Below are 135,234 nucleotides of genomic sequence, written 5' to 3' on the forward strand. Positions count from 1 at the left end.
TTTCCCCAAAAATAATTTTTTTGATCACTTTTATTCCTATTACAAGGAATGTAAACATCCCTTGTAATAGGAATATGGCATGACAGGTCCTCTTTACAGTGAGATATGGGGTCAATAAGACCCCACATCTCACCTCTAAGCTGGGAAGCCTGAAAAAAAAAAAAAGATTCTGGCTTTGATCGTATTAGCGATTCGGTAGAAGCACCGGAGGGCGACGGGAGGGGGGGGGATGTCTATGGCTGGGTATTGCAGGGTATCACCGACTATGGCTGGGTATCTCAGAGTATGGCTGGGTATCTCAGAGTATGGCGTTGCAGAGTATTGTGTTGCAGAGCATTGCAGGGTATTGGCGGGTGTTGCAGAGCATTGCAGAGTGTTGCAGGGTATTGGCGGGTGTTGCAGAGCATTGCAGAGTGTTGCAGGGTATTGGCGGGTGTTGCAGAGCATTGCAGAGTGTTGCAGGGTATTGCAGAGTGTTGCAGAGCATTGCAGAGTGTTGCAGAGTATTGCAGAGTGTTGCAGAGTGTTGCAGAGTGTTGCAGGGTGTTGCGGAGTGTTGCAGAGTGTTGCAGAGTGTTGCAGAGTGTTGCAGAGTATTGCGGAGTGTTGCAGGGTATTGCAGAGTGTTGCAGGGTGTTGCAGGGTATTGCAGAGTGTTGCGGAGTGTTGCAGAGTGTTGCAGAGTGTTGTTGAGTGTTGCAGAGTGTTGCAGAGTATTGCGGAGTGTTGCAGGGTATTGCAGAGTGTTGCAGGGTATTGCAGAGTGTTGCAGGGTATTGCAGGGTATTGCAGAGTGTTGCAGAGTGTTGCAGAGTATTGCAGAGTGTTGCAGAGTATTGCAGAGTGTTGCAGGGTATTGCGGAGTGTTGCAGGGTATTGCGGAGTGTTGCAGGGTATTGCAGAGTGTTGCAGGGCATTGCAGAGTGTTGCAGGGCATTGCGGAGTGTTGCAGGGTATTGCGGAGTGTTGCAGGGTATTGCAGAGTGTTGCAGAGTGTTGCAGGGTATTGCAGAGTGTTGCAGGGTATTGCAGAGTGTTGGCAGGGAATTGAGGGGTTAATTTTCGGTGAGCAGTGATGTGGGCACTGCAGATGCAGCCCACATCGCTGCTGACACCGATCTCTTCCCCCTCCGCTGTACCGATCGGTACAGAGAGGGGGAGGGAGGAACCGGCGTCATAACATGACGCCGGTTTGTTTACAAGTGATCACTCCGTCATTTGACGGAGCGATCACGTGGTAAACGGCCGCGATGAGCAGCCGTTTACCATGATTCGTGATGCGCCGGGTCCACTGGACCCAGCGGTCACGGATGCTCTCGTGTGCGCGCCCCAGGGGGCGCGCGAGAGCAGAATTCTGGGAGGCCGTTAATTAACGGCCTCTCAGAGTTAAACAACCGCCCTGAAGCCGTTAATCGGCAATGGGCGGTTGTTAAGTGGTTAAAGAGATAAAACACCAAACACATGTGAGACACCTGGTGGTTGAAGGTGCTATTACCTTAAAATCACGAGACTACTGGGAAAGGTGATCATTAAGTCTGCCTGCCAATAGGAAAGGGACAAATACCCTCTGGGCAGAACTTAGTATAATTTTATGACCTTTTTGTCTAAGAGGATATTTAAGAAAATAAAAAGATGGTCAAAAAGGAGAGCTGGGGGAGAGAGTCGGGGGAAGCTTAGGGACCCCCCTGAGAAGGGACACTGGAAGACTCCCAGACAACTGATACTCATGCACCATGCATTAATACATATTTTTACATTCATGAAGATCCCTGCTCCTTGGAACTCGGAGGTCACACAAAGTAATTCCTCTGTAAGAGAATCTAGGTTGAAGGCCACGGCAGCCATCTTAAAATTCCTGGTAACCAACAATCCTCACTAGTAGCCAATCGGAATGGGTAAATATACCATATTGATAAGTATATGTTTATCATCTATTCTATGTTCTCTTAAATATTGATTTTTTTTGAATATTCTATTATTGAAAATATTTCTCCCGAATCAATAACCGCCTTTTAGATTTTTCTCTAAATTTAATTTTTCATTATAAATTTCTTTTTGCATAGATGCCAATTTTATTGACAAACTAATGTCTAATTTATTTCACATTGTTAACCACTTACTTACCTGCAGTATAGTAACAGTTGGACGTGTGAAATACAGACATTCTGTTTAATTGTCAATTATCAAAAGGTTATTGATTCTACCGAGAAGTGATAATGGTGATAATTGTGTCCAAGGTACTACTACGCCCAGTTTGAGGGTGTTTCCATTAATTGTCAAAATGATCAAGTAATGCAATCTGTATTTTAATATTTCATGTAAATATTTGTCTTTTGTCAACCAATAAATGTAACTATTTTGTATGATCACTCGTCTCCGTGAATAAGTTTCACATATATAGACTGTGTCATATAGATTGATTCTGTATCTTAAAAATATCTTCGTTAAAAAATTACTTAGTAAATATTGTGCGGAAAATGTCCTTAAAAAGCACTACACCAGAGACTGCGGATCTATTATAGGAGATAACCAGAGGCTGCGGATCTAATACAGGAGATAACCAGAGACTGCGGATCTATTACAGGAGATGACCAGAGACTGCGGATCTAATACAGGAGATGACCAGAGACTGCAAATCTAATATAAGAGATGACCAGAGACTGCGGATCTAATACAGGAGATGACCAGAGACTGCGGATCTATTACAGGAGATGACCAGAGACTGCGGACCTAATACAGGAGATGACCAGAGACTGCGGATCTATTACAGGAGATGACCAGAGACTGCGGATCTAATACAAGAGATGACCAGAGACTGCGGATCTAATACAGGAGATGACCAGAGACTGCAAATATAATACAAGAGATGACCAGAGACTGCGGATCTATTACAGGAGATGACCAGAGACTGCGGATCTATTACAGGAGATGACCAGAGACTGCGGATCTAATACAGGAGATGACCAGAGACTGCGGATCTAATACAGGTGATGACCAGAGACTGCGGATCTAATACAGGAGATGACCAGAGACTGCGGATCTATTACAGGAGATGACCAGAGACTGCGGATCTAATACAAGAGATGACCAGAGACTGCGGATCTAATACAGGAGATGACCAGAGACTGCGGATCTAATGCAGGAGATGACCAGAGACTGCGGATCTATTACAGGAGATGACCAGAGACTGCGGATCTAATACAAGAGATGACCAGAGACTGCGGATCTAATACAGGAGATGACCAAAGACTGCGGATCTATTACAGGAGATGACCAGAGACTGCGGATCTAATACAGGAGATGACCAGAGACTGCGGATCTAATACAGGAGATGACCAGAGACTGCGGATCTATTACAGGAGATGACCAGAGACTGCGGATCTATTACAGGAGATGACCAGAGACTGCAGATCTAATACAGGAGATAACCAGAGACTGCGGATCTATTACAGGAGATGACCAGAGACTGCGGATCTATTACATGAGATGACCAGAGACTGCGGATCTATTACATGAGATGACCAGAGACTGCAGATCTAATACAAGAGATGACCAGAGACTGTGGATCTAATACAGGAGATGACCAGAGACTGCGGAACTATTAAAGGAGCTGACCAGAGACTGCGGATCTAATACAAGAGATGACCAGAGACTGCGGATCTAATACAGGAGATGACCAGAGACTGCAAATATAATACAAGAGATGACCAGAGACTGCGGATCTATTACAGGAGATGACCAGAGACTGCGGAGATGACCAAAGAGATCTAATACAAGAGATGACCAGAGACTGCGGATCTAATACAGGAGATGACCAGAGACTGCAAATATAATACAAGAGATGACCAGAGACTGCGGATCTATTACAGGAGATGACCAGAGACTGCGGAGATGACCAGAGACTGCGGAGATGACCAAAGACTGCGGATCTATTACAGGAGATGACCAGAGACTGTGGATCCAATACAGGAGATGACCAGAGACTGCGGATCTAATACAGGAGATGACCAGATACTGTGGATCTAATACAGGAGATGACCAGAGACTGCGGATCTATTACAGGAGATGACCAGAGACTGTGGATCTATTACAGGAGATGACCAGAGACTGCGGATCTATTACAGGAGATGACCAGAGACTGCAGATCTAATACAGGAGATAACCAGAGACTGCGGACCTAATACAGGAGATGACCAGAGACTGCGGATCTAATACAAGAGATGACCAGAGACTGCGGATCTAATACAGGAGATGACCAGAGACTGCAAATATAATACAAGAGATGACCAGAGACTGCGGATCTATTACAGGAGATGACCAGAGACTGCGGATCTAATACAGGAGATGACCAGAGACTGCGGATCTAATACAGGAGATGACCAGAGACTGCGGATCTAATACAGGAGATGACCAGAGACTGCGGATCTAATACAGGAGATGACCAGAGACTGCGGATCTATTACAGGAGATGACCAAAGACTGCGGATCTATTACAGGAGATGACCAGAGACTGTGGATCTAATACAGGAGATGACTAGAGACTGCGGATCTAATACAGGAGATGACCAGAGACTGCGGATCTATTACAGGAGATGACCAGAGACTGCGGATCTATTACAGGAGATGACCAGAGACTGCAGATCTAATACAGGAGATAACCAGAGACTGCGGATCTATTACAGGAGATGACCAGAGACTGCGGATCTATTACATGAGATGACCAGAGACTGCGGATCTATTACATGAGATGACCAGAGACTGCAGATCTAATACAAGAGATGACCAGAGACTGTGGATCTAATACAGGAGATGACCAGAGACTGCGGAACTATTAAAGGAGCTGACCAGAGACTGCGGATCTAATACAAGAGATGACCAGAGACTGCGGATCTAATACAGGAGATGACCAGAGACTGCAAATATAATACAAGAGATGACCAGAGACTGCGGATCTATTACAGGAGATGACCAGAGACTGCGGAGATGACCAAAGAGATCTAATACAAGAGATGACCAGAGACTGCGGATCTAATACAGGAGATGACCAGAGACTGCAAATATAATACAAGAGATGACCAGAGACTGCGGATCTATTACAGGAGATGACCAGAGACTGCGGAGATGACCAGAGACTGCGGAGATGACCAAAGACTGCAGATCTATTACAGGAGATGACCAGAGACTGTGGATCCAATACAGGAGATGACCAGAGACTGCGGATCTAATACAGGAGATGACCAGAGACTGCGGATCTATTACAGGAGATGACCAGAGACTGTGGATCTATTACAGGAGATGACCAGAGACTGCGGATCTATTACAGGAGATGACCAGAGACTGCAGATCTAATACAGGAGATAACCAGAGACTGCGGACCTAATACAGGAGATGACCAGAGACTGCGGATCTAATACAGGAGATGACCAGAGACTGCGGAACTATTAAAGGAGCTGACCAGAGACTGCGGATCTAATACAAGAGATGACCAGAGACTGCGGATCTAATACAGGAGATGACCAGAGACTGCAAATATAATAAAAGAGATGACCAGAGACTGCGGATCTATTACAGGAGATGACCAGAGACTGCGGATCTAATACAGGAGATGACCAGAGACTGCGGATCTAATACAGGAGATGACCAGAGACTGCGGATCTAATACAGGAGATGACCAGAGACTGCGGATCTAATACAGGAGATGACCAGAGACTGCGGATCTATTACAGGAGATGACCAGAGACTGCGGATCTATTACAGGAGATGACCAGAGACTGCGGAGATGACCAAAGAGATCTAATACAAGAGATGACCAGAGACTGCGGATCTAATACAGGAGATGACCAGAGACTGCAAATATAATACAAGAGATGACCAGAGACTGCGGATCTATTACAGGAGATGACCAGAGACTGCGGAGATGACCAGAGACTGCGGAGATGACCAAAGACTGCGGATCTATTACAGGAGATGACCAGAGACTGTGGATCCAATACAGGAGATGACCAGAGACTGCGGATCTAATACAGGAGATGACCAGATACTGTGGATCTAATACAGGAGATGACCAGAGACTGCGGATCTATTACAGGAGATGACCAGAGACTGTGGATCTATTACAGGAGATGACCAGAGACTGCGGATCTATTACAGGAGATGACCAGAGACTGCAGATCTAATACAGGAGATAACCAGAGACTGCGGACCTAATACAGGAGATGACCAGAGACTGCGGATCTAATACAAGAGATGACCAGAGACTGCGGATCTAATACAGGAGATGACCAGAGACTGCAAATATAATACAAGAGATGACCAGAGACTGCGGATCTATTACAGGAGATGACCAGAGACTGCGGATCTAATACAGGAGATGACCAGAGACTGCGGATCTAATACAGGAGATGACCAGAGACTGCGGATCTAATACAGGAGATGACCAGAGACTGCGGATCTAATACAGGAGATGACCAGAGACTGCGGATCTATTACAGGAGATGACCAAAGACTGCGGATCTATTACAGGAGATGACCAGAGACTGTGGATCTAATACAGGAGATGACTAGAGACTGCGGATCTAATACAGGAGATGACCAGAGACTGCGGATCTATTACAGGAGATGACCAGAGACTGCGGATCTATTACAGGAGATGACCAGAGACTGCAGATCTAATACAGGAGATAACCAGAGACTGCGGATCTATTACAGGAGATGACCAGAGACTGCGGATCTATTACATGAGATGACCAGAGACTGCGGATCTATTACATGAGATGACCAGAGACTGCAGATCTAATACAAGAGATGACCAGAGACTGTGGATCTAATACAGGAGATGACCAGAGACTGCGGAACTATTAAAGGAGCTGACCAGAGACTGCGGATCTAATACAAGAGATGACCAGAGACTGCGGATCTAATACAGGAGATGACCAGAGACTGCAAATATAATACAAGAGATGACCAGAGACTGCGGATCTATTACAGGAGATGACCAGAGACTGCGGAGATGACCAAAGAGATCTAATACAAGAGATGACCAGAGACTGCGGATCTAATACAGGAGATGACCAGAGACTGCAAATATAATACAAGAGATGACCAGAGACTGCGGATCTATTACAGGAGATGACCAGAGACTGCGGAGATGACCAGAGACTGCGGAGATGACCAAAGACTGCAGATCTATTACAGGAGATGACCAGAGACTGTGGATCCAATACAGGAGATGACCAGAGACTGCGGATCTAATACAGGAGATGACCAGAGACTGCGGATCTATTACAGGAGATGACCAGAGACTGTGGATCTATTACAGGAGATGACCAGAGACTGCGGATCTATTACAGGAGATGACCAGAGACTGCAGATCTAATACAGGAGATAACCAGAGACTGCGGACCTAATACAGGAGATGACCAGAGACTGCGGATCTAATACAGGAGATGACCAGAGACTGCGGAACTATTAAAGGAGCTGACCAGAGACTGCGGATCTAATACAAGAGATGACCAGAGACTGCGGATCTAATACAGGAGATGACCAGAGACTGCAAATATAATACAAGAGATGACCAGAGACTGCGGATCTATTACAGGAGATGACCAGAGACTGCGGATCTAATACAGGAGATGACCAGAGACTGCGGATCTAATACAGGAGATGACCAGAGACTGCGGATCTAATACAGGAGATGACCAGAGACTGCGGATCTAATACAGGAGATGACCAGAGACTGCGGATCTATTACAGGAGATGACCAGAGACTGCGGATCTAATACAAGAGATGACCAGAGACTACGGATCTAATACAGGAGATGAGCAAAGACTGCGGATCTATTACAGGAGATGACCAGAGACTGTGGATCTAATACAGGAGATGACCAGAGACTGCGGATCTAATACAGGAGATGACCAGAGACTGCGGATCTATTACAGGAGATGACCAGAGACTGCAGATCTATTACAGGAGATGACCAGAGACTGCAGATCTAATACAGGAGATAACCAGAGACTGCGGATCTAATACAGGAGATGACCAGAGACTGCGGATCTAATACAGGAGATGACCAGAGACTGCAAATCTAATACAAGAGATGACCAGAGACTGCGGATCTAATACAGGAGATGACCAGAGACTGCGGATCTATTACAGGAGATGACCAGAGACTGCGGATCTAATACAGGAGATGACCAGAGACTGCGGACCTAATACAGGAGATGACCAGAGACTGTGGATCTAATACAGGAGATGACCAGAGACTGCGGATCTATTACAGGAGATGACCAGAGACTGCGGATTTACTACAAGAGATGACCAGAGACTGCGGATTTACTACAAGAGATGACCAGAGACTGCGGATCTAATACAAGAGATGACCAGAGACTGCGGATCTAATACAGGAGATGACCAGAGACTGCGGATCTAATACAGGTGATGACCAGTGTGAAAGGGGTCTCTAAAGCCTCATACACACGATAGGACTTTGTACAAACTTTCCCTTGGATTTTTGTACAAAGGGCGTCGGCCGTGAACTTGTATTGCATACACACAGCAGGACTTTTTCAGCCAACTTTCACCAAATCATGTGGTTTTTCTGCTCTCTACCGCCACCTTTGGTCAACTTCTGTATTGTTGTCTGATCTTTTGCATTGGTTCTGAGCATGCCTGTTTGTACTTTGTACAAAAGTCCGATGGTTTTCTGTACACACGATCAGACTTTGCTCCACTGGACTTTTGTTGCCAGAAAGTTTGTCCGTTCGCACAGCCAACAAAAGTTAGATGAAAACCAAAAAAGTTTGTCCGATGGAGCGTACACACGGTCGGATGTTGCTCCAAAACAGCTAATTTGCATGTTTGTTGTCAAAAAGTCTGATCGTGTGTATGGGCCTTAAGAGAGACTGACCACTTTTATTTTTTATTCAGTTTAAAGCATTGCCAGGCATGAAAAAAAAAATACATTATCAGCCAAGATACAAAAAACACATTGGCAGGCATGATAAAAAATACCACATTGGCAGGCATGATAAAAAAAAACACATTGGCAGGCATGAAAAACAATAAATAAATAAATAAAACACATTGGCAGGCATGATAAAAAAAAACACATTGGCAGGCATGAAAAACAATAAATAAATAAATAAAACACATTGGCAGGCATGATTAAAAAAAAAACACACATTGGCAGGCATGATTAAAAAATAAAACACATTGGCAGGCATGATTAAAAAAAAAAAAAACACACAAACACATTGGCAGGCATGATTAAAAAAAAACACATTGGCAGGCATGAAAAAAAAACCACATTGGCAGGCATCAAAAACAAAAACACATTGGCAGGCATGATTAAAAAAAAAAAAAAAAACACACACATTATCAGCCAAGATGTATAAAAAAACTTACATATATATGCAGGCCGGCAATAGTGTCACTTACCTTTTTAGTAGTTGCAGGTCCTTTTACGACACTAGGCAGATGAGGTCTCCTCCAACTCCTCCCCCTTCGGTCACATGACCTGTCCCTACCTCTTCATTTCCTCCTAAGGTGAAAGGCTGGCCGGACGGCCGCATAGGTGGCCGTGGAGACGGCTGTGGTGAGCGGCGCTGGCACAAGGAGCAGCCCAGTCCGCTGCCTTGATAGGGACTCTGCCAGAATGCCAGAAAGAAATGCGGCCGTCTCCGTGGAGTCGGCCGTGGAGCCGGCCACGGAGCTTGTTACAGGGCCGGCCAAGCAGCTGCACAGTGGGGAGATAATGACATATGCGGCCCGGTGGTCCGCGGCCCACCGGGCAAATGCCCGGTGTGCCCTATGGCCAGTCCGGGCCTGGGAAGGAGGCTCAAATCAATATCTTATATGAAGACAGAATCCCTAACAAAAGGCCCCTTTAATGCTAATACGTGCTCACTTCCCACCTACCCTCTTTATGTACACCCCTCTGTGGTGCGCCCAAAATGTATAGTACCCGAAGTAGGTAATGGGCATAAACTAAATAAATATTCCTTCAAATATAAGTGGTGAAATGTGAAAAATAAAAAATATATATAAAAATATACAAAAGCAATTTAATAATGCTCAAAAAGTAAATTGAATAAATCAATGGATATGTAGGAATAAGACTCCAAACATACACTTGACAGTTATTAATAATGATGGTAACAATAATAAATGGTATAATGAATTCATGTACAAAATATTATATATCAAAATAAATTATTACATTTATAATTCAATAAATAAAAATGAGAAAAATGTAAAGAAATTTATTTAAAAGATTAAATGATTAAAAACGTATGTAAATATACTATCACCGACCACTTTATTAGGTACACTTTGCACAGATTGGACCCCTTTTGCCTTCAGAACTACCTTAATTCTTCATAGTAGAGATTCAACAAGGTGTTGGAAACATTCCTCAGAGATTTTGGTCCATATTGACATGATACATAGCTGCTGCAGATTTGTCGACTGCACATCCATGATGGGAATCTCCCGTTCCACCTGTAGCAAGGTAACGGGGCCCCAGAGGCCTAATGGTGACCTCATGGGTTAGGGAAAGCTGACATCCTTCTGTATGTGGTGGGTTGTGAGGTATAGTGATTGAAAAGCAGTTAGAGTCATTCAGCACCAGACACTTCTTGAATGCAAAAGAGATCTTATTTCTCTTAACCAAACTTTGGGAGAGAGGTTTTGGGCCAGGACACCCTTAGGTAGTTGAAATATTAATTGGCAGACTTAGACTTCAACAGGAGGTTAGCCATGCAGGGAAATGCATCCAGCAAGATGCCACATCTGCATGTGTAGGAATGTTGTCTTCTATGACAACAGTCTTTAACAGTTTCTAACACAACAGTTCCTTTGCTTCCACTACAATCACTTCTCTTCTTGTAGTTCTTTAGCCCACAGAGCTCCCAGTCTCTCTCTCACCAGACTAGATGATTCACTGCCACTGAATCCTGTGAGCTCATCCAATCTTCACTGTAGTATCTTCCTCAAGCGTCACCCCCCCCTTCTCTGCTGGGTCCCTAGCTTGGCACTCAAGATACTTCTCAAGCTTCACCCCACTGGCCTGCTCAGTCCCTGGCTTGACACACAAGGCTGTTCTGCAAGCGTCACCACCGCTGGCTGGGTCCCTGGTTTGATACTCGCTGAAGTTTCCCAATTCTTCACTGTCCCTGGTTGGTGAGAATACTGCTCTGGTACTTGCGTCAGCTACTCACTGTGGTCCCTGGTAATAAGGTGGATGGTTCCTTAGTAGCAACAGCTTCCCTATACCTTCCCACATGACAGGTTCTCTGGCTGTCAGAACCATCACTTCTGGTTGCATTGCAAGCCCTATCTCAACTCAACTCAACACAGCTCTCTTGCTTCAGGAAAGACCCTCAGACAGCCTAGCAGCCAGATGTGCCCGGGATAGGCCCAAACCCCAGCCCAGCAGCCCGGGCAATACAACACATGTTCTACCCAGCAGCCATCCAGGTGGCACAGAACCCTGATCACCTCACTCCACCCAAATATATAGGTTCTCCCTGCAGGCCAAGGGATTTAAGAAAACCCCTGCCCATTGCCTGACATACCCCTTATACACACAATTTGACCTTGCATTACCCTTCTCATATCTAATGCCACCGGGTACCCTGCCACCTAGTGGCAGAAGAGAGAAGTGCAGGAATTACAGACTTATGCCCTGTACACATGATAGATTTTTCTGACAACAAAATCCATTGTTTTTTTTCCGACGGATGTTGGCTTAAACTTGTCTTGCATACCCACGGTCACACAAAGTTGGTTGGAAATTCCCAATTTCAAGATCGCAGTGATGAGAAAAATGAAGTTCAATAGCCAGTGCTGCTCTTCTGCTTGATTCCGAGCATGCCTGGATCTTTGTGTGTCGGAATTGTGTACACACAATTTCCAGCAACGGATTTTGTTGTTGGAAAATTTTGTGCGACAGAAATTCCGATGAAAACTGTCCAATGCAGCCTACACACGGTCTGAATTTCCGAAAACAAACTCCAGTCGCAAATTTGCCATTGGAAAGTCCGACCATGTGTATGCCACATTAGATTGAAATCAATTGATCCCTAACAATAGGCCAAGGTATCTATACCTGGCAGGTAAATTTAGAAGCAAACCCTGCCTAAACACCAGGGTGCTACACAAGATATCTCAAAGGTGATCTATTGGATTGAGATCTGATGACTGAGGAGGCCATTGGAGTACAGTGACCTCATTGTCATGTTCAAGAAACCAGTGGTGAGATGATCTGAGCTTTGTGACATGGTGCATTATCCTTCTGGAAGGAGCCATCAGAAGATGGGGACACTGTAGACATAAAGGGATGGACATGGTCAGCAACAATACCCAGGTAGGCTGTGGAGTTTAAACTATGCTTAATTGGTACTAAGGGGCCCAAAGTGTGCCAAGAAAATATCTCCCACACCATTACACCGCCAACACAAGCCTGAACCTTTGATACAAGGCAGGATGGATCCATGCTTTCATGTTGTTTTATGCCAAATTCTGACCCTACCATCTGAATGTCACAGCTGAAATCGAGCCTCACTGACCAGGCAACGTTTTTCCAATCTTCTGTTGTCCAATATTGGTGAGCCTGTGCAAATTGTAGCCTCAGTTTCCTGTTCTTAGCTGACAGGAGTGGCATCCAGTGTTATCTTCTGCTTCTGTAGCCCATCTGCTTCAAGGTTCGATGTGTTGTGCATTCAGAGATGGCATTCTGCATACCTTGGTTGTAACAAGTGGTTATTTAAGTTATTGTTGCTTTTCTATTATCTCAAACTGCCCATTCTCATTTGACCTCTGACATCAACAAAGCATTTTTGTCCACACAACAAATATCACTAGATATTTTAATTTTTTCGGAACCATTCTCTTTAAACCCTAGAGATGGTTGTGTGTGAAAATCCCAGTAGATCAGCAGTTTTTGAAATACCCAGACCAGCCCATCTGGCACAAAAAACTGTGCCATGTTTAAAGTAACTTAAATCTCCTTTTGTCCCCATTCTGATGCTCGGTTTGAACTTCAGCAAGTTGTCTTCACCACGTCTAGATACCTAAATGCATTGAGTTTCTGCCCTGTAATTGGCTGATTATCAATTTTTACTACCAAGCAGTTGAACAAGTGTACCTAATAAAGTGGCTGGTGAGCGTAGATATAAATAAATACATGACTGGAATTAAGAACAATATGCAAAAATCAATACATTATTGTGGCTGTGGTGATCTTGGATCACATCTTCATACTTTGGTGGGATTGCCGGTAGCAAAACATTTCTGGAAAGATGTATTTCTTATGATTTCAACACTGTTTGAAATCCCTATCAATCCTGATCCTACAATAGCACTTTTAACCTTAAAACCGGCCACTCTCTCCTACAGTCAATTCAAACTCCTATTACAGATCACTACCGCCGCAAAACAAACAATTGCCAAAGCTTGGAAATCCCCATCCTTAATAATGGCTGAAACTTAAAATAGAGGCAATCAAGCAATGCTCCATGGCAAAACAGAGGCTACAACTCAAGATAAAATATCCAACTTTGAGAATATATGGAATCCCTGGGAGACTCACTTTTTGCCTTCCAATTTTGATGCTTCCCTACTAAGACCTTAATCTCGATTTATACTTCCATTCTCTGCATTCATGGTATGTCCTTATTACCATGTACTACCCCGGAGACCCCTACTACTGCTTATTTCTTTCTTCCCTATCTATTCTTTCTCCTACCTAAGATTACTTTTTTTTTTCTTTTTTCTCTCTTCTACCTATCCCCCTATTCTTTCTCTCCTCTTTCAATTTACTCTTTATATAGTTCTAGTAGCAGAACTTTTATTTCCTTGGTTATCATTATACCAATTGTACATAGTTCCAAAATGTAGTATAAGATTTTAGATTCTATAATGAAAAAAAAAAAATCTTTTTTTTTTTAAACTATACTCTCGATAATAATTAAGACCTTTTTTTTTTATCTGAGGTCATCTTATATTAACGTGGTCAAAATTGGTTTTATCCTCTCTTATACAATGTATGATGCAATCTTTTGAGTTGTTAGATCCATGCTAAAAATTTTTAGTTAAACTACTTTTCGTTTATGTTGGAATTATAACTCAATATTATTACCATATATGTGATCTTTTCTTTTGCTGCCACTGTATGATTGTTAAAATTCAATAAACAAACTTGACAAGAAGAAAAAGAAAATGAATACATTATGTAAACATGATGAAAACCCATATAGATAATGCTAAGTATTGAGATATGATGGGTGTGAGTGTCTCTCTTTATTCAAACTGCAAATGATTATAGTGAAAATGAACATCTGAATGATGAAACAATGGCTATACAAAAACCCTAAGAGACCCACTGAGTGTTATTTACTAACAATGAAGTACTCGCCTCCAGGACTTCTCCTGAGCCTTTCCCATCCTCTGGAATTCCCTACCCCAATCTGTCTGACTATCTCCAACTCTATCCACTTTTAGGCATTACCTGAAAACTTTTTTCTTCAGAGAAGCCTATCCTGCCCTCACCTAACAACTGTACTGTATCAGCTCATCCTCCTCTGTTACTATCTTTTGTATCACATGACCTTCCCTTCTAGAATGTAAGCCCTAAGGAGCAGGACCGGCTGATTCATCCTGTATTGAAGTGTATTGTAAGGCCGCGTACACACGGGCGGACTGTTCGCCCAACTTTGTCCGCTGAACAGTGTTTGGGCGGACAGTCCGCTCGTGTGTGGGCTTTCAGCGGACAGTTTGACGAACAAGGTTTTTCGGAATTTCCAAAAAACAGTCCGCTCGTGTGTAGGCTTGTTCGTCAAACTAAGTTCCGCGCATGCTCAGAAAGGATTTACACCCCGAAAGTTATAATGCAGTGTATAGGACGTCGTATTTTTTGTCCCGTCGTACGTGCCGTTCACGTCATCGCGCACGGTTTCAGCAAACTGTTCGTTCGTCGTGTGTGGCCATGTCCGTCCATGCTAATTTTGAGCGGACTGTTTGCCGAAACTGTTTGACGGACAAAGTTGGGCGAACAGTCCCCGCGTGTGTACGCGGCCTTACTGTACTGTCTGTCCTAACATTGTAAAGAACTGCAGAAACTGTTGGCGCTATATAAATCCTGTATAATAAAAGTGCAAAATTCAGTGCAGCTCTGCATAAAACCAATCAGCTTCCAGGTTTTTTTTGTCAAAGCTTAATTGAGCAAGCTGAAGTTAGAAGTTGACAGGCTACCATGTGCAACTGCACCAGATTCTGAGTGCTCCAATTTATTAGATATCCTCCATTGGTATCAGTCATGTGTAACACAGGGCAATGTTAAGGAGTTGCAGAACTTTATTTGTCCACAAGATGGCGGTGCCGATTTGTTTGCCTAACTGACTGATTTCAATTGCAGGTAGCAGTCTGGAAGATGTAGTCTTGAAGAAGGTTCTTAACTTCAGCCGTTCTGTCAGTGCACGGACAAGGTAATCTAGAGCCCACACTACGCCCCCCCCCCCCCCCCCAACATGTATGACTATTATGTGTCAGCAAAAATCCCCCCTAAAAAATTGAGCACTAATCTTCATTCTTTCACCCTAAGCATAAATTCTCCCAATACAAATCTGCCTACCCCCGCACCCCCTGGTGAAATCTCCCCCCACAGCACAAATCTTTGCCCCCATCCCCCCTAACAATAATGGGATCAGGAAGCCACAGTACAGGTTCCAGGACAATGCCTTGGACACAGCCATTCCGGGACATCTTAGTAAAAAGTTTAACTGTCCCGGCAAATCTGGGACAATTGGCAAGTACAATGTAATGCAAGATTATCATGGGGCCCCATGCAACTGGGACCCCTGGTCAGTGCCCAAGAGTACCCATGCATTAAGACAGCCCTGGGATTCAGTCCACTAACACTACATTAGAAGGCAACAGGAAGGCTGGGCAGTTATTCCTGCTTGATGATCTGGGTGACTTTGGTGCTGTAAGCATATAAGGGCTAGTGTACTTTTACAGGGTACTGTGTCCCTGATTTGGCCATTCCTTCTAGTCTCAGGGATCAAGAAGCACTATTTATGGGACAGTAAAGTTAGTGTCCTCCTCTTTAGAACTTGAACCTATTGGAGTATCCCATGCCCTATACCCTATACCCCTCTTCAGTTACAAGTTTCTCAGTGTTAACACATTAGCAGATTGATGGCCAAAGGGGACTTTCTTCCTTCTGAGTGGACATCATATGACGTCATCTCAGAATGTGCCACACAGCTGCGTGATCTGTTACCGATTGTGTCCACAGGACACAGCCGATGACTGATCACTATACCAGCCTCTTGCCAGTATCATGTGATCTGTCATGAAAATCGCATGAAGAGATTGTCCTCCAGGTCTTCTGATTTACGATCGTCACGGGTACGCACGATCGTAGGAACGCCCTTACGTTCGTACACAGGTGCGCGTGCACGGGCACGTGCGCGGTCGTGTGCGTGCGTCCGTGTTGGCGCCAAACGGCCTATTTAAACTAGCCTCTTGCCAATAGTCTTTGCTGTCTGCTCTACAGCGTTATACCTGTGAGACCTGATCCGTAGTGTTTGTTCCTGTTTGACCCGGCTTACCTGTGACCCATCTGCTATCTGCCTGCACCCGACCCCGGCTTGTTGTGATGATTCTCCTGCCTGCTCCCTTGTACTTCGCTTCCAATCTGATATCTAACCCGGCTTGCTTGACCATCCGTCTGCTTAAGGTGAACCTGCTCATATTGAACTGTGTCATCTGCTACAAATAACCTGCTTGTATTGAACTGTTCACCTGCTGCAAGTGCCTGCTCATATTGAACTGTTTACCTACTGCAAGTACCTGCCTATATTGAACTGTGTCATCTGCTACAAGTAACCTGCTTGTATTGAACTGTTCACCTGTTGCAAGTGCCTGCTTATATTGAACTGTTTACCTACTGCAAGTACCTGCCTATATTGAACTGTGTCATCTGCTACAAGTAACCTGCTTGTATTGAACTGTTCACCTGCTGCAAGTGCCTGCTCATATTGAACTGTTTACCTACTGCAATTACCTGCCTATATTGAACTGTGTCATCTGCTACAAGTTGCCTGCTTGTATTGAACTGTTCACCTGCTGCAAGTGCCCACTTCCCTGCACTGCTTTTCATCTGCTGCAAGTTACCTGTTCCATTGAACCGTGTTTTCTGCTGTAAATTACCTGCTGTTCCATTCACTGTGATTACCTGCTCCACTGAACTTCACCTACCCATTCTACTCATCTGTTGATCCTGCCAGGCACCTGTACCCCTCCTTACTCCTGTGTTCCCTGTTACATTGCCAGGAGACCGGTAGTGGGAGTCGTAAGGGAGGCCTCTTTCCACAATCCGGGCTCGCTACTAGAAGGTACGTGACATGATCACTGTGACCAATCACAGAAAGTCACATGACAATTGAAACAATGGATGTCTTCCTTTCATGCCTTCTATTGTATACAAATGTGTTACTAGCCATTGATCAGATAGGGCCAATCACAGCCCACCTGTACCATGTGATTAGCTTTGGCTAATCACAGCTAATCATAAGACACTGAATGAATCAGTTTTATGTATGTAAAAAAAAAAATTCCCCAAAATTGTGACATAAAATTATAACTTCATAAAACGTGCCATACCTCTTACTATAAATCTTGGACTGTCTGCTTTCCAAAAGGGGGTAATTTGGGGGATATTTGTACTGTTCTGGTGTTTTCAGGCCTAAAGAAATCAGATAGGCCCTCGGCACATCAAAATTTATACATTTTCAGATATATACTGAAATGGATATTTTGATGATAGGCAACTCCTATCCTCATATTGATTAGTGGTTCCAAATTAATAACTACTGCAGTAGGGAACAGACACAAAAGATACGCTCAGCATCTTTCCAAATAACCGTTCTCCTTTATTATGACGCATGTGAAGGTTTTTATACACATTACGTAGGTATCACATTAATATTACAATTGTACGTTTATGGTAACAAGGAGTGTTACATAGGCAGGCTAATTCTAATCAAGACTTGAAAGAATGCAAAACATGTACTGAAAACATTGTTAGTGCCGTGTGCACAGTGAAGGCATTGTGCAATACATATAAAATAGAATACAATTATATACAGAACCTACAAATTTCCATTACAGTCTCCTTTCTTTTGATCAATATTTTGATCACTAACCATACCTGCTATCACCTTTAACTTGGAATCTCCACAGGCTTAGGTGGAGGTAGTCCTGGCCAAAGAGGCAAAAACTCCATTGTGGAGAAAATAATAGCTGAGCAGCTTTTTTCATTACAAAATGACTTTTCACTGTGAAAAACAAATGATTGATAAGACATATTTACAGAGTACTGGCTGTACACTCCTGTGGCCAGAATGGCCTTCTAGCTTAATTGCTGGTATGCTGACTTATCAGCATATGTAAACACAGACAATTCTACATAAAATGGAAGAGGTACAAAAGACAAATATGACTTCAACATGGCTAAACTACTTTTCAAATATCTATATCCCTTACAATTAAAGTAATTGAATCAAAAAGTACCCTAGACTGTTATTGCAAGAGGGAAACAAATCAAACACAGATATTTCTTTAATTTAGACATTTTTGCAGTGTCTGGTGTGGATCCAGGTGACTTTTCCTTCAAGTTTTGCAAAACTGTACATGAAATAGATGCTGTATTGAGTCTCCAAACATTTCCTTATATATAAATGTCTCTTAACAATCCACAAGTCACCTGGCTTTAGTTTTAGATCCTTCCAAACTTTTAGGATCTGGAACTGGGGAGAAAACACATAAATAAGTTTGTCAAAAACCATAAAAAATTGGCAACATTCTCTGTGAGATCCGAATGGAGGACTTCAGTTGCTGAGACAAAATATAAGCAAGTGAGTAACACACTCCCAACCCAAATCCCAAAGGGAGAGAGTCCAACATTCACTTAGGGGCTTGATAATATATAATAAAACATTCAGGCAAAAGTTTTCTAGTTTCTTACTCTACTTTGTCCGCTACATTGTAGACAGCAGGGGGTGTAAAAAATAAAACCTCAAAACTTCTAATAAGGACTCTCCTATAAAAATGAATATCCTCTGTTACTCTCTGTAGATTCTGCACTCTGTACTTACAAACTACTTCTGATAACACTTTTTGCAGTAGCATTTGCCACTGGACATCCAGAAAACATGTCCATACAAACAAAATACATACTAAGATCCTGACTTCAGCATCTGGATATATCTTTTTGCTATCTTTGGAAGGGATGTTCAGCTTTTGGTAACACCTTTGGTAACAGGTAAAACAAGAAGTGGTATGTTATAAAAACAACTGTGGAGAACCCTGGCTCTATCCCACGCTCATTTACTAAGGCAGCCATAACTACTTGTGACTGATGACACGGTCCATGTGTCAAGCTGAAGGGAAAAGAGTGTCTGGCAGACATAAATGATCACCTTTTCCAAAGTCTTGCTTCATAAGAAGTTGCCCTCTGTGGACCACTTGTGCTTCTCGTTCTGGGGTCCTTAAAGTTGAATTATTAATCTCAGCTATACTGGGCCAGAACTAGGGTGGAATCTGTGAGTTGCACAGACCCAGCAAGTGTCCGGGGCTGTAAATGCAGCATCCTTAGAGTCCCTGGTCTGCTTCCATGTGTGAGTTTTACTGTTATTATGGCTACCTCAGCAAGAACCTGGAAGGCTGAAAACAGCCAATCAAATTAACTTGGCATGCTTGATTGGTTTACCCGCCGAAGTAAAAACAGACTTCTGGCCCTTCAAATGGAACCAAAAGCTCTCTATATCTCGACTATCTATATAAATATATACTCTTTTTATAGCTCACAGGCTTTTCTAAAACATGGAGCTCTGCTTCTTGAGCTGGGGAAAAAGGATCCAATGACTCTCAATGCAGAGAATCCTTCTGGATGATAAACTTCATCCTATTCCCCATAAAACCGGGAAATACCACTACAAAAAAGTAAATATCTGGGTCTTCAGGGAGTGTGTCCTGCACTGGGCTCACAGCAGCTGATTCCCACGTCATCAATTTAACACATGTGTTTTTTCTTTGTCTCCAGCCTCCTCCAATAGAGGCAATAAGGTGGCTGGATTCAAATGTACACATTTTTCATTGTTAGATTTGTACATAAACACACAAAACAAATTCATATTTTGAACCTTTCATTAGGCAAACACTTAGCTATATATTTGCTGTGCAGAATGTCGGACTATTAAAAATTAAATATTCAACCAAAATAATATCTGTAACTTTGTCTAATAGCAACTTTGCATAAAGCTACAGCTCTGATACATCGGAGTGAACCCTTCATTACTGGGTCCAGCTTGCATAAATATAACAATGGCTTGTTTTCTATCATGCTGTTTGTGTAAGAACTCCAGTTTAATGTTTCAAAAAGACAACTTTTTCCTAGCAATATTATAATAAATGATAAGAATACCCTGCAGTCATGCAGAGATGTCCATAAATCCAAAATATTCTTCTACTTATACCCACTGCACTTACAAGGAAAAGGGGCACACCATTTCACAATCCACACATTCTGCTTTGGATTTCAAAAATAAAAATACATAAAAACAAAGTGCTCTGCCACATCAAAACTATAAAACAACTGGGTGCAGGAGGCATCTATCCTAACAGGGTGTGTGGACTTGATGTGATGGGTCTGTAATATTTACATTTTATTTATTATTACTCTCACATCATGGACCGCACATCAAGTTATTATCAGACTTTAAGATTTCATTTCTGTAGAAAAACTTCCATATGTATCCCATCCATCTTGGCTTTGTTAAACATTATTGCAGCTGTATTCAAATTAACAACCTCATCTTAATCTTTTTTTTCTTTCCACTCAATAAATGTAAAATTACAAAATTGTTATCTTAATCTAAACTAATTCAATTTTTACCAATTTCCCCATTAACCTTGATTTCATTTCCAACCAAAGGTTGTCTAAACCAGTTTCAATATATCTATATTTATTAATAAAATTGTTAAACTCATATTAGAAATTAATACTCATATGATAATTTCAATATCACACACTAATATATATGCACAGATAAATGTCCTTAAAGGGGGACATATTACTTCATTTTACTCAATTTCTCTCTTTTTTTTTTAATGCACTGTTTCCACTATCACAGGATATTAAATTTGTGTAAGACACGGTTAATTTGTAACCTTCATTTTACCATGTTTGGAAAACAGATTCAAAAATAATTGTGATCACATTGTTTATCATTAGATTCGTTAACCCGGCACATTTTGTTATAAATGTTTTGGGTGGGGGCAAACCTTCATGCGGTAGCACTTTTATTCACATGTTTGTTAGGTTTGCGATCTCGGGGGCGTTTTTGACCGTCCGTGGTCGTCCTGTCGAGCTGGGGGCATTTTGTCGAAGCTCCGGGCAGACGAAAAAGCCGTTTGTGAGCGGAAAAAGAGGGCCCTTGCCTACGGGGTGGCTCCTTAGCTTTCCTGGCCTGTGGGAGTAAGGTACTCTTACCACCGGTGGCATTTTTAATAATGTCATCCAAAGAGGCTCCAAAGAGCCGGTCGCCAAGGAAGGGAAGATCCGTCAGGGCTTTTTTGGATGCCTGCTCAGCAGACCAACATTTGAGCCAAATCAGGCACCTCAGCACCACAACTGACACTGAAGCCCTGGATAACAGAGTGGGAGTATCCAGGGCCGCGTCACAGACGTACTTAAGTCCTTGCACTAGTTAGTCTGTTAGTTCCACGCAGACAGGAGAAGCCTGTTGCTGTCCCATTTCGAGGTGCAAAAGTCTTGCCCACTGAGTCAGTGTCTGCGACACAAGTGCAGATGCCAGTACTGGTCGCATGGCTGACCCCACAACCGTAAACAAGGAACGAGCCACTACCTCAGCCTTCCTGTCCGTGGGATCCTTGAATGTAGGTGTCCCCTCAACCAGGATCGTGGTTACTTTATTTAACCTGGCTATTGGGGGGTCCATGACCGGAGGAGCCGACCATTTTTTGAGAAGGCTCTCCCCTCAAAAGGGTAGAGCACCGCCATGTATTTGGGGACTGAAAAGGTCCGTTGCGGGCGACCCCGTTCCTTGTAAATGAACTTGTCAAAATAAGTCAGATACGGGAACACCTTAGGTGAACGTGCTGGCTTGCGGGACCCAAAAGGGACCGATACATCAGCAGAGGGATCCACTGGCTCCTGAATCTTCAGGGTATCACACACAGCTGTGAAAAGTGCTCCAACAAGCGCTTTGTCACACCCGGACCCGGACGGTGACTCATCCTCACTGTCCGAACGGTCCTGGTCAGTGTCGTCTGACAAGACAGAGCAGGGGGTCACCAGCCTCAGCAGGACCCGAGTTTGCATCAGAGCTCTCCCCAGAGGACGGGGGGCCGGGGCCACTTTAAAGCACCTTTCTGCCCACGCACAGCCTCAATCTTGGCAACGAATGAATTGAGGACCGCCGTCAGGGTGTACATGGGCACTGCGCAGTTTGCAGGTGACCCGGTTGCAATTGCCTGGATTTCGGGGGAAGAAACACCAGTTTCTGAAGCCACGCTGACCCTTCCCTGTCTGCCACCTGAAGGGGACTTAGGACAGTGACAGTCCCACCCTTGCTGTTGCTGGCTGAGGGTCTCTTTCTCGCCGGACTCACCACCCTGAGGAGTTCTGCGCTGTCCCACAAGTATTGCCTGTAGTCCCTGTGTGCTCCCAGGTGCAGAGTAAACAAAAGCTGTGTCAGTGGCAGACGCTGTAATTAGCACCAAACCACTCTGAAATGTGCTCAGGCTTCAATAAAATGGCCGCCCAGCGCCCAGTACAAAGACAGAAAACACAGAGAAAATGGCTATGAAAGCACATGAGACATGCTGCTGCTAGAGAACACTGAAAAACGTGTACAGGCTTCCAGAAAATGGCCGCCAGTGTCCTGAATAGGGGATCACTAGGAAAATGGCCGCTGAAGCCCAGGAAGGCATGCTGCACTTGCCCACACCTAAAATAGCCAGCTCCATGAGGTACAGAAAGAAAAACAATGGCAGAGAACACAGCACCATACAAGACAACAGCAGACCCTCACAGGCACCTTCCAGGGGCATAAAACACAGGACCCAGGACACCACTAGGCAGCCAGTCCCCCATCCCAAGTGAGAGCCCAATGAAGAGCCCCTGTATATGCACACACCTACCGCTCAGAAGCCACATGCAGCATCCCCCCAGGGAGGGGGGGAGGGAAGATAGGGGCAGGGAGAGAAGAGAGGGAGGTGAGGGACCTCAGAATCGACCTCCCAGGGAATGCCCAGCAGCTCAGCCCCTCCGAAGCAGGGAGAACTGTACGTACCAGTCCTGAAGAGCTGGGAGACATTCCATTACAGACCCACTCACTGATCAGTACAGGGTGGCTGCTGGCCTTGGTCCACTGTGATGCAGACATCAGTAGCCCGGTCATATGTGAGCCCCACGGAGCATAAAAGCTCACCAACCACCTCTGGAGCTGAGGTTTTGTCGTGGCCGACCCAGAGCGGAGCTCTGGTCTGCACACGCTCGATGGCTGGACTGGGTAGACTACAAGGATAAGAGTATCCAGCCTGTCACCCAGATAGTCGGTCACAGGATCATTCATCTTGTGCAAAAAGCCAAGCTTCTGCATAAAAAAGCATGGACAGATTGGCCCACAGGGTTCCTAGGTCCTCCTCCTTCACTAGGCAAAATAAAACTGAGGTCTGTTGGGCAGCCTGGTGGGTTTCTGCCCAAGGGACCACCCCCTAGGCGGAACTGAGAGTTCTGAGTGTTGTGTTACAAGTAATGCCTAGTATCTCCTAGTAATAGGGCAAACAACCCAATGGCTAAGAAAGGAGCTGTGTCGGTCGGTGAATATAAGAGAAAAGATTATTTGGCACGTATACCTGGAATAAGTTATATATCTTTTATTTTTACTGTCTAGGCAGACCTGTGCACCTGTTTTTCCCATTTGGCCAATGTATATATGGTGCTCCTAGTTTAAAGATTACATATGGCCTTTTTAATTCTGATTCCATATTTCTGCTTTAATCTAATTTTTTTCGCCTTAATATCCATGTAAAGATGTTATTCCTAGGTTAATACTGGGATCCCTATGGAGGTGTCTCTATGTAACAATTAAAATACAAATTACACCCCTTATTTTATCTATCTATCTATCTATCTATCTATCTATCTATCTATATATATATATATATATATATATATATATATATATATATATATATATATATTGTTTATAACATTTTTATATATTCTTTCTAATATTATAATGATAATTTGTTTGTGATTCATTAATTATATGTATTAATTAGGTGTTATGTATATTATGTTTGATTGAGTTCCCTGGGTTGAGGTAGTATGTCCACTCCACAGCATTGTCCTGATATTGTTAGTCACATCATTGCCGCAGATATGAAAGTTCATGCTGGTTAAATTCTATATTATAGGGCTACAGCATGATGGAGTTGTTATGAGATCCCTGTAGTTAGTCGGGGGATAAAATGTGTATCTTGGCTGTGGAGATCACGCCACTGTAGTGTCATATTTTGCTCCCCATCATAGAATGCTCCGGAAGTGACGTTGTGGCCAGAAATTTTGCACTGCACATGCGCGATGCGTTCCAAATGCTTGCACCATGCGTTCCAGAGGATTTCCGACAATGTAGTTTAGTGAAACCGTCAGATAACATCACGGGAGTGAGGGGAGGTAATCGTGACATTAACTTTAGACAGAGCAGAGAGCGGTGGAGAGAGAGCGGATAACCGTGGCCCAGGGAGGGGATTACCTCCCCTCACTTCTCTGACATTATCTGACAGTTTCACTGGTCTGCATTGTCGCAAATCATTTGGAACGCATGGCGCAAGTGTTTGGAACGCATCGCACATGCTCAGTGCTAAATTTCTGGCCGCAACGTCACTTCCGGAGCATTCTATGATGGGGAGCAAAATATGACACTACACCGCTATTAGAACACATTGAGAATATGTATGATAGAGTGTCCTCAGGCTACAATAAAATGGCCGCCAGCAGAATATTTAACAGACATTCAAATCGTCCAATCGTGATCCCCCCCGAGGAAGATACGTCACATCCCTGTATCGACACACGTTGGGGAGGGGACAGGATGGTCCTGGAGACAGCTGGTCTGGCTCAAGGAGGAGAGACAGACAATCTCACACGATCCCAGTGTTTGTACACTGAAGCACCACTTCCATGTGATTACCCCAGACTGGGGCTTGTGTTTAATACATTTTTATACTAAAACGGTATCACACTATCCAGCCTTTTTTGTTATCCTACAGATATATAGAGACAACTTTATTGGGCAGCCCTGGACACCACAGCATTCACAGAACCCAGAGGTGGTTCACAGACGTGTTTGAACTGAACTTAAGTGTGAGGTCACATGCTGAGATGAGCGTTAATTACCTAGAGGGGGGAGTTAAAGGTAAGATAAACATATTTATTTCAAGATGGTGTCAAGCATGTGTGGTGGCAACCAGGTGAGGAGTACAAAGACAAGTGTGTCTTGCCTACAGTCAAGCATGGTGGCGGGAGTGTCATGGTCTGGGTCTGCATGAGTGCTTCTGACACTGGGGAGTGTGGTGGAGATTTGGGCCCTAAAGGTGATGGACTTTATTATTAATGGGATTCACAGTGATCTTTCAATATAGTTTCAGAACATGTTTAGAAGCAACAGAGACACCATACTCAGCTGTGGAATTGTATCTTGAGTAGTTATCTGACAAAAGCCTCTCTTAGACCATTTGGTAGAATAATGTCACTTCAAAGGAGGTGGGAGGTGGGAAAGCAACAGGCATAAAATGGTAGCTGGTAAGAGAGCACCCCACCCCCATTGACTCAATGTAGCAGTTTTAGCATATGGAGGTGGGGGGGTTACAAGTGTGTATATAATGGTACACAGATCACTGTCCTTTTTTTTAAGCCTTAATGGACTGGACACATAAATTTCCTGTGTAATGTATTCCCTTATCTCTCTTTACTTTACCTACTTTTCTTTTATATTAAGATTTTGCCTAAGAGTCAAGTAACAGTCTGTGTATGTCCATTGTAACCATATCCCCTTGTTGCATTACCTATCTTTGTAAACACTGGCAACACTGCATTTATAACATCTCTATACTATATTTGGTAATTTCTGATTATTCTAATCTTTCTTTTCTGTATAAATAAATGTGATTGTTATTCTTTTTACACTGTTGTCATTCCTTATTGATTTCATGGGTTATAGATGCAACCGCATGGGTTTATTCATATAGATAAAAGTTTTTTAATCACTTATTTTATGTATAGGTAAGCATATAAGTGAGGTAGGTATCAAAATAGCCACAACAGGAGCAGTTCATTGAGGGAACCATGAATGCCAACATGAACTGTGACATACTGAAGCAGAGCATGATCCCCTTCCTTCAAAGACTGGGCCACAGGGCAGTATTCCAACATGATAACTACCCCAAACACACCTTTCAAGACGACCACTGCCTTGCTAAAGAAGCTGAGGGTAAAGCCGATGGACTGGCCAAGTATGTCTCCAGACCTAAACCCTATTGAGCATCTGTGGGGCATCCTCAAACGGAAGGAAGAGGAGCGCAAGGTCTCTAACATCCAACAGCTCTGTAATGTCATCATGGAGGAGTGGAAGAGGACTCCAGTGTCAACCTGTGAAGCTCTGGTGAACTCCATGCCCAAGAGGGTTAAGGCAGTGCTGGAAAATAATGGTTGGCACACAAAATATTGACACTTTGGACCCAATTTGGACATTTGCAAAGTGGTTTAGACATTAATGGCTGTGTGTTGAGTTATTTTGAGGGGACAGCAAATTTACACTGTTATACAAGCTGTACACTCAATACTTTACATTCTAGCAAAGTGTCATTTCTTCAGTGTTGGGAGATGAACGGTATAAAAAATATTTACAAAAATGTGAGGGGTGTACTCACTTTTGTGACATACTGTAGGTGTCACCACAGTGGAATATAAAGACACCTGTCACCTATTCATCAATTTGCATGGTGAAGGGATATATCACCTACTTGCATACTCCTGCACATTGTATGGACGTACTTTGTTTTTTATTGTTCTGCTACCGTATTTTCCGGCGTATAAGACGACTTTTTAACCCATTAAAATCTTCTCAAAAGTCGGGGGTCGTCTTATACGTCAGGGGTCGTCTTATAGGGCGGTCTGGAAACTTCTGCGATCGCCGTGGAGGGAGCTCCAAAATACCGCGGCCGCCGTGACATCCGCCCTGTATGCAAGCTACAAGCTGCAGGCGTCTGGGATGCCGAAAAAAAAAAGACATACAGCGGCAAAACACGCCTCTTTCACCCGTCTGGCCCGCCCTCAACAAGGCCTCAACAGCCAAAATAGCAGCCAACACCAAAAACAAACAAAGTTCAACAAACAAAAAGAAAAAATATAGTGTAGCGCTTCAATAGTGAGAAATATAATCAATATAAATTGAAAAAGTGATCATGTAACAGAGATCATATAAATAATATAAATGGCTAAAGAAATAGTCCATAAGATAGGCACAAATTTCACAATGTAGCTGGCACAGGGGTGGCCGAACAGTCACAAAGCAGGAAGAGATCACACTAAGCGGATGTATTCATATGAATCAGCTTGTCTGTAAACATCAGGGAAGGTAGATAAATACTTCTTACCAGCTCTGTTGGACTCGCACAGTCATATGACAGTTGAGTCTAAAAAGGCTTGAGGTCACAATCTGGGACCAAGGAGTGTGTGGAGGGAGGTCCGTTGAACTGGTGGAAGAACTCCAAACGGCTGTATGTTCGATGGTGTATTTCACAGATGGAACATCGAGGTAGTTGGAAATCCAGCTCAGACGCAGCCCATTACACCGATACTCCAATCTCCCCAAGTGGGGAGGAAGATGTTTAGGGGTTTAGACCAAAAGGGAGGAAAAAAAGAAGAAAGGGCTCCACATGGTGCGGGTCAGACGGTATAAAATAGGAATTTATTAAAGTCAAAAAGTTATTAATGACTTGGTGATCACAAAAAATAGAATAAAATGAAATTAAAAGCAATGTAGGGTGCCAACAGCTAGCCCAACGCGTTTCGACACATATGTCTTCGACAGGGGCATGTTGGGGCCCGCCACATTGCTAACAAATATATAAGGGGTCAGAAACAGTTCCGCCTACAAAGAGGCGGAGACTCCTGTCTCAGACAACCTCTTACAAATACAATGAACAATTTAATCAGATCAAAATAAGCATGTTCAAACTTGATAAACAAATACTGAAATCATCTAATATAACCTTCCTACTCATACAAGGGGTTAATTTGAATTTAGTAACAATAAACGATGGATATAAGTAACCATAATAGTGAATAAATCAGTTACATATATTGATCTAGACCTCCTCAAACGTATACGTCCAGGGAAGTCTGATACACACATAAGACATGTACAAAATTACATCTAGCACTAATGCGAAAAGATCAGCCATGTAATATTAATTCAATATAGACTGTGTTATAACATCACCTGAGAGAACTGGTTCACATTTATATTCGTCACAAATGAAACTATGAAGGTCAGGGTGGTGATGTCTAATGGCAATCAGTCGTTGTGCAAATTAGATGTTTCATACTTGTTTGTTAGCGATATGCAGACGAGAGGTATGTATGCGTAACCATGGTAACCCTTGTTGCGTGCTATTCTATGGCTAGAGATTCCGATCAGGTGACCAGAAACGTCATGACGTGCAGAGTAACAGAGAAGCCTCCACCAATCACTCGGTGTACATGTCACATGACTAGATGTGGGAGTGATTATGGAGGACACATGTCCGCAGGGTGGGGGCGTGTCCGTGCGAACGTCACACAGTGCATCGCTATACAAGCATATAGGGGAGGGGAGGGGTGTCGGAACTTGGCGCCATTTCCCCATGGTGTGCGTCACACGCCGCAGGGCGTGGTGAGTGGCATCAGAACGAATCAGAGCGATCGGGTGCGTGACGACATTACGCATGCGTCATGGCTTGTGACCTAACTACGTCACGTCACTATTACCATACCTCTTCTCTGACGAGCTTTCGCTCCTGAGGACTGGAGCGAAGAGGAGCAGGCGCGCATGTGCTAGTTCTGAGAGGCAGATGTACGGTAATAGGATACAAGGGCGGGCCAGACAAGTGAAAGGGGCGTGTTTTGCATTAGTCTTGGAGACAGGGAGGGCTGGGCAGGCAGGGAGAGCTTACCAGACTATCATTTGTTTAAAGCAACCAGCAAATCACTGGTAAGGTAGCTGTTATACCACATACAGTACCAGTAAAATATCTACCGGTATACCTGTACATACAGTGCACCAGTATCTACAGTACAGCAGTATCTACAGTACAGTACCAGAGGGGTAGTCTTATACGGAAAGTATATCCCAAACACTATATTTTAACTGGAAAAGTTGGGGGTCGTCTTATACGCCCAGTCGTCTTATACGCCGGCAAATACGGTATTTTTAGTTTGTTGATTTGCATTCATCAGTCACATCACAGTAGTTGTTGATTGTCACCAGCACCTACTATTCACAGTTTATACTGTGCATCCATTGAGTGATATATGGGATATTACTTATTTTTTTGGTTCTATGTCTATATACGTTTTTTGTATTGTTGAGTTTGCACAGCATATGCATTATTTATCGTAGGAACACAAACCCTTTTTTTTTTTCCCTTTCTTTAGAACATTTTAGCATTTTGATAGACTGTATAAATAAATATATATGTAATGTATAAATAAATATATACGTAATGTTTTATGTTATGGATCCTATTGATATACTGTACACATTTTCTTTTTATATTTTAGAAAATTGTTAAAGCTCCTGAAGAAGCGTTATTCAAAAAAACGCGAAACATGTAGAGCATCAGAACATATTTAAGTTTCAGTTATATACTTGATATCCTCTACATCCTGTATTAATGTACAAACTGTTAATCTTTGGATATATATGGAAATGAATATGAATTATGTGTAGATTGTATTAATCTTGACAGGATATCAAGGGAGACTTGATGTGTATTTATAAATCCTTTCCTTTTTAGTTTTTATTTTAAATTTTATTATTTTTTATTTTTTAAATAATAAATAATATTTTTGAATATATTGTTTTTTACAACTTCTTCTTTTGCCTAAAAAGTCCAACAGAACCTACACTTTTCTTTGAGGTCTTTTGTGTGAAGGTTCCTCTCTTTCCCCCTTCCCCACTTCCCTCCAAATTCTTTTTTGAAGTTATGATTAGGACGTGGCAACTGTTTTTCTTGACCTTTTAGTATATCCACAGACACCACCCTGTGATAGATACACACCCTCATTTAAATAGTTCCTCCGCTTGTCTCGGCAGTTGCGTGAAGCTGGGTAGGACCGCCTCCCAATTTACATGGAACTTGGAAACCACCTTAGTGGTTAAGGCTGACGAAGGCCTTAGGATCACTTTGTCTGGGAGAATGATGTAAAAGGGATCTTTCCAAGATAGAGCTGCCAGCTCTGAAACTCTCCTTACTGACATAATGGCTGTGAGGAAAATCAGCTTGACTGGCAGGAACCATAGTGGGCATGTCTCTGCAGGCACAAATGGATGTTGGAGCAAAGCTTTTAGCACTGTGCCCAAGTCCCAACCTGGGAACAGGGACTTCCTTGGTGGTCTTATTCTTATGGCCGCTCTAAGAAATTGCATTATTAGCGGCTCGTCTGCCCATTTGTGGCCTATGAATCAAGACAAGGCTGGCACCTGCACCTTTATGGTGTTGTATGCTAAGCCCATACTTAAAGCTGACTGTAAAAACTTCAGCACCTGCGCAATGTTTGCGGACAATGGGGAGAAATTTTGTTGTAAAGCAAATGTTTAAATTTTCTCCAAATCCTGGTGTGTGTGGCATTAGTTGTGGCCCTTCTTGACTTCAATAGTGTTGAGATTACCTCCTCTGAGATTCCCTGAGACTGTAGTCTGGCTGATTCAACAGCCATGCTGTCAGTTGCAATCTGTCTGGGTTGGGGTGACACCATTGGTCCTGCTGTAGAAGGTCTCTCTTCAGCGGTAGCCATATTGGGGGAACTGCCGCCATCAGCAGGAGCAGTGGGAACCATGGCCTTCATGGCCAGAAGGGTAGGATTGCAATTGCATGGACATTCTCCCTCACAATTTTTAATAGGGTTTTCATTATTAGAGGTACCGGTGGGATAACGTAGACTTATTGATTGAGATTGAGAAGGCATCTTGAGCTAGCACTTCGTTGCAGTGGAATCTTGACACAAACTGGGGTACCTGTGCATTCCCTGGGGTCTCCATCAGATCTACCAAGGGTGTACCCCACCTGTAAAAGATTGTTTTCAGATAGTCCTTGTTGAGTGCCCACTCTTTTTTGTTGGGAAAATCCAGACTCAGATGGTCTGCTATGTAGTTTTAACTGCCCAGAATGTAAGCTGCCGTCAAAGCTTCCACATGTGCCTCGGCCCAGGCGAATATTTTGGTCGCCAACTGCAGCAGCGGCAAGCTCTTTGTTCCTCCCTGATTGATTGATTGACTATAAGCGATCGCCGTCTGGCTGTCCAACATAAGCTTGACCCGAGCTCGCTGAATCAGGTTCTCGAATGCCAGTAGGGCTAGGTTGCTGCTTGTATGCTGCTTGTAACTCCAATTTTCCTTGAACCCGTCTGCCGAGGCAATGAGCACCCCAGCCCCGGAGACTGGCATCCAAGGTTATTTGGATCCCATCTCCGGGGCTGAGAGGCATGCCCCGTGACAGAGTTCCTGACGATATCCACCACGCCCAGCCCTGGCAGATCGTCTTGGTACGAATATTTTTTGATGGAGTGATACGCCATACCACTGGTTCAGAAATGACGTTTGAAATGTCCTTGTATAAAATCTTGCTCAGGGAACAGCTGGGGTTGCTGCGGTACACATTCCCAGAAGCGTCATACAGTCCCTTGCCAACAGCGACAAGGACTCCATCTCTTGGGAGGGAATCAACTGGCTCTTCTGCTTGTTGATAATCCAGCCAAATTCGGATAGAATTTTCAGCACCACTTTGCCTTGTGCTGTTAACTCTTCGCTTGCACGGGCCACTACCAAGATGTCGTCTAAGTAGTGGAAAATTTTTATGCCCCTTGGAAAAGACTCGAGGTGCTGTGCTGATTCCGAGGGAAGACATTTGAACTGGAAATGATCTTCCCCTACCATGAACCTCATGTATCTTTGGTGATGCCTGTTGATTGGGACATGAAGGTAGGCATCTGCTAAATCGACTGATATTAGCCAGTCCCATGGTTGCAGAATTGATATAATTGTAAATATTGATTCCATCTCGAATGTCTTGGGATCGATGTAGTGGTTTAGAGATCTTACAGTATGTCTAACACCGGTCTGAGATCTCCGGACGCTTTGGGCACCATAAAAATTGGGGAGTAAACCCATGTTCCCTGCTGCTTTAGAGGAACTGGCAAGATTGCCTCTTTCTGAAGTAATTTGGTCACATATTCTTGCAAGCACCTTCGTTTCTTCTGGTCTTGTGGCCATTCTGTCTGGACAAAGATGTCCGGTGGTTTTTCTTGAAAGATTATCTTGTACCCTCGCTTGACTGTTTTCTGGACCCATTGGTCCTTGACCATGTCTGCCCATACCTTCCAAAAGGATGCCAACCTGGCACCCACCTGGGGGTGATCAGCGGTCAACCCGTCAAAAGGACTTTTCCGGTTTCTTAGTGGTCTGAGCGGCCTTAGCCTTCACGTTCTGAAGACAGGAGCTTTGTGAGCCTCTCCATTGGGGTCTTGTATATTCTAGGCCTGGTCTATATGACCTGGCCTCCTGCACCCTTCTGAACTCTGATTGGCCTGACTGACCAGTTTGCTGTCTCCTTTTGTGTCTCTGTGGTAGCAGACCCGACTTCCCTCCAGTAGCTTGTTTATTAGCTTCCTCCAGGGTGTCCCCGAAAAGCATCTTGCCCTTGTATGGAATGTTACAAAGTGACTGTTTCGAGGTACTGTCTGCCACCCAATGGCGTAACCATAGGGCCCTTTTCATCGTTACTGAAAATGTCATAATTCTTGCAAGCAGTTTTACTAGGACTCTAGAGGGTTCTGCCAACAAGGCGGCTGAGAGATAAAGTTCCTCCATTGCTGAAATGATTCTGGACGTCTTTACGTCAGACTTCAGGACCATCTCCACATTTGTAACCCAGACCTTCAGAGCCCTGGAGATCGAGGTTAGGGCTATGGCTAGGCGACAAGCTGCTCCATCAGTTAAATAGATCTCCTTTAGATCTGTGTCTGTGCGTCTGTCCATCGGGTCTCTGAAGGTTGTAGAATCCTGCAATGGCAGGGACACCTGCCTTGCTAGGCGCTGCAAGGCCGCATCTACCCCTGGAGGTGACTCCCAAAAGGCAGCATCTGGGGTGTTAAATTGGTATAATCTTAAAAATGTTGTACGTTTGCCTTCCTTTCTGGCTTTCCCCATTCCTCATCGAATAATTTGGGGATCTCCCTCATGGGTTGATGTCACATGGGGACTATGACATCGTAAGGGGGCGGGGTCACCATGTGACCAACCCATGTGACATAAAGCCATGTGACACCGCCCCATTGTCCCTATATAAGTGGCAGCGGAGCGCGTCCCTGGCATTCCGGCCGGAGAGAGCGTCGAGGCAACATCTCCTGGAGAAGAAGAAGAAGAAGAAGAAGAAGAACGGAAGGCGGCGGCGACGGCGGCGACAGAAGAACCGAAGAGGGGGACAAGACCCCCGAAGTCGGGAGAAGAGGCCGGCGGCGAGGAAGAAAGCCAGACTCCTCCGCTAGCAAAAGAGCTACAAGAAGATAGCGGAGGAGTCCGGCGAGAAGACCCCCAAAGACGGAAGACCCCCGGAGCTGTGCAATAAAATATTTTATCCCTGTGTTGTGTTTTTTTTGTACTTTTTTTTCACAGGTGAATGGGTAGGGATACATTGTACCCCATACTCATTCACATAGGGTGGGGGGCCGGTATCCGGGGGCCCCCTTATTAAAGGGGGCTCCCGGATTCCGATAAGCCCCCCGCCCGCAGACCCCGACAACCAACGGCCAGGGTTGTCGGGAAGAGGCCCTTGTCCTCATCAACATGGGGACAGGGTGCTTTGGGGTGGGGGGGGCGCGCGGCCCCCCCTTCCCCAAGGCACCCCCCATGTTGAGGGCACGCGGCCTGGTACGGCTCAGGAGGGGGGGCGCTCGCTCGCCCCCCTTTCCTGGCCGGCCGGGTAGCTTGCTCGGACAAGGGTCTGTTGTGGACTTGGGGGGGACCCCACGCCGATTTTTTTCGGCGTTGGGGTTCCCCTTTAAGTCCATACCAGGCGGCGGGGTCAGCGACGTCTCCTTCGCGGGCCCCGCCTACCTGGAGACGCGCTCGAAATTAGCGGACTTTCCTCCGCGTGTGTGGGCGAGTCCGTTCATTTCAAAAGTAGGGCGGATAGTATGGCGGACTTAGTCCGCCATATTAGTCCGCTCAAAAAGTGCCGTGTGTGGGCAAGTCCGTTCATTCCAAAGTATGACGGACTGTCCGTCGGATTGTCTGACGGACTAAGTTGGCCAGACAGTCCGCCACGTGTGTACGCGGCTTAAGGGATCTTTTAGACAGGAAACGGAAATAAAACTGCGCTAACCTCAAAATCCCAAAATGAACAGGATATATGTGTATACCAAACAAAGAATAAAAAACTTCAAATATTATACTTATGAGATCACAGATAATACATATAATTATATGTGCATCTATGTGCAAAGTTAATTTTCTCAAGTGAAACACAATTAAGTGTTATTAATGTGTCAAGGAAAAAAAGAAAAAAACACTATGTGGTAATAAATAAATAAAAAATCGTATGAAAACAAAAATAACCCAAAACAAATTATGCACCAAAAATTAAGTATGCACCAAAAGTTATGAATGCATGATGTACAGAATGAAACACAGATAAAATAATAATTTAAACAGTGTCAGCACTAAATAACATCCATATAATTATATATCTTGTTATTAGTGTAAAATGTCCATATAGTTAATCAATCACCAGTCGAGAATCTTCATGTGAATGACTGGATTAAGACACATAATTTTTTTCTCTCCAGAAATGCAATGTGCTCTTTCCCATCACCAGATAAATAAATTGGCTCCTTACCAACTCGAAGCGACCCCCCGTTTACAGAGGGTCACAACAGGCGAAAATGTGATTAAATGGGTATCCAGGTTGCTGTTCCCCTTAAACAATCGCAGATCCTCCACAAGGTGGGGCTATAGCTGTTACTCCATATATCACTCCCAGCTCAGCGTAGTGTCATATAGGGAAAACATAGGCTCCAGATAGTGTAAAACCAATGACTTTTAATTCAAAATCAAAAATAAATGCACTTATATGAAAGAGTTTAACAACAGGCTCGATAAGAAGTGTGCGCCGGCCGGACACACGCCAAAAAACCAACCCGTCCTTCCTAGTGTATGACAAGCGAACACGACTAGGGTGACGTCAACACGTCTCTCCGCCCTACGCATTTTGTAATAACTTACGTACAGACTCTGTTGGTGGCACCTGATGTAAGGACGGTCTCTGCTGGAGGCACCTGATGTAAGGACGGACTCTGCTGGGGGCACCTGATGGCATCTGGTGGCAGGCGACACGCTCAGGGGTCCCACTGATTCTGGACTATGGTGAGTTGAATGATTTCATTCTATATTACAATGTAATAATAGTAATAATGCCTTTCAATCATCCTGACACCACAACAACCATGGTGCTGAAATGATTGAAGCACTAACACCAGGTGTTTGGAGTATCTTTATCTGCTGATTTGTTAAACTCTGGAATACACATTTATATTGTGGTGTAGGATCTGGGCTTGCTGTCCCTCCATCCCTCTTTCCTTCCTTCTATCTCCGTCCCTCCTTCTTTCCTTCCTTCCGTCTTTCTCTCTCTCTCCCTCCCTCCCTCTTTTCTTCTTTCTTTCTCCATCTCTCATTGATCTCAGTCTCTAACCACACCCCACTTTAACCATGCCCGTATAAGCCACACCCACTATTTCACGTAAACCATGCCCGTTTCCAGCACGCTGTGCATTTTTTCTGTTTTTGCTATGTCATGCCTACAAATGCATGCCACGCCCCTAATTATAACAAGACTCCGCCTACAGCCCAAAAAGTGTACCTATAAATTTTTTTACAATGTTGCCAATTATGCAGTATGCAGGTTTGGTTATCTCCTCTTTTTTTCTTTGTTTACTTGCTTTGTTTAGCTTGCGTTCTTTTTTCAATATTTTGTATGTAACACCCCCAAACTCCCCATCCCCCCCCTCGCAGAAGTAGCTGGATTTTGATCTTGATGGATGATTCTCCCTATTCCTGCACAGCCAGGCAACACGCATTCCAACTTGCATCCAAACAAAAAAATAAATCAGTCCATGGGCTTGTTTTTTATTGGGGAAAACAACTTGGATATGGTATAGGGATTATGGGATACCTAACTTGATTTGAAGAACAACAAATTGAAACAATAAAAGTGAAATATTCCTTTAAATTTCATACCTGGGGGGGTGTCTATAGTATGCCTGTAAAGCGGTGCATGTTTCCCGTGTTTAGAACAGTCCGAGAGCAAAATGACATTTCTAAAGGAAAAAAAGTCATTTAAAAGTACTTGCGGCTATAATGAATTGTCGGTCCCGGCAATACACATAAAAGTCATTGAAAAAAAAGGATGGGATTCCCCCATAGTCCATTACCAGGCCCTTGGGTCTGGTATAAATATTAAGGGGAACCCCAAACCAAAATTGCGTGAGGGTCCCCCCAAAAATCCATACCAGACCTTTATCCGAGTACGCAACCTGGCAGGAAGCAGGAAAAGAGGGGAGACGAGAGAGCACCCCCCCCCCCCCCCCGAACCGTACCAAGCTACATGTCCTCAACATGGGGAGGGTGCTTTGGAATAGCCCCACAAAGCATCCTGTCCCCATGTTGTGGGGGTTTGAGGGCAGGGGGCTTAGCGGAACCTGGAAGCCCCCTTTAACACGGGGACCCCCAAATTCCGACCCGACCTCCCCTCCGTGTGAAATAGTAATGTGTTTCACAAAAAAAGTGTGAAAATGGTAAAAATGACATGACACGGCTTGGGACAAGTCCTTTTTAAAAAAGTTAAAATGTCCCACAAAGTCTTCTTCTTCTTCTCTTGCTCCGCTGATGGACCAAAAATGAAAAAAAGTGAACGAGCCGCCTCCATGGGAGGCACCTGCCGTATGATGCGTCTTCGCTTTGTTAGTTCTCTTATAACTGAGGGCGGGGGAAGCTGGGATCTGGGGGTCCCCTTGTTAAAACCACCACAACCACCAGGCAAGGGATGTGGGAATGAAGCCCTTGTCCCCATCAACCTGGGGACACGGTGCTTTGGGGGGCTACCCCAAAGTACCCGCCACATGTTGAGGGCATGTGGCCCGGTATGATTCAGGAGGGGGGCGCTCTACCATCCCCCCTCTTTTCCTGCGGCAAGCCAGGTTGCATGCTCGGATAAGGGTCTGGTATGGACTTTTGGGGGGACCCCACGCCATTTTAAAATTAGCACTTTTGATTAGTCATGTTCGTGTCCCATAAACTTTAACGGTGTTCAAACAAATTTTTTGCATGTTCTGCTGCGAACCGAACCATGGGGTGTTCAGCTCATCCCTACTTGTAACAGGTTTCTTAAGATTATAGATTAGAGTATAGAGCAGGGATATGCAATTAGCGGACCTCCAGCTGTTGCAGAACTACAAGTCCCATGAGGCATAGCAAGACTCTGACAGCCATAAGCATGACACCCAGAGGCAGAAGCATGATGGGACTTGTAGTTTTGCAACAGCTGGAGGTCCGCTAATTGCATATCCCTGGTATAGAGTTAGGCTGTTGTGCCCGTTCAGGAAGTTATATTCAGCACCTTGATGGCCTCTCCCGCCATGAATTGTTTGCATTGCATAGAGAAGCACAGGTGTCATTATTGGGTCACAGGCATATAATGAAAGTGGAAACATTTTTTTATGACATTTAAAATTATTTTTAAAAATGGCATTAAAATATTGATATGGGAGGGGGTACCAGGGAAAGCTACATTTAAACAGATTAGACTTCAGCTTTAACATTTTATTTTATTTCATGAACATTTAATATGATTTAACAAAAATATACTAAAATATTTTACTTTGTATTTTTAATAACTGAAAAGTACATAATGCCGTGCAGCAACCAGATGCTCAATAAGAAAGCCAACTCTGTATAGATTGTAGGGATTGTAGGGACAGGGATGTATTCAGAACTCAACTCAAAGCAAAATTATCCACTTGATCTACAGAAGGTTTAACCCCCTTCCTGACCAGGTCATTTTTTGTGATACGGCCCTGCGTTACTTTAGCTGACAATTGTGCGGTCCTGCGACACTGTATCCAAATTGTATTTTCCCCACAAATAGAGCTTTCTTTTGGTGGTATTTGATCACCTCTGCGTTTTTTTTTTCATTTTTTACGCCAGAAACAAAGAATGACCAACAATTTTGAAAATAAAACAATATTTTTTACTTTCGGCTCTATAACATATCCAATTAAAAAAAATGTAAAAAAATCAAATTTCAATTTAGGCCAATATATATACTGCTACATATTTTTGGTAAAAAAAATCCCAATAAGCATATAATGATTGGTTTCCGCAAAGGTTAGTGTCTACAAAATATGGGATATATATATATTATATATATATATATATATATATATATATATATGTATATATATATATATATATATATATATATATAAATATTTTTTATTTTAACTTGTAATGGCAGCGATCAGCGACGTATAGCGGGACTGCGATATTTTGGCGGACAAATCTGTCACCTAACTTATGACACTTTTTGGGGACCAGTGACAATATTACAGTGATCTGTGCTAAAATTATGCACTGTCACTGTACTAATGACACTGGCAGGGAAGGTGTTCATATCAGGAGTGATCAAAGTGTTAACTGTGTGCCTAGCTAATGTATCAGTGTAGTGCGCAAGGTGTTTTTACTAGTGGACGGCATGGATCGGTGTTTCTGCTTCCATGTCTTCTGTACTGACAGAATGGAAATCGCACCCAAAACCCAGAGGTGCAGAATCGCGTATATATAGGTGATTCTGCACAGAGCAGCCCCCCTGTAGGCAAGTGGTTAAATTAATGCTTGCTAAAGTATAGCATACAGCCATTTTTGTTATAATATTTTGGAAACAAAACAGGGAATAGTATAAAAACCCTGCCAGGTCTTTTTTTTTTATTTTTTTTTTACATCTAATGTATGTTGGTTCTCTATTGGGTAGATTTCCCCTCACTTCCTGTCCTGTAGTCAAAATATAAAGTTGGTGAAAAGCTCACTAAAGTGAAGGAAATCCCCCTCTCAGAAAGCTGTCACCGCAAAAAGTGTCCTCTAGGAAGATTTCCCCTCTACTCCATTTCTAGTGGCAACTCAAAATTTTGGATTCTCCCATTACATTCTTTACCAATGATAATGGTCACCAGAACAAATAGAAAGGGTGAACCTTACTAGATGGGACACAGACATCAAAAGGAACCCAATGGGGGTTCAAGTCCTTGGATACTCTATCCAAAAATAAAATAAACGTTTTGTGTTTAGATATACTTCAAAGGTAAACCTGGTCCAAGATTTACTTAACCCTTGTTTGATACCTACTGTTGATTTTAGCGCACTCTCCTACCAATGGACATCCCTAATTCCCTTTTGCCACTATTATTTTGGAAGTCAGTAAAAATGCGGGCGTAAGCACACCCTCCACCCCAACAAAAACAACGATTGAACCTGGGAATTGTTCATTGAAGAAGTGGGAAAAAAGTAACTCCCAAAAGTACAATTTACAAACTCATCTACAACAACAAACTCATCTAATAATGGGAGCAACATGGGGAAAATACTAAAAATATTAGCCGCTATGTTATAATGTCTACTATCTGATCATTAGCTAAAGAGACCATGTCATGTACTAAAATGCTTTCATCAATGGATATACGGTACCTGTAAGGAGGAGGCTGAAATCTGAAGGATTAATGATGTTTCTACAGTGTATGTTCTCCTCATATATCTATTATCTGAGTTTGACTGTGGAATGTGTTAACTGACTAAGCCCTTGTACACACGGTTGGAGATTTCGACAACCAAATCCGTCGGATTTTGTCCGTTGGATTTTGTCAGTCAGATCTTGTCCGAAACTGTTGAATACACGCAGTCGGACTAAGTTGTCGAAAAATCCGATCATTCAGAACGTGATGACGTAATTTTGTTACGATGGAATTACGTTCAGGCTAGTAGCCAATAGCTTTGATGTAGGAATTTGATCTGAGCATGCGTGGCACTTGGTCCGATCAAAATTTTCTACACATGATCGGAGTATGTCCGATCGAAACCAGTTGGTCGGGAAATATTTCCAACATGTTGGAAAATTTGGTCAGATGGATGTTTTCCGACGGAATCAGTCCGATGCATACCACACACAGTCGGATTATCCGACTACACGGTCCGATAGGACACATTCCGACGGATTCTCCGACCGTGTGTACAAGGGCTTAGAAATGTTTAGACTGATAGATTAGCATGGCTGAGAGCATCCTGATATGTACTTTAACTGAAATTACTATGAGTATTATGAGATCGCACGTCATATGAAGACAAACTCCTTTTCCTGGTATTGCCACCCCTTTTCTCTGTAGACAGCACCCTAAATGTATTGTAATCCACCCTTCTTTATTTTGTATAAAACAAGGGACATTTCTCTTAATAAACCGGACATGTTTTTGACCTCATCTCATGTGCGAGTCATTTAATGTGTCCCCAGGGCCCTGGTGGAGGGTATCCAGCTGTCGTTTCAAGCCCTCTACAAAAGTGTTCCTCGCTTGCCAATGACACCACTCAACTGCTCTGACATAGATAAATAATCCCCTGAAGTCCACTTGGAAACCAGCATTTCCGGGAGTGTTGATCTCTGTGGTCCACCTCAGCTTTCACTGGTTCTTCATGCTGACCTCACACCTCTAATGTATCCTGGGGTCGGAGGGAGAGACCTGTGAAAGCTGTAAGAAACCACAGAGTTCAACTCTCCTGGAAGTGTTGGTTTTCTAGGGGACTTGGAAGGACTATTCCTCTGGAAAGTGGCAGCATTGAGCAATGTGGGTGGTAACAATGTAATTTGCTGTTAGTATTTAAGTACGTGTCAAGGTCTCTTTAAGTAAACCAGCACTCAGTACATATTGCTTAGCTAATGAAGTTTATTAGGGGTAATCAATATGCATCTCAGCAAGTCCATACTCCTTTACATATGTATCCAATCCTGTGTTTGCAATTGCGGTCATTCCATGCTTCCACTCCTCCTAGAATTTCCGCACAGTGTTCCTCATCATGATCATTATTGGGTTCCCCTTCATTCCAGGCACTGGAGAAAGATTAAAAACATAAGAATATTTCCATTTTTAATTATTTATTAATATCACAACCATTACTGAGGGTGTCTGTAGTGCCTAGGAGAAAACCGAATCCGCAGTCATTTACTCAAATAAGAAAAAGGATCGACATCCTTCAGGCTTGTGTCAACCGCATCCATTTTACAGTTTGAGGCACCTCTGAAATCATCGGTGCATTTGATCTGCAGTTGACCTCCTCTTGACCTGTGTTTGACTTGCTTTAAGTGGATTTTAATTTCCATAGACTTGTATGGGAATGCAAAATCCGTTTGAGGTAAACAAAAGCTCATTACCACAGGCCCGTATGCAGGTTTTCCATACGGTATATATCGAGAGTGAATGCTAAACAGTCCCAAGAAAACTGGAGACTTCTGCAATGTCCAAAAAAAAAATGTTGAACAAAAAATATAGACTCCTTTTGAGAAAGTAAAAAAAAAAGAATTTGGTATTAAAGCGGTAGTAAACCGCAAAAAAGTAAAATTGGGCCTCAGGCAGTTTAAGTCATAATGTGTAGTGATGGTCAGAACACCCCAGGGTTCGGTTCTACACCAGAACTCCAGAATAGGGTAAAAGTTCTGACCCAAACCCAGAACCCTATTAAAGTCTTTGCGACCCAAACTCAAAACATCAAAAGTCCCCATTTTTAATGCTTATATGCAAGTTACTGCCCATAAAAAGGATATGGGGCCCAGGTACTGCCATGAGGGACGTGTGATAAATGCAAAATAATTTTTTTTTTTAAATATTGTTTTTAAATGAGAAGGGATTTTAATGATGCTTAAAGTGAAACAATACAAATGAAAAGTTCCTTTAAATATAGTGCCTGGTGGTCCCCTTAGTCTGCCTGTAAAGTGGCCCATCTGTACTATGTATAGAACCTGCTGCAGCAAAACTGATATATATAAAGGAAAAAAAATGACATTTAAAGTGATTGTAAAGGTTCTTTTTTTTTTTTTTTTTAATAACAAACATGGCATACTTACCTGTTCTGTGCAAGTGTGCAAGGGTTTTGCACAGAGTGGCCATGATCCTCTTTCCTGCTGCTGCATCCATTGAAACAGACATCAGGACTTAGCCCCGTCCCTGGCTTCCATGTCACTGGATTTAATTGACAGCAGTGGGAGCCAATGTCTCCCGCTGCTATCAATCTATCCAATAAAGACCCGGGACAGCAGCTTGTTCTCATCGCTGGAACAATCAGGTTCAGGTAAGAAAAGGGGGGGGGGGGGGGCTGCTGCAGCACAGAAGGTTTTTCACCTTGAGACTTTATAACTCCTTTAAATTGATTTTCTCCACAAGCTTTCTTTGTTTTGGGAGCTGGCAATTAGCTTACAGCTGAGCGGCCAGCTCAGAGAAGGAAGGGCTGAGCCCAGCCCTGACAGTACCCCCTCCTCAATGACCCTTCCCCTTGGAGGAACACCAGGCTTGAAGGGAAAATGTCTATGGAAATCAGGGAGGAGGACAGGGGTAAGTACGTCCGAGGATGAGACCCAAGAGCGTTCCTCTGGACCATACCCTTTCCAATGCACCAGGCAACATGGAAGGTTGGAAACCATAGTTCGTCATAAGTGGGAACAAGCAGAATTCAAGGCACTATTGGGAGCAAACTCCGCACATGGTAAGAGGTCTGACCAGTTGTTATGATGGTCAGAAATATAACAACGTAGGAATTTCTCTAAGGACTGATTGGCTCGTTCTGCGGACCCATTAGACTGCAGGTTATACGCAGAGAAGAAAGCAATTCCCAACTGTGCACAAAAGGCTTGCCAGAACCGGTGTAGTGTCATATTTTGCTGCCTATAACAGAATGCTATGGAAGTGACGTTGCCGCCAGAAATTTAGCACTGCGCATGCGCGATGCGTTCCAAACACTTGCGCCATGCGTTCCAAATGATTTGCGACAATGCAGACCAGTGAAACCGTCAGATAATGTCAGAGAAGTGAGGGGAGGTAATCCCCTCCCTGAGCCACAGTTACCTGTTCTCTCTCCGCCGCTCTCTGCTCTGTCTAAAGTTAATGTCACGATTACCTCCCCTCACTCCCGTGACATTATCTGACGGTTTCACTGAACTACATTTTTGGAAATACTCTGGAACGCATGGTGCAAGCATTTGGAACGCATCGCGCATGCGCAGTGCAAAATTTCTGGCGGCAACGTCACTTCCGTAGCATTCTGTGATAGGCAGCAAAATGACACTACACCGGGACACAAACTGACTATCCCTGTACAAGACCTCCTTGGGTAGCCCATGTAAGCGAAAGATCTTCCCAGCAAAAATGGAAGCAAGTTCCTTAGAAGTGGACAACTTCTTAAGTGGAATACAATGAGACATTTTTGAGAACTGGTCAACCACCATAAGGATAACTGTCACATACCTTACAGCGGAGTCCAAAATGACGAGGGCAGCATCTTGCACGGTCTAGGTTTGTGCAATTAGTTTCGTAACGAATTGAAATTCGGCCGAATTTTGCATCTTTCGGACATTCAAATGCATCTGAATGTCCGAATAAAAAAATAACGAATTACAACGAATATGAAAGAAATATAACGAATGAATTCGAATAAATTTGACATGATTCGATAATTCTTTAAAGATCTAATGAAACAAAAGTTCAGCTCAAAGTAAATCTTATAGTCCAATCAGCTAATTAATTTTGTGCCGGAGGATGGATTACTGGCAAAGTGCATTCCTGAGAACTGAGTTAGAAGGGTGTTGTATTGTATTTGAGCCGAGGAGAAGAGACGTTGTCATTGTGTGTGTTAAAAGATTCAATAAACAAACGACTTTCCAAACTACGAATCATTATCACGAATGTCTATACATAAATAAATAGCGAATTTCAAGGAATACGAACGAATTAATTTGACACTCTACGAATAATAACGAATTATACGAAAACGTATTAACGTAACATAACGAATATAACAGAACGAAATGATGAATTTTACGAATGACAACGAACCGAAACTAAACGAAATTTTCTGTTGTGCACAAGTCTAGCACGGTCCTGTCCTAGCACCCCTGGAGGCGGAGACAGGAACTGCTAGGGCAGCGGAAGGGTGCAGGTGCCTGTAGGCAGGTAAATAGCAGGTCAGGAACAAGCAGGAGTTAGCAATGGGCTGGCAGAGAGGTACACAAACGGCAGGCAGACTCGTGGTCGGGGACAGGCAGAGGTCGGCAACAGGCTAGGCAGCGAAGTACAAAATCAGAAGACAGAGCTGTAGTCAGAAATTCAACCCGGGGTCGGTGCAGGTAAACAGAGGCAGAGAAGGTTGCAGGGGTAATCCAAGAGTGTAGTCAGGGAGAGCCGGGTGTTCAGGATCAGAAGTCAAAAAAGGTAACAGCAGGTATACAGGAACAAGCTGAGACAATCCAGCACTGACACTAAGTGGCTCCTCATTTAAATTGTGTGCCGTGTGCCGTGATTCGCTGGCGTGCGCACATGTGCACGCATACCAGTGCAAAGGATGTGACTAGTGCGCATATCTGTTCCAATGGATGCGCCGATGAGCATATCTGTTCCAATGGTTGCGCCTATGTGCATATCTATTTTAATGGATGTACCGATGCGCATATCTATTCTGGTGGATGTGCTAATTTGCATATCTATTCCGATGGATGCGCCAATGTGCATATCTATTCTAATGGATGCGCCCATGCGCATATTTGTTCAGGTGGATGTGCCAGTGCACGTACTGTATCCGGGACTCGCTTGCTCTCGCTTGCGACTTGGCGCATGCGTGTTCGCATTGGAGGGACGAAGGTTGGTGATTAGTGCACGGGAACGGGCATTTGCTGCGGGGGTTCCCTGCTTAGGGGCAGCCTCCGGATTTTTTCCGGATGGGAGCGATGAAAGACTTGTATGAGTCTTTGAGCATGGAGGTTTGCCTCGGGCTCCCAAACCCCTTCCATTTAATTAAGTATTGGTTCTGTCCCTGCCTTCTTCTGCAGATTACAATGGCTTCAATTTCAAACTCCTCTTCTCCATCCACCACTATAGCTTCTGGGGGCCCCACTTCATTACCCACAAAGGAGTTTGCCACACCGGGTTTTAGTAGGGAGGTATGAAACACAGGGTGGATTTAAAAAAAATCCAGGAGTTCAAGTTCGTATGCCACCGGGTTAATCTTTTTCTTGATCGGAAAAGGTTCCAAGTATCTAGGTCCCATTTTTTTTTGATGGGCAAGCCATTTTTAGGTCTGCAGTTGAGAGCCACACAGGTTTGCCAGGTTTTAAGTCCAGGTCCCCTATTCTCCTTCTGTCGAAAAGAATGTTTTATTGTCCTTTTGTGGTTTGGCGATGGTCTCTCTCAGCATCTGGTTATTAGTGGCGAGGAAGTTTAATCTGTCCTGGATCGCTGGCAAAGGAGAGTCCGGAATTAATGTTGGTAGAAAACAATTATGAAACCCATAATTGGAGAAAAAGGCAGTAATGAGGACCAATCTTCCTGTGTAAAGGAGGAGAAGCAGCGCAAGTATTGTTCTAGTGTCTGATTAGTACGCTCTGTTTGTCCGTTGGTCTGAGGGTGGTAGGCTGAGTAGAAACCGAGCTTGATATCCAAGGCTTCACATAGTGCTTTCCAAAATCTTGAAGTGAACTGAACTCCGCGATCAAAGACAATGTCACTAGGAATTACGTGCAGTCTGATTACTTCCTTAATGAAAGCTTTGGCAGTTTCTGTTGCTGATGGGGTCCCTTTCATTGGAATAAAGTGTGCCATCTTGGAGAGGCGATCAACCACCACAAAGATGGATGAAAATCCCTCTGAAGGGTGGAGCTCCACAATAAAGTCCATGGCGATTTTATCCCAGGGTCTTTCAGGAATGGGCAAAGGTTGGAGCAGACCCCATGCTTTGCCTTTGCCATTCTTGTTCCTGAGGCAGGTTGGGCAAGAACTAACATACTTCCTGCATTCCCTTGCTAGGTTAGGCCACCAAAAGTGTCTTTGGACAAGGTCCATGGTCTTTAATCCCACGAAATGGCCAGTCAAAGGGTAGTAATGGCATGCCTGCAAGATGTAATGCGCAGATCTTGTGGTATGAAAATTGTATTGTTCTGCAAATAGAGTCCATCTTTTTCCTGCAGGTGTGTATCTGGAGGAGGGAAGACTCCCCTAGAAGCTTGACAGATCTGTGACGTCAGGTTGGGTTAGCAAGAAATTTCCAGCCTGTAGGATGGTGTCTGGCTGAGGTGAGACTTCAACTTCAGTGAACATACGGGAGAGTGCATCGGGCTTTAAGTTTTTGGACCCGGTCATTCCTAAAGGCACGGAACTTGCTGCAGTCTCCAGCAAACTTCTCGGGAGCAGGAACCTGTGGTTCAGGGTGTGGCACAACTACTGTAGGTATAGATGCTGAAGAGGGAGATGCAGGTGCTGGGGCTGTTGGTTGTGTTGAGGTGCTCGGAGAGAGAGACTCTACGCGCTGTTCCAGCCGTTGATGCCCGTCTTGTAGGCCCTGGACAGCCTGGGTAAGATTTTCAATTTGTTGGCACAGTGCTTCCATTGCTGAGGCCCCCCTTTCAGGCTCCATGTGGCTGGATTGTACTGTCGCGTAGCTTACAGCGGAGTCTGAAATGACGAGGGCGGCCTCTTGCACGGTCCCGGTCCTAGCACCCCTGGAGGCGGAGACAGGAACTGCTAGGGCAGCGGAAGGGTGCAGGTGCCTGTAGGCAGGTAAATGGCAGGTCAGGAACAAGCAGGATTGGCAACAGGTTGGCAGAGAGGTACACAAACGGCAGGCAGACTCGTGGTCGGGGACAGGCAGAGGTCAGCAACAGGCTAGGCAGCGAAGTACAAAATCAGAAGACAGAGTCATAGTCAGAAGTCCAAGCCGGGGTCAGTGCAGGTAAACAGAGGCAGACAAGGTTGCAGGGGTAATCCAAGAGAGTAGTCAGGGAGAGCCGGGCGTTCAGGATCAGGAGAAGTCAAACAAGGTAACAGCAGGTATACAGGAACAAGCTGAGACAATCCAGCACTGGCACTAAGTGGTTCCTCATTTAAATAGTGCACCATGATTCGTTGGCGTGCACACATGCGCACGCATACCAGTGCAAAGAATGTGCCTAGTGCGCATATCTGTTCCAATGGATACGCCGATGAGCATATCTGTTCCAATGGATGCGCTTATGCGCATATCTATTCCAATGAATGTGCTGATGCGCATATCTATTCCGGTGGATGTGCTAATATGCATATCTATTCCGATGGATGCGCCAATGTGCATATCTATTCCAATAGATGCGCCAATGCACATATCTGTTCAGGTGGGCCAGTACGTGTACTGGATCCGGGACTAGCTTGCTCTCGCTTGCGACTTGGCGCGCGTGTTTTCATTGGAGGGACGAAGGTTGGTGACTAGTGCACGGGAACGGGCGTTTGTTGTGGAGGTTCCCTGAAAATAACTGTGTTGCCCTGGGAGTTGGGTAACTCCACAATAAAATCCATAGAGAGGTGGGTCCAGGGCCTCTCTCCATTGGGTATGGGTTGTAGGAGGCCCACTGGAAGGTGTTGTGGAGTCTTACTCTGAGCACACACGGAACAGGCAGCTACGAAGGCAGTTACATCAGCACGTAGACTAGGACACCAGAATTGTTGGGAAATAGCCTAAAAGAGTTGATTCTTCCCAGGCTGGCCAGCAGCCTTGGGAGAATGGTAAGTCTGGAGCACGGAAATACGGAAATTCTCTGGGACAAAGCAGCGGTCATAAGGTTTCTCAAGAGGAGCATGAACCTAAGCAGCAAAAATGTTGTCACCCAAAGGAGAAGTGAGACTGGTGCGAACCATAGCCAGAATAAGATTAGGAGGAATCTCAGGAACCAGAACCGACTCCATCTTGGAAGTGGAGGAAAATTGTGGTGACAAAGCATCAGTCTTTTCATCCTTAGTACCGTGTAAGAATGAGACAATGTAATTGAAACGAGACAAGAAAACAGCCCATCACGCCCTTCTGGGAGAGAGGCGTTTAGCCTTGGCAAGAATGTGAGATTCTTATGGTCAGTAAGAATGAGAACAGTGGTACCTTCGAGGAGATTTCTCCATTGTTTCAGGGCAAAATTGATCGCTAACAGCTCTCTGTCACCAATCTAGTAATTGCATTCCGCAGGTGAAAATTTCTTGGAAAAGTAGGCACAAGGATGCACAGTGCTCTCAGAGGTAGAACATTGAGACAGAAGGGCACCAACTCCAATCTCAGAAGCATCAACCTCAAGGATAAAAGGTAACGTAGGATAAGGATGTACCAACACAGGAACAAAAACAAAGGCAGCCTTGAGACTCTCAAAGGCCTTAATGGACTCCGGAGGCCAACACTGTGGGTTACCGTCCTCTCTGGTCATATTAGCCAGGGGCTTAAACAGAGATGAGAAATTACAAATAAACTTCTGATAATAGTTGGCAAAGCCAAGAAAATGATGCAGAGGACATAAACCCATGGGTCAGGGCCACTGTAGGATTGCTGAAAGTTTCTCTGGGTCCAAAGAAAAACCAGCAGTGGAAATGACATAACTCCGGAATGTAACCTGTTCACAATGGAATTCGCACTTCTCCAATTTACAATAGAGATTGTTCTGTCTTAGTTACTGAAGCACACGACAGACATCTATGTGGTGGCTCTCCAGGGACTTGGAAAATATGAGGATATCGTCAGGATAAACCACCACACGTAACTGCAACAAATCTCAGAGGACATCGTTATTAAACTTCTGGAAAACTGCCGGGGCATTAAAAAGGCATTACGAGGTACTCGTAATGGCCTGTTCTGGTATTAAGCACAGTTTTCCAATTGTCACCCTCCTTAATCCTCACAAGATTGTATGCCCCTCTCAAATCAAGCTTTGTGAAAACCATTGCTCCCTTGAGGTGGTCAAATAACTCTGTAATCAAATCGGATAGGCATTCTTAACCACTTCAATACAGGGCACTTTCGCCCCCTTCCTTCCCAGCCCAATTTTCAGCTTTCAGCGCTCTAGCGCTTTCAGTGACAATTGCGCGGTCATGCTACACTGTACCCAAATGAAATTTTTATCATTTTGTTCGCACAAATAGAGCTTTATTTTGATAGTATTTATTCACGACTCCGTTTTTTATTTTTTGCGATATAAGCGCAAAAAAGCGGAAATTTGGAAAAAAAAAACAATATTTTCTTTTTTCTACTTCAATAAAAATCCAATAAAATCAAATTTTGTCATAAATTTAAGCCAAAATGTATTCTGCTACATGTTTTTGGTAAAAAAAAATCCGTTAAGTGTATAATAATTGGTTTGTGTGATCACGGACATATGTACGCAAATGATCATGTACATATGTGTGCAGGTGATCACGTACATATGTGTGCAGATAATCATTGGGACATGTGATTTTAGTGGGACATATGTGGGGGACATGTTTTTATTATTAGGGACATGTGTTTTTATTATTTGGGGACATGTATGTTTTGGGGACATGTGTGGGGACATTGTGTTTATACTGTGTGATGTGTTTACTGTGTGGTGTGTTTACTGTGTACACTAGACTGGTGATCAGTGAGTAAAAAGCTGTAAAAAGCAGCTCATACTCACTGATCAGCAGCCGGCTGCAGCGATCTGCTCTCCTCTCCACAGCGATGACTTCTGTGTGAGGAGAGGAGGAGCCGATTGCCTAGCAACCGGCTGTTTGTTTACATCACATGACGGCCGTGATTGGACACGGCCGTCATGTGATCAGGAGGGCCAATCACAGAGCCCTCCTGCCGATCTGAGATGCGCCGTGTCCGGGTGACACGGGCGCATCGGGATCGCGCCGCTGCGCGGGCGCGCGCGCGTGCGATCCCGCTACTCCTGAATGACGTTCCTGAACGTCATATCAGGAGTAGGCGGCTCCCACCCGGCCGTATATGTGCATTGGCCGGGTGGGAAGTGGTTAATTATGAAATGATTGAAACCCCAATAACCAATACAAGGTCTCAGTTCAACACTCTTCTTCTTCACAAAGAAGAAAACAGCAGGAGACAAGGATTTGAGGATGAAATCTCAAGATTGCGTCTGCAACATACTCCTCCATAGCCTTATCCTCCAAGACCAACAAGGGGTAAACCCGGCCACAAGGCATTATGGCACCAGGTTGAAGGTCAATTGCGCAATCATACAACTGGTGTGGAGGAAAACTATTGGCTTGATCTTTGTCAAAGACATCGTTAAATTTGCGCTACTCCCCTGGCAGGGAGGAGAGAGAAGAAGTGCACAGGACCCTTGGCTACCCTCTGGAAGCATGTCTTACTGCATTGTTGCGACCAGGAGAAAACCTCAGCATGGAGCCAATCAAAAGAGGGGTTGTGTCTCTAACCACGGATAACCAATGACCAGCGGAAACCTGGGTGAGGAAATAACCTGGAATCGGATTATCTCATGGTGAAGAGCCCCTACGGCAATGGACAATGGAACCGTCTCATGAGTCACATGGGCAGGCTGTAGAGGTCTCCCATCAAGAGCCTCAATGGCAAGTGGAGTGTCACGCAGCTGTAGCGGAATCAAGTGATTTGATACAAAGGCAGCATCAATTAACAGGCCTGCAGCCCCAGAGTCGATTAGAGCCTGTAACTCGACAAACGACTCAGTCCAAGAAAGGGTAACCGAAACCAGGGGCATATCCTTCTGGATAACTGGGGATGAAACAACGCCACCCATACAGGGGTTAGGCACCTCAAGAGTAAATGTGCCAAATATATAAGTAGGGGTTGTCAAGAGTAGCCATGAGTACAGCAGGGGGCACAGGAACTAAGCACTCCAGAAGGGTCAGGGTCTGCAGAGACTACAGGGGGTAATTTCTCTTCACTGAAGTGGTGCTTGGCAGGGTATGCAGGAGAGGTAAGTATTTAGTTTTTGTTTTACATGGATAACTTTTGTTTTGTAAATCATTTTTGCAATGGAGTCACTTTAAGGGAGTGTAAATTTCTACAATAATACTTTTTAAAATAAGTTGTTGAGGATAGGTTGCCTTCCCAAAATGTTATTCTTCTGTTTCAGAATTGAATTGTCTTCTTTTTTAGTAGCTAGGTAAGAAGGTTTTTAAATAAATTTGCTGTTTGGATAAGTGGCATGGGCAATGGTCAGATTAGGCTAGCCGTCAAAATTGTATTTTTTTTAGTGTCCTGTCAAGGCAGTATTAAAGGACCTATATGAAAAAATATTTTATCAGGTAGCTTTAGCAGTGAAACATGCTTTTATATCAAACGGTAATAGGCCCACTTTGACCAGCAGATAAAAATTGCCCAGGAGTTCACTAAGGCTGTCTCTGTTCTTAATAAGAAGAAAATATAGTGAAGCCCTCACATATACACTTGCTGGACACTTTATTAGGTGCACCTTGCTAGTAGCTTGTTGTACCCATTTTTGCGTTTGGAACTGTCTTAATTCTTTGTGGCATAGATTCAACAAGGTGTTGGAAACATTCCTCAGAGATTTAGATCCATAGTGACATGATGGCATCACACAGTTGCTGCAGATTTGTCGGCTGCAAATCCACGATGCAAATCTCCCATTCCACTACATCCCAAAAGACCGCTATTGGATGAGAGCTGATGACTGTGGAGGCCATTGGAGTACAGTGACCTCATTGTCATGCTCAAGAAACCAGTTTGAGATGATCTGAGCTTTGTGACATGGTGCATTATCTTGCTGGAAGTAGGGTTTTTGTTATGATTACACATTATGATTGCTTATACCAATGCATTTCATTGGTATAAGCAAGCATTTCTGCTGCATGAAACTGGTTCATTCAGTGTCTTTTGTTGTGATTAGCTATGATTGGCGAAAGCTAATCACATGGTAAAGATTGTCTGTGATTGGCCCTGTCTGTACCATGTGACCAATCACAGCTAGCAACATAATAGTATACAATGGATGGCATGAAAGGAAGCCATTCATTGTTTACAATTGTCATGTCATCTGCTGTGATTGGTCACAGCGATCATAAGTGGAATGGCAGCTGGCCATTATAGTGATCAGTCATTGACTGTGTCTGTTGAACACAGCCGGTGACAGATCGCGATGCTGTCTGGCCATGCAAGAGGCGCATTCTGGGAGGATGTCATATGACATCCTCCCACAACATCAGTGCTCCCGCCCACCCTATAGTACAATAATGGAAGGTGTTAAACTATTTTTTAATGTTCACAACATATTCTACCTATTTCAGTAAAACGTACCTGAATTTCAGAGGGGTTTCATCAGCCCATACCCATACATCTGTGTCCTCACTGCTCCGCTTTAGTCCTATCCAGTATCTACCTTTTCCTATGGTTGGCAGCAAAGCATTCTGTTGCATAAAAACAAAACAAAAAACTAGTTAATATTTTACTGGAAAAATATAATCTATGTGTATTATTTTAACAGCGTGAACAATGAAGGCTGCACTGTCCAATACCCAAAGTATATCGTGTCTTCATCTTATTTATGAACCTTACATTTATAATTAGTACATCTGCCTTAAAGAGGAGGGCCGGTTTAAAAAAAAAAAATTAAAAGTCAGCAGCTGCAAACACTGTAGCTGCTGACTTTTAATAAGCACACTTACCTGTCCAGGGCGCCCGCAATGTCAGCCGCCCGAGGCTGTCTCGGGTCCCGGCGCCACCATTTCGGCTAAGGGAAACAGGCAGTGGAGCCTTGCTTCACTGCCCGTTTCCTACTGCGCATGCGTGAGTCGCGCAGCGCTTTGTGAATGGGGCGCTCTGTGTTCTGGGAAACACAGTTCCCAGTACACAGAGTGACCCATTACGCAGAAGACTCCGCATGGAGGAGAGAAGACCAGAAGATCTCCGCGGAGGAGGAAGAGGCAGATTAGGATGATGTGCCTAGCAACAGGCTTTTCTGGTAAGTTAAAAAAAAAAATTCATTTTTTTTTTCTGATTTTTTTAAAATTTTTAATGCATTTTTTTTTTTCAGGGTGGCCCTCCATTTTAATATGGCCCTCTGTTCTATGTATCACTTGTTTAATTTATTTTAAATGCCCTTTTTGTGCAACACTTCAAGAGTCAGTTTGTCCAAAACTAATACAGGCATACCCCACTTTTAATTACACAATGGGGTTTATTTACTAAAGCTGGAAAATGCTAAATCAGGCTCCCTTCTGCATAGAAACCAATGAGCTTCTAACCCCAGCTTGTCCAATTAAGCTTTGGTAATAAAACCTGGAAGTTCATTGGTTTCTATGCAGAAGTGAGCCTGATTTTGCACTTTCCAACTTTAGTAAGTAAATCCCATTGCGTACTTAAAAGTGGGGTATGCCTGTATATCACTGAAGTGAGCTTTGGGGAGTTACCAAAACTCTCATCAGTACATTCGATGACATGATAAATGTCATTCAAAAGTACTTAAAAAAAATTGCTATTAACATTCTATTTTGAAGTGAATGGACTTACCTGAATGAAAACTACATACACACATACTGCTCCTTCCAATTTCTCATCACTGGGGTAAAAAAATCTGACACCACCAACAATTTGAAAATGAAATAAATGTTCTTAACCACTTCAGCCCCGGACCAATTAACAGCCTAAGGACCAGAGGTCTTTTTACAATTTCGCACTGCACTGCTTTAACTGGTAATTGCGCGGTCATGCAATGTTGTACCCAAACAAAATGTGCGTCCTTTTCTTCCCACAAATAGAGCTTTCTTTTGATGGTATTTGATTGCCTCTGCGATTTTTATTTTTTGCGATATAAATGGAAAAAGACCGAAAATTTTGAGAAAAAATGATATTTTCTACTTTTTGTTATAAGAAAAATCGAATAAACTCAATTTTAGTCATACATTTAGGGCAAAATTTATTCAGCCACATGTCTTTAGTAAAAAAAATGTCAATAAGCGTATATTTATTGGTTTGCGCAAAAGTTATAGCGTCTACAAACTAGAGTACATTTTCTGGAATTTACACAGCTTTTAATTTACGACTGCCTACCTCATTTCTTGAGGTGCTAAAATGGCAGGGCAGTACAAACCCTCCCCAAATGACCCCATTTTGGAAAGTAGACACCCCAAGGAAGTTGTGGAGAGGCATGTTGAGCCCATTGAATAATTTTTTTTTTGTCCCAAGTGATTGAATAATGACACAAAAAAAAAAGTTTACAAAAAGTTGTCACTAAATTATATATTGCTCACACATGCCATAGTTATATGTGGAATTGCACCCCAAAATATATTCTGCTGCTTCTCCTGAGTACGAGGATACCACATATGTGGGACTTTTTTGGAGCCTAGCTGCGTACGGCACCCCGAAAACCAATCACTGCCTTCAAGGTTTCTAAGCGTGCAAATTTTTGATTTCACTCCTCACTACCTATCACAGTTTCGAAGGCCATAAAATGCCAAAATAGCACAAAACCCTCCCAAATGACCCCATTTTGGAAAGTAGACACCCCAAGCTATTTACTGAGAGGCATGTTGAGTCCATGAAATATTTTATATTTTGCCACAAGTTGCAGGAATTTTAATTTTTTTTTTTTTTTTGCACAAAGTTGTCACTAAATGATATATTGCTCACACATGCTATGGGCATAAGTCAAATTACACCCCAAAATAAATTCTGCTGCTTCTCCCGAGTACGGGGATACCACATGTGTGGGACTTTTTGGGAGCCTAGCCACATATGGGACCCCGAAAACCAAACACTGCCTTCCGGATTTAAATATAAAATGCTACCAAAAAAAACTGTTAGCGATCGCAGGGATCAGGCCTGACTCTGCGATCGCTGCAGTTATGTGTTTAGTGTTTTGTAAGTGACAGTGATCGATCGATACTGCACTTGGGTGGGCTGGGCAGAGGGGCAAAACGCAGGTGCCAGCAGGTATCTGGGCTGATTCTGCTAACAATGCGTTTTTTTGGAACCCTAAACTGCTGGGGATGCTAGTATAGATCTGATCAGATCAGATATTGATCTGTTCAGATTCTATACCACTACGGGAGGTTTATGCTTTGCGTGTGGGTGTTAGCGGTACTGGCACTAACCTAGCGCTGCCTGGGGCGACGCAGACCCTGACCCTAAAACCTAATTAATATCACCCGCCGGGTGATCAGGGGGTTAAACCTTTATTGGGTAATAAATGGCGGGTGCCTTGATGCTATAAAAAGCAAACTAACCAGAGTCACCCGTAACACTTATACGGTGATCACTGGTGAAAGGGTTAACTAGGGGCAATCAGGGGGTTCACATTTTTATTAGGTAGTATATGGGGGTCCCTGGCGCTATATAAAAACCTGACGGGAAACCTAAATAACTAACTGGCTAACCAGCATCACCAGTGACACTTATACTGTGATCGCTGGTGAAAGGGTTAACTAGGGGCAATCAGGGGGTTAAAACCATTATTGGGTAGTATATCGGGGTACCTAGCGCTATAAAAACCTGGCGGTGAACCTAAAAAAATAACTAGCTATCTAGTGACACTAGCGACACTAATGCAGCGATCAGAAAAATGATCGCTTAGTGACACTGGCAAAAGGGGGTGAAAGGGTTAACTAGGGGCAATCAGGGGGTTAAAACCATTATTGGGTAGTATATCGGGGTACCTAGCGCTATAAAAACCTGGCGGTGAACCTAAAAAAATAACTAGCTACCTAGCGACACTAGCGACACTAATGCAGCGATCAGAAAAATGATCGCTTAGTGACACTGGCAAAAGGGGGTGAAAGGGTTAACTCTAGGGGCAATCAGGGGGTTAAACCTTTATTGGGGGGTGGTAGGGGGCTACCCTGGACCTAACACTAACTGCCCTGACAGTTTTTACTTTTACAACTGACACTGAATGCAGTGATCAGAAAAGAAATGATCACTGCAATCAGTGACACTGTGACTGGGGGGGGGGATCGGGGGGCGATCGGGGGGATCGGGGGGGGGTTTGTGTGCCTGTGTGTGCCTACATGTCAGTGTAGTGTTGGTGCACACTTACTTTCTGTCTCCTCCTCGTAGTCCGGTCAAAAAGACCACCCCGAGGAGAATGACATCACTTCCTCCTGCCTGTGTTTACTATACACAGAGGGAGGAAGCTTCTCATTCGCCAGGAGCGATCGAGAGGGGATGGCCAGAAACCAACGGCCATCCCCTCATCTCAGATCCCTCCTGAAGCGAAACGGAGCGCCGTATCCAGCGGGAGGGGGTCCGATCGGACCCCCCACCCGCTGGAAGGCAAGCACGTACATGTACGTGCTTGTGCCTGCCGGTGCCATTGCGATGACGTACAATGGCAATACGGCGGTCCTTAAGTGGTTAAAGCGGAGGTCCACCCTAAAGTGGACCTTCCACTCATTGGAACCCCCCCCTCCGGCGCCACAATTGGCACCTTTCAGGGGGAGGGGGGTAGAGGTACCTGTACAGTACAGGTATCTGCACCCACTTCCGGCGTAGATTCTGCAGAAGCCACGCCCCTTTCTGTAGAATCTACGCCCCTTTCCGAAGGTCCCCCGCTGCCTGCTGGGAAACACATGGATCCCAGAGACAGCGGGGACCATCCTTATTGCGCAGCGCGACTCGCGCATACGCAGTAGGGAACCGGGAAATGAAGCCGAAAGGCTCCACTTCCTGATTCCCATAGCCAAGATGGCGGCGGCAGCATCCGAGAGACGATCGAGAGATCGGCTTCGGGTGCCGACATCGCAGGCACGCTGGGCGGGTAAGTGTCATTATTTTAAAAGTCAGCAGCTGCAGTATTTGTAGCTGCTGGCTTTAAAAAAAAAAAAAACGGCGGACTTTAAGATTAAAATTTTAAAGAAAGTTCTACTAGTTTATGGCCAGCTTAACTATTACTTTTGCATGGACTGACCCTTTAAAATGATAAAGCCAGCCAATAGCCTTAACAAAACAGTTTGAGTCATCCATGTAACATAGTTGTATCTTGCCAGTACAGTTGTTAATTTTCAACTTAATTTATTCACTTAACTAGTTGCTGACCGCCGGCCGTCAAATGACGGCCAGACGGCGCACCTATTGTGGCGGGAGGCCGTCACATGACGGCCTCCCGTTTAAACAGGGAATGCGCGCGATCGTGCGCGCGCATCCCTGTTTCTTCGGTGACGGCGTGTCACGGAGACACCGCTCGCCACCGAAGGGGGTGAACAGCCATTCGTTATGGCTGTTTACCACGTGATCGGCTGTGATGAAGTCACGGCCGATCACAGATGGTCACACCCCGAACGTGCACGGCGCATGCGCGCGATCGCGCTGCGCGTGCACGTCGGTGGCGGCGTGTTCCCCGGGAACACTGCTCGTCACCGGCGCTGGTAAACAGCCATTGGCCGGCTGTTTACCCACGTGATCGGCTGTGATCCTGTCCTTTCACAGCCGATCACAAAAATGTAAACAAACTGCGGTAACGGGATGTTACCGGTTCTCCTCCTCACACACCGATCGTGTGTGAGGAGGAGATTGCGGTAACATCTCGTTAGCGCATACAGTGTACACCAATCATACTGATTGCCCCCCCCCCAATAAAGAGGACCTGTCACCACCCCTCATAGTACCTGTCAATCACAGTCCATCAGAGTACCTGTCACAGTCCATCAGAGTATTTGAGTACCTGTCACAGCACATCAGAGTACCTGTCAGCCCATCAGAGTACACGAGTACCTGTCACAGTCCATCAGAGTACCCGAGTACCTGTCACCGCACATCAGAGTACCCGAGTACCTGTCACGGCACATCAGAGTACCCGAGTACCTGTCACGGCCCATCAGGGTACCTGAGTACCTGTCACAGTCCATTAGAGTACCGAGTACCTGTCACAGTCCATCAGGGTACCCGAGTACCTGTCACAGTCCATTAGAGTACCGAGTACCTGTCACAGTCCATTAGAGTACCCGAGTACCTGTCACAGTCCATTAGAGTACCGAGTACCTGTCACAGTCCATTAGAGTACCGAGTACCTGTCACAGTCCATCAGGGTACCCGAGTACCTGTCACAGCCCATCTGAGTACCCGAGTACCTGTTCCAGTCCATCTGTGTACCAGAGTACCTGTCACAGTCCATCTGAGTACCCGAGTACCTGTCACAGTCCATATGAGTACCTGTCACCGCCCTTCAGAGTACCCAAATACCAGTCACCAAACCATCAATCAGAGTACCTGTCACCAGGCCATCAGAGTACCCGAGTACCTGTCACCAGGCCATCAGAGTACCCGAGTACCTGTCACCAGGCCATCAGAGTACCCGAGTATCTGTCACCAGGCCATCAGAGTACCTGAGTACCTGTCACCAGACCATCAGAGTACCCGAGTATCTGTCACCAGGCCATCAGAGTACCCGAGTACCTGCCACCAGACCATCAGAGTACCCGAGTACCTGTCACCAGACCATCAGAGTACCTGAGTACCTGTCACCAGACCATCAGAGTACCCGAGTATCTGTCACCAGGCCATCAGAGTACCCGAGTACCTGCCACCAGGCCATCAGAGTACCCGAGTACCTGCCACCAGGCCATCAGAGTACCCGAGTACCTGCCACCAGACCATCAGAGTACCCGAGTACCTGTCACCAGACCATCAGAGTACCTGAGTACCTGTCACCAGACCATCAGAGTACCCGAGTACCTGTCACCAGACCATCAGAGTACCCGAGTACCTGTCACCAGACCATCAGAGTACCCGAGCACCTGTCACCAGGCCATCAGAGTACCCGAGTACCTGTCACCAGGCCATCAGAGTACCCGAGTACCTGTCACCAGGCCATCAGAGTACCCGAGTACCTGTCACCAGACCATCAGAGTACCCGAGCACCTGTCACCAGGCCATCAGAGTACCCGAGTACCTGTCACCAGGCCATCAGAGTACCCGAGTACCTGTCACCAGGCCATCAGAGTACCCGAGTACCTGTCACCAGGCCATCAGAGTACCCGAGTACCTATCTCCAGCCCATGTCTCATAGAATATACGTTGGGGTGTTTGCTTTCCAAAATGGGGTCATTTTGTGGGTAATTTCACTGTCCTGGTGGTCCAGGACCTTCAAAAGTGTGATGGGTAGGAATGAAATGAGATGTGTCCTTTATGCTCCTAGAACGCCTGAACGTACTACTTCAATGTTCGGCCTCTCTATGTGGCCAGGCTGTGTAAAAGTCCTACACATGTGGTATCGCCATACTCGGGAGGAGTAGCAGAATGTATTTTGGGGTGTAATTTTTGCTATATACATGCTATGTGTTAGAAATATCTTATAAATTGACAATTTTGTGTAAAAAAAAAAATGCGTTTTAATTTTTTTCCACATATTCCAAAAACGTCTGGAAAAAAATGAACCGTTCAAAAGACTCATTATGCCTCACAGATTATACGTTGGGGTGTTTGCTTTCCAAAATGGGGTAATTTAATGGGAAATTCCATTGTCCTGGTACTCCAGGGTCTTCAAAAGTGTAATAGGTGGTTGAGAAATGAGATGCGTAATTTTTGCTCGTAGAACGTCTGAAGGTACTACATCAATGTTGGTGTTCTGTATGTGGCCAGGCTCACACATGTGGTATCGCCGTACTCGGGAAGAGTAGCAGAATGTATTTTGGGGTGTAATTTGTTGTATGCATATGCTGTGTGTGAGAAATAACCTGATAATATGACAATTTAGTAAAAAAAATAAAAATAAATAAAAAATCTTCATTTTGTAAAGAATTGTGGGAAAAAATGACAACTTAAAAAAACTCACCATGCTACTTACTTAATACCTTGGGATGTCTACTTTGTAAAAAGGGGTCATTTGGGGGGTATTTTTACTTTCCTGACTTGTTAGTGTCTCAAGAAATGAGATACACCTGATGTACTGAAGGCCTGATCAGAAGTGATCAATTTTCAGTGATTGGCACCATAGTTTGTAGACTCTATAACTTTCACAAAGACCAAATAATATATACTAATGTGGGTTATTTTTACCAAAGATATGTAGCAGTATAAATTTTGGCCAAAATTTATGAAGAAAAATTACTAATTAGCAAAAATTTATGACAGAAACGAAGAAAAAGGCATTTTTTTCACAAAATTTACGTTTTATTTTATTTATAGCACAAAAAATAAAAAACCCACTAGTGATTAAATACCACTAAAAGAAAGCTCTATTTGTGTGGAAAAAAGGACGCAAGTTTCATATAGATACAGTGTAGGATGACTGAGTAATTGTCATTCAAACTGTGAGAGCGCTGAAAGCTGAAAATTGGTCTGGTCAGGAAGGGGGTGTAACTGCACTGTATTGAGGTGGTTAAAGAGGAATTGCAGTCTGCTCACATAATTTGTAATTAAAACATCTTTGCCATTCTGAAGCTTCCCTCCAACCACTTTGTATATTTTATATATACTGTGATTCTGTACTTGCCAAATATACTGCAGAAATCTCCCTCCACTGAGTCTGGCTGCCACCATTTTAACTGTTGGCAGCTGAAGCTGCTGCCTGTTCACTTCCTGGATTTACACATACACACAGGCACACCTCCAGCTCTGCAGCTCTCATTGGCCCTCTTATGACTCATTCTCCCTCCCTTCCTGGCAAACTCACAAGAGTCACCCCCATCAAATCATTCTCTGCAGCTATTACCTTTTGTACCACCACCCCCTTGCTCTACGAGCAGGGCCCTCCTGTACCTTTTGTATTGAACTGTACTGTAATTGTGTTGCCCCCTCCCCTCCCCCTCCCCCATACATTGTAAAGCGCTGCGTAAACTGTTGGCGCTATATAAATCGTGTATAATAATAATAATAAAAGAGTCAGAGAGAGAGCCCTGCAAGATGTCATAAGCCTAGGCTTTTTACCAGACAAGAAACAGGAAGTGGCTGTATAAGGTATTTACTGGCAGAAAAAAATGTTTTACTATCCAAAGTTAAAACAACAAGGGCAGACGATTTAATAGATGTAAAGATGAAAAAATGACTAAAGTTCCGCTTTAAAGTGGTTGTAAAACCTTATGTATACCTTAGTAAAGTGACTGGCGTCAGGCGATATATACAAAGATGATCACACTCCTCCTACATAAGTTGTACATGTTTATCTGCAACCCTCTCTACAGCTATTCAAAATGCAGAATTCATAAAGCTTATATTGCTTTTCAAAGAGCAACTTATGATCAATAGAATTTGGTTTGCACAATTTGCACAGAGCACTTTTTTGTACAGTATTGCACAAGATAAATGATCACTTGATGGATGTTATTCATTAATGGACTTTCTCTTTAAAGCTGCACTATATGGATTATGCAATATAGGGGGTCATTATAATTTTATACTTTTGTATTATTTGGTATAATTTGTGGTTGATGGTTTAATCACTATAATACAAGATAAAATCTTTATTGAGATGTGGCTAATATTTTTTATTTAATTTTTTTACATAGAAAAGTATTTACATTCACCTGTCCAGCACATTCCTCTCAAGTCGCAACAGGCCAAGCTGTCTAGAAAAATTGTCAGTTACAGGGTTGGGAAACAAACAAACCATAGAAAACTAGCAGGGGTGCTTAAAATGACCACCTTTTGTTTGTGTTAAACTTTTTAAAAACTTTTGCTGCAACCTCCTAGCTGGAGTTGGGCTATAATTTGTGTGGACTCTGTCCATAGTGACAACAGTAGTGCTCACTGCAAAATGAACAGCTCTTTTATAAGAAGTTGAAAAACGACAGATTCACTGGCAGGATCAACAGGTAAAAAAAAAAAATATATATATATATATATATGTAGGAAGGCCAGTATGGTGGCCTGAATTTATGGGAGGAGCCCGGGGGGTATTTAACCAGCCCGTTCGCCTGTGGTGGTTGTCGGTTTCCGGTGCGCAATACCACGTCACTAGGCCGACAGCGCGTGTTGATCACCATTTGATTACCATTCAGACAAACGTCTCCCTTCTTGGAAGTCTCGTAGTTTTCGTGTTCCGTCCGGTTTTGTACAAATCTCGCCGGCTCGACTGCCGCAGGTAGGGGTCTCGATTGACCTTCATTTCTATTTTCATTTCTATTTTCATTTGAGTGTCGTAACCCTAAAAATGTCACATCGTTCGGGATGATACCGGGTTGTTATCACTCATGTCGCACTTGCCCGCACACGCCCTTCATTTCACGGGCGTCGTTCGGTAGGTTGTCTGTGATACCTTGTTAGCTACCGGTTGCATAATCTCGATCGTCATGTTCCGCAATCATATCGTTGTCAGTCGTATCTTGCGGCACAACGACCCATGCCTCTGCCACAAACTGGCTCACGTAGGCCATTTCTTCATTTCACCTGTCACTTACTACGCTCCGATTCGAATCCAGTTGCATCACCTAAATGCGCCGATTCGTCCCGGGGTGCCCCTAGGTATTCGGCCTCATTTCGGTACATGCTCCAGAGTCCGCTCGTTCCAACCGTCCGGGTCTCTGTCATGGGTTCATTTCACGTCACCTACTACGTTCGAATCGATACCAGTCGTTTGCAAAAAAAAAAAAAACGCACAGGTTCGATTAAACGTGTCCCAAATAGCTTGGCCTCATTTCGGTACATGCTCCAGAGCCCGTGCGTTACCATTTCAACCCGGGCCCTGTCATGGGATTCATTTCACGTCACCACTACGTTCGAATCAATACCAGTCGTTTTTAATAAAAAAAAAAAAAAAAAAACGCACAGGTTTGGTCGACGTGTCCCAGTTGTCGTTGGCCTCATTTCAGTACATGTGCTAGAGCCCGTTCGTTGACGGTTGCGAGTCGCGTCCTCTCCGAGTCGCAGCTCTACCATGGGAAAACATTTCATCCTCATCTAGTTCGCCCGGGTCGAATCCGGTCGCATTTCGTTTGCATCGATTCGCCCGGACGGTCCCACATTTTGTAGCTTTTTCGGCCTCATTTCAGTGCATGCTCCAGAAAATCCGGGTTGGTTCCAGCCTCAGTTTGGGGCCGGCCATCCCAGGCCTCTGTCATGACAGTAGTCCTTCATTCATTTCACTGTCACATTCCGCGCTCCGGTTCGAATCCAGTCGCACGATCGGATGCACCGATTCGTTCCGGTTCGCCCCCCAGGTTGTTGCCCTCATTTCAGTACGTGCTCCAGAGTCCGTTCTGCTGTCAGTTGTACTAACGACACGACCAGTTTGTGCCTCTGTCACGGCAAATCGTGCTTCATTTCATGGTCATTTATAGCGCTCCGATCCGAATCCAGTAGCATCTATGATGCATCGATACGGTTCGGCGTGCCCCAGAGGGAACAGCCACATTTCATTTATTTTTTCCACAGGTTGTCTGGCGCTGGGCCAAAAAAAAAAAAAAAAAAAAAAAAAAAAAACACGGAAATCTCAAAAGGATAACAGAAACAATAAGGGAATAACGGCGTGATGGTTTAGGAATCATGGCGCAGAAATATCTACTCACCGGTGCACTTCAGTTGTGTTAGCCAACTACTTACGTCACATGCCAGTTTTCCTTGTTAGGCTCCTTCAAACAAATGTCATCTGTTGTTTCTCTCTCCAGGTCAGTCAAAGCTTAGTAGGTCCACCCTGCACCAGCTTGGACGTCGTCTCCCAGGTAAAAAAAAAAAAAAAAAAAAAAAGAAGGGCTAGGAGTGGAAAAGGCGACAGCAAGACGGACCGGTACACATATGTATGTAGGCGAAGGAACGTCAGTATATATGTGTATTCGCGTTCGCTTCCGCCTTAGTACCCAAGCAACAGGTGGGCTCACTTGGAAAATAGAGAAACAGTCTTGACTTTGTCATCCTCTATAGGTTCCGGTCGTCCATCTATCTTCCCCAAAAGAGATAGGACATCACTCCCGGGGCTCGATCCATCAGGAACCATGTCCCAGACCAGCAGTGAAGACCTTACTGCCCCCCTGTCACCTCGCCCGCCTTCAGTGGGCGACAGCATTCAGTCTTTCAGGGGCTGGACTATCCCTAGGCTGTCAGCGGAGCTCAGACGCAGGGGCATTCCCTTCCCAGCCACAGCTAGGAAGGCAGAGCTGTTCAGGCTCCTCTCTTTTCCCCCCCCAGCTACCGCCGGGCCTAGTACCCCGCCTCAGGCTACGCTGCAGTCCATCTCTTCGGCCATAGGTCAACTGCATACCATGGTGTCGTCTCTGGCTAGCTCGGTCACGGATGTTCAAACCAGGGTGACCCTCTTAGAAACACCTCCAGCTACAGCCACCACTGTTCCGGATGCAGTCCCGTCTCCTCTACCAACAGGTACCGAAGGCACATGTCCCGTGGTCTGTCCAGCACATCTTGTGCCGGCCAGCATTAGGAAGGACATCTTGGACGGCAAGGATGTTAACCTTGCCTCCTTGCTCATTTCGGTGCATGACCTGGCAGAGAACAAGGCTTACACCTGGGGGGATGTATCCGTAGTTCTCAAAGCTAAGGACCCCAGGCTAAACCGGAAGCTATCCATCCCCGAGTTTACCCTAGCCTTCGGCATGTTCAGAGATGTCCTTTGCTCAGCCTCTCCTGCCAGGAGGGTTGAATTAGATTTGTATCTCCACACGGTGGTGGACCTGGGGTACAAATATGGTGGCTTTGCATTCTACGACTACCATCGTTCCTTCTCAGCGAAAGCAGCCGCCAAACTGGCACAGTTCCAGTCTCTCACAGACTGGAGCCTGATGGACACGGAACTATTCTGCCGGCATTTTGCCGGCCTTCGTTCACCCCTGTGTGCCGTCTGCCAGTCCTCCACCCATACCGCTCCCTGGTGCGCCAACATACCGGCTACTCGCCCGGTAGAATTTCCCTCCACCTCTGCCGCAGCCCCAGGCCCTTCAGGCTCGGCACCAAAAAACCAGGTGGACAAGTTTGGACGCACGGTCCAAACCATTGGGGGCGCGGCCATCTGCAATAACTTCAACTACGGTTCTTGTAATTACAGCCAGTGCCGTCTACTACATATCTGCGTTATATGCCACAGGGCGCACCCCAGGAATTTGTGCGAGGTCAAAGCGCACAAAGGTTCATGACTGAGCCGTATAGACATACTTTGCCTGGGCTTCTACCTCAACACGCACCCCACTCCTTCACTAACCACCTTCCTCATAGGCGGCTTCACCGCAGGTTTTCACACCGGCCTCATCTCCCTACCTCACCAAACCCACGAGTGCAGAAACCTCCGCTCAGCAGCCTCTGACGAACAGGCCATCGACCTGCTGCTGCAGAACGAGGTGGATCGAGGCTTCGTTATAGGCCCCTTCACTCAGCCCCCCTTCAATATGTGGAGAGTTAGCCCTATTGGGCTTGTCAAGGGCAAGTTTTCCAATAAAAATCGTTTAGTGTATGACCTGTCTGCGCCTCATTTTTCTCACATCCCTAGCTTAAACTCATTGATCCCTTCTGAAGAATTCTCCTTAAAATATTCCTCAGTGGACATGGCAATCCAGGCCATCCTTAAAGTAGGCACAGGCGCATGGCTGGCGAAAGCGGACATATCCGACGCCTTTAAACTGTTACCTATCCACCCGTCCCTCTGGTGCTGGCACGGGATTAAGTGGAAGGATCAATACTACTTCGCCACGAAGTTGACGTTCGGCTCCAAAAGCAGCCCGTGGCTGTTCGACATATTTGCCCAATCTCTCGAGTGGATTCTCTTACATAAGGTCGGCTGTCAGCAAGTTATCCACTACTTAGATGATTTTTTATTGATAGAACGGCCAGGCGCACCTCCCAGAGATCTTGACAAGTTAAGGACCGTTTTTGGGAACCTCAATGTTCCCATCGCTGAACATAAGGTGGACGGACCCGCACATTCAATCACCTTCCTGGGTGTTATTTTAGATGCCGGCTCCATGAAAGCCAGCCTGCCCCTTGACAAACTAACCCGCATCAGGGCGGCACTTCACGAGTTCACTCGGACCAGGGGATGTACTAGGAGACAGCTGCAGTCACTGTTGGGCATGCTCAATTATGCCATGCGCATTATCCCACAAGGCCGTTCCTTTATCTCACGACTGTTGGTCTACCTGTCTCAGGCTCAAGACCCGGATCATATCCTTTGCCTAGACACCGCAGCTTTAGCAGACCTGGCAATGTGGGACGAGTTCCTGTCCAACTGGAATGGCATCTCCCTTTTCATCCCGTGCATTTCACCTCTCTCACCACAGGTAGTCACAGACGCCGCGGCCTCTACAGGGTTCGCTGCAATTTTTGGCCACCATTGGTTCGCCGGACCCTGGCCTTCTCAGATACTTAGCATCCCGGGCTTTAGTCAATCCTCTTCACTCTTCGAGCTCTACCCCATGGTTGCAGCCGCCCAGCTCTGGGGCCCTACCTGGTCCGGACAAACGGTAGGCTTCACCACCGACAATCAGGCCACAGCCGAAATTGTCAATAAAGGCAGGTCTAAATCCCCCTCCGTGATGTCCTTCCTACGCAGGCTGGTGCAGCTGTCACTACAGCACCAATTTAACGTCATCTGCATGTTTATCCCAGGGAAATATAACCGGGCAGCTGACGCCCTCTCCCGCTTTAATTTCCGGTCCTTCTTTCTACAGGTTCCCAGTGCAGATGCCGCATCAGCGCCTATCCCGCATTGGTCGCAGTTGACCCTGGACTAGAGCCGCATTTACTAGGAGCCACGCAGCTCATCAACCGTTCGTTATCGGACAATACTCTCAAAGCCTACCAGGTAGCCTGGAGAACCTTCAACGCATTTCTGGTCACCTCCTCAGTAGGCACCCCCACAGATACTAGACACATTCTAGCCTTCATCTCGTACTGCCACAACCAACTGGCCTTGTCTTTTAACACCATTCGCTTATACTTAGCTGGTGTTCAGCACTTCCTTTCAATCCAGGATCCTACCAAACCCTCTGTTTTCTCGTCCCACGCTGTCCGAGCCATATTACGCGGCATCCAAAAGCAACAGCCGCCAGTAAAAGTCAAGCGGCTCCCCATCACCAGTGCCATCTTCAGGGACATGTCCACCATACTCAACAGCTACCCCTTTGGTGTTCTCCCCAGTCTGGTCATACAGGCAGCCATTTACCTAGCCTTCTATGGCTTCCTTCGGCCCGGTGAGTTCACTCACAACGGCCTACACGGCCCAGTCCTCCGCAGATGTCATCTGCTCCGTCACCAGGACCATTTCATCCTCCACCTCCCGGTAACCAAGACCCAGCAGACAGGCACCGGCGTAGACATCCACCTCTACAAAACCAACAATGCCTGGTGCCCGGTCACGATGCTTACACAGTTTCTCGCTCGGCTGCCCGAGCTCCCGGACTCTAGCCCACTTTTGCCCTTCCCGGTGAAACCACTAACTAACCAACAATTTATTAAGCATATCAGGATTCTCCTCCGCAACCTGCTCCTCAATCCTAGTGAGTATTCCGGCCACTCCTTTCGCATTGGAGCAGCTTCATCCGCATCCCGGCATGGGGTCCCGGACCACGTCATCAAAAGGTTGGGCAGGTGGAAGTCGGCCTGCTTCACTCGGTACATCCCTAACCCACAGGTGGAGATGTCTCGAGCATTCACTCAACTGGCTCAATAAAATTAACCAGGAAACAATAAAACTCTCTTATCCCTACCTGACTGTTTTGCCCCCTTATTTTGGTATACCGTCCATTAGACCAGGGCACACTTTCAGGTCCATTTCATAAAAGGTGTCTCATGATAAGCTTGTTTTGTTCAGATACGTATCGGCCATAGGGCTCCAGCCATAAGTAGGAAGGCCAGTATGGTGGCCTGAATTTATGGGAGGAGCCCGGGGGGTATTTAACCAGCCCGTTCGCCTGTGGTGGTTGTCGGTTTCCGGTGCGCAATACCCTCCCTCCCATCCCCTTTTTAGGGCATTTATCAAAAAACATTTCTCTTCAATCATATTCATTCTGATTACTGGGTATGCCCCCTTATTTTGGTATACCGTCCATTAGACCAGGGCACACTTTCAGGTCCATTTCATAAAAGGTGTCTCATGATAAGCTTGTTTTGTTCAGATACGTATCGGCCATAGGGCTCCAGCCATAAATATATATATATATATATATAAATTATTGTTTTTATTTTTTGCGCTATAAACAAAAAAAGAGCGACAATTTTGAAAAAAAAACACATTATTTTTTACATGTTTCTATAATAAATATCCCCCAAAAATATATTTAAAAAAAATGTTTTCCTCAGTTTAGGCCGATACGTATTCTTCTACATATTTTTGGTAAAAAAAAACAAAAAAAGCGATATGCGTTTATTTATTGGTTTGCGCAAAAGTTATAGCATTTACAAAAAAGGGTATAGTTTATGGCATTTTTATTAATAATTTTTTTTTACTAGTAATGGAGGCGATCAGTGTTTTTTTTTTTTTTTTTTGTGACATTATGGCGGACACATCGGACATTTTTTACACATTTTTGGGACCATTGTCATTTATACAGCAATCAGTGCTATACAAATGCACTGATTCCTGTGTAAATGACACTGGCAGTGAAGGGGTTAACCAGGAGGTGGCAGTTTAGGGGTTAAGTGTGTCTAACTGGGGGGGGGGGGGGCATGGCTGTGTTTTACTGATCTCTGCTCCAATCACAGGGAGCAGAGATCAGTTTCACTTGTTGCTAGGCATAATGGTGAGATGCTGTTTACATCGCTATCTCCCCGTTTTTCCTCCCTGTGAGACGATCACCGGTATCCCCGCGGCGATCGAGTCCGCGGGACCGGCGGTCAGACTCACGGGGGTCCCAACTGGGACGCGTGCATGCCACCGGCAGCGCACACACGATGGCATGGCGGCAAATTCAAAGGGACGTACCTGTATGACCATTTGCCTGTCCGTGCCATTCTGCCGACGTACATCGTGGTGCGCCAGTCGGGAAGTGGTTAAAGTCCATTTCTTCTTCCTCCCTCAACATATCAGATTAACACAGAAATAGGGAGTCTTAGACCGCATACACACTATTAGATTATCTGCAGACTTTTGTCTTCAGCTTTACCAAAACCATATAATATGAGGTCAAACCTTAAGAATTTCAATTTGTATGCAATCAGGCAGACCCTTGCACCACATGGTTTTGGTAAGTCTGAAGACACAAATCGAATAGTGTGTAAGGGGTCTCACAAAGGTAAAATGGGGTGGAGGCATGTTTTGTTTTTATAACAAAAGCTTAAATTTTACATTGGGGGTTATTTACGAAAGGCAAATCCACTTTGCACTGCAAGTGCACTTGAAATTGCACTGAAAGTGCATTTGGAAGTGCAGTCATTCTAAATCTAAGGGGTAGATCTGAAATGAGTGGAAGCTCTGCTGATTTCATCATCCAATCACGTGCAAGCTAAAATGCTGTTTTTTATTTTCCTCGCATGTCCCCCTTGGATCTACAGCGACTTTACTTCCAAGTGCATTTTCAGTGCACTTTCAAGTGCACTTGCAGTGCAAAGTGGATTTTCCTTTAGTAAATAACCCCCATAGTGTCAGTTTTCGGTATCGCTAAATCCGGAACTGTTTTCTCAGAAAAGGTGCAGGCACACCCCCCCCCCTTCCAAGTCATCCCTTGTCTCCACCCCCCACCCACCTTTGAGCACATCCCTTCTTATCATCCCCTAACTACCTCCCAGTGCCAGCCCTTTTAGAGAATACAGAACCAAGTATAATTTTTTTTTTGGTGATAAGTAATTATTATGGAATTTAGTAATTTATAACAAGAAAATCAGTAACATAGATACCTCCAGCAATTACAGACCCCACCAACAATAGATCCCCTAGTGGCATTAGATGCCCCCACCAAAACACCACTTCCCCCAGGAAAAAATATATCTCCTAGCAGCCAACATCAGTAGACTCTTCACTCAACAGTAGATCCCCCCCCCCCCAGCAGCAACAGACCCTCCCACAATATAACCCCCAGCAGCTAGCATCAATAGATCCTCCAGCATATCCCAGCACCCCTTGCCATTAAATACAATACATGCTGAGCTAGAGGTGCCGGAACTGTGTTCTCCCACATTCCTGCTGAAAAAAAGCCCTGGCTAAATCTATAGCTTGACTTTACATCCAGTTTTCATCGAAGGTTTTATCATATGCTCAGCATGAATTGCTTAAATTTGTGATAGTAAATGAGCCTAAGCTACCAGGAAAAATGAGAGCTATAAATACTAACTGTTGGTTAGTAAACTTTCAGGCCGCGTACACACGCGGGGACTGTTCGCCCAACTTTGTCCGCTGAACAGTGTTTCGGCGGACAGTCCGCTCGTGTGTGGGCTTCAGCGGACAGTTTCAGCGGACAGTCTGACGAACAAAGTTTTTCGGAAATTCCGTAAAATTGTCCGCTGAAACTTGGTTTGAGCGGACAGTCCGCCCGTGTGTAGGCTTGTTCGTCAAACTAAGTTCCGCGCATGCTCAGAAAGGATTTACACGGCGAAGGTTGCATTGCAGTGTATAGGACGTCGTATTTCTAGTCCCGTCGTACGTGCCGTTCACGTCATCGCGCAAGTTTCAGCGGACTGTTCGTTCGTCGTGTGTGGCCAAGTCCGTCCATGCTAATTTTGAGCGGACTGTCCGCTCAAACTGTTTGACGAACAAAGTTGGGCGAACAGTCCCCACGTGTGTACGCGGCCTTACTCTCTTCTCTACGTACTCAAACACATGACATCCAGAGGCATGTCAGAGACTTACCATTTCATACTGGTCATTTATGATGAGGAGGACACCGTTAAGAGCTGCACATTTCTCTCTGCTCTTCTCCCATGTTTCCAAACTAAACTTGAAATAGTAGCAAACGTTACGAATTAACTTCCATCCTGGGGGGCAACTGCTACAGCTTTGACTTGTTGTGTCCACTGGTGAAGAAAGGATAACACGATAAAGGCCAAAGTGAAATATTAACAAGCCAACAAGCCAATATAAATTGTCTGGAAATGCAGCGTATGTTTGATGGGTTTTGTACCATTACATGTTCTGAGTTATTTAGGATCAGTTCCTTTAGGTGCAATTGTTTTAGTGCAGTAGTTTGGGCACTAAAAATCTGAAATATGCTAAGCTCATGCCAGAATTTTGTCCTTGATATCATATTCATTTATTTTGATTAAGAAATTTTTAAAACTGTAGCATTGTTGCCAATACGATAGCCTTGATAGTAGGAGCACATGTTAAAATGGAAGTAAACCCTTCTATCGTTTTCAGTCAAGGAAGCTGCCAACTTGGCCTCTAATGATTCTTCAACTGCCATAATTCTGCACATGTGATCAGTTATGAAACCAGCCATTGGATGGTTTGAAAGTTTGGTTGAGAGCACAACCAATGTGAAAGTTAGCATTTCTGGCATGCCCGGAATGTAAGTGTTTTTTGAAACAGGGTTTACTACCGCTTTAAGGAGATGGGCTGAGATTTAGGTGTTAGAAAGAAGCATGCAGACCAGTGTTGGGACAAAGTCCTCCGGCAACCAAGCAGAAGAATGCAAAGTCCACCCAAACCTGAGCTATGATAGATTATGCTTGTGCATACAAAGGTGAGGAGGACCCAGGGTTCAGAAGTGCTGTCCACCAACCCTAATTATTATTATTATTATTATTATAATACAGGATTTATATAGCGCCGACAGTTTATGCAGCGCTTTACAACATTGGGGTAGACATTACAATACAATACAATTCAAGACAAGGAGAATCAGAGGGCCCTGCTCGTTAGAGTTACAATCTAATGATTCCATCATTTGGTCCACTAAAACCAAATGTACTGAGTACATGATGTGTTAAAAGGTTAAAACCGGTATGAATTAGTCCTAGTGAAACAAAGTGTGATTTTCATAAAATGATAATATTTGGAGCAAACATGTAAACTCAAATGTAAGAACGGTCTGCAAAGGCAGTTACAACCTTTATCAGCGTTCCATACCATAGTAATTTAAAATCTGCTTATGAGAAATATATGAGATAGATTCGATAGGTTAGATAGATTAGATAGATTAGATAGATTAGATAGATAGATAGATATATATGGAAATAAAAGCAAACAATAGCAAAAAGTGACAGCACTTTAGGCCTAATTAGGTCTCCAGCTTCTCTAGCATCTCCTGCCTGCCCACCACTATCAGTGCTTTATTCTAGTGGCTACTATAGTATATCCAGCCAGCCTAGCACCCTTAGTCTAGACAAATCTAGTGTCTCCCTGCCTTGCACCACTTTCACAGAAGATAACAACTCAAAGGTTTGCCTGCCCCCCGCCTTCAGTGGGCCACAAAGATGGTCACCGTGGGCTGCACATTTGCCTAATGTAAAAAAGGCATATTTGTGTTGGCTGGAGTAACACCATGATAGAGAACATTTTGTGAACACCTGCCTTGTTTGGCTGTCTGAAATCTTGAAGGATGTTTTTGTAGTATAGCCTCATTCATTTTTTCATAGACACAACAGAAAGTGAGAGGAAATGTTTTCAAAGTTAGACAAATCCTGTAAGACAGTTGTCTCTTGAATAAATGTTATTATTGGAAGATTTCTCCTCTAATACTGTTCTGGATACAACTCAAGTTGTTAGATTTTCCTTCGCTTTCATTTACAACAGTGGCCACTGCAAAAGAGTGAATCTTCCAAGAGGAGACAAAGACAGCAATACATACCTGAATGGGGGTCACTTGTAATATGCTTTACTCATTATTGGAAAAAAAATCTTCAACTTTTTTTTTTTTAAATACCAACATTAGTAAAAAAAAATCAGCTGTTACATAGTGTAATTTATAATATTGAAAAGATTTCATCCAAATGCCTTCTTCATTTCAAATAATAGTAGGATTTTTAAACTGAAGAAGCCACTCAGAGAGAGTAGAAACATGTTCCACAATAAACATCTAATCCTGTTGATTTTGGTTTCTTCTGGAAGATATTTAGTAAAGGCCTCATACACAGTTAGACCTGGTATCAAAGCACATTCCCCACACTTCTGGTTGTTCTATAGTCTACCCTAGACTCTCTTGTATATGTTGAGAATTATTACAGTACATATAAAGGACTTTTACCTTTTGTCTTTATCTTTGACATGTCACCCATTATGTTGTCAACTGGCGAAGGGAAAAACAGGGAAATAAAATAACTGGTTATTTTTTAATCACACCACCATGTAACACATTTTCATGTCGCCTAGAAATTCTGTAAAAGAAAAATAAATGCAAATGGGGTAACTATAAATAATACTCTGTGTGGTGATATCTTCTACGTAGTGTGGTTGTATACACTTAAATGTTTTACCTTTTCTTTTTTTTTCTTTGTGGGGGGGAGGGGGGGGGGTGGTGCAAACTGTATATTGAGTGGAAAACATTTTGAGAGCGGCACAATACAAAAAAAATAAGTTACTATACTATAGTATTCAGCCCCACACAGGCCAGGATTAAGGTGCTATCTATCCTAGTAAAGCTGCTGAACTAGTGATTCTATATTTGCAAAGAGTAAAGTAAATTTTAAAGTCTTGTGTTTTGTTTCACTAAGAATAACAAAATTTTTATACTTTCCTCCTCTTCTTGGGTCCCTCTTCTGTGCTCCTGGCCCCTTCCTCCTGTCAAGTGCCTCCACAGCAAGCAGCTTTCTATGGGGGTACCCAAGCTGAGTCACATCTCCCTGTCCCCCCCTTTCTCTCCTGATTGGCTGGCTGACTGACTTTGTTTGACAGCAGTGGGTGCCAATTGTGCAGTCGCTGTTTCTCAGCCAATCAGGAGGGAGAGTCTTGGATGGGCGAGACACTCGTGGACATCGCTGGACAGAGATGGGGCTCAGGTAAGTATTAGGGGGGCTGAGGGTGGCTGCTGCACACAGAAGACTTTTTATCTTAAACAAACCTTCTGACTTTAAAACTCCTTTAAACCCCAACTAAACGTTCATTTTAAATCACTTAAATTTAAAAAATTTAAAAAAAAAACAAACTCATCAATGTTTTTTATTTATTTAGAAAGCAGCCACATTCCTAGTAGCAAAGCTTGTCCCTTGCCAGCATGCTGCGATGAAGAACCCTGGCTCTTTTTGTGGAAGTAGTGGTCTCTGCAGTGGACCGAAATGATGTTCATTCAGAGTTAGAGCTCTCCATTTTGAGAGAGGGCTCTAGGCTTTCTGAGGCCTTAGGCAAAACTTAGGCACGAGGCCCCACTCACGCCCATAATGGGAAAAATATTTCAAGCGATAAAAAAAATTCACTGTGGATCTTCAGGATGGAGGCCGGCAAAAGGGCCTAGTAAATAGGTCATTTACCAGCCCCTTCCTTTTCTAAATGAACACAGTGAGTGACCTGTACTGATCACTTACTGTGTTCATTCACAACTTAAGCATAGTAAACAGTGTTTACTATGCTTTGGGTTATGAATTAACAGGAGCCTCTGTCTCCTGTTCATTCATCTGCAGTGCAGCTAAGGCTACAGAGAAAGGGACTGGATAATATTTCCTCAGTCCCTTTCTCTGTCTCAAAAGGGAGACTTAAGTGGTTGTCACTCTGTCAGAGTGTATGGTAGCAGGTAGTATGTATATGAGAGGGATGCGGAGTGTGCGGCAGCGGGTAGTATGTACATGGGAGGGGTGCAGAGTGTACAGCGGTGGGTAGTATGAACATGAGAGAGGGGCAGAGTAAATGGTGGTGGGTAGTATGTACATGAGAGTGGTGTGAATTGTATGACGGTGGGTAGTATGTAATGAGAGTGGTGCGGAGTGTATGGAGGTGGGTAGTATGTGCAGGAGAGGGGTGTTAGGTGTATGGAGGTAGGTAGCATGTACACGAGAGGAGTGTGGAATGTATGGCTGTGGGTAGTATGTACAGGAGAGGGGTATGGAGCGTATGGCAGTGGGTAGTATGTACATGAGAGCAGTGTGGAGTGTATGGGGATGGGTAGTATGTACGGGAGAGGAGTGTGGAGTGTATGGTGGTGGGTAGTATGTACATGAGAGGGGTGCGGAGTGTCCTGTGGTAGGTAGTATGCCATGAGAGGGGTGCGGAGTATATACCGGTGGGTAGTATGACATGATAGGGGTGTGGAGTGTATGGCGGTGGGTAGTATGTACATGAGAGGGATGCGGAGTGTATGGCGGTGGGTAGTATGTGCATGAAAGGGATGTGGAGTGTATGGCGGTGGGTAGTATGTACATGAGAGGGATGCAGAGTGTATGGCGGTGGGTACTATACCATGAGAGGGGTGTGGAGTGCATGGCAGTGGGTAGTATGCCATAAGTGGGGTGCGGAGTGTATGGTGGTGGGTAGTATGTACATGTGAGGGGTGCGGAGTGTATGGCGGTGGGTAGTATGTACAGAAGAGGGGTATGGAATGTATGGTGGGGAGTAGTATGTACATGAGAGGGGAGCAAGGTGTATGGTGGGGGGGTAGTATGTACATGAGAGGGTTGCGGAGTGTATAGTGGGGGGTAGTATGTACGTGAGAGGAGGGTGGGTAGTATGTACATGAGAGGGGTTCAGAATGTCCTGTGGTAGGTAGTGTGCCATGAGAGGGGTGCAGAGTGTATACCGGTGGGTAGTATGACATGATAGGGGTGTGGAGTGTATGGCGGTGGGTAGTATGTACATGAGAGGGATGCTGAGTGTATGGCGGTGGGTAGTATGTGCATGAAAGGGATGTGGAGTGTATGGCGGTGGGTAGTATGTACATGAGAGGGATGCAGAGTGTATGGCGGTGGGTACTATACCATGAGAGGGGTGTGGAGTGCATGGCAGTGGGTAGTATGCCATAAGTGGGGTGCGGAGTGTATGGTGGTGGGTAGTATGTACATGTGAGGGGTGCGGAGTGTATGGCGGTGGGTAGTATGTACAGAAGAGGGGTGTGGAATGTATGGTGGGGAGTAGTATGTACATGAGAGGGGAGCAAGGTGTATGGTGGGGGGTAGTATGTACATGAGAGGGTTGCGGAGTGTATAGCAGTGGATAGTATATACATGAGAGGGGTGCGGAGTGTATAGTGGGGGGTAGTATGTACGTGAGAGGAGTGCGGAGTGTATGGCGGTGTGTAGTATGTACATGAGAAGGGTGCGGAGTGTATGGTGGGGGGTAGTATGTACAGGATAGGGTTGTGGAGTGTATAGCCGTGGGTAGTATGTACATGAGAGGGGTGCGGAGTGTATAGTGGGGGTGACTTGGGGACACTGATTGGGGGGCATTCTCTCCCACTTCCACACACGTCAGGCAAATTAGGCGGCCCCTGTGAGTGCAAGGCCTAAGGTGACCGCCTAATTTGCTTAATCTGTCCATTTTTATTGTAGGATGTAAACATAGGTAAATTTGCCAGGGTCCTATCCTTTACTAGGCCTGGTTTGGGGATGGGAGTGTCAGAGTAGATGGGGGTGTGGCCACCTACACTTGGGCTCAGGGATACCTCTTCTGCTTGACAGTGTATTTTGCTGGAAAAAGAGGAAGGACTGAGGCCTGAGTGGCAGGAAACCCATGTGAGAGAATTGACCAACGGTTCATTTCCTTGGTCAATGGGAGGTCTCTCATAAAAAAAGGGGGGTCACATGCTCCAAGGGAGTCCCAAGGAGTCCAGAGAGTCGAGAGGGCTGGAGGTTCAGAGACCCTGGAGTCTCCGGGAGGAGGCTTGAAGGCCTGGGGGTTCAGAGACCCCAGAGCCGGATAGCCGGAGGAGGAGTCCAGGGAAGCCAACATCTGGTCCCTGGAGGAACAGCCATCATGTAGTACTGCAGGAAAACCAGGCGTCTCATGCAGGAATGCGCTGGACAGTATGGAGGAGGAAGTAGGAGCTAAGCGGACGGACAAAACTGGGAATCAACTTTTTGTGAGTAGAACATGGACTGTTGATTGGGAGAGAGCAAAGGAAGTGCAACCCAGTGGTGCTATTCCGTAACTTAATACTGCACATCCAAGGACCACAGTATCGAGCACTTTTCCAGGACTGACGGGGATTTGACAACAAGAGTCATGGAAATAGGTGGTGTGGTCTGTGACTTTGGAGTCTACATCCACAGCATTATTCAGAGTGATTCTGGTCTGTCCATATTGGTAGTGTCTGAAATAGAAATTTGAATCAGTAAATGATCACTAGAAGGGGTTTTAACTACCAAATACTACGGCAACTAATCAGTACCCTTTTTGGATTCAGAGCTGGGGTCGGATAGGGCATCTCATATATTCCATTCAACAGCCCACCGATTATACCCAGAATAAAGCCTTATAAAATTCAGAGTTGTTTGGTGTCCTGAAAATGCATTGGGGATTGAAAGCGGGGTCATTGACAAAAAGGTAATGAACAAACACAGCAGCTCCTAAGGGGGTAGTGCGCTACAATTGTTTTTTTGTTTTGTTTTTTGTCAATTTGACAGATTTTTTAAAAAGAGAAAAGCAAAAAAAAATTACAGTTAATGCATCTCCATGGGCAACATTATAGCTAGACAATTTCTTTAAATAACATGCTTGGGGAAGTCTTAAGATTGCACATGAATTTGCACACCTGTACGCCTGCAAAATGACATTTAGGAAAAAACTATTGCAGCTCAATGATAGTTTTTGGCTGGCATTGTTCTATTTGTAAAAAAAAAAAAACAGCATGGAGCTCTCTTCATAATCCTTGGATATTGAGGGAGAACCCATGCTTTGGTTTTTTAAATACATTGTTAAATACATTGTTTAAAAATGTCTAAAATACTTTAGGAAAAAAGAATGACATGGGCCCCTTAAAAGTCTGGTATAGATTTTAAAACCCCAGGCAAACGAAAAAAAAAAAGAAAAACTGGCATAGGGTCCCTAAAAAAATTCATATCAAACCCTTATGTGCAGCCTGACTTTCTAGAAAAAGGGGGCAGTGAGCATATGCACCCTCTCCTGAACTATACCAGGCTAGATATTCTCTGGCGCCAATATAACCCCGTAGACCCACACATCCAGGGAACCAGGGATATCAGGATGGGGCCCATCTTCCCATCAACATGGGGACAAGGGTCTTGTGGGGGGAGGATTTCCACCCTATCCTGCAGAGTACCACCTCAATGTTAAAGGGACAGCTAACTTGTTATTGTTCAAAAGGAGGCTGCATGCTCGCTACCCCTCTTTCTTGGCAAGCCAGGCTGCATGCCAGTATAAGGGTCTGGTGTTGATTCTGGGGGAACTTCATGTAGTTTTGTTTTTTTTCATCTGAGATCCCCCTCAAAATCGATACCAGACCCTTATCAAGGATGGTATGGATTTTGCGGGGAGCTCACCTCATTTTTTTTTGGCCTTTTTGCCTGGGCCCCCCTCAAAATTATACCAGACCTTTATCAAGAACAGGATTTTAAAGGGGACCCCTGGCACTATTTTCTGTTTTGATTTTCTTCAAGGCATGTGGCCTGGTATGGTTCAGGACATAGGATTCAGGGCACACAGTACCGCCCCCCCCCCCCAAGTCCATACTAGACCCTTAACCAGGCATACAGTCTGGCAAGGAAAAGGGGAGCAGCCAGCATGCCTCCTCCTCCTGAACCATACCAAACCACAGTTGAAAAAAATACTGAAGGTCCTTATTACCTGTTAATTAACCTATAAACAGCATCAATACACATGTAAAGTATCAGAACCAACAGCAAAATAATGTACTAAGACTGCAGTCACACATTTTTTCCATGCATCGATGTGCATTGCCATAAGGCACCTTATTCACTTTGAATAGACCCTTAACAGGCCTCAACACGTGCCAAAAACATTCCTGCACCTCTTTTGAGCAATGCAGCAACCACAGCGCACAGTACATTCACATCTGTGTGCGGTGCAGTGAAAGGCAGGTGTGTACATTTACACATGTACCTTGCTTGGCTGTGCATGCATGCATGATAACCTTTAATATAACACGTGATCAGAGGTGTAAATCCAGTTCCATACAATGAGTGGAATGGATGTGATTCGCCATTTACCTGCTTTCCATAGGTCAGAAGTGTCACTTTTTGAATATGAAACTGTCAGAAAAAGAATATAAAAAAGAAAAATCAAACAACATGGCTCACACATTATTTAACCACTTCAATACAGGGCACTTATACACCTTCCTGCCCAGACCAATTTTCAGCTTCAGCACTGTCGCACTTTGAATGACAATTGTGCGGTCATGCTACCCAAACTAAATTTTTATCATTTTGTTCCCACAAATAGAGCTTTCTTTTGGTAGTATTTAATCACCTCTGGGATTTTATTTTCTGCTAAACAAATAAAAAAAAGACTGAAAATTTTGAAAAAAAAATGTTTTTTTTGTTTCTGGTACAAAACTTTGTAAATAAGTATGTTTTTGTCCTTCACTGATGGGGCTGCACTGACGGGCACTGATAAGCCGGCACTGATGGGAACCATTGAGGTGGCACTGATGAGGTGGCACTGATGGGGCACTGATAGGCGACACTGATATGTAGCACTGATGAGCACTGATAGGCGGCACAGATGGGCACTGATAGGCGGCACAGATGGGCACTGATAGGCGGCACGGATGGGTATGGATGGGCACTGATAGGTGGCACTGTACACGAATAAATGGTACTGATGGATGCCAATCAGTGCCAAACAATAATGCCTGCCAATCAGTGATGCCCATTGTGAGCACTGATTGGCATCCATTGTGGGAACTGATTGGCATCCCTGGTGGTCTAGGGTAGCATACCTGGTGGTGACTAGTGGTGGTGTCCCTGTTGGTCCTAGTGGCATCCCTGGTGGTCCAGTGGGGACATCCTTGGGGGGGGGGGGCTGCGCTGACAATCGATCAGCACAGCCCCCCCCCCTCGTCAGAGGAGCAGACACGAGTGAGGGAAACCTGATCACCATCTCTCCCTGTTTACATTGTGATCAGCCATGATTGGACACGGCTGATCACGTGGTAAAGAGTCACCATCAGAGACTCTTTACCTAGATCGGTGTTGCGGGGTGTCAGGCTGACACCCCCAATATGCCAGTATGCAGTACTTTGTAGCTATGCCAATTTGTTTGCCGCAAAGCACAAAGGGCCCTTCTTCTCCATTTGTCCAGTCTGCCTCTGTATATGTATATCGGATCAGAAGTGATTGCAAAGTCTCATTTTTTTTCTTCTCCAAAAAGAACAAACATGTCATACTTACCTTTTCTGTGCAGTTGGTTTTACACAGAGCAGCCCAGATCCTCCTCTTTTCAGGTCCCGCTTTGGCTCTCCTGGCCCCACCCTCCTGTTGAGTGCCCCCATAGTAAGCAGCTTGCTATGGGGGCACCCGAGCCGAGTCACAGCTCTGTGTGTCCAATCAGACATGAAACACTCCATATTGCCATCGCACATATTCCTGGATGAAACTTCGAAAAGATTTGGGTGCTGTAACATCGGCCAGTTGGAGACTGGTTCAATAGTCACAATGCAGATATTTGCCAACGCACCATGGATCAACAGAATAGCATCCAAACAGTTTTTTTATTGCATGATCACATCACAGAGTGATGCAAAATTTTGGAGCCACACAAGGCCCCTTCGACAGGCATGTGACCCATTTGAACACTATTCTGTTGATCCATGGTGAGCTGGTAAATATCTGTATTCAGACATGGAGTCAGACATGGACTCCCGATTCGGCACCGCCCCCTCTCCTGATTGGCTAACTGACTTTTATTGACAGCAACGGGAGCCACTGGCACCTCTGCTGTGTCTCAGCCAACCAGGCAGCCGAGGAACTCGTGGACATCGCTGGACAGAGATTGGGCTCAGGTTAGTATTACGGGGTGCTGGAGGGCGGCTACTGCACACAGAAGGCTTTTTATCTTAATGCATAGAATAAACCTTCTGACTTTACAACCCTTTTAACTTGGCTTCCTAGTTAATCGAGTAGGAAGGAAGCACTAGACTTCTTGTATGCTCCTCCATGCCATAGGGCATGTCACAGCAGAAACAGAAATTGTTACCAGTGCTATAGAGGTGGGCAGGAGAAGATATCTACTTATTTGTGGCTGACCATACAGCTGCAGTAACTGACAAGTAATAAAAGTTACTGTAAGAAGCAGTGGCGGAAGTATAGGGGTCACTGAGGTCGCTATGGCGACCGAGCCCCATGCCGCAGGCATTGAGGGCCCCCTGTATGCCTTCGATAGGAGGAGCGACAAGGGTGGCTGAGACCAAGCTCCCTGATCCTCACCCGAACTGTAATTGGCACTGTGCAGGGAGCTCGTCACATTTATTACATCTAAAGTGAAAGCACAGTGTGTGCTCTTTGTCTCCCCCCTACAGTGCAGTACCCAGCAGGAAGAGATAAGGTAAAGCACTGCCTTTTTTTAAAAGGCTATCTGTATGCAGGCCTTTTTTTGAGCGGGAACGCGGGGAACGCAGTTCCGGGACCTCCAACACTGAATGTATTTTATGGTATGGTGTGCTGGAGGGTCAGTTGATGCTGGCTGCTGGGGAATCTATTGTCGCTGGCGGGGATCTATTTTTTGTGGGAGTCTATTGTTGCTGGGTGGGTCTATTGTTGTTGGCTGGGGGGTCAGTTATTGCTGGGAGGGATCTACTGTTGAGAGAGTAGTCTATTGTTGCTTGCTGTTGGAGGGTCTTATCGATGCTGTCTGCTGGGGGTCTATTGTTCCTGGGGTGGCATTTTGTTTTAGGGGGGCCATTGTTGCTGGGAGGGAGTCTGTTGCTGTGTGGGTGTATTGATTGAGACACATCACCTCTGTTTGTAACGCAGCCTGGAATGCTGATGGCATTTTTTCAAACACGTGGAAATGTCAGCTACCGAACAAAGACCATTTGTGCTGTTTTTAAGCTGTTTTAAAACTTTTAATGGATCTTTTTGGAATAAATGCTAAACATACTTCACCGTGGAAGTTCCATCTTTCTTTATTTTCCAATAACACTGGTTTCCTGCTGAGGTCATTACATCCATCTGGAGTATATCCATTGAAAACATCCAACGACCGATGCCAATTGAATCCTGTTGCTGACAACCTTTGTGGCCATTGGGATTATCGTTTGGGCCTATTATGATACTAGTAATGGGTGTCATGGGATTCTGGTCAGTAGCATGTGTGGCAGGTGTTGATGGTGGTGGAATATTTTAACCAAGACCCGGAATACATCATAGAGCACTGAAAATTTAATGAATTCTATTGCATCAGTTTTTTTGCAGTTTTTTGCATTTATATTTTGGTGCAATTTGTGCACTACTTGGGACACAATATATATTTGTATAAATTCTTTGCATTCACGATCTTTGAAAATTTTGCATATTGGGATTGTAATTATTCACAGAGAGCGCGGTTTAATTCATTTTTATTAATTACTTTTACTATATCTATTGTTGCTGTGGTGGGGTCTGTTGTTGTGGGTGTCTATTGTTGCTGAGATGGTATTTTGTTACGGGGGGGTCCATTGTTGCTTGGGGGGGGGTCTGGGGGATCTGTTTTTGCTGTGGTGGGGTTTATCAAATTCCATACAAATTACTTAGTAGCACAAAATTATACTTGGTACTGTATTCTCTTAAAGAGGTGGTACTAGGTGGTGGGTAGGGTGTGGAGCCAAGGGACAGGGCTCAGAGGTGGGTAGGGGAAGAGTCTAAGGTTGGTTCAGAAAGGGGGAGTTCCTGCACCCATTCTCTGAGGAAAAAAAAAAAGTCCTGTCTGTATGTATGTGTGTTTATATGTGTGTGTGTGTGTGTGTGTGTGTGTGTGTGTACATGTATGTATGTAGGTGGGTGTGCATATGTACATTTATATATATTCCAAAGACATGCTGGTAGGTTAATTTGATTCTGTCTAAATTGGCCCCAGTATATGAATGTGAGTTAAGGACCTTAGATTGTAAGTTTCTTGAGGGTAGGGACTGATGTAAATGTACAATGTATATGTAAAGCGCTGCGTAAATTGACAACGCTATATAAGTACCTTAAATAATATGTTTGTGTTTATATATGTGTGTATTTATATATGTGTGTGTATGTGTGTTTTTCATGTATGTATGCACGTTTTATGTATGTGTGTTTAATCCTGACACCCTATATTTGTGCAATCAGAACTGATTTTTTTTTCTTGCTTGAAAAAAATGAGGCATTTGACAACCGGTAAAGAGGCAATATGTTGTAACCCCTTAAATGCATCATCACTATGCTGTAACTGCATGCAATGCACACAGTTGCAGGGGGGTTGCAGTGTAGCCCCATTCACCTAGGGGTATACTTCAAGGGTGCACTGACTGGAATAAGATTGTGGAACAGATCTCTCTATTTTCCTCCTGCAGCCGCTGAATGCCTGCGGGAGGAAGAGGAGGAGAGGTAGGGGGGAAATGGAGAAATCGGTTCCTTTATATGCAGCCACCCACTTGCGAACAGGCCCTTTTGTTCTGCCATCGGACTTGGAGGAAAGGGCCCTGTCAGGGGGGCCCTTCATGTTTTTTTGCATCGGGGCCCTGAAGGTTCTAGTTACACCACTGGTATGAAGATAATTTGATACAAATGAAAACATAGATAGCCTGACAGCCAGCTACTTACAGGTTCTCTTTGTATCAAACCCACCTCACAACTTTTAACCTCATTCCTCAAAACATAACCTTCTCTTCTCCTCCTATCCCCTTACGTTTTTCCTCCTCCTTGTTCCTCTAGATTTTAACATAGCTCCCAACTGTCCCTGATTTGGAGCAATGTCCCTCTGTCCCTCTTTGCCCCTCATTTGTTCCTCACTTTGGTCTGATCTATATAGTTGTATATAAAATGCACTTTTTATCTTTCAAAATTGTTTCCCAATGCTAAACCTTTCATCCGATTTCGAAATTGCTGCATTTGTAAATGTAAAAGCCAATATAAAGGAGTGTTAAAAAAAAAAGTCCTTGTGGATTTAAATTAACCCAGCAGTCACTCACGTGTTAAAATCACTGCCACTGTCACTACTAGGGGTGTAACGGATCATCACCGATCCCGATCCCGAACGGGGCAGCCTGTTCGGATCAGCACACCACGAGATCCGTGGAGCGCTCCGCTGATCGCATGGCTTAGGAAAGGCCACGGCTTCAGCCTAGCTCCGAAGCGGCGGCCATCTTTGTACACCTGGGGGCCGCTGTCTCGTCAGGAAGTGATGTTTCATCGCCACCATCTTGCTACACCCCACACTCCTGCACAGTAATGATAGTGAGAAAGGGGCAAGCGGACATCTTGTTACACCCACCGGAGTTTTAGATTTCACAGTTATTTTCAACACAAAACAGAGCTTTTATGCTTAAATACAGTATTTGTAAATCCGACAGACTGTTTAGATGTTAAAGGAAACCTGCTGACTAGGGATGAGCTCGTATTTGACTCGAACGCATGTTCAACTTGAACATCAGCCATTAGTCTGTTCGGCGAATTCAGAACTTTGTTGACCGTTCGCACCAAATTCGTGTGGCACAAACGGCCCACAACTACGCCATCCCAGTGCATTGCTGGCTCATGATTGGCCAAGCATGCACTGTGACCCCGCATGCTTGGCCAATCACAGCGCCGGCAGCGAGGAGAGCCATAATTGCCCACAGGCAGGATGCCTGTGGTCAATTATAGCTCAGGGGGTTTGGTACACGCCCCACACTATATAAGGCTGCCAGAGTGGCGACCTTGTGTAGTGTGTTCCGGCGTGCAGGGAAAGAGCAAGATAGGCAGGGACAGTGTGTTCTTTTCTCAGGCATCTTAAAGTTAAAGTGGTTTTGTGTGCCTCCAGCACAGTATACACCTGTATCTACCCTTTATTGCTGTTTTTCTCTAATTAAGGCATCTGCAGGAGTTAGTGGGTGTTGTGTGCCTCCAGTACAGTATACACCTGTATCTACCCTTTATTGCTGGTGTTCTCTAATACAGGCATCTGCAGGAGTTAGTGGGTGTTGTGTGCCTCCAGCACAGCACAGTATACACCTGTATCTACCCTTTATTGCTGGTGTTCTCTAATACAGGTATCTGCAGGAGTTAAAGTGGGCGTTGTGTGCCTCCAGCACAGTATACACCTGAAGATACCCCTTATTGCTGGTGTTGTCTGATGCATATGATGCAATTTAGCTTTTAAAATTAGCACTTTTGATTTCGAACGTTCGAGTCCCATAGACTTTAATAGGGATCTAAAGTTCATACGAATTTTAGGTCCGTTCGAAGGTTCTGGTGCGAACCGAACCGGGGGTTGTTCGGCTCATCCCTACTGCTGACTAGTGATGGCCGAACGGTTCGCCCGGCGGTCGTTTCGCGGCGAATTTCCGACTTTCGCCGTCCGCGGGTTCGAACGCCTTTTTCCGTCGTTCGCCCCGGCGGACTTACGTGTTTAATGTATACAAGAACTTTAACCTTTCGTGACACGTTTATCATGTGTTACAGGACAACCAATTGAGACATGACAGCTCATGGACACTTGGACATTCCCCCTAACCTATAAATACACCCGATCCGGTGGCCATTTTACATTCTTTCTTCTGTCACTGTAGGGAAAGGATCCTGTGTGGAGTAGGGACAGAGAAAACGCTAGCTATTTGGTACACAAAAGTTCTTTTCAGGACTGGTATAGGTGTTAGGTCAGCAGCCTGAGTTTCTTTTGTCAGTTTAGATAAAGGGACAGAGCGCTGTATGCTGCTATTTTAGGGACAGCTCAGCCAGATTAGTCTTTCTTCATCATCATCATCATCATCATCATTAGCTGTTACTATCAGGTCCACAAAAGAGCTGTTCCAGCTAATCGTTCCAGCCTACTCTTTTTTGCCAATTTGTATAGGGACAGGCAGGAAGCAGTGTGTCAGGCAGTGAGGATAATTTTAAAGACTTGCTGTTACTATTAGTTCCACAAAGGTTCTTTTCAGGACTGGTATCAGTGGTACGGTAATAGGCTTGTACACGTATAATATTCTTTCTTCCAAATATAGAAAGAATATTATACTTGACTGCTGCCCTTCTGCTGCAGTCTGCTAATCATTCACAACTCACTTGTTCCACAAAGCTCTTTATCAGGACTGGTAACTTGGTCTGTCTAGGGTGCTACGGTACATAGGCTTGGGTGCGGTACAGTCTGCTGTTCTGTAAGGACCGCTATCGGTCCACAATAGATAGGGTTGCCGTGCACTACTGCTGACCGCTGCCCTATACTGCAGCAGTCCTTCAGCGGTATAGGGACTGACGCACAGTCTGCTAAACACTAATACACAACCTGCTTGGTCCACAAAAGTTCTTATAAGGACTGGTAACTTGGTATAGGGTGCTACGGTACATAGGCCTGAGTGCGTTACAGTCTGCTGTTCTGTAAGGACCGCTATCGGTCCACAATACATAGGGTTGACGTGCACTACTGCTGACCGCTGCCCTATACTGCAGCAGTCCTTCAGCGGTATAGGGACTGACGCACAGTCTGCTAAACACTAATACACAACCTGCTTGGTCCACAAAAGTTCTTATAAGGACTGGTAACTTGGTATAGGGTGCTACGGTACATAGGCCTGAGTGCGTTACAGTCTGCTGTTCTGTAAGGACCGCTATCGGTCCACAATACATAGGGTTGACGTGCACTACTGCTGACCGCTGCCCTATACTGCAGCAGTCCTTCAGCGGTATAGGGACTGACGCACAGTCTGCTAAACACTAACACACAACCTGCTTGGTCCACAAAAGTTCTTATAAGGACTGGTAACTTGGTATAGGGTGCTACGGTACATAGGCCTGAGTGCAGTACAGTCTGCTGTTCTGTAAGGACTGCTATCGGTCCACAATACATAGGGTTGCCGTGCACTACTGCTGACCGCTGCCCTATACTGCAGCAGTCCTTCAGCGGTATAGGGACTGACGCACAGTCTGCTAAACACTAATACACAACCTGCTTGGTCCACAAAAGTTCTTATAAGGACTGGTAACTTGGTATAGGGTGCTACGGTACATAGGCCTGAGTGCAGTACAGTCTGCTGTTCTGTAAGGACCGCTATCGGTCCACAATACATAGGGTTGCCGTGCACTACTGCTGACCGCTGCCCTATACTGCAGCAGTCCTTCAGCGGTATAGGGACTGACGCACAGTCTGCTAAACACTAACACACAACCTGCTTGGTCCACAAAAGTTTTTATAAGGACTGGTAACTTGGTATAGGGTGCTACGGTACATAGGCCTGAGTGCAGTACAGTCTGCTGTTCTGTAAGGACCGCTATCGGTCCACAATACATAGGGTTGCCGTGCACTACTGCTGACCGCTGCCCTATACTGCAGCAGTCCTTCATTGGTATAGGGACTGACGTACAGTCTGCTAATCACTAACACACAACCTGCTTGGTCCACAAAAGTTTTTATAAGGACTGGTAACTTGGTATAGGGTGCTACGGTACATAGGCCTGAGTGCAGTACAGTCTGCTGTTCTGTAAGGACCGCTATCGGTCCACAATACATAGGGTTGACGTGCACTACTGCTGACCGCTGCCCTATACTGCAGCAGTCCTTCAGCGGTATAGGGACTAAGAGTTTTGTCACAGGGTGATTTAAAAAATGACAGGCAGAGGAAGAGGCAGGCCCTTCCGCAGGGGTGGTAGGGGTAGGGCAGGAGCAACAGCCTTGAGCCAAAGTGGGAAGTTGCAGAAGGTGCGTTCAATTACTTTAAAGGACGCACCAGACTTGGTTGAGTGGCTCACTCAGCCTTATTCTTCTGCACCCTCCTCATCCTCTCGATCTGCACCCTCTTCTTCACTCTCTGCTATGTGCACCCCCAAAGACACTACCACCAACAACACCACCACCACCACATACCTTCCGCTTGAGTGCAAATGGGGGCCTTCATGCTCCAGTGTTTTAATAGGGACCCCCGTATAAAAAGCATGAGGGTCAAGGACCAGTACTGGGTGGCAACGTACTTAGATCCCCGGTACAAACACAAAATGGCGGAAATGTTACCGCCGTCGCAGAGGGCTGTCAGAATGCAGCACTTCCAGGCCTTGCTTCGAGAAATGCTGCATTCTGCTTTTGCGTGCGCTGGCAGAGGAGCAATTCCCACTCCCAGAGAAGGATTTGCGGGTACCAATCCAACAGCGCCTGCAAGAAGAGGCCGGTTTGAAGATGTGTTGGTGACTTCGGATATGAGGTCATTCTTTCAGCCGACCCATCGACAGGTGTCATCCGGATCCAGCATCAGGGAACGCCTAGACCGTCAGGTGTCCGACTACATTGGGTTAACGGCCGATGTGGACGCTCTGAGGAGTGATGAACCCCTAGACTACTGGGTGGGCAGGCTTGACCTCTGGCCAGAGCTTGCCCAATTTGCAATCGAACTGTTGGCTTGCCCCTCATCCAGTGTCCTGTCCAAAAGGACGTTCAGCGCAGCAGGGGGGATTGTGACCGATAAGCGTACTCGCCTAGCTCACGACAGTGTTAACTACCTCACATTTCTAAAAATGAATGAGGCATGGATCTCGGAGGAATTCAACACATGTGATCAGTAGACCATGTATATGTCTATAAACAATTTTTGGAATCAAGCACACAGACCTTCTTAATTCATTTGGCTCACTTCCCTGACCCAAAAAAGCACACCGTACTATATGCCCCTACCCTCCTCTTTGAAGAGATTGAGCGGTGTCATATTTCTACTGGGGCTGCTTATTATGAGGGGTTCCCACCATCCCTGTGCTGTGCTGACTTCCTCCTGGGTGTTCTTATTATGAGGGGCTCCCACCATCCCTGTGCTGTGCTGACTTCCTCCTGGGGGTTCTTATTATGAGGGGCTCCCACCATCCCTGTGCTGTGCTGACTTCCTCCTGGGGGTTCTTATTATGAGGGGATCACACCATCCCTGTGCTGTGCTGACTTCCTCCTGGGGCTGCTTACGGTGCTGCTGTCAGCGCTGTATGTCACGGAGCTGCTGTCAGCGCTGTATGTCACGGAGCTGCTGTCAGCGCTGTATGTCACGGAGCTGCTGTCAGCGCTGTATGTCACGGAGCTGCTGTCAGCGCTGTATGTCACGGAGCTGCTGTCAGCGCTGTATGTCACGGAGCTGCTGTCAGCGCTGTATGTCACGGAGCTGCTGTCAGCGCTGTATGTCACGGTGCTGCTGTCAGCGCTGTATGTCACGGAGCTGCTGTCAGCGCTGTATGTCACGGAGCTGCTGTCAGTGCTGTATGTCACGGAGCTGCTGTCAGCGCTGTATGTCACGGAGCTGCTGTCAGCGCTGTATGTCACGGAGCTGCTGTCAGCGCTGTATGTCACGGTGCTGCTGTCAGCGCTGTATGTCACGGAGCTGCTGTCAGCGCTGTATGTCACGGAGCTGCTGTCAGTGCTGTATGTCACGGAGCTGCTGTCAGCGCTGTATGTCACGGAGCTGCTGTCAGCGCTGTATGTCACGGAGCTGCTGTCAGCGCTGTATGTCACGGTGCTGCTGTCAGCGCTGTATGTCACGGAGCTGCTGTCAGCGCTGTATGTCACGGAGCTGCTGTCAGCGCTGTATGTCACGGAGCTGCTGTCAGCGCTGTATGTCACGGAGCTGCTGTCAGCGCTGTATGTCACGGAGCTGCTGTCAGCGCTGTATGTCACGGTGCTGATGTCAGTGCTCTGTATTACGGTGCTGCTGTCAGTGCTCTGTATCTCCTGCACCCTCTTGTTTGCCTACCCTGGTCCCTGACCTTCCCTCTCCTCCATTGCCTTCATTAGCTCCATAGTCCTGAATTGTCAGAACAATTTCCCAAATAAAAAAAAAATGCTTGTAGTTATCGATCCCAAATTCACCTCATACATGTATTATGCTATTGTCCAGGTGGTGGGACTACGTGCTACCCCCTAATAATTACCCCGTGGCCGCAAATTCGACCTAAAGGTTTGCGAAATTCGCCTCCCATTGAAGTCAATGGAGCCCGCGGCGAACGGTCGTTTTCGCGAACGTTTGTGTCCGTTCGCGTTTCGCGTTCGCGAAACGTCCCGTCGGAAGTTCGTCCATCACTACTGCTGACCTTACATGGTTGCTAATGTGACAGAACACCTCTGATTTTTACATTTAACATTTAGTTAAATGTGAGCACCAGACATGTTGGTGTGTTGGATGCCTGCGCCCCTTGCTGTGTTCTTTGGTTCTGCCCACTAACCACTGCATCACTACTGTGCTCTTGCAATGCACAGACTGATTTTTTGACCCACAGCACACAATCGGAGTGCATGCATTTGACATTCAGACGTGTAAAATGCTTAACATTCTTTAACCACTTTCAGACCGGACCAATTTGCTGGTCAAAGACCAGACCACTTTTTGCGATTCGGCACTGTGTCGCTTTAACTGACAATTGCGCGGTCGTGCGACGTGGCTCCCAAACAAAATTAACGTCCTTTTTTTCCCACAAATAGAGCTTTCTTTTGGTGGTATTTGATCACCCCTGCGGTTTTTATTTTTTGCGCTATAAACAAAAATAGAGCGATAATTTTGAAAAAAACGCATTATTTTTTACTTTTTGTAATAATAAATATCCCCCAAAAATATATAAAAAAACATTTTTTTCCCTCAGTTTAGGCCGATACGTATTCTTCTACATATTTTTGGTAAAAAAATCGCAATAAGCGATTATTGATTGGTTTGCGCAAAAGTTATAGCGTTTACAAAATAGGGATAGTTTTATAGCATTTTTATTAATAATTTTTTATTATTTTTTTTTACTAGTAATGGCGGCGATCTGTGATTTTTATTGTGACTGCGACATTGTGGGGGACCCATCGGACATTTTTGACACATTTTTGGGACCATTGTCATTTATACAGTAATCACTGCTATATAAATGCAGTGATTCCTGTGTAAATGACACTGGCAGTGAAAGGGTTAACCAGTGGGTGGCAGTGTAGGGGTTAAGTGTTCCTAGGGGTGTGTTACAAACTGTGGGGGGGTTGGGCTTTCATTTAGTGTACACTGATCTCTGCTCCAATCACATGGAGCAGAGATCAGCGTCACTAGTTGCTAGGCAGAATGGAAAAATGTTGTTTATACAGCATTTCCTCCATTCGGCCGCTCCGTGAGACGATCGCGGGGATGCCCGCGGCGATCGAGTCCGCGGGTCCCGCGACCGGACTCACGGGGGTCCCGACCAGCGCGGGAGCTCGCCGCCGGCGGCGCGCTCCCGATGGCACGGCGGCAACGAATATTGGACGTACATGTACGCCAATATGCCTGCCCGTGCCATTCTGTCGACGTACATCGTCGTGCGCTGGTCGGGAAGTGGTTAACCTGAGAGCAAGAGAGCAATGTTAACAACTTCAGCCCTGGAAGAATTTACCCCCTTCCTGACCAGAGCACTTTTTGCGATACGGCACCGTGACGCTTTAACTGACAATTGCGTGGTCATGCAATTTTGCACCCAAACAATTGACGTCCTTTTTTCCCACAAATATAGCTTTCTTTTGGTGGTATATGATCACCTCTGTGGTTTTTATTTTTTGCACTATAAACAAAAAAAGAGTGACAATTTTGAAAAAAAGCTATATTTTTTACTTTTTGCTATAATAAATATCCCCCAAAAATGTATAGAAAAACAAATTTTTTCTCAGTTTAGGTCGATATGTATTCTTCTTCTACATATTTTTGGTAAAAAAAAAAAAATCGCAATAAGCGTATATTGATTGGTTTGTGCAAAAGTTATAGCGTCTACAAAATAGGGGATAGATTTATGGCATTTTTATTATAAATTTTTTTTTTTGTAGTAATGGCGGCGATCTGTGATTTTTTTTTTTTTTATCATGACGTCATGCGAAATTATGGCAAACACGTCAGACACTTTTGACACTATTTTGGGACCATTGTCATTTATACAGCAATCAGTGCTATAAAAATGCACTGATTGCTGTATAAATGACACTGGCAGGGAAGGGGTTAAACACTAGGGGGCGATCCAGGGGTTAAGTGTGTCCTAGGGAGTGATTCTAACTGTGGGGGGGGGGGGAATTGGCTACCTAGGACATGACAGCGATCACTGCTCCTGATGACAGGGAGCAGTAGATCTCTGTCGTGTCACTAAGCAGAACTGGGAAATGCCTTGTTTAGATAGCCATCTCCCCGCTCTGCCACTCCATGACACAATCGCGTAACACCGGCGTACATCGAATTCACTGGACCTGCAGGCATGGTCACAGTGTGCGTGAGATCACAATGGTGCGTCATAAAGGGTACATATGTGTACGCCCATTTGTGCAGCCGTGTTATTGTGCCGACGTGTATCATTGTGCACTGGTCGGCAACCGGTTAAGGGTCACTAGTGACAGGACTGGTGATTTTTAATACTCTTTGTTTAGAGGATGACTATTATTTTGTTTATGTATAGTTATTTGGCAGAATTCGTTTATGGAAGCACTACATAACTGTTGGTAAATTTCACTGATCTGACAAAACATCTACCTGTGAATGGACGTTTGCACATAGACATGAAAACATTAGCAATGTAAATTTATATAATGAGCCTGGTCCAACAGGCTCATGTGGCATTTTCAGGAGCAGAGGAGGATTGGGTTAGGGGCCAGGAGGTTATTTGCACCCAGAGGCAGTATTTGTAAAATATGTTTGGCTAAAGAAGCTGAGTGGAGATACCTCCCCATTCAGACGCGGATCAGAGCAGAGACCGCAGTCAGTGACATATGCTGAGCTTTATATAGCGACCTGCTCCCTGTCCAGACCTGAAATCACAGCTTCTGTGATGGCTTGGAGTTCTGAGATGTTATGTGAATGAATGTCAGGAGCTGCAAAGGAAGCTGAAGCAAGATGTAGATTTGTGCCACAATAAATCATGTCCTTTAGGAATATTCAAATTTCGCCATGTCTACGCCCTTGTACACACAGTCGGATATTCCGAACAACAAAATCCCTCGGATTTTTTCTCACGAATTTTGTCTGAAACTGGTTTTGCATACATACGGTAGGACAAAGTTGACGGGACATCCGATCATTCAGAACGTGATGACGTTTGTTCGTTACGACGGGACTACGTTCAGGCTAGTAGCCAATAGCTTTGGTCTCATAATTTGATCTGAGCATGCGTGGCACTTTGTCCGATCGGAGTTCTCTACACATGATCGGACAAAGTCCGATCGGATCATGTTGTCGGAAAATTTTATATCCAGCTTTCAAACTTTGTTGGTCGGACATTCCGATGGAAAAAGTCAGATGGAGCCCACACACAGCCGGATTATCCGACAACATGCTCCGATCGGACATTTTCCATTGGAATTTCCTACCATGTGTACAAGGGCTACTAGCCAATGCACTATTGTAGTAGACTTTCTAAGACCAAAGGAATCTGTCCCTACCTTTAAAGGGCTAGTTGACTGTTTCCTCCCATGCCAAAAGTTTCTGTCCTCCCCTGTACAGGAGTTCTCTGATTGGCTGATAGCTACAATAGGCTGCCATCATCCAATCAAGACAGATTCCCACTATAAATACAATGTAAGGCATAAATATGAAGTGTTTCTGTAGTTACCATTATATTTTATCACTGTGAGTTCATCAACCATGGTGGCATCTGAAAATGAAGGAGAAAAATTATTTTGTTGGATGTTAAAAACACTAAAAATTGAAGCAGTAAATTTATATTAAAAAAAGATGATAATAAGACAATTATATATATATATCTTCCCACTGTACAAATATCTGTATAAACATTTCAAGTTTACAGGACTATCCCAGTAAAAATGCATCTACTATTGTGGATCTTACTAAGGGCTTATGCCCCGTACACATGATCGTATTTCCCGACAACAAAACCATGTATTTTTGTTGGAAAGTTGTTGGCTCCAACTTGTCTTGCATACACACACTCACACAAATGTTGGCCAACAATTACGAACGTGGGAACGTGGTGACATACAAGTAGTACGTGTTATCTCCAATTCGAACGCTAGTTTTACAAGATCGAGCGATTCCGGCTCGTACTTGATTCCGAGCATGCAGGCACTTTTGTGCGACGGACTTGTGTACATACGATCGGAAAGTCCACCAACAAATTTTTGAGAACCTGCTAGCCAACATTTGTTGGCGGAAAGTCCAACAACAAATATTCGATGTTGGTTGTCGGACTTTCCGCCAACAAGCTCACATCCAACATTTGTTGTTGGAAAATCCGATCCTGTGTATAGGGCATTAGAGTTGAACTTCAGGATCAACAAATAAGTACAAGATGTATTCTTTGATCTTGATGTGCTTCGTGTATTTCTTCCAGATCTGTGCAGTAATCCAGGGTGAAACTTTGTCTCTGTGCAGGTGCTTCCTGTAATACAGACCGGTCACTTTTGCTCTCTCTCCTTGTACAGGGTGACTGTTTTTTTCTCCGCCCCCTCTGCTGCTTGGCCCCTCCCACGGCTCTGCTCTCGGCATAGACCATGTACAGCATAGTAATGATGTCACTTCTACTTTTACAAGGTAGTACCTGCGATTGAAAAGGCATTTGGTGTACAGAATTTATAGAATTTGTGAATATTCGGGAAAATCTTTAAATTAAAAGTTTTAGTGCCTGGGGTTCAGTTTTAAAACAGTGATGGTCAACAAGGTAATGATGACTCAACTGTGACCCTGATGTCATCAAGGGATCACACATAATATTCAGTATATGAAATTCTACAGAAGAATGTCATAGATTGCAGACTTACTTATTTAACCCCTTACCGCCGAGCGTACGCAGATGTGCGTACTCGGCTTCCGGGGCTTCCAATTTTGCTATAAAGTTTGCTAACATCTTCATGTCTCTGTGAATGAGAAAAAGACTGCCACAGAATGTTATACTGAAACTCTTCGGTAATACTTACAGTGACCAAATAGGACTCCAGTGAGAATGGCCAAGATCACAAATATAATCATTAGAACGGCCACAAGAGCTAGAGATAGCCAGCCATGATTGCCTTTTCTACTGATTCCTGTTACATAAAATAAATAAGATATTTATGTCAGCAACACCCCAAACCAGAAAAGTCCATACAACACGCTTATTACCTCCCCCAGTCATTTTCCTTTCATTATTTAATAAATAATAATAATGTACAGAGCTGTCACGTGCAGTAATCTACACAACAAGCAGAAATCTTGTTTTCCTAGTCCTACGTGTGGGTGGGTGTAGTGTGGTGAGGCGGCATAAAAAATTCCCAGTGCCAAGTAGCAGAATTATATTGTAAGGGCCCTTTCACAGGGATGTGTCTGTGTACGGGCTCCGCTTTGCTCAGCAGGGATCGCTCCTTCGATCCCCGCAGAGCAGGCAGATGAAAGGTCTGTCTCTGGACAATGTACAGGGACTGACCTGTCAGAGCGCCGCTCTCCTCTACGGGGGATCGGATGAAAACAGACCGTCGTAGAGTCCGTTTTCATCCAATCCGATCCGTCCAATGGATGACTGAAAAATATGCAAAGGATTCAGAATATTTGGGACTTTTAAGGTGCTTTACATAATGCAGACAACATGTAAAGCACCTTAAAGAGGAAGTAAACCCTGATGAGTTTACTTCCTCTTTTTTTCCCTGCAAAGGTAAAGCATAATGGACTACTATGCATCGCATAGTAGGCCCATTATGTGTCACTTACCTGACACAGGAGCCAGCGAAGTCGCGCTGTCCCCTGTAGTCCGCCGCATCCATCTTGCTTGTGGTGTCTCGCAGCTCCGCCGCTGTCATTCGGCGAAGCCGCGATGACGTCACTCCCGCGCATGCGCACGGGAGTCGACAAATGCGGCAGCTCCATTTTTGGAACTGCCGCGTTCAGTGCGCCTGCGCGCCGCTGTCTACGGCGCATGCGCCGTAGACAGCGGTGCCCGTTTTTGGGCAAATATCTCCTAAACCATATAGGTTTAGGAGATATTGCTTGGACCTACAGGTAAGCCTTAATCTAGGCTTACCTGTAGGTCAAAGTGGTTTGTAAGGGTTTACAACCACTTTAAGGCTGCTTTCACACTGGGTCGAGCAGACGTTGACGGTAAAACTCCGCTAGTATTAGCAGGGCTTTACCGTCGTTTTAGTAGCGCTATGCACTTTTAACCCCGCTAGCGGCTGAATAAAGGGTTAAATGTGCCCGTGTAGCGCCACTGCTAAAGCGCTTTGCATTAATTTCAATGGGCACGAGCGATGTATACACCGCTCCTCCATCGCCCCAAAGATGCTGCTTGCGGGACTTTTTTTAACGTCCTGCCAGCACATCACCCCACTCGGACTTTCACACTGGGAATCTCTCGTACAAGAAACAAGCTGTATTTAGTACAAGTGAGCACTGCATCTGGTGGCAAGTGACGTGGCAAAAGACACACTGCATCTGGTGGCAGGCGACGATGGCAAGTAACACGCTCAGGGCTCCCACTGATTCTGCATTATAGTGAGTTGAACTATTTCATTTTATATTACAATGTAATAATAGAAATAATGCGCTTCAATCATCTTGACACCATATCAACCATGGTGCCGTGAAAATTGAAGTGCCAACACCAGGTGTTTGGAGTATCTTTATCTGCTGATTATTAAAATTTCTGTCATACACATATTTCTTTTGTGGTGTAGGATATGGGCCTGCTGTCCCTCCATCCCTCTTTCTTTCCTTCCTTCTCTCTCCTTTCCTCCCTATCTCTTTCTTTCTCTCTCCCTCTCTTTCTCCCTTTCCTTCTCTCCCCCCCTCTTCCTTCTCCCTCCATCCCTCTTTCATCTCAGACTCTAACCACGCCTCTTTAAGCCACGCCCACTATTTAATTGAAACCGTGCCCATTTTTGCCACGTGCGCTATACGTCCACTGTCATTCCACTTAGACTCTGTCAGCTATCTAAATGTAGAGTACTGTAAGATCCCTACAATAGAAGACACCATATACACATTTTCCAAGCATCTCATTTCTCTTCATTTTTGAGCTGCAGCCTGCCTCATACTTTTCATCATTCAACACGTCTTGCATTGTCAGATGCCTGTGACCCCTTTGTCCCCTTTGTCACTGCGGTGTCCTTCTGCTGTACAGGCCCTGTGCTATTAAGAATTTAGTCTTTGTTGGTCTTTTACTATGGCATCCCTTCATCTGTTTCCCCTTTTTTTGTAATGCAATAAGTTATGTTTGGTTTCTCACCTGCTTCACTGGAAAACCTTTCTTGGAAAAAAGAAGATGAATTATCCAAATCTAATAAAAATAAGAATACAGATGATTAGTCAATAGTAAATTGTACTATACTATACTACTCTACTATACTATTGTACTAGTAAATTGTACAATTGTAAAAATAACACTGCTTATTCTTGCATTCTTATTCCAACCTAAAGCCTACCACCCTCCTCCTTCCGCACTGGTCCAGACATTGCAAACATTTTAAGAATATATAGATTAAATCCAGGTTTATTCCAGCTGGTAATGCCATGAGTCTTGTGCTTATTCTCTCTGGTCAGCAGTGGGTGGACGTCAATGTTGCAAAGAGCATTGCAATGTAAGCTCTGCAGCCATACACAGATAATGTTCCAAGAGGAAATCCTTTACACTATGAAATGTATGGAAAGTTTTGTTGATTATATTTTTCATATTTAAGCAAAGCAGCTCCATAAAGGCATTAAGTTTAGTTAATGGACTAGTGAACTTACTTAATTATTATACCTCTCCCTCAAGAGGATTGGATAGCCATTATTTAGAATGCATCCTTGGGTGTTCAAACACATATCAATACCCAACATATAAAACATTTTTCAGCACAACAAAAGTAAGGTCCGGAGCTATGTGGAACGAATGACATGTAGGGCTAGCAGGACAGGAGGTCTACTTACATGATTGGCTGAGGAGATGGGGTGATTTGGGGGATAGTAGGAGATTAGACTGAAGGGAGGGGATGGACTGTAGCAGTTGGAGCCTGGAAGCCATCTGATGAATGTCCTTCCCTACCTGTTATTGACTATATAGGCAGGGGGTGTGTAGGTATTACGAGGTTAGGGTTGGCTGCTAGGACCCCTTGAATGGGATTAAAATCTGTTTGTGGAGAACCATCGGTTGGTATAATGTCCTCTGGTTGGGTGTGGTCCAATAACAGGGACCAGGTTGTGGTTGACCTGTAAGGTCTGTGGGCGAGTCCAGGAGGCGATGTCTTGTGGCTGAGGGCATATATTATATACACACACATATATGCTGTAATATTAAATAGTTATTTGTTATTTATGGTTATTTTGTTTAATAAAGAGCCTGATGGCCATTTAACTCCATTTTGTGTTAAGTGTTTTATTGGGGTTAAAGGGTGATCGACATTTTTAGAGAGTTGTTTAGGAGTTTTAGGGGTGACTCTGATCTACCCTAGTCATGGACATCTGGGGAACAAGTAGAATACTAATAAAAAAAATCAAGCCATGAGAAAATCACAATTTGAAAGATTTTTTTAAAATATAAATTTACATCCCAAAAATATATTAAACCTAAAGGAATACTGGAGTGCAACTCAAATATACAGTATACCTCATGCACCAGGACCCTTGTGTGCAAATCACCCTCCTAGAGGGAACAAAATCACCCGTTCAATGCCATAGGAAGGAAAAAATGACCTTTATGTATTTCCACAAAATGCTTAGACACATTAAAAGATTGTAGGATTTTCACACTCTGACCGCCACAATAGTGCTCAGTGATTTTAAATCTTAATCATGTAGTACATCCCACATACTACAGTGAACATGCATAGCAATTATAAACAATAAATTACATTTTGAGTATTACATTTGATAAAAAGTTTTGAGAAACTTTCCCCCATAATCCTTGCTGTAAAAGTTTTTTGCTTCTTTTGTAAACTCTGCAGTACCTGCATGTACAAACGCCATATCGATATAAGCCCATTGTTGACAAGTTTTCTTACATGTTTTTTGTCCATAATAACTGGAGGACAACATTGACCCAAATGTTGGAGTGCTCTGGTTAGGGAAACAACACTCTTTCTTAAGGATCTCATATAACAGTTTAGCATCATATAAAACTAGTAAATTGTTATTTATGATCTTCACTACCTAATTAATCTCTGCAGAGAAGGAAGTCACAAAAGTCAGACATCCATGCTTATATGGAATAATTTAATTCTTTTTCTTGCCTTAAAGGTCACATATACAACTATTTGGGCCAATCTTCTTGCCTTGAATGATGAATATAATAACATCTGTATGTTAGATGCTTCTCAACAATCGAAGGCTCTTTTCCCAAAGGGTTTCAGTAGCACAATTTGTCCTGCCTCTAAAAACTCATCTACTGAGATCGATTTAGTTGTATGTGGTGGATGACAACTGGAGGCACTTAGAGTGGAATTTCGAGCATATGGTTTACAGTATGCAGAAGTGGACCCCGTACCTGTCTCAACATCACGTATGTGATGCCCAATGAATAAATGCGATGTCCAAATTAATCTTTACCACATCTCAAAAGTAAAATACAAATTCACATTGTTGTCATTAAAGAGCATTATGCACAACATTTTCAAGTAAAGTAATAGGACACCTCCATACCAAAAGTAGGTCATCTATATACCTCCCATACCATGCAACTTTTCATCCTTGGTATCTCCCATCCACAAAGATGAGCAGCCACTCACGCCAACCCTTGTTAAAGTTGGTGAAAAGGGGGGGGGGGGGATATAGCCTCCATTGAAGCTCTGCACTTCTGCAGGTAGAAGAAAATTGCTGTAAATCATGAGAGTACCCACTATACCTATCAAGATGGAATTTCCAAGCTACCAAAGCAAGGCAAGGCAGGGAAATGGAATATAAGGGCTGAACAATATATTTTACAGTTATAAATGTTCCTGTCATATAAGCTTATGAATGAAAATAAGCTTCTAATGAAACTGCTTTCATGTCTCTGATGTAAGCAAGTAATGACAACAATAATGGTTGAAGGTGCATGTCTATGACTTCCCTAGTTTATTTTTTTAAAAATCTGAATTTAGCCACAATAGGGTACTTTTCCAATGGTCCATACACCTTATCGACTTTTGCCAATTGATGGAACACAGAATATGCTAAAAAATAAAAGAGCTGTGTTTAAATCAGTGGCATGGCATACCTCAATATTCTGTCTTAAAGCATCTTTACCGTATTCTTAGGTGCTATAAGATCTCTACACAATCACCTTTGTCTGTGTTTTATTTACTAATTCTAGAGAGTTAATAACTTCTGCATTTCCTGAAAATCTAATTTTTTAGTACCACGTTCCAAAACCCATACATAATTACATATATTACCAGTGTCAATAGTTCTAGTGCCTTGCAAAAGTATTCATACCCCTTGACATTTTCCACGTGTTTTCATGTTACAGCCTAAATATATTTTACTGAGATTTTATGTAATAGACCAAAACAAAGTGGCACATAATTGTGAATTGGAAGGAAAATGATAAATGGTTTTCAAATTTTTCTGGCAAATAAATATCTGAAAAGTGTGGTGTGCATTTGTATTCAGCCCCCTTTACTCTAAGCCCTTGTACACACGGTCGGACATTCCGACAACAAAATCCGTCAGATTTTTTCTGACGGATTTTGTCCGAAACTGGTGTTGCATACACACGGTCGGACAAAGTTGTCGGAAAATCCGATCGTTCAGAACATGATGACGTTCGTTCTAGTAGCCAATAGCTTTGGTCTCGTAATTTGATCTGAGCATGCATGGCACTTTGTCCAATCGGAATTCTCTACAAACGATCGGACAAAGTCCGATCGGATCGTGTTGTTGGAAAATTTTATATCCAGCTCTCAAACTTTGTTGGTCGGACATTCCGACGGAAAAAGTCCAATGGAGCCCACACACAGTCTGATTATCCATCAACACGGTCCGATCGGACATTTTCCGTCGGAATGTCCGACCGCGTGTACAAGGGCTAATACCCCTAACTAAAATCTAGTGGAACCAATTACCTTCAAAAATCACCTAAATAGTAAACAGAGTCCACCTGTGTGTAATTTAATCTCAGTATGAATACATCTGTTCTGTGAAGCCCTCATGAGGTTTGTTAGAGAATCTTAGTGAACAAATGGCATCATGAAGGCCAAGGAACCCACCAGATAGGTCAGGGCTAATGTTGTGGAGAAGTTGAAAGCAGGGTTAGGTTATTAGAAAAATACCCCAAGCTTTGAACATCTCACAGTGCTCTGTTTAGTACATCATCCGAAAATGGAGAGTATGGCACAACTGCAAACCTACCAACACATGGCCATCCACCTAAACTGACAGGCCGGGCAAGGAGAGCATTAATCAGAGAAGCAGCCAAGAGGCCCATGGTAACTCTGGAGGAGCTGCAGAGATCCACAGCTCAGGTGGGAGAATCTGTCCACAGGGCAACTATTAGTCCTGCACTCCACAAATCTGGCCTTTATGGAAATGTAGCAAGAAGAAAGCCATTGCTGAAAGAAAGCCATAAGAAGCTCTGTTTGCAGTGTACAAGAAGCCATGTGGGGGACACAGCAAACATGTGGAAGAAGGGGCTTTGGTCAGATAAGACAAAAATTTTACTTTTTGGCCTAGAAGCAAAATGCTATATGTGGCCAAAAACTAACACTGCACATCAACCTGAACACACCATCCCCACCGTGGAGTTTCACTTTCCAGCACAACAAATGTACAACAACTAAACATACAGCAAGAGCTACAATGGAATTGTTTAAATAAAAGCATACTCATGTGTTAGAATGGCCCAGTCAAAGTCCAGACCTAAATTGAATTGAGAATCTATGGCAAGTCTTTGACCATCTTCTGTATCATGCACACAGTCTCTGACTGTCAGGAACATTCTGCAGTAACCCTGAGACTTACAGGAGTGCGCAGGTGGAGAGTGGCTGGTACCCATCCAGCTGTGAACATACGTGTGCTAGTGCGCATGCACGTGCACAGAAGCGGACACACGTGGTAGCCATCACATTGGCGCCCAACAGCCTCTTTTGTATCATGCCCGCAGTCTCTGACCATCTCTTGTATCATGCCTGCAGTCTCTGACAATTTCTTGTATCATGTCCTCAGTCTCTTACCATCTCCTGTCGTATATCTGCAGTCTCTGACCATCTCTTTTGTATCAGGTGTACAGTCTGGGACCATCTCCTGTACTATGTCTGCAGTCTCTGAAATTTCTTTTATCATGTCCTCAATCTATAACCATCTCCTGTAGTATGTCTGCAATCTCTTACTTAAACACATTGCTAATAGTATTGGCTATTTGTTTATGCTGAGGGTAGGACTGTGCAGGGGAGGCAGAGAGTAAAATGGGAATGTGATAAGAGAGACGGGGAGGGAGGAGACTGCAAGTGGCACTGTGATGGGGGGCTGATAGTGAGAGCAATAATGTAGCACCCTAGCTCACAGTTAACTCAAAACTAATGACCAGTAAAGTCCTTAAAAGTATAGGTTCACTTTTCTGAGCATGTTACACATTACCCCCATATTTCAGGTGTAACATACTCCAGTCCTTCCGCCGCACCCCCGATCCCCTCCCTCCTTGGGCCATTGAGGTATCTTCTCCCCGCACCCACTGTCACATTTTGAAAATAACATGGTCAACACAGCCGAATGATTCACAGTGATCTGTGAGTGAGAAAACTGTAGCTCTCAATGAACTGCGCTGATGAGCACTCTCATAGTTCAATCACAAACTCTGCAGCTTGCAAACAGTCAGCTTTTATGGAGGTACGAGCTGACAGCTAAAAGGTTTCTCTGCAGGAGCCTGACATTGTACCTCTGATTTACTGATGCAATGCTCATGTTGGAAAGGGAGGTGGACATACCCAAACTATTCCCACAAATTTGGGAGCATGAAATTGTGGAAAATGTCTTGGTATACTGACGCCTTAAGAGTTCTCTTCACTGGAACTAAGGGGCCACGCCCAACCCCTGAAAAACAACCCCACACTATAATCTCCCTCCACCAAATTATTTGGACCAGTGCACAAAGCAAGGCCCGTAAAGACACAGATGAGCGAGTTTGGGGTGGAGGAATTGAGTTCTGACCTCAACCTGATAGAACACCTTTGGGATGAATTTGTGCTTCTGGAGGAATGGTCAAACATTCCCATGGACACACTCCTAAGCCTTGTGGACAGCCTTCCCAGAAGAATTAAAACTGTTATAGCAGCAAAGTGTGCGGCTACTCAATATTGTACCCTACGGACTAAGACTGGGATGCCATTAATGTTCATGTGTGCGTAAAGGCAGGCGCCCCAATACTTTTGTCAATATAGTGTATCTTTGCTTGTGACCTTTTAAGGGTTTGCAGGGATTTCCATTCAACTAGGTGAGCCAGGGAGGCTGAGGGTGTTTATCGGAGTAGAGGAGCAGAGAACCCAAAATACCAAGCAGCTCCTTCAAGGGTGGTGCTACATTTAAAAGAGTTTATCACAGTGTGTCTGTTTATTTAAGTTGGTCTTCCAGATTCTGATAAGTCGCATCTTGCAGACCTCACAACCAGCATGCCAGGGATGTGGGGAGGAGGCCCTTGTCCACATCAACATGGAAGGTACCTTACCCATCTTGAGGGCACGAGGCCTGGTATGGTTCAGAAGAAGAGGGGGGAGCTTACTGACCCCCCCCCCCCTTTCCTGGTCTTTGCATGTTAAATATATGCACAAAATCACAAAACAACAAAAAACTATTACAGCTGCACAATGTAGTACAAACTGTTAAGGAACTAAACTTATTAGAAACAGGAACAGCAGTGGAAGTCATTGGGATACAGTGGGGTATGAGCAAAGGAAGGAGGATTTGTGAAGGAAAACCAGGGTTAAAGTTCAGAGAAGATAGAGCGTATCTCCTTTCCTGATCTGTTGGATTCTGCAACACTGCATTATGGTTGTTTGTGTGTATGCAGCAGGAAATGTATTGACATATCTAGGGATGGGCGAATGGTTTGGCCCGTACATAAGTTCGGGCTGAACTTTGGTTGTTCGGACATTTTGCGAACAACGAACATTATGCGGTGAAACAAACAGGAGGACTGGGGGTTGTTTCAATTAGATAGTGATGAAGGCAATTGACCTTACCCGGTCACTGCCTCATTTAAAGTCCCAACGTTTTCTTTTTCTTCTAGAACATTATGCGGTGTTCGTGGCAAATTCAAAAGTCGCAGAACCCCATTAAAGTCTATGGGACACTAACATGATAAACCAAAAGTGTTCATTTTAAAGGCTTATATGCAAGTTATTGCCATACAAAGCATTGGGGACCTGGGTCCTGCCCCAGGGGACATTTATCAATGCAACAAAAAATGTCCTGCAATGTAAATCCATCTCATGCTGCTCGAGAAGCCGAAAAAAGAAAAAAAAGCCGCAACAGCTCTGCTTCCATGGGAGGCTCCCGCCGAGTGACGCCTCTTCTCGATGACAGCTGTTATATAGCTGAGGGCTGAGCCACTCTGTGGCATAAACAGGCGACCCTGCCTTCCGAGCCTCCCATTTTTTTTCGGTCTATCAGGCGGCATGAGATGGATCTACATCACGGTATTTTTTTATTTTTTAATAAAGTACTTGTCCCAAAGTGTCTCCTGTCTTTTTTACTATTTTTTACACTTTTATTTTGTGAAATGGTAGCAATTCACATAGGGGGGAGGCCAGGACCTGGGGCTCCCCTTGTTAAAGGGGGCTTCTAGATTCCGATAAGCCCCCCGCCCGCATACCCCCACAACCACCGGGCAAGGGTTGTGGGGATGAGGCCATTGTCCCCATCAACATAGAGACAAGATGCTTTGGGAGGCTAATCCAAAGCACCCTCCCCATGTTGAGGGCATGTGGCCTGGTACGGTTCAGGAGAGGGGCTCTCTGGCCCCCCCTTTTCCTTTTCCTGTGGCCTGCCAGGTTGCGTGCTTGGATAAGGGTCTGGTATGGAATTTGTGGGGACCCCTATGCCATTTAAAAAAAAATAATTGGTGCAGGGTTCCCCTTAAAATCCATACCAGACCTGAAGGGTCTGGTATGGATTTTGGAGGGGACCTCTACACCATTTTCTTTTTTTTTAATTTGGCTCAGGGTTCCCCTTAATATCAATACTAGACTTGAAGGGCCTGGTATGGATTTTAGGGGGACCCCCATGTAATTTTCTTTTAAAATGTTTGGTTCGGGGTTCCACTTAATATTCATACCAGACCCAAAGGGCCTGGTAATATACTGGGGGGGACCCATGCCGTTTTTCTCAATGAGTTTTATCTATATTGCCGAGACGTGACAATTCTTTACAGCCGCGATCAGTTTTAATTTACTTTTTTTCCTTTAGAAATGTAATTTTGCTGTGGTACTGTTTTAAACACGGGAAAACAGGCATACTATAGACACTCCCCTGGCATGATATCTAAAGGAATATTTCATTTTTATTGTTTCACTTTAAGCATTATTAAAATCACTGCTCCCAAAAAAACATGCGTTTTTATAACTTTTTTGCATTGATACATGTCCCCGGGGGCAGGACCCGGGTCCCCAAACACTTTTTATGACAATAACTTGCATATAAGCCTTTAAAATGAGCACTTTTGATTTTTCATGTTTGTGTCCCATAGACTTTAACGGTGTTCGTGTGTTCGTCCAAATTTTTTGCCTGTTCGCAAGTTTTGGTGCAAACCAAACCGGAGGGTTTCAGCTCGTCCTTAGTCCTTGTACACATGGTCAGACATTCCGACGGAAAATGCTCGATCAGACCATGTTGTAGGACAATCCGACCGTGTGTGGGCTCTATCTGACTTATTTCGTCGGAATGTCCGACCAACAAAGTTTGAGAGCTGGATATAAAATTTTCCGACAACATGATCCAATCGAACTTTGTCCGATGGTTTGTAGAGAATTCCGATCGGACAAAGTGCCACGCATGCTCAGATAAAATTATGAGACCAAAGCTGTTGGCTACTAGCCTGAACGTAGTCCCGTCGCAAAGAACGAACGTCATCACGTTATGAATGATCGGATTTTCCGACAACTTTGTCTGACCGTGTGTATGCAACACCAGTTTCGGACAAAATCCGTCTGAAAAAATCCGACGGATTTTGTTGTCGGAATGTCAGAATAGGAACTCAATGACTTTAACAAACATCCTTATCTCTTTGTTTACATTCAGCTGCTGGCTTTGGAAAAGTCAATTGTGGCAAAAGTCCATCAGAAAATCATCTGTGCGAGTCATTGTTTTTGTGTCAGTGTAATCAGCTTTCATTATGATTGATGATGGATCTACATCACTGAGCTACATGACTGACAATGGATTTACATCATGTGTGTATTTATTTAAGGTGGGCATCTAGATTCTAATCAGTCCTCCATTGCAGACCAAGGATGGGGGGAACAGTCCCTTGTCCCCATCTACATAAGATATTTTTTCCATGTTAAGGGAATGTGGCCTGGTATGGTTCAGAAGAAGAGCATTGCAATTTGCACTGGTGGTGTCCTCTGAAAAGCGATCCACAATGGATCAGTCTTCAAAAGGCACTTGACAGGTGGTGAGGAGGTGTTATGTTGCATAAATACGGTTGTATGACAGTTGTGGCACTGCCCCATTTAGTAGAATGGGTCATGTTCGGTTGGCGGCACTTCCTGCCAAAACACAACAAGGGGGAACATTTTTGCTGCGCCATGATGCTTTGTTGCTATTGCAGCTTAAAGTGATTGTAAAGCTTCATTTTTAATTTTTATTAAAATAACAAACATTTTATACGTATTTGCTCTATGCAATGAGCCCCAATCTTCCTGTTCTGGGGCCACTGCAGGCACTCCTGGCTCCCGATCCCCCCCCCCCCCAAAGTGCCCTTATAAAAAGCTCACTCGTACGTGCTTGCTCCTGTGCCCTACTCTGTTTGTCCATAAGACTTGGCCCGCTCCCGTGTCACTGGCTCTGATGGACAGCAGCCAGAGCCAATGACTCCAGGTTCTGTATCTGAGCCAATGAGGAGCAATAGAGCTCTCATGCACATCACTGGATTGAGATCAGGCTCAGGTATGTATTTAGGGAGCACTGTGGGGGGAGCTGCATGCAGAAGGGTTTTACATTTTTAAGAATAGCTATAGGTTTTTTTCCACTTTAAGGGAAGTGGTTGGGGCGGTAACAGTAAAGGTCAATTGCATGTTTTTACCTTCCCCCCAACCGCTAGTGTAAACCTAGCCTTACAGAAAGCAATGGGGAATCAGACACTCAATGGTGCATATATTTTAACACCTTTAAGCCCCAAGGAAACATATTATAGGGACATTGATGTAGAATTTTACTGACAAGTTTGATATTTTAAGGTTGAGTGATGACATATTAAACTTTACAAATAGGATTAAAGTAGAACAACTGGCAAATTTTATTTTATTTCTCCATTTTTGATAGAGTAAGGAGTAAGGAAGGGTTATAACCCCTGTCTGATTTTTTTTGCCCATCTGTGTTCCATTGTGTAGATTTCCCTTCACTTCCTGTCCAATAGCCATACAGGAAGTAGGAAGAAAACCCTGTAAATTAAAGGGATACTAAAGGTTTGTTTTTTGTTTTGTTTTTTTAAAAACAAATGTCATACTTAGCTCCACTGTGCAGTTCGTTTTGCACAGAGTGGCCCCGATCCTCCTGTTCTGGGGTCCCTCGGTGGCTGTCTAGGCTCCTCCCCTCAATAGCTAACCCCCCCTCTTGGAAGCTCTATCCTGAGGGGTTTAGCGAGCGGACGCACTCCCTGTCATACACGCTGTGTCCATAGACACAAAGTTTATCACTCGGTTCTGCCCCCCGGCGGGTCGTGTCATTGGATGTGTGGACAGCAGCGTGAGCCAATGGCTGTGCTGCTATCAATCCGATCTATCCAATCAACTGCCAGACTCCGTGGAGAAGAGGACGCCGGGGGACGCACGCAGCAGGTGGACAGGCTCAGGTAAGTAAACGGGGGGGGGTCATAAGGTGAAAAAAAAAAAACCTTTACCACCCCTTTAAGAGAATCTTTTGGAGACTCCCAGGTCACCAGAACCAGTGTCCCCATTGGAAGATTTCCCCTCTATTAGGCTGGATTCACACCTATGCATTTTTATTGCTTTTTGCATTTTACAGATTTCTACTACAGTCCATTTAAAATGGTTTCCTATGGAATATGTTCTGTAGTGCAAATCTGCAAAATGCAAAAAGCACTAAAAATTCATAAGTGTGAATCCAGCCTTACTTTTCTGGGGACAACCCAAAATTTGTGATTTTCTTTTACTTTTCACTTTTGATGATAATGGTCAACAGGACAAATAGAGAAGGTGAATTTCCTTAACAGGAACACAGACAGCAATTTAAAAAAAAACTAACAAGTGTTCTAATCCCTCTCCACTATCCAAAACAAAAAAAAAAAATGTTTTGCCTTTAGTTATAATTTAATATTGAAACTTGTTACTGGGGTGTTTTTTCAAATACCTACTGTGCGCAGAGATACATATTCAAAGATAAATAATTCCTATGAATATACACTCACTGTCCACGTTATTAGTTATACCTGTTCAATTGCTTGGTAACACAAATTGATATCAGCCAATCACATGGCACCAACTCATGTGTTTAGGCATCTAGACATAGTGAAGACGACTTGCTGAAGTTGAAACCGAGCATCAGAATGGGAAAGAAAGGAAATTTAAGTGACTTTGAACATGGCACGGTTGTTGGTGCCAGACGGGTTGGTCTGAGTATTTCAAAAACTGCTGATCTACTGGGATTTTCATGCACAACCATCTCTAGGGTTTACAGAGAATGGTCAGAAAAAGAGAAAATATCCAGTGAGCGGAAGTTGTGTGGACGGAAATGCCTTGTTGATGTCAGAGGTCAGAGGAGAATGGGCAGGCTGGTTCAAGACGATAGAAAGACAACAGTAACCCAAATAACCACTCGTTACAAACAAGGTATGCAGAATACCATCTCTGAATGCACAACACATCTAACCTTGAAGCAGATGGGCTACAGCAGCAGAAGACCACACCGGGTGTCACTCCTGTCAGCTAAGAACAGGAAACTGAGGATACAAAATTGGACAATAGAAGATTGGAAAAGCCTTGCCTGGTCTGATGAGTCTCAATTTCAACTCAGATGGTAGGGTCAGAATTTGGATGACATTCAGATGGTAGGGTCAGAATTATCAACGGTTCAGGCTGATGGTGGTGTAATGGTGTACCTGAGTATTTTTGCTGACCATGTCCATCCCTTTATGACGTGTACTCATCTTCTGATGGCTCCTTTCAGAAGGATAATGCACCATGTCACAAAGCTCAAATCATCTCATTACTGGTTTCTTGAACATGACAATGAGGTCACTGTACTCCAATGGCCTCCACAGTCATCAGATCTCATCCAATAGAGCACCTTTGATATGTGGTGGAACGGGAGATTCGCATCATGGATGTGCAGCTGACAAATCTGAAGCAACTGTGTGATGCTTTCATGTCAATATGGACCAAAATCTCTGAGGAATGTTTCTAACACCTTGTTAAATCTATGCCATGAAGAAGTAAGGCAGTTCTGAAGGCAAAAAGGGATCCAAGCTGGTACTAAGAAGGAGTACCTAATAAAGTGGCCGGTGAGTGTATGTCTTGAAGTGACCCTATCATAAAGGAATACATGGGGGGCTGCCATTACACCCTTTGGAAATCCCAGTTGCCTGCCAGAGCTAGAACAAACTCCCTGTACATGTCTGGGTTCCTTATCTCTATTTGTTCCAGGTGAGGATCTCATAAATCATTGAAAGTATTGAAAGTACCGTAATTAAAGGAGAGATTAGCAAAGGCAGACCAGATACTCTTTCATGGCAAAATCACTTTAAGGCTGGGTTCACTCCGAGGAATGGAGCAGCTCCCAGCAGGGGGTCCGGTGCCTCTCCATTCACCGGTTCAAGTCCGATTTCAGCCCGAAATTCGGGCTGAAATCGGACCTAAAACAGACCAGAAGATGCACAGGACTCCTGTGTAATTCGCACCGGAGCCGCTCCGGAGATGTGTGAACCGGCTCCATAGAGAGCCAGGCACAATGTCCCGACATGCGAATTGCACACTAAACAAAAAACCGAAATGGAATGCTGCGTCTATTTCAAAAATGTTATTATCAACGTAAAATTTCTTAGGCTGGGTTCATACCAGTGCAAACTGAATGCGAGGATTTCTCCACATCCAATTCGCACTGGTGTGAACCCAGCCTAAGAAATTTTACGATGATTTTTGAAATAGACACAGCATTCCATTTAGGTTTTTTGTTTAATAGATACATTCCTGACATTTGCAGTGTGCACAGAGGATATTCTAAAAGCTTTTACAATCAAAATAGACCATAAGAAGGGTAAATGAATATAGTATGTACATAGCTAGTCACTACACATGCCCTGCCTTATAGCATGGAATTTGTATGGATAGGCTCACGGAAATCACATTACTTTATGAGAATAGCGGGATGCTTGGCTTCTTTCTTGATTCCCTTTTTATGAAAGCAAATTCAAAATGTTATCATCTAACATTGTCACCGATACTTCAGAAATGTTGTAAGGTGTTACAGAATTTTGTACTTACCTGTAGTGGAATCGCTCAGCGACTGCTCATAAGAATTCTTCATTTTCCCAATGCTGGCAGCTTATCGGTCAGACCTGTCTTTATGTGTTAGTGCAGCAAATGTCTCATCAGTGGACCCCATATAAATCACTTGCTCTATCCTTCATCTCTCATCCTTCCTGTGCACAGTGAGGTTGAAGATAATCTGTAAAAAAAAAAAAAACAAGCATTCAGGAAGCAAGTTAAATGCTGAGATCAGCATTTGAGAAAAGAGAGAAAAATGTATTATTTTGTTCTCTAAACTACTTTGTTCACATCCATAAAATAGCTTCATTTGGCCTTTCCCCCCCCCCCCCCCCCCCAATTGCCAACCCCTCCAAAGTGGCCATCCAGAGGTATATTTAGGCTTTTTTTTTTTTGATATTTACATTTTCCTGATGTGTTCATGATGGTCATGTGAATAGTGAGTGTCTTCTTCCTTTTTTCCTCTTCTCCCAGCGGTGGGTTGTCTCAAATAACATCAGTGCCAGTGTCTGCAACAATACACTAGGTTTGATTTACCAAAACTGGAGAGTACAAAATCTGGTGCCGCTGTGCATAGAAATCAATCAGCTTCCAGTTTTGTTTTATTTTTTTTGTTTTTGTCAAAGCTTAATTATCCACTTCAATACAGGGCACCTTTCCCCCCGTCCCGCCAAGGCCAATTTTCAGCTTTCACCGCTGTCACACTTTGAATGACAATTGTGCGGTCATGCAACGCTGTTCCCAAATCACCTCTTTATCATTTTTTTCACACAAATAGAGCTAGCTTTTGGTGGTATTTAATCACCACTGGGGTTTTTTTTTTTTTCTAAAAAAAAAAAAGACCGAAATTAAAAAATATATTTTTTTTTTCTTAATTTCCATCCGAAAATGTTCTAAATTAAGTAATTTTTCTCCTTTATTGATGTGCACTGATGAGGCAGCACTGATGAGCACTAATGAGGTGTCACTTATGGGCACTCATGAGATGCCATTGAAGGGCACTGGTGAAGTGGCGCTGATGAGGAGGCACTAATATGCCGCCTGATGGGCACTGATAGGTGGCACTGATATGCAGCACTGATAGGTTGCTCTGTTCGGCACTGATAAGTGGCACTCATGGCCACTGATAAGCAGCACTTATAGGCAACGATAGGCAGCACGGATAGGCAGCACTGATGGACACTGAAAGGCAGCACTGATGGGCACAGATTGGCATCACTGATGGGCATAGATTGGCATCACTTCTGGGCACTGACTGGCATCGCTGCTGAGCACTGTTGGGGCTGCACTGATCATCAGTGCCCTGATTACCTGTACAGTGTCCCCTGCGAGGGAATTCCACTGATCTGCTCTCCTCACACTCTGACAGTGTGAGGCAAGGATAGACAATTACCGGCACATCCTTGTTTACATGCGGTCAGCTGTGATTGGACACAGCTGATCACATGGCTGAAGAGCCACATCATCGGCTCTTTACAGAGATCCCAGGGACAGTACTCCCCCGCAGGCATGCAAGAGCGGTGAGACTGGGGCAATGTCATAGGACGTTGTCCCAGAACGAGAGTGCATCCCTTTCAGCATGCCGGGATTATGAATTCCTATGGCGAGGTGGGTGGGGTTGTGTTTTTTGAAGCACCTGATTAGAGCAAGAGGCTCTAATAAGCTTCAAAATAGGATGAGCTCGGGGTGCAGAGCATTGCATCTGGAGCCCACCCAGGTGTGTTGCAACAGTGAATAAACATTGTTGCAACACTGATCCTCCTCCTGGCCAATCGGGAATCAGGTCTCATACCCGTCACCCAATTGGCTGAAAGGATAGGCAATCGTATTGGACGCCAAGGAAGAGGGGAAGAGGAGAAAACACAGGAGCTGATGCCCGCTGCAGCCTGGTGTCCGTTGATGCCCGGATCCCCGCCAATGCCCAATGTGCCCGCCGCTGCCTGATCCCCACCGCATCCCGATGTGCCCACGGCCTAGATGGGGTAAATGCCGGTGGACCAGCAGACAGTGAGGGGGGGTTGAGGTGCTGTGGGGGGGGTGTAGTGGTTGTGAAATTGTGCGTTATATAGCTAAAAGCATGAAATTGTGTGTTATATAGCTAAATGCAGGTTTCAAACATTGATTCTAATTGTACATTACTGTTACTTCCACCCAAAAATACTGTACATTTTAATTTTGAGATGAACTGTTTAATTCCTAAAATAAATTGTCATTGCAAGGTTTTTATGTTGCTTCTTAATCCTTTTTTTTGTTAAGAATGCTAGTAATGTGTAATGTTTTAATTTTTTGGGGAAAATATATTTTTCTCTCTCTCGCTCTGTCACTTGTTGCTCTCCATCTCACATAAATCTAAACCAAAACTCACACAGGTGTCTCCACAAACCATACACAATACTATTACTGATGCAAATTTAAAATGAGTCACAATTTTGTGTGTTGGTTACTATTTCCAAATGATCATAATTTTCACACAAAAAAATTGGAAATGTGTATCAACTTCGTAAATCTAAATAAAAAATGTCATTCTCAAAATTCAGAGGGTAACATCACTATTCTACACTCACACACCAAGAAACAACAAATATCACAGAATCAAATCTCCTGACTGATGTCATTCCACCACCTATGGGTATATGTCCAAAGAAATGTTGTATTTATGTATAGGAGGTTTCCACCACCATTGTAAATCCTGAGATATGTTTTCTATGGGCAAGGACAATAATCAACCTTGTGAATTCCACACAATCACCAATTACAGCCTTTCACCAAGAAAAAAAAATTTTTTTGAGAAAGTTCTCAAGCAGCATGCTGACAGTAATCAGCTATACCCAGTCTTCAAAACAGATGGCATATCACAAAACAGGTTGTTCAATGGTTCTCTGGCCTTCCAGAGTACATCTGCATTGATTAGTCCGTAGGGTTCAATATGGAGTTAGCCAACCCTTTGCAGTTATAACAGCTTCAACTCTTCTGGGAAGGCTGTCCACATGTTTCAGGAGTGTGTATATGGGAATGTTTCACCGTTTTTCCAGAAAAGCATTTGTGAGGTCAGACACTGATGTTGGATGAGAAGGCCTGTCTTGCAGTCTCGCGCTAATTTATCCCAAAGGTGCTCTATCAGGTTAAGGAAATGACTCTATGCAGGCCAGTCAAGCTTCTCCACCCAAGCTCCCTCATCCATGTCTTTATGGACCTGTAGGTGCGCTCAACCACAGCGACTTTGCAGTTGGAGGAGAAGTCAATGTGAACTTGGTTCTCCTATGGCAGCGATCCGCAACCTTTTTGGCACCAGGGACCGGCTTTGTGTTTTTTTGCAGGCAATTTGTTGGGGCAATGGCTGGTGCTAGTGCTTCAATAATTCACCATGGTTGATACAGTGTCAGAATGATTGAAGCGCATTATTTCTATTACGTTCTATTATGACAGCAATGCAGACCAATTTGACGCAGTGTGCGTGGTATGGTCTGAGCACTGACAGGCTGACCCCCCACCCCTTCAACCTCTGCAGCAATGCTGGCAGCACTCATACACCTATTTCCCAAAGGCAACTTCTGGATATGATGCTGAGCCCGTACACTCAACTTCTTTGGTCGACTATTGGTGAGGCCTGTTCTGATGGGGACAACAGCCTCTTCCCGACAACCCCGGCCATAGGTTGCTGGGTTCTGCGGGTGGGGGGCTTATCGGAATCTGGAAGATCCCGATAAGACCCCCAGATCCTGCCCCCCCCATGTGAATGGGATACATTGTACCCCTACCTATTCACCAAAAAAAGTGTCAAAAAGTAAAAACCACAATAGAAAGTTTTTGACAATTCCTTTATTAAAAAATAAAAAAATAAAAAGTGTCCAGTGATGTCTATCTATCTTTAACCACTTAAGGACCGCCGTATTGCCAATGTACGGCAACACAATGGCACAGGCAGGCACAAGCACGTACATGTACGTGCCTGCCTTCCAGCGGGTAGGGGGTCCGATCGGACCCCCTCCCGCTGGATACGGCGGTCCGTTTCCCTCCGGGAGCGTTCCGTGATGAGGGGATGGCCGTTGGTTTTCGGCCACCCCCTCTGGATCGCTCCTGGCCAATGAGAAGCTTCCTCCCACTGTGTATTGTTTACACAGGAAGGAGGAAGTGATGTCATTCTCCTCGGGGCGGTCTTTTTGACCGGACTACGAGGAGAAGACACAAAGTAAGTGTGCACCAACACTACACTGACATGTAGGTACACACAGGCACACAAACCCCCCCCCCCCCCCGATCGCCCCCCCCCCCCCCCCAGTCACAGTGTCACTGATTGCAGTGATCATTTCTTTACTGATCACTGCATTCAGTGTCAGTTGTGACAGTAAAAACTGTCAGGACAGTTAGTGTTAGGTCCAGGGTAGCCCCCTATCACCCCCCAATAAAGATTTAACCCCCTGATTGCCCCTAGAGTTAACCCTTTCACCCCCTTTTGCCAGTGTCACTAAGCGATCATTTTTCTGATCGCTGCATGTGTCGCTAGGTAGCTAGTTATTTTTTTAGGTTCACCGCAAGGTTTTTATATCGCTAGGTAACCCTTTCACCCCCTTTTGCCAGTGTCACTAAGCGATCGTTTTTCTGATCGCTGCATTAGTGTCGCTACTGTCGCTAGGTAGCTAGTTATTTTTTTAGGTTCACCGCCAGATTTTTATAGCGCTAGGTACCCCGATATACTACCCAATAATGGTTTTAACCCCCTGATTGCCGCTAGTTAACCCTTTCACCTCCTTTTGCCAGTGTCACTAAGCGATCATTTTTCTGATCGCTGCATCAGTGTCGCTAGTGTCGCTAGGTAGCTAGTTATTTTTTTAGGTTCACCGCCAGGTTTTTATAGCGCTAGGTACCCCGATATACTACCCAATAATGGTTTTAACCCCCTGATTGCTGCTAGTTAACCCTTTCACCCCCTTTTGCCAGTGTCACTAAGCAATCATTTTTCTGATCGCTGCATTAGTGTCGCTAGTGTCGCTAGGTAGCTAGTTATTTTTTTAGGTTCACCGCCAGGTTTTTATAGCGCTAGGTACCCCGATATACTACCCAATTATGGTTTTAACCCCCTGATTGCCGCTAGTTAACCCTTTCACCCCCTTTTGCCAGTGTCACTAAGCGATCATTTTTCTGATCGCTGCATTAGTGTCGCTACTGTCGCTAGGTAGCTAGTTATTTTTTTAGGTTCATCGCCAGGTTTTTATAGCGCTAGGTACCCCCATATACTACCCAATTGCCCCTAGTTAACCCTTTCACCAGCGATCACACTATAAGTGTCACTGGTGACGCTGGTTAGCCAGTTAGTTATTTAGGTTCCCCGTCAGGTTTTTATATAGCGCCAGGGACCCCCATATACTACCTAATAAAAATTTGAACCCCCTGATTGCCCCTAGTTAACCCTTTCACCACTGATCACCGTATAAGTGTTACAGGTGACTCTGGTTAGTTTGTTTTTTATAGCATCAGGGCACCCACCATTTATTACCCAATAAAGGTTTAACCCCCTGATCACCCGGCGGGTGATATCAATTAGGTTTTAGGGTCAGGGTCTGCGTCGCCCCAGGCAGCGCTAGGTTAGTGCCAGTACCGCTAACACCCACGCGCAAAGCATAAACCTCCCGTAGTGGTATAGTATCTGAACAGATCAATATCTGATCTGATCAGATCTATACTAGCGTCCCCAGCAGTTTAGGGTTCCAAAAAAACGCATTGTTAGCGGGATCAGCCCAGATACCTGCTAGCACCTGCGTTTTGCCCCTCTGCCCAGCCCACCCAAGTGCAGTATCGATCGATCACTATCACTTACAAAACACTAAACACATAACTGCAGCGATCGCAGAGTCAGGCCTGATCCCTGCGATCGCTAACAGTTTTTTTGGTAGCATTTTATATTTAAATCCGGAAGGCAGTGCTTGGTTTTCGGGGGCCCGTACGTGGCTAGGCTCCCAAAAAGTCCCCCACATGTGGTATCCCCGTACTCGGGAGAAGCAGCAGAATTTATTTTGGGGTGTAATTTGACTTATGCCCATAGCATGTGTGAGCAATATATCATTTAGTGACAACTTTGTGCAAAAAAAAAAGTTTGTAATATTCCCGCAACTTGTGGCAAAATATAAAATATTCCATGGACTCAACATGCCTCTCAGTAAATAGCTTGGGGTGTCTACTTTCCAAAATGGGGTCATTTTGGGGGGTTTTGTGCTATTTTGGCATTTTATGGCCTTCGAAACTGTGATAGGTAGTGAGGAGTAAAATCAAAAATTTACACCCTTAGAAATCCTGAAGGTGGTGATTGGTTTTCGGGGTGCCGTGCGCGACTAGACTCCCAAAAAGTCCCACACATGTGGTATCCCCATACTCGGGAGAAGTAGCGGAATATATTTTGGGGTGCAATTCCACATATAACCATGGCATGTGTGAGCAATATATCATTTAGTGACAACTTTTTGTAAAAAAAATATATATTTTTTTTTTGTCATTATTCAATCCCTTGGGACAAAAAAAAATATTCAATGGTCTTAACATGGCCCTCAGCAAATAGCTTGGGGTGTCTACTTTCCAAAATGGGGTCATTTGGGGGGGTTTTGTGCCATCTTGGCATTTTATGGCCTTCAAAACTGTGATAGGTAGTGAGGAGTAAAATAAAAAAATGTATGCCCTTAGAAATCCTGAAGGCGGTGCTTGGATTTCGGGGTCCCGTACGCGGCTAGGCTCCCAAAAAGTCCCACACATGTGGTATCCCTGTACTCAGGAGAAGCAGCAGAATAACAGTTTTTTTGGTAGCATTTTATATTTAAATCCGGAAGGCAGTGCTTGGTTTTCGGGGGCCCGTACGTGGCTAGGCTCCCAAAAAGTCCCCCACATGTGGTATCCCCGTACTCGGGAGAAGCAGCAGAATGTATTTTGGGGTGTCATTTCACATATGCCCATGGCATGTGTGAGCAATATATCATTTAGTGACAACTTTTTGTAAATTTTTTTTTTTTTTTGTCATTATTCAATCCCTTAGGACAAAAAAAAAAAATATTCAATGGGCTCAACATACCCATCAGCAATTTCCTTGGGGTGTCTACTTTCCAAAATGGGGTCATTTGGGGGGGGGGGTTGTACTGCCCTGCCATTTTAGCACCTCAAGAAATGAGATAGGCAGTCATAAATTAAAAGCTGTGTAAATTCCAGAAAATGTACTCTAGTTTGTAGACGCTATAACTTTTGCGCAAACCAAAAAATATACGCTTATTGACATTTTTTTTACTAAAGACATGTGGCTGAATAAATTTTGCCCTCAATGTATGACTAAAATTTAGTTTATTCGATTTTTCTTATAACAAAAAGAAGAAAATATATTTTTTTTTCAAAATTTTCGCTCTTTTTCCATTTATATCGCAAAAAAAAAAAATCGCAGAGGCAATCAAATACCATCAAAAGAAAGCTCTATTTGTGGGAAGAAAAGGACGCAAATTTCGTTTGGGTGCAATATTACATGACCGCGCAATTACCAGTTAAAGCAGCGCAGTGCGAAATTGGAAAAAGACCTCTGGTCCTTAAGGTGTTTATTGGTCCGGGGCTGAAGTGGTTAATCACGCTGCCCGACAGACCCAAAAAATAGAAAAAGAAAAAGCTCCACCTCCATGGATGGCCTCCCAGCGACTGCGGTCTCTTGGCTGTAAAAGCTGTTATATAGACAAGGGCGGGGCCGCAGGTTACGTCAGTGGGTGGCCTCGTCCTTGCCCAGACATGTGTCAGTTGACACCCGCCGACATCTGATCCAATCCAATTCTATCCGCTTAAAACAGATGGATGGAGGATCCATTCCCTATCCATCTGTCGGATCAGGTGACAGTCGGATGGAAACAGACAGGCGGTCTGTTTCCATCTGACCACCCATAGAGGAAAGTGGGCTGTGTCCATGTCCTCTCTCATAAGCACAGACCTGTCATCTACCTGCTCAGGAGAGATCAGCAGACAGATTCTATGCTGAGCAGGTGGATCTAATAGCGGAGTCCACCCATCTGAAAGGGTCCTAAGATGGGTCAAGTAAGTAAACACAGTGAAGCACACCAAATAATACCCATTATCCAATAATAGTGCTATATCAAAAGCAAAGTTAGCAAAGGTAATTTTAATGTATTATCACTCAATAAAGTTGATAGCCAAGCACATACAAATAAATTAGTAGCTGTGGTAACATAGTTCAGCATACAAAAAAACAGTAAGGGCTAAACATAAAATGACACGTAATGCTCAGGTCAGCATAAACCGTAGCAGCCAGCTGAATTTGCTCTGTGTATGTCCTGTGTACTCATTGTAGGAAAGTTCTGTGAAAGTGTGTGTAATATAATAGCAGCTGAACACAACAGTTTTTTTGCAGTGGCTACAAATGTTGCGTGTATTCCAACATGGGCGTGCAAAGGAAAGGCTGACAATGCTGCAGCTAAAATAAAATCAATGTTGTCACTCTTGGTAAGGGTCTGTAGATACACCTTGCTGGTTCAATTTAATTAGAAGTAGAACCTATAGAAAAGAAGATTTAACTTTTTGACATTAAAGGGCCAACAATCCCCCGGAATATATTGGGGGAGCCCTGTGAACCTTCCAGTGTATAGTCCGGTTGATATGGCTGCCATAGTATACAGGTAGCTATTGAGGATATTGATTGCTGTAAAGTAGTCCTAGCACGTCAAAGCAGCCAGATGATTGTCATCCAAGAGCTGTATATTAATTGCCAAGATTGTCCATAAAGAATGTGCAGGAACATCCGTAGCCATCATGGATGTTCCTGCACACCCTTTATGAACAATCTTGGCAATTAATATACAGCTCCTGGATGAAGATTAAAGGTGGATGTTATGAGCTACTGTATAAGCCGCTCCAGGCAACCACATCACATCTTGCTATTTAGATAAATGGTTTGGAACTACAACACCTTTTAAAGGGCCGCCATTTAGGTCTCAGTATGCATTTATATGGATTCTCAGCCAATTACCTTTTGATTTGATATTTTATTTAGCTGCTATTCTATCCTGGGCTCATTTACTTTTGACCCTCTCTGGCCATCCCCTGCCTGCCATTTCTGTGCTCTTGTCCGCTGTCCATTGTTGGTGTGTGGGCAATACCTAAACCTTTACTTTGATTGCATTACGGATTATCCCTGAAGAGTGAGTCCAAGCTACTCCGAAACGTGTAGGATTTAATGCATGCTTTTTGCATCACTTGCTGACATCGATTATGCTCATGTTGTACATATAATCTGATGCTACCTATTCCCTTATGCTTGTTAAGTACTTTCTTTGTTTTTATATATATCTCTATGTATGTTACTTTTTGATACTATTAAAGATCAAGTTTTCAAATTGAATTGCTTTACCGTCTGTGCCTTTAAAGTCCCACCCCAAGGAGAAATCTGTATTCTCGTACAATTAAGAAATGTTGGCCAATTAATGTAGCAGATGAAAATATCCTTCACTTTTTGATAAAGTCAAAATGTCAAATTTTCCTTTCTTTTTCAAAGGTAATGAGAGATATGGGGTCTTTTTGACCCCATATTTCTCAATAAAGAGGACATCTGTCGTGCTTATTTCTAATTACAATGGACGTTTACATTGCTGATCAAAAAATAAAAAATAAAGGGACAGTGTAACAATAAAAAAAGTGTAAAAAAAGAAAGTAAGAAAAACAAAAAATGTAACACTTTAAGTACCGTAGTTTGTCGCCATTCCACGAGCGTGCGCAATTTTAAAGCATGACATATTAGGCATCTATTTACTCAGCTTAACATCAACTTTCAAATGATACAAAAAAATTAAATAAAAACTTTAAATTAATTAAAAAGTGTAGTTTTTCCAAAAGAAAAACCGCTGCGCAAATACAGTGTGCAATGACCACCATTTTAGTCTATAGGGTCTCTGCTAAAAAATATATATAATGTTCGGGGATTCTAAGTAATTTTCTAGCAAAAAATACAGATTTTTACTTGTGAACAACAAATGTCAGAAAAAGGCCTGGTCAACAAGTGGTTATCATGAATATACTATATATAGGTTACGCTGCCTTCCTCTTGCGCTCTAGTGTGGGATGCATTGTTACACCTCATTTCCTTTTAAAGGACAGAGACAGCCATGCCCTCTGAGGAGCCACACATGGTGAAACCCGTCACTTTAAATGTGGCACGTGGAAGGGCCACCATTCTCCACCTACTACCCAATACCAGCTATACTTTTTAACACTTAAACCCAGATTCGTTATGAGGGTTTTGTTTGTACATAGTGACTGTCCCAGCTTCAAAATTCCCACATGGTTATGACTTCTTTAAAACACCCATAGGACCCCTTTCATCATATGGTGAGATAATTCCTTATTTCATACATGTTGTGATCACACTTTTCAGGCATGGAAGTAAACATGTATAGTCACATGGACATTGAAGTACAGCCCGGCACATGGGAATGCTTTTGTTTGCCTTTGAACACTACTCTACTACTTTAAATAATCGAAGACCAATACACAATCTCAACTTCATTCCAAATCTAGTTAGGCCTCTTTCACACCGACGTGCCGTTCAGGCCCGCCTGTCAGTTTTTCAGGCGGACCTGAACGGGTGCTCCATAGAGCTCTATGGAGCGTCGGATGTCAGCGGTGACATGTCCGCTGACATCCGACCCGCTCCGATCCGAAAAAGTGTGACGGAGGAAAAAGCTATTTTTCCATCCGTCTGCGGATCGGATCGGATGACGACGGGCACTGCGGTCCGTCGTCATCCGATCTCCCATAGGGGAGAGCGGCGCTGTGACAGGTCCGTCCCTGCGCAGTGTGCAGAGACAGACCTGTCATCTCCCTGCTCAGCGGGGATCGGCGGAGTGATCCCCGCTGAGCAAACGGACATCCACGGGGCGGATCAGAACTGATCCGCCCCGTGTGAAAGGACCCTTATACTCATATAAATTCCTCCATCCACACTAATTGGCTCCTCTCCCCACCAGCTATTGTACTCTGACAGCCGACACCACTAAATTAATGCTATAAACATATTTTAAATCTGAGTAATGTTCAACTTTAAATTTGGACACCAGGCTTTGGGTGTGCACGTTTTAGAACGACTTCTTATCAGAAGACGGAAAGATGGTCTTCGATCTTGTTTACAGAATATCATTGTGTAAGAGGAAACATTGGTGGAGATGATGACTCGTCTATTTCATGCAGTGAGCTTGTTTTGAAGGATTCCTGTCAACAGTTATTGTATTGTGCATTAGTACAGGATGTCAATGCTTTTTTTGTAGCTGGATTTCACAATGCTTTACCACCATCCAACATATACCTGTAAATTACAACTCTGCAGGAAGCGATCATCCCCATCGCCAATGAAAATACTAATCTTTTGTAGGACTAAGGATTGGTATTTAGTGATGGGGATGATCGCTTCATGCAGAGTTTTACTATACAAACATATGGTGGATGGTGGAGCATTACACGGACGACCACTCCTGTTACCAGAGGCAAGTTTTGGAAGGGATGAAGTTCTGGCGGAGTACCAGAGCAGATGCTTCACTAGACGAGGACAGTGAACTAGTGGGAAAGCTTCAGTAGAGACTCATCCAGGAAGACAGCAGGTAGCTGTGAGCAAAGCTTGAAGGACTATGGCAGGTAGCTGTGAGTAGAGCTTGAAGATAAGTACAGTGGTTAGCTGCCAGTGAAGCTCGAGGGATCCAGAAGCTGTCTGAGAGTCCAAGAAGTCTAGTGAGAGACGGCAAGCTGTGCTTGAGGATCTACAGTGGGATACTGTGAGTCAAGCTGAAAGATCTACAGTAGGATATTGTGAAAGAAGTTGTTGCTATAGGAGACAGCGGTTGCCACAAGATACAGATTGCTGCATTCAGCTTAAAGGCCCTTTATCTGTATTGCTGTCTGCCTAGTTCATTTTTTGTCTACAGAGTTTGCCTTAATTGCTTTTGCATTTGCCTAAGGGTGTCCTGTGCCCAAACCTTCTCTCCCACCGTTCCTGTTAAGAGAAATAAACTCTTTGTTAATTTTTACAAAAAGTGACTGATGCCCAATCTTTCTATCTATTCTAGCACCGTACCCACTATGTCTAGTAACCTACACCCTGAGGAGGAATGTCAGTTCTCCCTGGCTCTGGGGGTCACTATCAGGCCCTTGGAAGTCAGGAGACTGCTACATAAGCATACAAGTTATAAACTGTTTTATATCCCACATGATGGTCACTACAACCCCAGGGTAGTAAACCATTCTAACTGGGAAACTACTCCAAGGGAGGTCAGTAAGTGTAGGCCATTATACTCAACATTTTTTGCGGTCGCCCGCTTCTTCAGGAGAAAGTGGAGGGAACAGGACACTATAATAGAATACATAACACAGTCATATATATAAAGGATAACAAGAACAGCATAGTGTCCTCAATGACAAAATATTACAATAAAAGAGTGGTGCAGGGAAAGCTTACCCCAAAATCAGTCTGGGTTCACCAGCAGCTATCATGGAGGCACCAAAGCATAAGTCACCAGGCAAGCAAGGGAGAATAAAATAAGATGGCCACTGGGAAAGCTATATATATATATAGATTCAGTCTACATACAGTCAGGTCCATAAATATTGGGACATCAACACAATTCTAATCTTTTTGGCTCTCTATACACCACCACAATGGATCTTTACCTGCAGATGGCAAAGATCATGTGACCACACAACAGTGCTGCAGGAATAAGCTACTTAGTGGATTTAAAAAGAAAAAAAAAGTGCCATGATCTACTGTATATGATTTACAGTATGTGAATGAATTATGGCAAATAAATGTTTAGTATCACTTTAACTCAAACCTTGCATTTACATACTTAGAAACCCGTCAGAAGAGGCATTAGAAAATCGAAAGGAAACAAATGCAATTATATTAAGCCCGTCATTTAGTCCTATTTAAGCAGGGGAAGGTAAAAGTTTGTTGATTTATATGTAGCTAAAGTAGCATATAAACAAAACAATGTACATGCATGTCACACATTCACCACAGGAAATTAGAAACACAGTAATAGTGTTCTGTATCTACTAATTTCCTAGCCCTGCTAGGTTGGTATGGGTTTGCTCCAGTCCTCTGGTTTCTACTTACCACTTGCATCTTTTTTATAACAAACATTTGCACATACATGTGTTTTGTATCAATAATTGAGCATGTTTGCCTTGTTTCATCAAGGAGAAGGAGCCAAGCTAAACAGCGTCCAAGGCAACTTTAGCATACATTAAATGGGAAGTGTAGGGTTTTCATCAGGGGAGGGCTGTCGGCCTTAGGCCAGGGGGACAAGTCCAGTCAAGTGGCCCATTGAACCACTGAAGCAGCTCAACATCCATCCACACCACATTCCCCGCACAGAGAGAGAGCGAGAGACTGCTATATATTGCCCCAGAGAGAGAGAATGCTTGACACTGCCTGCACAGAGAGAGAGAGAGAGAGGCCAATTGGCACTGCCGGCAGAGAAAAAGAGAGGCCACTTGGCACTGCCTGCACAGAGAGAGAGAGAAAAAGAGAGGCCACTTGTCACTGCCTGCACAGAGAGAGAGAGGGGCCACTTGGCACTGCCTGCACAGAGAGAGAGGGGGGCAACTTGGCACTGCCTGCACAGAGAGAGAGAGAGAGAGACCGCTTGACACTGCCTGTACAGCGAGAGAGACCGCTTGACACTGGCATTTAGGGGGTTAAAACAGGCAGGGAGGAAATGTAATATCACCTTCTCTGCCTGTCACTTTTCAGTGGAGTGGCTGCTGCAAGTGAATACAAGCCTTTGGGCTCACACTGGTGTACTGGCAGTTTTCCATAGCCATAGTCCCTCAGACTTCTTTTAGGTTGCACATTTTTGCTGCATTTTCTTGAAGTGCACCAAAGATGGAGCATGCAGGACGTTTTGTGCACTTTCAGAACATGCAGCAAAATGTGCAACCTCTATGGTACCAGGGGTAACATGCAGGAAGACTGCCAGGACACCAGCACTGCAGCCAAATCGCAGCATGCCAGTGTGAGCCCAAATCATACCACCTAGGAGGGCAAGCAAGGTAGTGTCACAGGCTGCTAGGAAAAAAACTCTTAGCTGCAGAAGGGGGGAGGGGGGAGAAGTTCACTTACTTGGTCTTTCCCAGCCTCCCAGGAGCCTCACTGCATTCGAGCCGACTGCTCAGATTTAACTTTCCCGCCCACACATCCTCTTCACAGACAGCACACAGGCTGCCCGGAGTGTGGGAGCGGGGAAAGAGAGAGCAGGTCCAGCCTCTGCCAGCCATTCGTGTGGAGGAGGGAGGGGCGGGGCTGTGCTGTGCTCTGTAACACAGACTGTCGGCCTGAGACATCCCTGGCTCACAGTACTGGATGGAGATACCGTACTCTGCCAGCTCAAAAACTGTGCATGTGTAGTTCTGAGCTGGCGACACAGCAGCCTTTGTAGAGCATATGAGAGCAGCCCAGGGGGCAATTGCATCTCTGCCCCCGGCCCAGCCCACCCTTGGTTTTCGTACATATTTTATTTTTTCATAGGTATAGTTGGGTTTTAAATTTAGGTAAATAATCAATCTTAAAGGGTAACTCCACTTCGGGGAGTTAAATAAAGTGTGGAAAAAAATAGCAAATAAAGAAAAAATAATAAAGCGTATACAATTGCGACACAAGTCATATTGTAATTGATTGTGATTTAAAATTATCTTTCCTTTTTAATCTGCAGCTCTATAATTTTCTGTAAAATGCAATGTAACATGGCCACCTGAAGGTGTTCTGTACACAGAAACATAATTTCCTACTTGTGTGATTGGCTGACTGATTTTCCCAGAAGTCTGCACTAAGATACAAGTCAGATTTTAGGCATCATCTGCAACAAAAATGTAATTCTTGGTAAGATACTCCCAATAGGAAATAACATCTAAAGGGATGCAGGCCCAGCAGCTTTCCTCATTGGTGCCCTGCAGGTGCAGCAACCGATTGATAATTATGAAACCACTCCATTAGATTAACTTTCCACATGGACACAGACACAGACAAACACTCAGGGATTTCTGCAGCATAACAAAAGGAAGAAATCTGCAACAAAGTTTGTTAAAATCCTTATAATGTACATAGATCACCCATAGAGGAATGTTTTTTTCTCAACAAAAGTGGTGTTACTCTTTAAATTAAGGATGAGCTCAAGGTTTGGACTGAACTTTGGATGTTTGGGTGTTCAAACAAATTTCTGAACATTTACTCATTAGGCAGGAGCCACACATCGTGCATAATAGTGGTATTACTTTTGCTAATACACATGCCAGCTTCCCGTTGTCAATGGTTAAGGACGCCTGTGGGTGCAGGCACCTCCGAGTTCTTAACAACCTGTGCCCTCACCAATGCCATTCTTACATTGTTGGGAATCCATGGCCAGAAAGTGCAGTTTTGATTTGAAAAATTCAGCGCCCCTTGATTTCAGTGGGATTCGGGTTTGGCATCTGAACTTCTTTGTAGTTCAAAAAACTCAGATCAGATCAAATCCAGGGCAGTTTGCCTCATTCCTAATAATAATATATTGTTTTCCTCTTTTTCTCCATCGGTGTAAAAATCCTGTTTGTTTTAATACTTGGTTGCAAATTCTTTGCAGTCAATTACAGCCTGAAGTCTGGAATGCATAGACATCACAAGACGCTGGGTTTCATCCCTGGTGATGCTTCGCCAGGCCTCTACTGCAACTGTCTTCAGTTCCTGCTTGTTTTTGGGGCATTTTCCCTTCAGTTTTGTCTTCAGCGAAGTGAAATGCATGCTCAAATTGGATTCGGGCCAGGTGATTGACTTGGCCATTGCATAACATTCCAATTCTTTCCCTTAAAAAACTCTATGGTTGCTTTCACAGTATGCTTCAAGTCATTGTTCATCTGCATTGTGAAGTGCTGTCCAAAGAGTTCTGAAGCATTTTGCTGAATATGAGTAGATAATATTGCCCGAAACACTTCAGAATTCATCCTGCTACTTTTGTCAGCAGTCACATCATCAATAAATACAAGACAACCAGTTCAATTGGCAGCCATACATGCCCACGCCATGACACTACCACCACCATGCTTCACTGATGAGGTGGTATGCGTTGGATCATGAGCAGTTCCTTTCCTTCTCCATACTCTTCTCTTCCCAACACTCTGGTACAAGTTGATCTTGGTCTCATCTGTATATAGGATGTTGTTCCAGAACTGTGAAGGCTTTTTTAAATGTGGTTTGGCAAACTCTAATCTGGCTATCCTGTTTTTGAGGCTCACCAATGGTTTACATCTTGTGCTGAACCCTCTGTATTCACTCTGGTGAAGTCTTCTCTTGATTGTCGACTTTGACACACATACACCTAACTCCTGGAGCATGTTCTTGATCTGGCCAACTGTTGTGAAGGGTGTTTTCTTCACCAGGAAAATAATTCTTCGGTCATCCACCACAGTTGTTTTCCGTGGTCTTCGGGTCTTTTGGTGTTGCCGAGCTCACCGGTGCATTCTTTCTTATTAAGGATGTTCCAAACAGTTGATTTGGCCACACCTAATGTTTTTGCGATCTCTCTGATGGGTTTGTTTGTTTTTTCAGCCTAATGATGGCTTGCTTCACTGATAGTGACAGCTCTTTGGATCTCATATTGAGAGTTGCAAATAGCACACTTGATATGAACTCTGGACCTTTTACCTGCTCCTTGTAAATGGGATAATGAAGGAATAACATACACCTGGCCATGGAACAGCTAAGCAGCCAATTGTCCCATTACTTTGGGCCCCTTAAAAAGTGGGAGGCACATATACAAACTGTTGTAATTCTTACATCGTTCACCTGATTTGGATGTAAATCAAATTAAAGCTGAAAGTCTGCAGTTAAAGGAAGCAAGAAGCAGTAACTTGGTGCCATTGCGGTATGTACCCCACCTTTGGTAATATTCAAGATTATAGTTTTAACATCATGTGAGACTCTTATGTAGACTGAATATATATTTCATGTATCTATACATATATAGATTTACCAGTGGGCATCTTATTTTATGCTCCCTTGCTCGCTCAGTGACTTATGCTTTGGTGCTTCTAAGATAGCTGCCGGTGAACCCAGCCTGATTTTGAGGTAAGCTTTCCCTGCACCACCCTTTTGTTGTAATATTTTGCCATTGAGGACACTATGCTGTTCTTGTTATCCTTGATACTGTGACTTTGTTATGTTTTCTATTGTAGTGTCTTGTTCCCCCCACTTTCTCCTGAAGAAGCGGGTGACCGTGAAACATGTCAAGTTTAATGGCCTACACTTACTGACCTCCCTTGGAGTAATTTCCCAAGTAGAAGGGTTTCCTACCCTGGGGGTGTAGTGACCATCATGAGGGACATAAAACAGGTTTATACCCTGTATGTTTACATGATCTTTTTATATACTGTTTTGTAAAAACTATATGTACACAATAAAAATTGTTAATTTAAAATTTGTTATTGTAGTGTCTCATGACAGTACAGAGAAAATCCTGCCCCCCCCCCCCCCATTTGTATTAGTTGTCTTTAGATATGTCAATTAGGATGTGGGTACCAATATTGTATATCTCAGATTAATTCCCCTTCTGAGCAGTCTATTATATTACATCTTGGTTCACCTCCCTGTTATTATAAGACACCAGCTTGAGGGGGCGTGACACAGCCTGTGACTGGCAGATGTAATTTTAGCTCTAAAAATTAAATAAATATTTGATTATAAATATACACTCACCAGCCACTTTATTAGGTACACCTGTTCAATTGCTTGGTAACACAAATTGAAATTAAATGTCAGAATTCTGAGATTGAAAGTCAGAATTCTGAGTTTCAAAGTCAGAATTTTGAGATTAAAAGTCAGAATTCTGAGTTTCGATTCAAAGTCAGAATTGTGAGATTAAAAATCAGCATTCTGAGTTTCAAAGTCAGAATTTCTGAGTTGCAAAGTCAGAATTTCTGAGTTTCAAAGTCAGAATTTCTGAGATTAAAAGTCAGAATTCTAAGATTTAAAGTCAGAATTCTGAGTTTTTAAATATTGCTCTGTATATGGATATGTAAATCTATCTTAGTTACAGCACACAGAATAGTTCCTCGGTTTGCTGCCTTATCACTCTTTTCTGTCATCTGCTCCAAAAGAAGAGCCATGCTGAAAACGTGTGTATTGTGTGTGAGTGGGGGAGACACAGCTTCTATAGATAACAAAACACAATGACCAGCACAGCTCTGCACCCCAACTTGTAGGAAATCTTTATATATATTCCCTGATAGGGGACATTGAGGGATGTTCTCTGGTTTTGGGGAACCTAATACATAGTAGCCACCCCTATCTCTCCTTTTCTTTGGTTAGAGCACCTATAGGGGTGTCGTCTTGTAACCCCAGAGGGAGTTTTTTAAGGTATGATTTAACATACATGTGTACATTTTAGGTAGCGCCATTGACCCCAATTGTTACATAACAACTTGTAGGAAACATTGCACTATTGTCCCTATATGAGGAAATTGTGAATGGTTAGAAGGCAGCAGGACAATGTGTTTTATGGTCATAACAAATTGATAATAAAAATTACTTGTCTGAACTAACAGAGTTGTTTCACAAACAATTAACCTCATATTAAATAGAAAAGCATTTTTCCAGCTAATGACACCACCGATACAAGGTCATTTTTTCCATCCAGTGACACCACCGATGCAGGGTAATTTTTTCCATCCAGTGACACCACCGATGAAGGGTCATTTTTTCCATCCAGTGACACCACCGATGCAGGGTTATTTTTCTTTACTACTGTTAGCCCCTTATGTGTGCGACAGTTTTAAACTCTTACATATTGCAAATATACTGTATATGCATATACAGGTACAGTATTTTGCTCTGCATGCCACTATTTTCCCAAAATCCCCACCTGAGAGGGGGGAGCAGGCACAGTTGGGCACTGGATGACTGGGGTGACAGTAGGCTATAATCATCCTCAAGGATACATTGCAATTACAATGATCACTGCTAGAGTCACTGAGAACTATATTAGTCATTGCTAGAGACAGAGCTGTCTTTCAAAATCATAGGGTCCCATGTCGTGTACCTAACAACCCCCCTTCCCCACTAAGTGTTAGGGCCGGTTCACACAGGGGGCGACACGACTTGCCGTGCCGCGACCTGACAAGTCGCCCCCGTTCTGTACAATGGAACCGTTCTAAGAGGAGCGACTCGAGTCGCTCCAACTCAGAAAAAAGGTTCCTGTACTACTTTTGGGCGACCTCGGGGCGACTTGTATTGACTTCTATACAGAAGTAATTTGCAAGTCGCCGCTGAGGTCGCGGCGAGGTAAGTCGTGTCGCCTCGCATCGCCCCCTGTGTGAACCGAGCCTTACTGTTGGTGCTAATGTGTGTGCTATGCAGCCACGATATGTAGTCTCCATGCAGAATAGTATGCAGAGATTGTGCAACTGGGGAGGCAATTAGTGACATGCAGTGAGTTTTAGTAGTAAACATGTACAGGGCCATGCACAGTAACTAGTGTATGTAGTGGCCAGGGCTGTCTTTAGCGCAGGGCAAATGGGGCAGCTGTCCTGGGCCCAATTGTTGTAGGGGGACCCAAAGCAGCTGCACTGAAACCCACACTGCTGCCCGCTAGGTCTTTATTTAAGCCGGAGTTCCACAACCTGCGCTGGTCATTTGCTGGCTACTCTGCTTTGTCAGCTGTGGTTCAGAATCCTCTCTGCTCTCTACATCTCTACATGAGAGCAGATGAGGGAGAGGGGAGAAGAATCAACACAGGCACACGATCCTCGTGAAACCAGCAGCCTGCATAGACATCCTGTGTAAGTTATGCTTTTTGTCACAACAGAATCGTGTGACTTCCCTTCCAGTCAGATCCTGCTATTTTCGAGGAGCAGACCGTGACTGCGTGTGGCTGGGATCGGCATGGGGGGGGGGGGGGGCAATGATGCCATTCTAACTGCACCTGCAAGAGCCTGGGAGAAAAAAAAATTCCACATGCTGCTTAGATACTGTGTGTAAATATGGATGGGGGAGTGATTGTGCACACTGTGACAGCCTGATCTGGGTGGGGGGTTAGATTGTTTTTGTGCACACTGTGACAGCCTGATCTGGGTGGGGGGTTAGATTGTTTTTGTGCACACTGTGACAGCCTGATCTGGGTGGGGGGGTTAGATTGTTGGGGGACTGTATATGATAGGACACCGGGATCGGGCTCCTCTGACAGCCCTGATCCCTCAGCACACCAGGCGGGCCCTTCAAAATCGGACCGCAGGCCGCGATTGGCCCGCGGGCCAGACTTTGGACATGCCTGCTGTACATCTATGTAGTATTCTTCTTATATCTATGATATTATTTCATTTACTGTATGTGACTGACTGATTATCCTATGACTATTAATCAAAGAGGTTACACCTTGTCTGCCCCTTTCAAAGGACATAAAGACTCCCTTTTCATTATTTGTTCAAATATGGTTCATATTCCCAGTACTGAAGGTTGTGCATACACATTTCTATACAGAGACACATATGTATAGCAACAGAGCAACAGAGAAGCTCACACAAAAGGCATTTCTTTACTTCTACAGATTATGACTAGGGATGAGCCGAACACCCCCCGGTTCGGTTTGCACCAGAACTTGCGAACGACCCCCGCGTTCGGTACGAACGTTAGAACCCCATTGAAGTCTATGGGACTCGAACGTTCGAATTGGAAAGTGCTAATTTTAACGGCTAATATGCAAGATAGTGTGCTAAAAAGGGTTTGGCGACCTGCCTCCTGCCTCAGGGGACATGGGTCACTGCAAAAAAAAGTTTTAAAAACTACCGTTTTGGCGGGAGCACTGATTTTAATGACGATTAAAGTGAAAAAAAAAAAGTGAAATATTCCTTTAAATATGGTGCCTGGGGGGTGTCTGTAGTATGCCTGTGAAGTGCCACGTGTTTCCTGTGTTTAGAACAGTCCCTGCACAAAATGACATTAAACGGAAATAACACCATTTAAAACTGCTTGCGGTTTTAATGTTATATCTGGTTCCTGCAATATGGTTGAAAATCATTCAGAAAAATGGCATGGGTAGCCCTCCCTGCCCATTACCAGCCTATTTGGGTCTTGTACACATATTAAGGGGAACCCCGTACCCATATTAAAAAAAGGAAATGCGTGTGGCCCCCAGGCCCTATATACTCAGAACAGCAGTATACAGGCGGTGCAAACAAGACAGGGACTGTGTAGGTTTGTTGTGTTAAGTTGAATCTGTTTGTCATTTTCAACCGGTACATTTTTAAAGTGTAGCTCCAGTCAAAAAAAATATCTTTAAGCTTTTTGGAAAACATAGGGAAGGGTTATCACCCCTGTATAATTTTGTTTTGTCGTCCATCTTTTTTCATCTCACTTGCTGCTGTCTCCTTGCGTTTGCAAGTAGGAGATGTTTGTAAGTTGGATGTTTGAAAGTAGGGGCCTGCCCTATATTATAGCGGTATGTACTGGGTACAGAGCACGCAGACAGCACGCACTCCTAACACTACTGACTGCAAGCTCTATTATTAACCACTTGTTAGCCCAATGTTTGCATAAAGTGAAAGATGAAGTTATGCTGAGTAAATAGATATCAAACATGTCACTCTTCAAAATTGCACATGCCCGTGGAATGGCGCCAAACGTCGCTACTTAAAAAATCCCCATAGGCGACGCTTTAAATTTTTTTTTACTGGTTACATGTTTTGAGTTGCAGAGGAGGTCTAGGACTAGAATTATTGCTCTCGCTCTAACATTCTCGGCGATACCTCACATGTGTGGCACATGCGAGCACATGGGGACATGGGCGCTTTAATTTTTATTTTATTTTTTTATTGTTCATTTTACTTTATTTTAGTTTGACATTTTTTTTCCCAAAAATATATTTTTGATCACTTTTATTCCTATTACAAGAAATGTAAACATCCCTTGTAATAGGAATATGGGATGACAGGTCCTCTTTACAGTGAAATCTGGGGGGTCAATATGACCCCACATCTCACCTCTAGGCTGGGAAGCCTGAAATAAAAAATTAGAAAAAAGATTCTGGCTTTGATCGTACTGGCGAGTTGGTAGAAGCACCAGAGGGCGGTGAGGGGTGGGGGGCGTCTATGGCTGGGTACTTCAGGGTATCACCGAGTATGGCTGGGTATCTCTGAGTATGGCTGGGTATGGCAATTTATGGCAGGGTATTACAGAGTATTGGCGGGGTATTGGCGGGGTACTACAGAGTAATAGCAGGGTACTGCAGAGTATTGGGGGTACTGCAGAGTAATGGCGGATACTGCAGAGTATTGGGGGGTACTGCAGAGTAATGGGGGTTACTGCAGAGTAATGGGGGGTACTGCAGAGTAATGGCGGGGTACTGCAGAGTAATGGCAGGGTACTGCAGAGTATTGGGGGGTACTGCAGAGTAATGGGGGTTACTGCAGAGTAATGGGGGGTACTGCAGAGTAATGGCAGGGTACTGCAGAGTAATGGCAGGGTACTGCACTGCAGAGTAATGGCAGGGTACTGCACTGCAGAGTAATGGCAGGGTACTGCACTGCAGAGTAATGGCGGGGTACTGCACTGCAGAGTAATGGCGGGGTACTGCACTGCAGAGTAATGGCGGGGTACTGCACTGCAGAGTAATGGCGGGGTACTGCAGAGTATGCACTGGTATTGCAGAGTATTGGCAGGGAATTGAGGGGTTAAATTCGGTGAGCAGCGATGTGGGCACTGCAGATGCAGCCCACATCGCTGCTGACACCGATCTCTTTCCCCTCCGCTGTACCGATCGGTACAGAAAGGGGAGGGAGGAACAGGCGTCATAACATGACGCCGGTTTGTTTCCAAGTGATCACTCCGTCATTTGACGGAGCAATCACGTGGTAAACGGCCGCTTTGAGCGGCCGTTTACCGTGATGCGCCGGGTCCTATGGACCCGGCGGTCACGGATGCTCTCGAGTGCGCACACCTCGGGGCACGCGAGAGCAGAATTCTGGGAGGCCGTTAATTAACGGCCTCTCTGAGTTAAACAACCGCCCTGAAGCCGTTAATCGGCAATGGGCAGTTGATAAGTGGTTAAAGCTAGATCACTAGCTATATAGGTGAGGTGAATATAGTGGTGTATACTGCAGTCAGGGCACAGACAACAACCACTACACAGCAGCAAGATAGGAAATCAGCCAAAAACGATTGGAGTGTACTGTGTTGAAGGTACACAGAACACCCACTGCTTCAGATGCAAAGTAACACACTACAGGAGGCCGCCTTAAAGGCGGCCTTTTATAGTGTGGGGCGTGCACTACACAGTCTGAGCTATGATTGGCCACAGGCAGGATGCCTGTGGCCAATCATGGCTCTCCTCGCTGCCGGCGCTGCGATTGGCCAAGCATGCGGGGTCACAGTGCATGCTTGGCCAATCATCGGACAGCAATGCACTGCGCCAACGCAGTGCATTGTGGTCCGCGCGCGCGTCACTCGAATTTTGACGCGAACGGCCAAAACGTTCGGAATTCGCCGAACGCACGAACAGCCAATGTTCGAGTCGAACGTACGTTCGACTCGAACACGAAGCTCATCCCTAATTATGACATTTCTTGCATATTTTTTTAATTTTTGTCACCTTTACTTTTCATGTTCAGCAGTGAATATCTTTTGGATTTTTGAATAAATAACATATGATGTGCTTCTCGCCCTAAAAGTTTTTGTTTTTTTTTCTATTGAAAGAAGAACTGAACATTTCAGATGAATTTAGTTGGGCAAAGGTGCCTAGAAATAAGTCCTTATATATTGAAATGTATTTACATAAAGCACACATGAGTTTATTTGACTTGTAAGAGTGCCATCTAGTGGTCAGGTTTCAGTACTACAAATACAAGTTCTTTGAGCTTCTGTAGAACTCTGAACAAAATTAAAAATCTAAAATTAAAAATACAGTGAAACCTTGGATTGCAAGCATAATTTGTTTTCTGGAAACATGCTTGTAATCCAGTCTGCAATCACAACCAGGAAGACTACTCTGCAGTAGAGCGATCTGAAAGTTAAGGCTTGAACCGCTTGTGGAGCGCAGCATGGGACAATGTCAATGGCGGATGTCTGCATACTTAGATGTGCCTGTTTTAATAATCAACCATGTGACTTGCTAAATGTTGTACCTTCATTAAATGTAACCATATTGTTACACTTAAAGGCATCTCTCTTCTCTTTTATACCCTGTTGTGACATGACACTCCTTGTATATCAAGACATCACTTATATATCAAGTCAAAATTTATGAAAAAAATTTGCTTGTCTTGCAAAACGCTCTCAAACCAAGGTTTTACTGTACATTTCCCCTACCCACACAGGAAATCTGTACATCTGCCAGAGATTAATCTGGAACCTTTGGTGCAGGCTCTGAGGCTCATAATTAAAATAAATACATTTCCAATGTATATAATATTTTATATGCTTATTCAAAAAT

General features: G+C 44.3%; 1 protein-coding gene across 1 annotated transcript; it reads right to left on the reverse strand.

Annotated features, from left to right (window-relative positions):
- Positions 1 to 41,370: 41,370 nt before the first annotated feature.
- LOC143960973 (CD209 antigen-like protein C) lies at positions 41,371 to 110,949 on the reverse strand. Its single transcript, XM_077470048.1, has 9 exons — positions 110,777 to 110,949; positions 97,399 to 97,449; positions 95,120 to 95,227; positions 93,799 to 93,840; positions 79,318 to 79,359; positions 73,455 to 73,496; positions 71,120 to 71,283; positions 52,765 to 52,874; positions 41,371 to 41,554 (listed from the first exon to the last, which is right to left on the reverse strand). The coding sequence occupies exons 1-9, from the start codon at positions 110,817 to 110,819 to the stop codon at positions 41,416 to 41,418; spliced, it is 741 nt and encodes a 246-aa protein (XP_077326174.1). The 5' UTR covers positions 110,820 to 110,949; the 3' UTR covers positions 41,371 to 41,415.
- Between the last annotated feature and the right edge of the window lie 24,285 nt (positions 110,950 to 135,234).

The sequence above is a fragment of the Lithobates pipiens genome, unplaced genomic scaffold (genome assembly GCF_037356315.1).
Source record: "Lithobates pipiens isolate NorthernLeopardFrog02 unplaced genomic scaffold, aLitPip1_a1.2 Scaffold_8, whole genome shotgun sequence".
In the NCBI taxonomy this organism is placed as follows: Eukaryota; Metazoa; Chordata; class Amphibia; order Anura; family Ranidae; genus Lithobates; species Lithobates pipiens.

Bases quoted from the DNA above. Each gene is read 5' to 3' on its own strand.
- LOC143960973 (XM_077470048.1), bottom strand. From the start codon at position 110,819: ATGAAGAATTCTTATGAGCAGTCGCTGAGCGATTCCACTACAG. The intron at 95,228-97,398 runs GTGAGAAACCAA...TTTATGTAACAG, and splicing joins AAGGTTTTCCAGTGAAGCAG to GAATCAGTAGAAAAGGCAAT. The intron at 71,284-73,454 runs GTAAAAGTCCTT...TTTCTTCACCAG, and splicing joins GTCAAAGATAAAGACAAAAG to TGGACACAACAAGTCAAAGC.